The following is a 144,179-nucleotide window of genomic DNA, read 5'->3' on the forward strand; positions in this document are numbered from 1 at the left end:
AACTATTCTCAGGACTACTGCAAAGACAAACCGTATAGGAGGCAGCGCTTCACTGCCGATGAGAGGACAGCCTCTCGCATATCCATCTGGCGGAACATCGTGTTGGGTCTTGTCTTTTGTCCTGTTAGCTGCACAACTTTTCACTTTTCTATTGTAAACTCCCTTTTGGGAGGTAGTCGAACAATTAGTTTCTAATGTAATTCTCAAAGCCTACCAGAGACCAGGCAGATCTGGCCACACATTTATTCTGAGCTGACAGCCCTGACATTTTATTAACTCTCGAATGGCGGCAACCCTGGAAGCTATCGATTTTCCTTTAGGGTTGCCGTTGCCTGCGAGGATTTGAATTTTCGAGCTTAAATGTTGAATTTGTCGCAGAAATTAAGTGAAGCGATTGAATCATATAAAATGCACTCTGAGCAGCGCAGAGAGACCCCGTCCCAGAGGCTGAATCAAAGCCTAGTGCTATGGCATCCATTTCCTCTTGGCATTTCCATTTTCCCACATCAAATTTTCCTTTTTTGCATTTTTGCATTTCGGTCAGCCCTCAGACTGGCCGAGTTTCTCTCACCATTCCGTGCCCGTGTCCAGGGCCGTCTCTTTTGACGTGCACTGCATGCATATTTATAGTTCCGCTTGTTGACAAATATCGCGCCATGTTGACTGACTGACCGACGCCCCGCCCCCCACGGCTGTTAGACAGAACGTGGCACTGAAACTGGAACTGGGGAACAGCGACCTGCAACTCTCAGTGGCAGAGGAAACTGGCAGCGGAAGCTGCACTGATTAGAAACATGGTTGGGGCCCAATGAAGCTGTGTCCGCCAAAAAAAACAAAAGAAAATCCATGTAAAAAACACTGAGGGCATACAAAAATAAAGCACGCAAGCTGGCGAATGGAGAAGGACTCCACACTCCATACAGCAGCAGTGGCGGTGGAATTTCAAAGGAACCTGCTGCTTAAATGGAGAATTGTAGTAGTATAACTCTCAGTAAAAATAAGCAAAGTTGAGTTAATCTTCTGACCATCTTGAGGGTTAGCGAAAGAGGCCTTAAACATTTTTTAAAAATTCAAAAACCGATTTTAGATGACTTCAATAATTGTTGGTAACTTTAGTAAAATTGCACTCCTCATGGGCAGCTAAAATATTTTAGGTTTATAGATTGAAAGGAGATTTTCTGTCCACTTATTTGATGTAAAATTATCCAACAAACAATGGTCAGGTTTTCTTCAATGGAAAAAACCATAAAATCTATAAGGTATAGTGTAAAATCCAGTCGTCTCTTTGGCAAGCAGTTCCCAGCCAAATGAAATCGCAGTGGAACTCCTCTGTTGAGTGCCCCCCCCAGCAAATCCTGTGCCATGAATACAAAATGGTCTCGGACACGCTACGCCGATTTGTTAGTTTGTTCCGAATATATTTTAGTGATTGAAATATTAATGTGTGGATGTGTGGAGTGTGTGTGTGTGAGAACAGGAGCAGAAGGATGGATATGTAGGCTGTAGGCTGTAGGATCGATGGCAGCGCCGGCGCTACGCTTTGCTTTGTTCAGCAATTTGTGGCAACAATGAAGTTGCTTTCCCACAAAAGGCGGCACACAATAAAAGCCAGTGCAGGTCCCCGGGCTAAGCCTCAAGGAGAAAGGAGAAAAGAAGGAGCCGCTAGAGGATACACATGTGTGGCCGTTGCCGTTGCCGTTGCCGTTGTCGGGGCTTTCACATTAGCAAATCTATTAGCATTTGGCTAAGCCGCACTTAGGCCTAATGTGGACGAGCAGAGCAGCGAGAGAGAATGAGGATGCGCGCTAGACTGGCTGTCTCTCGAAGGGCAGGCCCGTACAGGGACCAGGGACCAGGGCTAATCCTTTATCGTTGGCCGGCGATCGTGCAGGTCCTTTGTTTGGGTGCATGGATCGCCTGGCCATTGTGCAACCGACACTTGTCTTAATCCCCGCCCAGCAACAAAAGCACACCCGGCCACAAAAGGTGGCCTGTCCGTTCAGTCATACGATCCGAGACCGAACTGCAGCGATGAGATGCGATCTATGAGCTGGCGGATCATAGCCTCCATCGATCGATAGCCCTTTGTTTTGGCTCTGCTTCTGTGGGCTCGCCCAATTGATCCACTCAAGATAAATTAAGGCCACAAAGTACAAGGAGCATGTGTAAGCTTAGCCCATGGGATTGGTATTTGGTTTGTTGGTTTACAGGTTTTTTCTTGGCAGGTCTCTGCCTCTAGGTAGCAGGTTCTTCGCAGACGGCATGGCATTTCTCTTCCGGTCGATTATCACCTACTGAATGGCATTCAAACATATTCTTCCATCCATCTATCGCCAGCAGAAAATAGCGAAAAAGTTAAAGGGAGGTCGGTGGATACCCAACAATTACAAAACAGCAAAAGTTTATTACGAGAAATCCATGAAAATCAATGGAATGCGAGCCATAAAGAGAGAGCCAAACAGAAACGTTTCAGAACACATGGGGGAGGGGGAGAGGACTGCTATCAGCAGAGGGGAATGCCATGGAATGGTATTGGAATGGATTGGACTGGCTTGTTGTTCCTTTTGCTGTGAGAGCCGAGAGTGCAATTATTAAAATAATGTCCACAGCCCATTGAGTTCATAACGCGAATGAGGCCGCAATAAAATAAATAAATGAAGAACTTGTCCTCAAATGAGGCATGCAAATGTCGCCCGACGAAAATAACAATGCTGGAGTCATAGCCATAGCTTGGCGGTGGGGAGGGGTAAGTGTTGGAGTGGGGAGTGGGGCTCACCCCAACATCATCGGCTTTTGTATCATGGTCGCCAGCATATTCAATGTCCATGTCCTGGCCAGCGCCCATCCTGCGCTGAAATTTATTAAAAACAAAAATGCTGAAACAAAAATAATATCAGGGAGCGAGACTCTGCGCTGGGCACTGGGCACTGGTCTGGATGGATTGCTTAATTTCGGCCATTGGCCACAGCTGTTGGTCCAATAGATTCAAGATGGGGAAATATTCTACGAAAGTTTATTAAAGGGAAAGTGGAAAAGTCTTTGCGAAATTCTGAAAAAAAAACAACAACAAAATATTGTAAAAAAGCAGCTCCAAATTGCTTCAATTAAGAGACAATTCTGACATATTTTCGGGGGTAAACTTAAGGCTGATATTTAAGTGAATATAAAATGGTGCATGCAATTACCGAATTATTTTTAAGAGTAATCATAAATGTAACTAAATGCTTTACTGCTGCTTCCCCGTTTCATTTCACAGATCGAGAGACCCTGAGACCTTTCACCAGCAACACTTTCCCACCATTAAGATCGCTTGACACTTTTTTGCCAATATATTTTGCAGGGTCTGTCAGTGCAGAAATTGTGCAAAGAGCTGTGACTGTGACTGTGACCTGACCCCCAGTGACGGGCAGCTTAACCCGTGCCAAGTGCGAGGGGCACACAAAAAGTTCGAGAAGTTCAAGTGGAGATACAATTTCGTTGCAATTTTAGGACAGTTTTAGTGCTTCGCCGGAACAACGTGAGCGTCGGTGGTGGTTGGTGGTGCGTGTTGGTGCTCTCGTTCCACTCTCAGTTGCAGTTACAGTTACAGTTACAGTTACAATATCATGCCTACACCCTATGCCGCAACCTTCCACCTTCCACCGAAAACACGAGCGGACAGATGGACGGACGAATGGACGGACGAATGGACGGAGGGGGCGCTTAAATGCGGTTTCACGTTACACATGTGCGTCTAATTAGCGACTGTTTAACGATAACAAGCGACGGCGGCTGTGGGTACTGTAACTAATATGCCAGAAAATTAGACTTGCAGGGCACACACACACACACACACGCGCAGAGAAAGGACACACAGGACAGGGGACAGGACAGCACTCAGAGTCCCTCTGTTAACGAGCATGAAATTATTATCGAAATGCAATTAATGAGTGCGACAAGCGACAAGCGAGAACACGGTGCGGCCCCAGAAGAACTCAACTGAGAACACTCGGACACAGGACACAGGACACAGGGCACAGGGCACAGGATGTTGCACAAACACTTGCATCGACACTTGTCCTCACTTATGATCACAAACAGGTCACCCCATTCCATTTACCATCCTGTCTTATCTCTACTGCAAGCTGACACTCCAAAGAGGTGGCTCAAATACTCTTTTCACACGAATTCCGGCGCCAGGCGACCATCTCTCGCCTCAAGTGCACCCTGGCCAACACTTCCGTCTCCGAGTCAACGAGTCTCCCAACGAATCTCAATCCTCCAGAGAGTCGCCCTGCAACCCTGCAACCTGCAGCAGCTGTGGCACTGTCCCTGTCTCTGCCACTTTGCATATCATGTGTGGGAAGCGTTAGGATCTCTCTCTCTTTAAGTCTGGGAGCCTGTGTGGCCTGGGGGCCTGTGTGGCCTCAGCAGGGTTCCACAAATCGGATTTGGAGCTTTAGGCGTTAATAATTTGAGCCCCGACCCCGCTTCTGATAAGTGAAAGAGCAGCCGCTTTCTGTTTCATCCGGACAGCAGCAGTGACCCTTTCCATGTGACGCACTCTCTCCTTTGGTAGAGTTGACGGGTTCCTCTGCAGCCCTCTGACGATTGTTCACGTCTTCCATGGAACATTGCTGCTATTTTTGTTCCATTTTCTAGGGTATTCGCTTCTTCTGTGTGACTTGGCTTCACATTTTCTTTGCCTCCCCCAAACAGTTTTTTTTTGGTTGGACTTTCTTTTGTTTTGCACAAATTTAGTTACCCCCCTCAGGGGTAAGGGTTAGGGCTAGGGTGGGGATTTTGTAGGTTTCGGGTATTCGGGTTCTACATCGATGCCCACTTTGTTTTAATGCGCGCTGATATGTGAGCCGCAGGGCTTAGTCCACACACACGACCCATCCATATCCACCCAAAGGCTCACACATATGTCCTGCTCTGTGGGTGTGCGTGTGTGAGTGTGTGTGTAGTCCTGGCCAGAAAGTGCTGGCCTGGCCGGGTGTTGATTTTTTAACCGAATCGAGAGAAATTTGTTGGCTGAGATCCGTTGAGGCGTAGACCATAATCAACTTCAGTGGCCAGCAACTCAATTTATACTTTAGCTATAACTCGCAGCAGATGTGCATGTGTGTGTGTGTGTGTAAAGTAAAATAAAATAAAATTGAAAAAGGATTTCCGTTTGTAGTCCCTTGGTCGGTCAACCATTCGACCAAAGTCTATCAATATGCCAACAGAGTGGAGACTCCTTCTTGCTCCTTCGGTTCGATTCGATTCGCTTCGCTTCGATTTGCTTTCCTTTTTTTGCTCCACTCAATCTGGTCCAAGGTGTAAATTTTATTTGAATTATTCGCAAAAGATTCGCACATGGATTCGTATTCGTATTCGTATTTGTATTTAGTTTAGTTTGTTACGTGCCCGGCATGCGATGTACAAACATTTTTGCCTTTTAACTTTCTTGACTTTCGTCTCTTGGGCACCGCATAGCCATGCCCACTGGCCACTGGCCACTGCCTCACATCTTTCCTCCTATGGCAATGTCCGGGTATTTTGTTGGGCAATGTTGGTTTGATTTAACTTCCGGTCATTTCATTTCCTCTGCCATTTTTCAATTTTACCCTTCGAATTTCTCAAATAAATATCGGTGAGGGGAGGTCTCCACTCTCCCCACACAAATGTTTACACAAAATATTCAATTGGCATCGGGACAATCCAATTTGGAGCAGTTGCAGAATGCAGTGGAAATCATGGAACAATTTTCGTTGAACAAATTCCTGTATTCTCCCCATGAAAATAGAGGCACAAAGAGTGTCTTGTGTCCTGTGTTTACTTGTGGCAGGTCTCCACTGTGGAGATATTTTTGGGCAAACGTATTTAACATTTTCTTAAGTCACTCTCCGACGCTACCGTTCCATGTTGTCGCTGCAATCAGATAATTTCCCTAACCAATTTACTTCACGCATCATTTTGGTGCTCTTCTCTGTTTCCCTCTCCCTTTTGGCCAGTCAGCCAGCTGTGCTCCCTGGCAATTGGTCACATGCGACCACTTAGCACTTCAGACGGCGACAATGGCCAATGATCGGCAGTGGCAAATGGAATGAATACATCACATCCGAACAGAACAGAACAGAAGAGATCAGATTATGCCACATTGGAAGTTCGAGCAGACCTGACAAATGCGCAAAATTGTGGCCCATAAAGAAGTGCCTCGGAGGCCTGCTACCATCCCATTGTCCAACCGTTTCGTTACGCTCATCACGTGGAGCATGGATCGATGGATCGAAACGATCTGGCTAATCCCACAAAGTCAGACAGACTGGGCAACGGCAACGGCAACCCGCTGTGGCCAAACGACTGCGGTCGACCCCACAAAAATGACACCCAAGAGCCAAGTAGCAGGGAACGTTCCATAGTCAGGAGTCCAGGAGTCCAGAGTCCGATGATGATGATGATGATGATGGTGCAACGAATCAATTTCTATTCAGCCAATTGCCGAAATTGTCCCCGGCTAGTGTGAAATCGGGAAAAGGCGAACAACATTGCAGCATTATTCCCAATATAAAACCCAATTCGGATATGGGTACGGGTCTGAGTTTGGGTTTAGGTTTGGGCTTGGGTTTGGGTTTCTGTGCAGTTCTCAATTGAAATTATCTGGCGAAAAATTGCAATTTTCATGCTCAGCAACACATGCCAAGGCAGGGCATTGAGAGCACAACACAAAAAGGACAGTCAACTGTGTATCGTGTGTGTATGTGTGTGTCCCTTTGCCTGTGTCTTCTGATATATATATGTATATACATGTATTTCTCCTACTAAATGCTTGTGTGAGTCACAGGTTTGCTGCCAGCTGAACGTTGCAAAAATCCTGTCCAAGCGCGCGCCACTCGAAGCAATTTTGTGTGCAGTTGTCCGTAATAATGTCATCAATTTGGCCGTGCGATACAAAAATTATTGCTCTGCCCCCATGGCAAATGGCACATAGAGAGAGATATTTATAAGATAGATGGAGAAATAACAAAATGAGCTGGAAAGTGGTTACTTTGGGAACAGAATCGCAGAGTTGGAAGAGAGTTCCATGGGAAATTCAATGATTCCGCAGCTGCTGGGAGAAGCCAACTCTTTTCTAGCTAAGAATTCGTTTAAAAAACATCTCAAACAAACTCGATTAAGCCATGGCAGGAGTCCAAGTTCCAATTCCTGCAACCCATTCCCAAAGAGCATCTCCATTGCCCATTCCAATTGCTGTTGGACATTTCATTTGATAGTGCTTGTGCATTCCCTCTCGACCATAGTGAGTGAGTTTTGAGTTCTGTGTCATTTATCCCGATGGGTTTCCGGGCAAAGTGGCTCCACCACTTTGTATCGCTTAATCCTGCAGACGTCCAACCCGACCACACTCTCATTCTAATTCGGAATCTGAATCTGCTGCTGCAACTGTATCTGAATCTGAGTCGAGACTGGAATGGTTCCCAGTGTTCAAGTGTGTTTTATTTGCATGTTGATAAAGTTTCAACGAAGAGCGGAAGAGCGGAAGAGCGGAAGAGCGGAGCGGAGCGGAGCACAATTGAAACTTTTGTCAGCGGTGGCCGCTGAGGTTGAGGCCCAAACATTTATGAAGAGAGTCGAGCCAGGGACTGGGACGGTGACTGGGACTGTGACTGGGTCCGTGCTCGGGCACAAATGTCACGTCTCAGGGGCGGCAATTACGACAGTTTAATTATGATGCAAGTTTTTGCTGCTCGAGGCAGTAACAATGGGCGCGGATCGACGGGCCCTAACAGCTTCATTCCAGGCGGTCGTGTCACGGACAATGCGCAACTCGCAACTCGCTTCCTAGACACTCCACTCCACTCCCCGCCCTTCCCTACACCATGCTCTGTGCTTAATCCGTTGCGCATGCGCCTTGGCAGTTGGGTCGACTTTTGGTCACTTCCGCGGTCAAGTTGCCCGAGGCCTGGCCAATCTGTTAGCTGGGTGCGCACCCAGTGGTCAAGCATTGGCTGTCGTTTGCCGCCTTTCATTTTCATCGTCATGTGGTGCTGGCAATGGGAGCAGGCTGCTTATCTACAGCTGATTCCGAGGACCTCATGCCGTGTCCCAGACACTGCCCTAATTGCCAACGTCAGAGGGACAGAAGGACGGATGAAGAGCGACAGTCCACAGACGACAGTTGCCAAATCTGAACAGCTGTCGGAGCTATAGAGAGAGAGAGAGAGAGAGAGAGAGAGAGAGAGATCTTTGCTAGATGTTAAATAAGTAGATCAGGTAGAGATCGAGACAAATCGAGAAATCGAAGCGGGGTGTGGGGAAGGGGAATCCAAATTGAAGTGAAGGACGCGCCAAAAACAGCACCCAGGACACAGGGGACTCGGTGTCGGGATTCCAATTACATTCTGGGTCCGCTTACATGCCCACACTCTGCTGTGTGTGTGTGTGTGTGTGTGTGTTGCTCCTGATGCTGTCAAAATATGTAACCTACTCCGTCCACCTCCTTCATCCACTCCATCCACTCTCTGGCAAACTGCTTCCAGTTAAAGGAAAAACAAATGAGCATATTGATTAAGTAATAAGCTGGAAATGGGTTCGAGTTTGAGTCCGGTGTTTTGTGTGTGTGTTTGGGTTTCGGTTTCAGGTTCGGTTTGGGTTTCCCATTTCCTCGTAGGTGCCCACTTGCCACTTGCTGCAGAGCTGCCTTGCTGCCTTGCTGCCCCGTTTCCCGCATTGACAACTCACTTTGCCAAGTGCTTCCCATTAATCCAAGTCTCTGGGCTGCCGAGTTCCAGCCAACTGCTGTTTTGGTTTTTAGCAGCAACTGCAACATAAATCAGAGCGGACACACAGAGTGGCGCCACGCAGCCACGGAGATTCGAGATCTGAGATCCGAGATCCTGTCGAAATTTGTATACGCAACTCCTCATGGTCTGCGTAGACCTGACGACTTGGCACACTATTTGTACAGCCCGGAGGGGGTTCCGCTTCATCAATCCTCGTGCCTCGTGGAGTGGCACTGCTCAAATATTCTTCTAGGGCTTCGCTGCTGACATTCAAACCCTTTTTTTGGTAGCCAATAACCAGGGCAGCCCCCCTTCATTAGCCAGAAGCTTTTGCAGGCAAACAGGCCAAATAAAATATTATTTTACATGGCCAAACAATGCGACGACGACACTCCACTCCGCGTCAATCCGCTCCACTCCGCTCCACTCCACACCATTTGCAGGTAAACACGCGGCGGCAAACGGTGCGAAGGTGTAAAAGTCAAAACAATGACAAGAAAATTAGCTATAAATGCTGCCTGTCCCTCTGCATTTTTTCCGTACTTTTTACTGGGGGTTTGTTCTTTTTGTTTTTTTGTTTTGTTTAACAAGCAACAGCCACACGAACCGAAAAGTAAACTGGGGGGCAGAGTGCAAAACTGTTGGCAAGTCGATAAATAAACAAGCCAAGGGGGGAGGTGCGAAGGAAATGTACACAGAAGGTTGATTAATACAGAGCCAAAGGTCGGGTTAGCTCTGACAATAAACCATATTTAATTTTACATGTGTATACAGAATTGGATTCGCTGAGGAATGGAGTGGCAGGAAGTACGATCTATGGAAGTCAGGCGATGGAAAGTGCCTGTATGATTAATTAGTTTGGTACACAATCATCAAACCCAAACGTATGTAGATGATTGCTTAAATTATCGTATGAAAGATCACAGTGGTGCACGCAGCTTTTGGTATGCTTAGGAAAGATCTCTCTTGGGTTTGTCCAGCATTGACAGCGTCTATTTCTTTTGGATATCTAGAAAATTGCGACTCAAGCTAAAGGCTCATCAATTTAAGAAGTTACTTCAGGGCTACCGCAAACTATTCTTTGAAATATTCCATGGAATATTTCGATTATTTATAGGGAATCAATGCATCGTCTCTGGCCGTGCAGCACAGTTTGCAAAAGGTCAAAGTTGCCTCAACGGGTGTCCCCCCATCATCATCATCGCTGCTCAGTGGCTGCCTTTCAGTTCTGGTTTTCCGCTTTCCCTGTCCATTCTCTATCGTGGGGCTTTTTTTTGGTCTGTTTTTTTTTGTTTCAGAGTTCCGCTAATGCTAACAATGTTAATTAGCGACGAACGCCTTTTGTTTTAATTGTGCTCGCCATGCGAGTCCCGTGATTTGCGGGGTGGGGGCTGGGGTTGGAGTTGGGCTGTGGACCGGTGAATGGTGGGTCGTCGCGGCTGCTGCTGCTGCTGCTTCTGCTGGCCAAGTTAATTGCATTTCTCGCAGAAGAATGCCTTTGGCCAGGGCCAGGGCCAGGGCCAGAGCCAGGGGCTGGGATGATGTTCGCCCGCTGCGTCATCTCAGCGACTGTTGGCACAACACGAATCAGGCCCTGGGCCGGGGCCGGGGCAGCGAGAGGGGTAGAGTCCTCCGGCACTAATAAGGTTAGCACTTGAATGGGAATCAAAAACTATGCATGGACCATAGGCAGGGCCTGGGATGGGAAGGGAAAGGAACAGAACGGAACGGAATGAAGTGAGGTGGGGTGGGGCGAGTGAATTCGATTAAAATTACATTTTTCACTCTTCGTCGCCGCGGCGCTGGCTCGCTGGCTCGCTGCTTCGCGCTGTGTGCCACAGCGAGGAACAGGACACGCAGCGTGAATCCTTTTGATTGTTGCTCGAGTTTGCAACTTGTGCAACGCATTTAATTTTATTTCATTTGAGTTTCATTTGCCAATCGCACACTCCTGCCCATTCCCCTGCCCCCCAACAACGACTCCTCTGCCTCTGCCTCTGCCACTGCTTCACTTCGTTTGGGTTCTTTTTTTGTTGTTACCATTCGACAACCCTTCGCTGGGCGAATCCTGCGCCACAGGACACTCACTGGCTGTGACTGGGGCGAGAGGATCGCGGCACAGGAAGCAAAGCCGGCCACGTTGTGGGCTCACGTACCCGGCCACAAGCGAGGTCTACCAGAGCAACCCCGAAACGTCATCATCGCCATTGCCAGTGGCATCGCCATCATCATCATCATCATCATCATCAGCAGAGTCCTGCTCGTCTGGGAAGTAGTCCTCGGAGTCCTCACCGCTTGTAGTCGTCATCAAAGAGGACACTTGACGGGTACAACAAAAGCCGATGTTGTGTCGCTGCCACCGTTTGCTATTTTATTTCTATTTGCCTCATTCATTCGCTTGCAGCTTTTAGCGCTGCCTTTTGTCCATGTCTCTCTCTCTCTCTCTCTCTGTATCCATCTCGCTCTGTCTCTCTGCATCGCTGAATGAGTGCTCTGAGTCCGCTGTGCCCCTGATTATCCTTTCAATTAAATTGTAGCGTAACATTTTCCACATCGTTGGCAACAGTCAGTCAGTCAGCCAGACCCCAGACCTTAGAAGAATGCGAGGCAGAGACAGAGATACAGCAAGAGTGGCATAGAAAGAGAGAGAGAGCGAGAGGCACAGCCGAGTGCCTTTGTTGCCTCGCGCTGCATCTAAGTAGAAGGAACGGCTTGCTGGCTGGCTGTGCCCTGTGCAAGTGCGTGTGAATATAGCTGTGAGTGCGCTGAACGGTGAATGATGAGTGTGTGAGTGTGAGTGTTGACTGTTGATTTTGTTAATGGCCTTAGGGCTCACTCCTTTACCGGCCAAACAGTCCTGGAGCTCTGATCTGCAGTTCACCAAGCAAAGGGATCAAAGATCAAGCATTCCAATTAAGGTTTCAGGATCTGGCCATGGCTCATAAGTGCCAGCTTTATGGAGCTAAAAAAGGAAACATTACCCTGCACAGCTCTCTGTTGCGAGAGAGTGGGAGTGGGAGTGGGAGTGGGAGTGTGCCTCGGGGGCCTCCCAATGATTTGAGCTGATTTGAGAGGATTCCAACAGATGAGCTCTAAATGTGATTCCTTTTCTGTTGCTGTTGCTGTTGCTGTTTCTGTTTCCGTTTCTATCTGTGGGCCAGGGCTTTTTATTTTGGGGGATTCCTGCATAATACATGATATGATATAATATGATTTGCCTACACAAAACGAAAATCAACACGCAACGTGGCAGTTAGACGGGGATGGGTATGGGGATGGGGGGTTGGCATGCACACGACAATCAACTTGTTCATAATACATGAGAGTTTTTGAGCTGCTAACAGTGGGTGGAGGAGTATGGTGGATGGTAGATGGTAGATGGTGTCGGCAATCAGTCAAATGTAATAATAAATAAATAAATAAATCAGCAACAGCGGCAGACAACACATAAACAACGGCCACTCGGTTTAATGGCAGTACAAAAGGCGCATTTCGGATTAGAAATCACAATCACGAAATTCAAACAACAACAAAAAATACGCCTGTAAGCCGGTGTTGGCGCAGAGAGGGGAAGCGAGGGATGGAGGTCCGCCGAATTTGATTGTATTTTCTCTCTGGTATTTGCAACTCTTTCTATGGCTTGCCTGCCTGTCCCGCTTAGGCAATATTTATTGGGCATTTCCTCAAGCAGCTGCCTCGGATCAGCGGCCATTTCACCATTTCACCACTTCCCAATTCACGATTCACAATTCAAGGTGTCAGCCAGCGGAAGGAGAACGCAACTGTTGGAGTCCTCGAGTGTGGCTCGAGTGTGTTGCCCATCCAGCACATGGCTCGAGGACTTCATTTGCCGAATTGGCGGCACTATCAATAGGCGCTATCGCTCTGCCATCCCCGAGAGGTTGGCAAACACAGGAGCGGAGCTGAGAACTAATGAATGGCAGGCCAAATCAGGCATCAGTCACTCGAACAGCTACAGTGGAGCCTCGTGCAGTGTTGCCAGTGCCATTCACCAATGGCAGTCCTAATTGACTGAATGGCTGCTCCACTGTGCACTGTGGGAGTGGACAGCACATTCTTTTTGCCATTTGCCATTTGTCATTTGCCATTGCCATTGCTTTGCTGTGCATTGATTTGGCAGCCAGCGCCAAACAAACAGCAAACAAACAGCAGACAAACAGCGAGTGAATCAACACAGATCCTATCCGGCTTCCAGTTCCAGTTCCAGTTGCAACTTTCAGGCCATGTCCTGCAGTTATTTGTCGAGTGCGCATTTCCGCTTGGCCAACAAACAAACAACAACAAAAAAGAGAGCGAAAAGGAATCCTCTAAAAGAGTGGCATGCAAAGAGAGTTCCAGAGCTGCGCCTATCTCCCATCTGGGAGCGGGACCCGGACCCCGAACCCCGAACCCCGGGCCCGGGCCCGGTCCCAGTTCGGTTGCTTTATGTCATGTGATACGTTCGGGCGTGAAGGGCGGGGAGGCATCACCTTTGTGACGGTCCCAATTCAATCAGCGGTAATTATGTCGCATGGAAATCATATCATGCTGCCAGATCTCGCTGTGTGAATTACACCAATGAGGAAACTGAGATCCGGCCAGCACCAGCATAGGATTAGCTTTGCTCATGTTGTTTTTATTTCAACTGCAGAAGCAGCACTTATGAATGAGATACTCCCAAATATTGCGATGGTTATCGCTGGGATTAGGGCCCGAGTAGGGAATAGTTACTCAACATTGGAACTCGTTAAAGGAGAGAGAGTGCCGGATGCTGTTGCGATTTCCATCGCGGCGAATCGCCTTAAACGGATTGCTGCAGCCGACACCTGAGCCATGCCAGAGATACGCTGGAAAGGATATCAGAGGTGTCACGGCAATCTCCTTTCATTGCAAAATGGACTTCCTTTGAGAGCACCCTTTGCTATAGACAGATACATTACAAAGATGTTGACCAGTAATCGGCATGGAAATCGTTGTCTTTTCTGAATAGGAAAGAACTACACTCCAAATTTGATCAGTTTTCCACCCATTTTGATCAGACCCAGTGGAACAGCAGGAGGATAAAGCTGCCAAAAATGAGAATGTGACACCATCAACAGATACTCGCCATCTCGAAGACAATTGTACTATTCGTCTCGGCCCACAGAACCACACATTCCCCTTGTGCCGCGCTGAAGTACCGACGAATCAGCGCCAGCGGATCGAACTACCCAGTTATATCTCCCAGTGTAATGTATTCCTTCATATATGATTGCCATTCATTTACAATAATATTCTGTTCCAAAGTATGGAATAGTTTCGTTCCAAGCAAACGACAAAAGGCAATCACAAGGCTCAGCTAAAGAACTCAAAAAATATATCTTGTATGCAACTTATTCGTATAAACCAATTATTACACCATCGCAAATCGAGGACTTCGTTTAAGTGAGATTTAATGTTTCTGACATTTAATTAAATTTAGCAGCTGCCAATAGAGTAAGTATGCACCAATCGTTATGAGTATGTTAAGTCGAGTCTGCATCTCTGTCAATTTGTAGTCATCGTGTGCGGCCATCGTTTTGAAAGTTTCAAGAAAGAGGAACGGAAGCTGCATTATCGAGTGAATTATGTTATCTCTGGAACATCCATTTTTAAACTTCTTCCATAGATGGCGCTCTAAGTTCTTCAAACGCCCAAAGCTGACTTGTAACTGATAAAGGAAATAAAGTATGGGTTTAATTTGATTAATGTACTTTAAATAATTCATTTCAATTATATTGATAATGCTACATGTTAATGAAAACACATTACAAATCGCTCGGACTTAATAACGCACTACACTGCTTAACCGACAGCGCCAAAACGTGTTGCATACTTTCACGCATAGCAGAAATTGGGAAATATTAAACTTAGACCAGCCCAAGCCAGGAAGATGTTCCAGTCACCCACTCCTCTCCACTCTCTTGCACCCGTCACTATAATGCCTATAAGTAATTAAAATGTTTTTTCAGCGTGTGTATATAAATTCGACGGACACGACTGACAGAAAAATAAAGTAACTTGAACACTGATAAATTGAAATCGAAATACAGCTTTGGAAGAATCAGCTGGAAAGAAATGAGTTCATAATTGAATTTACTTACTCGATAATATACTTCGATGCCTTTATACCTGGATGCTTTTACACGCGATCGTTGCTTGTTTTTAAGCCTCGTGGCGGCATCTATTGGTGGATATTGTTCTGTTGTGAATAGTTTCTGGCGACATATAGTTGAGATGCAGAGGGCGCTGCTGATTGATATGCTTGCACATCCTACCGCCCGATGGCGCCACACCACGTGTAAGAAGTGTGTAGTAGTGCATGTAGCAATCAGGGCCTCCAGGATAAAAGTTCAATCGTGATTTGCAATCGATTGAAACAGCTGGTACGTTTGGTGATTAAAACCAAGTATTCAACCATGCAACACCGTAAGCCTTGCTTTGCAGAAGCTCCTTATTCATTCTGGCATATTTGGGCATATTTTCTGTCACTTTTTTGGCTATACATAACTGATAAATCATGGGAATAAAATCTGGGAGTTCTCTTGTGTAAGTTCCATCTGATTATAATCATAATTATCCAAATTATAAATTAGGATGTGTTCTCCCCAATATCCCTAAGATACATCCAAATCCCATCCGAAAGAAACGCCACTTGATGTTTTATGTATATTTCGTAACAAATCGAAAATTGTTTTTATTACTTTCTGATCAAAATCATACAACGTTCTCAATTCGTTTTGTTGATTACTCATTTATCGCATTATAATAATGTGTTTTGTTTTTGGTTTTTCGTTTTGTTTTGTTTGTTTTTTTTTTGTATTTTGTATTTTTAATCATTTTGGTTTTCTTGGTTTTATGTTTGTTGCTTGCTTTCTTTAATAATAATTTATAATTATAATAATTTATATAATAATATTTTTATAATATTACTTGGTAATTTATTAATTCTCATCATCCTCATGTCCGCCCAGATATGGGCAGGGGGCGTGGCATAGTGGGGCAGAGAGATGGAGAGAGCGGGAGAGGGGTGGTCTCCCAACCCTCCAACCCCCCCGCCAAGCATTGGCTTCAGGCTCTGGCCCCTCAGCCTCTGCCTTTTCTTTTGCCATTGTTCTTTCTTGTGTGTTTTGCCTTTTCCTCATTTACTTTTAATTTACTGCATATGATTTTTGCTTTGTTTTGCCATTTTGCGGCTTTGGTTTTTTCTTTTTCTTTTTCTTTTTCTTCTTCATTTTCTTTTTCATTTGGTTTTTAATGTAATGCGCCTGCTGCAATAATTTTAGTTTTGTAAAATTAACTAGTCGTAAAATGTGTATCTTTCTGTGTGTTTATGTGTGTGGTTGTGGGTGTAGTATGTATACTTATGTGAATGTCTGTCTCTCTGTTTGTGTTCGTGTGTATCTGTCTGTCTGTCAGTTCAGTGTGTACATATGTAGGTATGTATGTATGGAGGGTGTGCGTATGTGTGGTCAGTGAGTGCATGTATGCATGTGTGTGTGGTGTATGTTATTTACAAGTCAATTATGTGTATAATTGTGTTCTTGTCTCGTGTCTTACATATGTATAAGTGTTACTCGTACTCGTTCTCGTTCTCGTTCCACTCCGTAGTATTCATTTCCTTCGCTCTTCGTATCATTCGTTCATTGCATTATTTGTAGTCTGTATTTGTATTATTTCATGTATTTGTGTATATAATGTAGATACTATATACCATATACTTAATACCAACTCATCGCTGTATGCGTGTGTCTTTTCCTTTTCTGTATTTTATTCAGTTTGTCCGATTATGTTATGCGATCCTGAAATGATATTCGTCTGCCTTCTGTGTTCACTTTCTCCCAGTTTGTGTTTGTGTTGTGTGTTGTGTTTTCTGTTTCTTTATGTGTGTGTGTGTGTCGAATTTATTACTTAAATTGCTTTATTTATTACTTAGATTGCTAAAAATTCACGTTTATATCCTCAATATAGGGGCTTTCATATATGTGTATGCCATGTATATTGTTTATAGATTTGTTTTGCCGTCTGCCGTTCCGTTCCTCTCCGGTATTAGTATAGACTAAAAGATTTTCCCATTGTATTTTATGCATATAGTATATGGGTGTATATGTATGGCGTCGCACATGCACACACACATAGCCAGATGGACAGATTTATGAACCTGAACCTGTACCTGTGCCTGTATGTGTGGGCATGCCCGAACCCTGTCTCTCGATTTCTCGATTACTCGATCCCATCCCTCTTAGCGATCTCCATGCCCATTTCGTTTCCGTTTCCGGTTTCGTTTTGCTATCGTTAAATAACTATAATCGTAATATACTCGTACTTTTACGGATCCTTAGACTTAAGTGCTGTTGCTTATGTGTTCTCCTGCTTCTCGCTTCTCGCTTCTCCCTTCTGTTGCTGTTGCTGTTTCTGTTTCGCTTTCGATTCATTCAAGTTTCCGTGTCGCTCATTTTGCAAATTTATAGACTGAGGACGTTTTTCCATGCTTCATTCTGTGTCGATGTGTGTGTGTGGGTGTGTGTGTTTGTTTGTGTCTGTGTGTCTGGTGTGAGTGTATATATATAAATGGGCGTATATATATATACCTATATAGCTTCAAATTAAAGCTTTATTAACCATGCTCGCGTTTTTTTTTCGTATTAACAAAATTAAACGTTCCATAATAATCGTACTCAAGACTCAATAATCGATAATCATAAATTTACGATAACTGCACGTTATAACTAGTTAAATTTCCATTATCATTATCTTTATCATTATCGTTATCTTTATCATTACCATTACAATACAGTACAAAAAAAAGATGGATCTAATCCAGCCTCCGCCTCCGCCTTCGCCTTCGCCTCCTCCTTCTCTGGCTAGTTGTATGCGTATTGAGTTACCGTAAGTTGTATATCTGTATAATTATGCTATGTTATGTATATATATATATGTATGTATATTTATATGTGTATATATAAGAGATACAAACTAGATGTATGTACGCTTAACGCCTAGAAGTACGCTCTAGATTCGAGTTACTCTTCTCCTCCTGCAGCTCCTGTGGTTCTGTGCTTCTCTTCTTCTGGTTGTGCTTTTGTGGCTGTGGGTGTGATTGTGGTTGTGGTTTGGTTGTGGTTGGGTTGTGGTTGTGGTTGTGGTTGGGCTCACTAGTGGGTCTTAGTCTCAATGAGGGGAGATGTGGATTCGGAGAGGGAGATACATATATGGAGATATGGAGATGGACAGTAATCGGGCTAGGATTGGATTTCAAAATGGTATTCGTCTTTTATTTGGATATGTGCGAGTGTTTCTAGTTAACAAATCAAAGAAAGGATCTCGAGAGATATTTCGCGTGAAGTTAGAGTGGACCGACAGGACATCTCCCTCCCCCTCTCTGGTATGTATCCTTTTCCCTGGCTGGTTCTCGTATCTGGAACTCGAGAGTAGGGAAACTGGAAGCTGTAGAATGTGTGGGGGAGGGAGCATTGTGTGTGCTTTGCGTGTTCCTGGCTGTCCTGTATTCTGTTCTGTGGTCGGTTCGTTTCTTCGAGGTCTGTTTAGTCTAATATTGCGTGTATAAGTTGCGTACTCTTTATCGGGTCTTTAGTGTACAAATACGAATGCTTGGTTTGTTTGTTTTATTTGTTTGCCATTTGTTACTGCTTTAAAATCTTTGTTTTTACTTCAGTTCTTTTTGAATTTCATTTTTGTGTAGATTTGTTCTCTGTCGGCTTCGTTTTTCGTTTTTCGTTCTTCGTTCTTCGTTCTTCGTTTTCTTTCTCTTTCCCTTTGTTTCTGTTTTGTCTAACCGCTTTCCCATCTGCTTTGTATTCCCATTACTTTGTAGAAATATTCAATGCATTTTCTTTAATAATAATTATAGTTATGCTTTAGTAATTATTATTATTTTCGTTATCAAGTTTAATCAAAATTCCTCTAGTTGAAGGCAATCGGCGAATATATTTAAAATTATTTATGCAATTATTTTACATACGTTTCGTTTCGTTTTCGTTTCTTGGTTTATCTTTACATTACGATTACACTAGTTGACTAAACATAGGATCTCCTGGAAAACAAGTCGAAATACAAAAAGCTCTTCCTCATACTCCTACTTTCTACTCCTACACCTACGCCTACTCCTACTCCTCCTTTCTGCACTTCTTCCTACATCCTTTTGTCTAACTTTTGTCTCCTTTTCAGCTTTTCCAGCTTGCCAGCTCGAAGGATTCTTCTGTATGTGTGTGTGTGTTTTGGTTTAAAAGTCATCTGAATCTGGAAAACTTAGGTGTAATTTTGCTAAAGATGTTCGCTTTCGCTCTTCATCTGATTTACCATCTAATCATTGCTTCGTTATAAAACTTGTACATTTATATGTATATAATATAATTACTTTTAAATATGTATATGCTTGTATATTTATGTATACCTTATTTATATACTATTATGTTTGCATGTGTATATATACGCGCGTGTGTGTTCTGTGTGTGGGTTCCGTGTGTGTGTGTGTGTGTGTGTGTGTGGGTTGTCCTTCTATTTACAGCTTAGCTGTTAGTCGTTTAAAAGATAGGCTTACTCGTAGATACGTAGCTAGGTTTGGTTGTTAGTAAAAAAATGGTCTCCTCCTGCATTCTGTATTTCCGTATTTCCGTATTTCCTCACTCCGTGCTTCGTCGTTCCTCGGGAGGGCACTATGTACAGGGTTGCATTTTGTTGTTCGTTTTTTGGTTTCACTAGAAAATCACTTTAAGGCAGTTTTCTTTCCCACACGTTCAGGAAATTAATTTGTCTCTTCTCCTCTGTCTGTTCCTGATGGATCGAAACAAAATGATTTGATCTGAGGGTACTTGTGAGTACTTGTGGAGGGGACCGACCTCATCTGGGGAAATTCTCCCACTAGTTGTGGTAACTGAAGTCTACGATATATTGCTTACGATATTCGAATGCCGCGTTTAGGAACTACATCTGCCAAAACCTAAAACACCCGCTAAAACGAACTGAACAATTATGCTAGACTGGCCTTAAATTGGAAGACAACAAATCTGCTCCGCCATCGCTCCTCACTCGCCACCAGTTTCTCGGCCTAACTTATCCACCGCTATCCTGAGCCTCGGCCTGAGCCTCATCCCAATTCCGTTCCGTTCCATTGATCCCCTGTGCAGTGTGTGCCCGGACAAAAGCCAGATGTTATACACACAGTACTATATGTGATATTGCCATTGGGTTTCAGTGACTTCCTCCGTACGCCGTCCACTAATTATTGTCTGCTATTTGTTCACACACACACATAAATTGATATACGCTAAATGCCTAAAGTAAGCCTGAACCTGCATCTGAAACTTAATTCATAATCTGAATCTGTGAATCTGCGATTTAAATTTGCATTGCAATTTTTTTGGGTAGAGCAAAAGTCAAACAATTGAATTGGTTCGAATTGGGGTTCGTTCCAACGGAAGGTCAACGAATATTTATGGACTTGTCGAGTTGATTTGATTTGACTTGAGTCATGTCTAGTCGAATGCTAGATACAATATATTGTGTTATTGGGGGGTCTTCCTCTCTGTTTCGTCGAAATATATTCAGCAAGTTTATCTTTTTGGGTTCTGTTTCTTTTCTTACATCTCGTATGTTGTTGACGCATTGTATACTTTTGCTTATGATTATTATTTTAATGCTTGATTTGGTTAGCTTCTTAAAACTCTGTCTGAGAATGTGAATTGGCAGTTTCAATTTGTATTCAATATATGCTTAATGGTTTGCTTTCGTCATATCCTTTCCTTTTTACAATTTTGATTCGATTAGTATACAATTAAAAAATGTTTATTCTGTCTAATAAAAAGTTCTCACTATTCGATTTGCTAGGGAATTCAACTAAATTGTATTTTATCGGTACCATTGCGCTAATCACTCATTAATTCGATTTAAAATATAAGTTACGTGTATTTCACCAATATGCTTCACTAATTGTTTCATTTAGTTCATTTCGTTTCATTTCATTTCATTTCGTTATGTTTAGCTTTGAGTTTCGATTTCGATTTTTTTCGTTTCGTTTTTGCTGTGAGTGCTGAGAAATTGACTTTCTTTTGTCGTGTGCGAGCGATGTGAAAAATACTAGGATGTTAGGATTGGGATTGGAAGAGTGAAAGGGTGAGAGATTTAATGAAAGGGTGTGGGAAAGAGTTGGACAGTAGGATTGCCCGATCTCAAGCTGTGCCAGATCCAAAAATAAAACCCAATAAACAATAATATGTATACAAGTTTCCTTTTTATTGCCGAAAGAACAAATGAATGAGAAAGTATGTGTGGTAGAAGATACAAAACTAAAAGCTTAACTTAGCCACTGAACACTGAAGATACACAAAAACCAAACTCAGGCCCAGAACGAACAAACAAACAACTGAACCAACAAAAAATAAAACCACAAACTGTGTAAAATAGTCAACTTTTGTTGACATTGGCTGAGATTCGTTCGAAATTCGCTGTTAAAGAATGCCAGAGAGAGTGGGAGCGTGGTTGGAAAGAAACCAAGAAAGAGGTGAAGAAGAGGAAAACGGAATTGTGTGGGGACCAGTTGTGTGTGGACTGACCGAATTGACCGGAGGTGAAAATTGGTGAAAATTCTACGTACATTATATCGCCTGTTTGCTTCACCGCCGCCTGCTTTGCCTGCTTATTGCTTTTAGAGTTGCATCTATGAAATGTTCTCTGCTCTTCTATGTCCTTACAGCTAGATTCAGCTATTACAATTCGTATTTTGTTGTAGGTATAGGTATGTATGTATATTTTAAATTGTATATATTGTGGCAAATACTTTGAAAAATAAAGTCTTGCCTCACCGTCGACTTGTTTGTTTGTTTGTTCGTTCGTTCGATTTGAATTTCGATTAACTGACTAACCGATTGACTCACTAACGGTATGTTGCGATCCGATGCGATTCCATTTTGGGTTTGCATCTCTGTAAGTCGGATGTGTTACGATATTTTACAATTGCTTTTAGTTGGAGTTACGAGAGATACGAGAGATTTCTTTGACTTGATTGAGCTAAACTAAGTGTCTCCCAGACAGATTTCCCCTCTGCAGTTCTGTCCGTGGCCTAACCCTATCTGTATGTACGAGTAGATCATACGTATCGCTTTTAACACTATCGACTAATGGCAATTTCCTTGTAATATGCTTACGTTTTGGTATGGTATTCCTTCACTTCCTCCACTATAATTACATAAATGTTTTGCGAGTAAGTAACCCTTTAGCTTACGATCTCCCCACGATATTTATACAAGTACATTCTTTGCTTTTGCTTTTTGCTTTTGCTTTTCGTTTATCATTTCAGTGTGTGAGTTTATTGTTGTGTGTGTGTCTGTTCTGTTCTGTTCTGTTCAGTGTGTGTCTGAGTGTGCTTACAATCTAATACTTATCCTCGAGGACGACCAAAAAAAAACTATGACAAAAGAAAGTACTCTCCCTTCTTCTTCTTCAGCTGATTTACATACATACATATGTTCAGTTTTGAACTACACTTACGTTGGCTATAAGCAGTTAAAAAAAATACGCTAAAATTACTTATTACCATTTATTGTTATAATTATTGTTTTTTTGCATCGACTACATGCTCTCCCGCTTCTCCTCCTCCTCCTCCTCCTCCTCCATCTCCATCTCCACTTTGAGATTCATAGGGACTCGATTCGTTTTCCCACCACGCTTTCCGCTTACTGCCTTTCCCCTACATTTCCATTGGCTAAAATCTAATGCGTCTTTGAGTATGCTGTATGATGTGATTAGATGAAACAAACAAAGAAAATAAGTATGGTAGATGAATTAGTTGCCAGAATAAATAAAGAGTGAGCGGATTAATTCCTTGTGAGCGAGCACATTCATCGGCAATTCCTAATTCAGAGTTCGAATTCGAGACAAGGAACATTATTTTTTCGGCGCCAATTCCTGTTTTTATGGGGCATTGCAGCTGCTTTTTACCACATTCCCTGTCCCTGTCCATCCCTGCCCTTCCCCAATTTTCTTAGCCACCCTGAGCTTAGCCATTATCTATCTGTGGGTTAACTATTTTACTTTGATTTTTGTGTTATTATTGTTTGGCAGTGACATTTTGCATTTATTGGCTTGGCTTCGTCTGGCTGTGTCTGTGGTTCGTCATTGGTCGTCCTTTTCAGAGAGATATATTAAAAGAAAAATTGTAGAATGGTAATGGTAGATAGGTAGGATGAGGGAGACCTGTGGAGCAAATTGAAAAAACGTTTGAGGCATCTGTAACTTTGTTTTGGTCCTTTTCACTTTGGTATTTGTATTAATTGAGAAACGCAGGGCTAACAGGAAGGAAGTAGGGAATGAAAAGTCGCATGGAGATGATAAATAGAGAAGATTGCCTGAACTCAAAGGGGGTGCGCTTCAAAAAGGTTTCTTGGACGGATATTACAATTTGCAGCACATTATGAAATCGAATCGAGTCGAGTCGAGACGAGTTCTATGTGGAGTGGATTACGAGTACGATTGTATGTATGTGGCTGATGGGTTGGTGGATCTAAGGCTACAAAAGTGAGTGTGTTCTGGGGCGTGGCGGTAAATCCAGGGCGGGGGTAGCTGGAGCTGCTGCAATGCCCTTTGACTGTGTGCGAGGGAGCAATTGTCGAAATCAAGTCTGAATTATTATCAATATTACTTTTAATATTAATTATATGTATTATCATTTATGATTACAATTGATTTATGTGGCAAAGCATTATCTTTTGGTATGTTTCCCCTTTTCTTCGTAATGTTTTTGTTTTTTTAAATTGTTTTTGGTATTTTCTTATGGTTGTGTGTGGTTGAGTATAAGGCATATTTTCATAGAGAGAGAGAGAGAGAGAGAGAATATCTGAGTATGCTCTATTATAAGTTGAGTTAATTGATTTATGCTGTGAATGTTTTGCTGCTCTCTTTTTGTTGCTGAATGATTGATAATAATATATAATTTATATACTATGTATGTATATATACTTTATATATGTATATTTACTTGTTTGTGTGTCTGTGTGTGTGTGTTGTGTGTGTGTGTGTGTGTGTGTGTGGTTGTATGCATGAACATCTTATCTTTGTCTTCTTTTATAAGTTGAAAATATTACTCCATGAGTGTCTCCGTCTGGTGTCTGGGTGTCTGTATCTGTATCTGAGTTACTGTCTGTCTGTTGTTTCGGTTATATGTTTGTTTGTATGTATTTATGTATCGGTTGTGTGTATGTATATGTGATGCGCGCTAAAGTTTCGATCTAATTAAATTATGTAAGTGTATTTTTGGTTGTTTTTGTTTTTTTTTTATCGTTCTTTGTTCGGTTTCGGTATTAATGCTTATTTCATGGTATTTTCTCCTTCTAGTTTTTTCGCTTCCTTCTTCTCCCTTTTCCATTGCTCTGAACTCTTTCTTGATATTTACTGATATTTTTTGTTCGTTTGGTTTATCTTTTATCTGCTCATTGTTTTTAGTTGTTTTTTTTTCTCGTTTTCACCCCATTTGTATACAAAAAATTACGTTTTCGGTTTTCATTTTTTCGGTATTTTTTTTTAGGTTTTTTTGTTTGTTTTCATTTGTTTGCGGTTTTGTTTTTGTTGTTCATTTGTTTAGCGAGTAATACAAATGCTTAGAGTTAGAAAAAAAAAAGTTGTTATCTATATATATATAATATATATATATATGGATTCATATACATATGTATAGAATTATTTGTATGCTTGACTTAGTTAACCTACATTCGAATACATGAACACTTCAAGATATCATTGTAATAAGTAATTTAATTGAATTGAATTTAATTTAATTAAACTTTTACTTCTGCCGCGTCTGCTTCCGCTTTCGCTTCAGCTTCCGCCTGTGCTTCCGCTTCCTCTTTTATTCCGCTTCCTACGAGTACTCGCCGCCTGCTGCTGCTGCTGCCGCTGCTGCCGCTGCTGCCTCTCTCGCTGCCATTCATTCCGCTGTATGTTGCGGTATGCTGCTGAGATTCCTTCCTCCGGTAGAGATTCACTCTCTCTGCCTTGCATCCTCGTTTTTGTGATGCTGTTGTTGTTGTTGTTGTAACAGTATTTCGCGCATCGTTCGTGACTTTGTTGTTGGTTGTTGATTGGTGTTTTCGATGCTGATGTTACTCTTATTCTCCTCTTACTTGCTATTGGGGTTAATACAGAAATGCAATTTTCCGCGGGCGTCGTCTCGACTTTTTTGATGTTTGGTTTAGTTACTGCTGCATGACAAGCAAAGTGCGATGTGCTGGTGTGTGTGTGTCCGTGAGTGTATCTGTGTCTGCGTGTGTGTGACTCGTTCTACGGGGCGTATGATTGATGCCGTGATGGTCTGTGTGTGCTTGTGTATGTGTCTGTGTGGGTGAGTTTTGAGATGCTCTGAGTGAGAGAGACAGAGCGAGAGCACTGTGCTAACACCCCATTTTCCCCAATTTCCTCGTCTGTCCATGTCCTTGGCCGCACACACCTTGTACTTGTCCGTTGAGGCAACTTTTCTATTTAATCGCGCGCCAACTTGTTCGCTGTTCGCGCGCTCTTGTGACTTGTATCCATGTGACACGCGCCCGGACGCAGGCGCTACGTGCATCCGGTTGCATTGTCCGGCCTCGGGGGTCAACCGCCCATTGGCGGTCACTCCCCGATCCACTTTTCTCCTTGGCTGCTTTTCTGCAATTGCATCCATTCTTTATTGACTAACTGACTGACTGACTAATCACCGAATCTCTGATGATCTGGCGACACTGCTCTCTGTTGTTGTTGTTCTTGCTTTGCTGGTTGTTTTCATTCATTCTTCTGTTCCTCTTGCTACTCTTCTTTGAATGTTCGTTCTGCTTCTGCCTCCGCTCGCACCATTGGTACAGTTGAGTCCGCTTCGCTTCCTTGTGGTGTGGTTCGATGGTTGTTATAGTTATCGTTTATTGGTGTTATCGACTATCGTTAGTTCTGTTCCGCGTTCTGCTCCGTCCTGCTTGCTCCTCAGCTCCTTCTGGCTGATCCGATCTGATATCTGATGTGAGAGTTGAAATGTATGACTGCGACTGCGACTGCGCTGACGATAGTTTTTTTGGTTGTATTTTTTGAAGATACGATTTTTTAGTATTTTTTTAACATATTTTTTGAACTTTTTTCATGAAGCGGCTGCTGCTGTGATGGTTGTACTTGCTGTGGGCTGCTGCTGTGGGTTTTTTTTCTTGTGGTTTTTGCAGTTTTTTGGTTTTCTTTAAGTTACTTTTGATGGTTTTCAGTTGGAGACGACAAATTGCATTTTGTATTGTTTCTAATACTCCCAATATCATGCATCCTGTATTTCACCTTTCAATCCAGGCACCCTGTGGTGTTGGTTATGTCCTAAACGATTCGCTAAGTCCTGTACAACATCACGAAATATAACTGTATCTATGTTTTCACCTAGTAAATACAACAAAAACCAATCGCCCATCTTCGAACGACGAACGATTATTTCAATAGCGTCACGACGCACTAACCTGTAAATTAACAAAAACGAAAATAAACATAAATAAACCAAGAACAAAAAATCAGGGCCTCAGGTGGGATACTCACCTAAATCGCATACGAAATAAGTAGACCCTCATTCGAGGCGAGAATATAATAACCACCCTGTATATTAGCGTTAACATTGTGAGAAACGTTAATAAGATAAACCAAAACCAAAGGAAAATGTAAATCTTCTCATTAACAACATTTAATGGTAAAATGCAAATGGCGTCGTGTTTCTCCACCTGGAAAAGAGGGGAAATAACAATGCCAACATTAATAGCCGCAAAATGGGGGGTTAACCAATTTTCGCGACTCACCTCCCCACTTGAACCATATTTAAAAAATGTACATTTGGTCATTCTGGGAAAAATGTAAATCATAGGATCCATGCGGTCTTCTTGATCGGTCTCCATATAATCTATCACATCCAGGCCAAATGTCATAAATTCGCCATCGAAAAATCGATTCATAAGAAACATTTGACCTGCAAAGAAACACAAACAGAATTTAGATCCCATTCTTCTAACACTCTCCGTTCAGTTTATCCATCGGACACGACACCCGCCCAACCATCCTCGGACTTTGGGTAATTGATGGGGTTCATTGCTGCTGCTGTTGCCTCCGATTCACCCGATGAGGAGTGTGGATGCTCTGGTGTTAATTCTGTGTTAACAATTTGTAAATTATGTGATCGGACTCGCTTGATTTCGATTTCGTTTTCGGCTAAATGCACGTGGTGAGACGTGGAGAGACCGACCCCGACCCGGAGCGGCTGATGTTCGTTCGGCTGATGGATCAGCGATTGTAAACGAATCGAAACTGTGGCTGCGGTTCAATTAATTACGAGTGCATAAACCGCGTCGGGTTTTTGGGGGCGATGGCGATACATCAATTGTTCGGGTTAATTGGTGGCCATTATCTGAGAGGTGGTTGCACTCGAAGGAAGTTCAATGCACAAACAACTTCTTGTGTGGCTTTGTGAATTTGTATTTCAAATGTTAATAACATTCCCGAATTAACTCGCAAAGATTTGCGAGTATAAAATAATTATAGCCAGAAAACAAATACATTTTAGAAATTCGCAGCATGCAAATATTCCCCTTGTGAATTTGGGGTTTGGTATTGAATTGAGCCTCTTGGGTGTCTTGTAGGCTTGTCGATCTTCCTACTACTCTATAAATTCCTGATCTACTTGCTTCTATGGCTACTGATTGGCCAGCTATTCCCCCTCCTAGTTTAATTGTATGTGGCTGATCCATCACTCGACCCGCCTGTAGCCGTCACATCACAGACCAATTAGGCAGTGCGTTTCCCCAATGAATCTCCCCTTGTTGTGGCCCCTTGTTGTGCGATGTCAGCCATTTTGTGTGGCTTGTAGGATGTAGGGATGTGGGCGGGGGGTAACCCGCATTATCCGCATGATTATTGTTTATTTCCCATGTTGTCTGACAGTTCATTATTTTGTCAGATTTCGGCGCGCTCCGAGAACAGAGCCACACGAGATGCGATACAGAAAGAAGTACGAAGGGGGGAAAGTGTACACTGTATCTGCAGCTGTAGCTGTAGCTGTAGCTGTATCTGTATTTGTGTTTATTTTGATTCGCGGCTACAGTGCGGTCAGTCCATAAAAATTCGTCATTGATTTCTTTTCGCCAGAACATCGAAATCGGAACATTGCGAGAGAGTCTGTCTCTGTAGTCTTAACCCCGAAACATTTGTTTACTAAAACCTGGGCACCTGGTATCCCAATTGAGATCAGATCAGATCAGGAAGATTCATTGGAACATCGTCACCCCATTCGAGAAGCTAATTAGTTCTGATTGTGGGCCAGAGATTGTGGCAACGGACAAACGAGAGAGCTGATTAGATCTAAATAAATCTACTCAAATCAGATATGAGTAGGTCTAGGCAGATCAGTGGCGTGTGAATAGTTATAGTAGACAGATCAGAGGCATTGGAACATCCTTCAGACACACACATTGGTGGACCCAATCAGATCTGGTCCAAAACAAGACTGCAGATCAGATCTGAATGGGTCTAAGTAGTATTTCCCTCCAGTAGATCATCTCCATCCATCCATCCATCCATCCATGCATCCAGCTCAGTTCTGCTGGTGCTGCTTTGTGCTTGCTGCACTCCTCCTACTCACCTATCACATTTATAAGGGCGAGCAGCTCACACACGTAATATCTGTACGCCCACCAATTGTGATATCTGTGCGAGGAAGAAAGGGTTAGACAATTAGAAGTGAGTCAGAATTAAAATGATTTTTGTTTTCTTAGTAAATAAATAAGAGTATAAACGAATGCGAAAATGTTGTGCATGTTTCCTTTGTCTTTGTTTGCGAAGTGAGTGAGTCCGCGGCTGAGTCACACTCGAATTTCGGGCCAAACGATTTCTGGGTATTTTCAATCCGTTTAAATAGCAATGAAATTGCTGATCAGGGGAAATGTCAGCCATATATTAGCGATTAAAATTTCGCGGAATCGATTATTCCACATATAAATACAACAGAAACTTGGGCAACGTTTTTCTATAGTAATTTTGTTGTATTAGTAGATAAACGTACAGCTCTGTTTTGGTACTCACCTTAAATTTTCCCACAAATAATCTAAAAGTAATTTCTTTTTTTGTTTTTTCTCGGCTTCGGAACAAATGCCTATGTCTAAGTCCATGATGAGCGCATGAATCTTGCCACCTTCCCAAGATTTCCACAGCCATCTTGGTGTATAAAATAAGATTGCCTGCAAAAAAAAAAACATACAAAGAGCACACACTCAAATATTAAAGATATAAAACACACAGAAGATTTAGACGATGTACGATGTATGCACGTATGTATGTATGTACATATGTATGTATATATGGTAACACAAGTATGCACGAGAGAAAGAGAGAGAGAGTGAGTGAGTGAGTGAGAATAGATCTGCAAAGGTGAGTTCCGTGAACGTGTATGGCCGGAGGGGGGTTGTGGCCCGTGGGCGTGTTGTCGCATTGGAACTGTCGTAAAAACTAAAAATCCCCTGACAAGTGACATTTGCCAGCTGCTGTTGTGTTGGACAAGAGACGAAAGACGAAAGCCAGAGAGTTGGTTGGGCCATAGCCCCGTCCCGGTTGGACTACGTATGCATCGGGTGATTCCAGTTAAACAATGCCAAAGGCATTAGTTGGTAGCTGACCTTCCCTTTTGTGTCTTTATTGTCTTTGCTAATTCCATCGCGGGCACCCGTGCCCCCCTATTTATAGGCACGTCAATTAGCCGTGAGCCATTAAGAGCAGTCAGTTGGACAGGGGGTTACCTACCACAATATCGGGCCACATCGCAACTGCAGAGAGACATTAGCAGACGCAGACGCAGACATGCCGACAAGAATTCTTTCTTAATTGTAAATCCGTCCATCGTTTGGTGATCTATGAAGCTATTGTTTGTTTTCGCCTGTGGACTGGGAATGGGAATAGATGCCCCCCGACCCGATGACAAATTAATAATAACTTGTATCGTAAATTAGCCCCAGACTCGGAGATTCACTGATCCCCGCTGACTATTGCGTAAATTGTGTGTGTGTCTGACTGTCGTGTCTGTCTGTTTGCTTTGGCACATCTCCATGTCGCCCAATCACATCTGGGAGAGATCTTCCGAGCTGGCAGGTGGTAATCCCTGGGATCTGTTTGTCTGGCCAGAGTCCATTCCATTCGCCGGGAGCTTAGCAATCGCCTTGGAGCCTTGGAGCCTTGGAGCGTGAGAGGTGAGAGTTCAGTTTGTTTAGTGGGCGCCCGACTGGCGGACAGCATTTGGCAGAGGCCCACTCAAATATTTGCAACCCAAACGTCACCACACGCGCGTTGGTTGCTCTTCCTCCTACTTTGCATTCCGTTACGCCTAATGGAGGGGAGCTCTGCTCTTCCACTTGCCATGCAACAATAGAAAATTCCAAATTATTTGCCATTGTCGTTCGGAATTCGGGTCTAATTGGTTGGCCGCCACCAAACATCTGCGGCACTTTGCATCGTTTCCCATTGACGGCATTGGTTCGTGCCACACACACACATGTACACACACCATCCTCTATCCCTGCCCCCGCCACGCCCTGCCGGAAGTCAAATGATGCGTTTGATTTTCTTTGGCCTCTATCAACATATCATCGTTGCCTTTGCCATCATCTTGGTTCGGCTTCAGCGTCTGGGATCATCAGGCGTCTGCCCTTTTCATACGTTCGTTCGATTTTCTTCTGGGAAATTGCATTTCCCCGACGACAGACCGAGCAAATTGAGGAAGAGAAAACGCCAGAGTAAAGGGTGGCCTCCACGTCCCTCGGCCACGGCCTCGTCCTCCCCATCGCCATCGCGCCCTCTGCCTCGAGTGTCCGTGTGCGTGTGTGGAAAGCAATTTGGCAAGCGTTCAAATTGCCACAAAAGCATCTCATAAATGCAACAGCACAGCGGCAGCAGTGGCAACAGATGCAACAGCCCACAATCAGTGCAAAAAAAAGCGAAAATGAAAAGGCACAAGTCAAGAGAAAGCCAAAGTCCATGTCAAACAGAAGCCATTCCAGGCACAGTGGGGAAAAGATTAAGAAATTCCAACTATTACTTAAAATAATGAATTAAACATATATTATATTTTTTTATTGGTATAAAAATGTAATGGCCCTTCTTGCTGCCAACATGCTGAACAGATTCTAGATAAACCAGAGAAATTCTTTTCAATGCTATGCAAATTATTGCCCTTGGACCCATCTTTCGTTTAGAGAAGAGTCTCTTTCAAGGTAAAGCTTTATTTTGCACATAAAATTTGTCAACTATAAATGTTTTTAGGAATCAGTTGGGAACTATTACCCCACATCCTTGACCACTGTTCCTGGCTGTGTTGACTGACGTGTCGGAGCTTCGGTGTTTGATCCCGTCTGATTCGAGCTGTCACTGCGTCTGCGCCGCCAACTGAACGCACTCCCCCGATTGAATAAAGCAACAACACCCTCTCCACACCATAATGTGAACAGACCCCAGGGAGGACAAAAATACACGCACATAAGTCAAATATAAACAGGCATGGCAGACCAGGGCAGGGCTGGGCTGGGCAGGGCAGGGCAGGGCAGGGCAGGGCAGGGCAGTCCAGGCAGCCGACAGCCGACTGAGCGACCCCCAACTCTGCTGCTCAAATTGGACGACGTGCGTCTGACTTTATCCTCCATGTGCCAGCCCCTCCCACAATTTTTGAAACTTTCTTTCCCGCTTGCCATATTGCCTATGGATGGATGTTCCCTTTCCCGTTCCCATTCCCGATCGCAGTCCCATGCCCATTCCTGTTAGCATATCCATGGCTTTTTGTTTCAGCATTTCCCTGGCATCTGGCCAGAAATATTATTTCACTTTTATGTTTGTCTGCGCCTTTTCAATAAATATCTAGACGTCCCGGCCAGCAGCAGCAGCAGCAGCAGCAGAAACAGAAGGCAGTAAGCAGCAAGCAGCATCCAGCAGGCAAGGCAGCAGGAGCCGAGCCGAGCCGAGCCGAGACGCTGGCATCGTGGAGGAGAAATGCCAATTTTTGACATATCTGAGGGAAATGCCTGATCGATGGGCATGGAATCGGAGCTAAATGTGTGGGGAATGAAAATTGATGGCTAAGGCTTTCACATTTTATGGCTGCATTGTCCAACTTAATGATGGATCTGGCCATTAGCTCGATCGATGCCGATCCACCCGGGTCCACCCACTCCTATCGATCCTCTGGCAAGATAATTGATCCAGGTGCTATTGACCATTGAATATTTAACGATTCTCTGGTATATTCGTATATGATTTGCATATGATTTAATCATATGAGGTGTTCCTCTGCCTCCACCTCCACCTCTCTCCCACCAATCAGTGATGAACGATCGGCTGCATTTTTTATTCGTTTTCGTTATTAATAAATCGCATGAGAGAAGAGCAGATCAGGGCATAACAGACAAAATTAGGGCTAGGGGAAAGTGTAAATTATAAAAACGCGTCTACGCGTCATTAAGCAGGGAGAATACCATAATAAATGTATTTATAGGAATTTGGGTGACTAGAACGTCTCTATAATCGCTCTGTGACACTAACCGAGAAACGTAGCACCCCCTCTCACACCGCTCCACACTCCACTGTCTCCCCAGCCCACCCCAATGAGGGAGGGACACGCTCGACAAAGTGTGATAAAAATATACATTTAATATTTGTACATTGTTAGCGGGAAGATATATTGTGTAATCGTCGCACAGGCAGCATCGCATCGCATCTGCATATATGTACATATGTATGTATGTATGTATGTATATTTTCCATCTATATATACATACAGAGATACACGCACCTAAAGCATATCGTGTAGTACTACCTATAGATGCCATATGGGCAGGAGCGACGTCACCGTTGTCGGATGATGTCGATGGGGATGGCTAAAATGGCATCCATGACACAATCAATCTCCTTTAAGCGGTGCCAGCAATTAGCGATGACAGTTTGGGGATACAAGAGCACATGCGACAGGTGGAAGAGAGAGATATGCTGGTAGGTAAATTGGTGGTTGGGGAGTGTTTGGCAGGGGAGACGGCTTAGGTTTTATTTAGCTAATTATTTAGTTAGTTATGTTATTGTGTTAAGAGAAGTGCAATCTTGGCTATACTTTCTCTTGCTACTCGTCAATCTATAGGATATAGAGATTTGCTCTTAAGATTGATATTGAATATTGTTTCCTTTCGGTTAAAGAAGAAGGGCTGTTCTGCTGTTCATATTGCCCATCGATATCCAATAAATTAATGGACATTCATCTCTCTCACTTGCTTCTTTCAGGCAACATCTACATACGTCACGACCTCGGCACTATCATGGGGTTCCATGCTGATGCTGATGCTACCAAATGCCGTTGGCCTTGTGTCTGCTGCCCCAAGTGAGATGTTCGGCAACAATAACAAAATGAAAATACAATACTTAAACATTTTCATTTGGCCCACAAAATTGTTTGGCCGTTTCAAAAGGCCAAAACCGCAAAACACACAAGGGAAAAAAAGTGGAACAAATATTTGGAAATTGAAATGTTGTATTGAAAAGAAATACGTATCCATGTGTGTGGGAGCATATACATATATGTTTTACATACATATAGATTCGACTCAATGGATCGCTCTCAGTGAAAAATCGCTTAATTACTTAATCCATCAAATCATTCAACGCCCCAAATAACTGTACACTGATTTGTGGCACCGAGAAGTAAGTGGTTCGGCGCGCAGGCGCAGCTTGTCCCAGAGATTATCGTTCATAAATTATTGAATCGTTAGGACACATATTTGTTGTGAAAAATATAGATTAAAGTCCATTTGTTACGGACATTTTTATAAATATTTAAGTGGCTCAAAAGTCGAATTACTTGATCTGAAACTCTTAAGTGCAATTTTAGATTATTTGATGACGCATAATTGTATTATTTTCTCAATCTAATCGAGTTACATTTACTCGAATACTCAAAGGAAAACCAATTGCTCACCTGAAAGAATAGGCAAAAGCACACCCACTGATAGTATTTGTAATGCTTTTTATCGGACGCATCGCCATCGGAGTTGCCAATGCCCGGGTAGGGCACGGAGATGCCCTGCTTTTTGAGGAACAGGCTCTTGAGCGTATACGTTGACTGGATCCAGCAGTAGGTGTTGAGCACATCCTCTGGAATATCTTTGGTGTGTACACAATCGATGGGGTTGCCCACATACTGGCGTGTGGTTATAATTAGCGAGAATGACATCAGAATCATCACAGATATTGAGTAGTGCAGGCGGAATACTATCGAATCGGTTTTAACGTGACTGACCTTTACAAGGTTTTTCAATCCACGAAATATATCTAACATGGTTTGTGGGGGCAGGCTAGCGATCGCGGATTGGTCTCACTCTCCACTCCTATCCTATCCTCTCGCTTGCTTTGCCTTTTTCCTTTGCTGCTTCTTTGCTGCTCTGCTCTTGCTTCGATAGTTCAGTTTGCTATCAGAGTATCGTGTTTGTTATCGTCGCTATCGTTTGCGTTTCCGTTTGCGTCTTGCTATCGACTGGCTGTGCACTGTGTTTCTGGCTTGTATTCTTTCTCTTTCGCGGCAGGCCCATTATCGGCTCATCAGCTGAGGTCGGTGTCGCTGTGGCTTTGGATATCGACAACAATATCGATCCACTACTAGCATCCAAAGTGGCAGCTCCTGCTGTGTCTGATTCGAGCCGGAACCTGTAGTGGAGCTGGTACTGCAACTGGTACTTCAACTGGGGCTGGAACTGGTACTGCAACTGCAACTGACAATGTTCGGTCGGAGACGTGTTCGTTATGCGCTTCACTGTCACAGAACTGGGCATCTTTGGATCCGATTCGCTCCGTTTCCTTTTTCCTGCTACCCGTTCAGCTTCCTTCTTTTGTAGAATTCCTTCTGCTTGGTCCCGATATTGGCTTAATTTTGTGTTCCTTTTTTTCTGGTTCCTCTTCAGCCTCAACTGCTCCAGAAAATGGGAGTTAGCAACGGGGCAAGTCAACGGATTACCCAACAGGGGCGCGTCACGCACATTTTTCTATAGTTTCACAAATCCTTCACCTATTAATATAATTGGGCAGCAGCACAGTGTAAACTGATTTTGCAGACGCGTGTTTTACTGCCACATTTAGCCAGAGTTTTGCCCCGATGGGCTAATATTTATTGGACGCAGTACTCTTTTTTTTTTGTTTTTTTGTATGCTCGGACAGCATTGAAATTTCGTAAAGAAACAAAACAAATAAAAACGCGCTTGGAGCATATAAATAAAATGTGGCATTAAATGGCCCCTGCTTCAACCCTAGTGCCCCCTCACGTGCCACATATGTTAATAAACTTATGCTGACTGACGTAGAGGCGAAAAATACGAAATACAACTAAAAGTCGGAGTGGGAGAACGAACAGTTTCCAAATGAACTGTAAATTTTAAAATTGCAATGTTTATAAACAAATTTCCCCGTCGAGTTGCCGTTAATAAAATGGGGGAAAAGAAGAAAAAAACCATCATCGAAAGCGAAAAGAAAATCGAAGAAACCTGAAGGTGGGGAAGTCTGTCCTCAGGTGCCGAAGCTTCTAATACACTTTAAATCTATTGATTCGATCGTTTTCTACAAAACGTAGCCAAGGGTAGACGTGGACTCCTCTTCTGAGTGCGGCACATAATCTGTGGCGTCTCAATCGTATGCTCACAGGCATAAAATCCTATGCAAAGAGTAGGGCAACAGCAAATCGAGATGGTGAAGAAGCTGGCCAAAAATTGCGTATACGCACACGTTGCCCCTAACAGTCAGCGAGAGTCAAAGGCGAAGGCTGACCAGCATCAGCACCAAAAAGATCTCTCTGGATCTCGGGCCAAGGCAAGAAAAATCGTTAATCTATTTCGTAATCCAGACCGGTCTCAGATTTGTTTATAAAAAACATATACACACACACACGAGTACGCCACGTATGCCACTGCCTAGAGGCACTGGCACTGCCCCTGCCCCTCCCTGGCAACACCGTTCTGCCTGTGCCTTCCTGCCTGCACTTGACATTTCAACGAAAATATTTGGTTGCTCGGCATTGTGAAATATGCCAGGCATGCTCTAGAGATAATAGCCCCCCCGACAATCAGGGAAGCGTTGCATTCTAGAGGATGGCGGGTGGTGGGATGGGTGAAAACCCAGAAAACTTTTCATTTGTTTTCCCAGCGCGTGCCCCGAGTAGGACCACACACACAAACAAACAAACACACACACCTCTTCCTCCCTAACGATCCGATCCCTGGCTAATTTTATAATTTGTTCTTGTCTATAATTATTCTGTGGGATTTTTTGTGTGTTGACAAAATATTAAAATAAAATCAGGAGAAAGTTGAACAAACAAAGATCGGGATCGAGCATTAGGTCTGGGTGCTGCTGGGAGGAAATGACTAATTGGGTTTTCCTCGCCGGGCAATGAGCAATGAAACAATAAACAATAATGAAACCCAAATGAAAATCACCTCACGCTGGGGGCTGGCGAAAAGCAAGGAAAAGAGGGGACCGTGCGGTAGCATTAAACAACTTAACAACAATTTGAATGTTGCTCAAATCGAATTCGAATTCACTTGCCAGTTCAGGCAGTCCCGTTCTGCGGCTAACAAAAACATTCTCCCCATTCCAGAAACGATCAAAAGAGGCCACAACACACTTTGAAGTCTCTGCTAGAACCAAAAAGGGGAATCAAAATCAAAGTTCCCAAAATCACAACCAAAACCAAATCAAATTCAATTTCATTTCAATATTTTTAGAGTCAATAGCGCAAAGAACTCAAAAGTTCAATTCACATTTGGTAAGTGATCTGTGACTTGTTGCTGTTCTTCCATCAAAATTGTGCAAAGACCCGCCATCACAGGACTAATCCCACATGAAATTGTCATTGCCTAACTATTACAAAATATATATCCAAATTATGAATATTTCAAATATTGAGCTGAATGGATTTTAAAACGATATGGCAAAAGATCAATAGGAAATCCCTATTTCATGGTTGAACATTCTGCGGCGTTTTAATAGTTGCCCAACTCAACAAATTATGACAAAATTCGGTTGAAGAATCCGTTAAGACTTTGGCCTCTTGCTATCTTTTGGTGGGTCTTAACAGTTGCCTCAATCAATACGGAGGGACTTTATATTATTTATGATTTAAATGTAGGATGCAAGGTGGTGGAAGAGGAAGCTTTTAAAATCTGGTTATTGTATGTATGCCTCTCTTGCGGTAAGCCAGATGGCTTAATTTTCCCAACCGAATCCTCGTAGACCCTCATATAGCATCCATCCTTCTACTTCGATTGCTTCTATAAATGTATAATTTAAAAATTCTTCCAGTTGCTAAGTGGTTTATTCTTAAGAATTCAGGTAAAATATTTAAATTCTAATTATTCAGTTCATTCAACTGTTGCCTTCAGATTCATTCAGATATTTGATAGAGATATTTCCCATCCCATCAATCGTTTTCATTCATTGATCCATTAGGGTCGCTTTCTCTCAACTCTTCTTCTGTTATCTGCCCTTCTTCTCCTTCGGAAGCACAAATATATGAATAGATAAATATACTTAAATGGAAAGTGGAGGGAAAAGAGTACAACTGGGAGAAGGAACGAAACACTTTCGATGTTGCTACAAACAAGGGGATAAAACTTAATATTTCATTCCAAACAATGTGTGAATGATATAAAACAACAAAAATCTTTCTTCTCTTTTTTGGCAGAGACGCCGACGCCGACGCTGACGAAGACGCCAGCGGCTGAGCGTTGTATGAAATATAAAAATAAAACGAAAAATTAAAATTCGTGTACGTAAAAACACGATTCTTTTTTTCCGCATTTTCCGCGTTTTCGTATTTCTTTGGAGAGGAAGCGCTCAGGGAAAAAGAGAAAGCAAACGAATAAGAAAGAGAATTCGACTCGTGAGTTGTGAGGAGGATGTAGTAGGCGTGGTCAGGTCTAGGGCCCTGTGATGATTGCGGGTGATTGAACAGTCAGAAATGTTCGTCCCCGCTCCCCTTCCCTGCACTGTCTTCCTGCTGGTCCATCCATTAATATTTGCAAATTTTAATTGTACAATTTCTCAGATGTGTTGCGCTGCCCTGTCGGATCGTATTGTTTTTGTATCGGGGATCGGTTCAGTTCGTTTCGGTTTCTTTCGGGTCTGGTCTCTGCTGACCAGAACACATGGCCCCCGGTGCCATTCGACTGGGGTTCGCTTTTAGTTTATTTACTTTGTAAAAGTTAATTATGATGAAGCGGTGGCCACCCCCACATCCCCGCACAGTACATACCACACAGAAATACATACATATATAATCGCACAGAAAGATATTTTGCATTCAAATATAAATACGAGCATATGAGCGTTCTGTGTGTGGGCATGTGGGCTGGGCTGGGCTGGGCTGGGCATACAATAATACCAAAATCGCATTCTATACTCGAACGAATATTTCTCTTTTCCCCCAAAATGCAGTCACATTGATTAAATTGGCTCCAGTTTCGCGGATCGGGTTCTCTGTTGCTTTTGATTATGTGAAAATATAGAAAAACACTTGCACTGAGGCCTTGCGATTGATTGCGGGGCCCTTACGATTTCACTTGTTCTGTGGTTATTGTTGGTGTGAATCGCGCGGGACAGGCGCGTGTCACGTGTCCGACATGGTCGAGCACTCCCTCATCCGGACTCCGGGACTCCTGTTCCTCACATCTTTCGATACAACACAGGCACAAAAAAATAAATAAAAAACTGTTTTGTTTCCGCCACAAAAATACTCGTTTGTGGGGAAGTTCTCTATGATCCCGGATCAATTGTGACTCGCATGCGCCTCAGGTGCTGCCTAGATTCCCTTTGCACGTTTATTTCGTTTATTTTGGTGTTTGGAGATCAACGGAGAAAGCGGGCAGGCAGGCAGTAGCGTTGCCGTATCCGTAGCCGTAGCCGTGGCCGAAGACGGAGCAGTAACGGTGAACGGTGAACGGTGGGAACAGGAGGAGCAGAAGAGACGCGCGCGTGTTCACTTTGCCAACGCAACAGACACTGGCGGGCAGCCGGCAAGAAGCCAGGCCCGCGACCATGGAACAGGCCAGGCCAGGCCAGAATCGAGCAGAGCAGAGCACAGCAGAGAGCCAAACATAGAGAAAGAGCACACACTCCGGCAGAGATCTCGGCGCTGCCAACAAATTTCTTTTTTTTGGGCAGCATACAGCGTCGCAGCAGAAATGGCAGCAGCAGCAGCAGCAGCAGCATATTCTCCCTGGCGTTCTCTCTGGCGTTGGGGCTGGCTGCTCTGTCTCGCTGCTCGCTCGCTCGCTTGCTTGCTGCCCCACTCGCTCGCGAGACACACGCACACTTCCGGTGGGCGGGGAGGCAACGGGGTGGCATGGAAAACGGGGAGCGGGGCAACAGTTCTGCCACTCCACGGCTGCATTCGGCGGCCGTAAACAACAATGGACGTGGCGGCGAGACGCTCGCGCTATCTGTGTGGCAGTTGCAACAATCTGTGGCCAGCCCCAAAAGAGCACCAACAATGGGCCCAGCTCCAGTACACTACTAGTACACCCATCCCCATACCAATCCCAATCCCAATCCCATCTCTATGCCACTCCAGCAGCGGCTGCGGCAGCACTAGAAGCCCATAACCCATCAGAATGGGACTTCGGCCTCATCAAAACATTGCTTCTGCCCAAGGCACAGTGGCACATTGCAACAGAAATGAAATCAGCTAAAGAACCCACGAAAATACGCTAACATGGCGATAATTCAATTTAAGCGAATTTATAAAATATTTTTAAAATATTTTCAAATATCTTGAGCACTGATTCTCATTTAACTATCATTTGCTTTCCTTTGAAATAGCATTCCCAGTAGGAATAAAGGAAAATCCGTTTAAACAAGTGTCTTTTTCCTTTCCCCAAATACATTTTAGTGGAAAACGAATCAAAGGAAAATTTCCAGCCAGAGTAATTACTGATCAACCCTTTTGCCCACAGCCAGAAACGAATGCGCCTCGTGCCACTGTGCATTTGAGCAAACTATTTACATACTCGGCATTTATTTCTCGCACGCTCGCGAGCGGCGGACAAGCCACGAAGCGGCGGCACATGGACAACGACAACGACAATGACAACCCGACAACCCGACGACCAAGACCCGATACCCAATGATTTGAAGCGACAGCAGAGAAAACAGCAGAAGAAGGAGTCGCCAGCCAGCGAAGTAGTTGGATGAGGCTAAGGCTGGAGTCGCAGCCAGGGCAGGACCTGCAGCTGGAGCTGGCACTGGAGGATGCCTTGGAGGAGAGTAAATGAAATGGACAGGACACGCGATTGGTGTGGTGTGGAGTCCGGCGTGTCGCAGGGTTTCCTCCCACTTGTATTGTTCTGGCAGTATGTGGCTGCTTGGCGCGTTGTTGTTTGTGCGATTTCCGCTCATTATTGCTGCAATCAGGCAGACAAAGCTCTTTGTCCTGGCCAGGACATGGGACACTGGACATGCAACATGCGACATGCGACATGGGTTATCCGGGACATGGGATATGGCAAGACGAAGATGGAATTTATGCGTATTTTGATTTTTGCGCCTAGACAACATGCAGGGCATATCAATTGGAGTTTTATGGCGGGCATTGTCACAGCTGGAGTTATGGAAATAAAAACTGTCTGCCATATCCGTTTGCCGATTTGATTAAGTTGTCAGAGGCACCCCCGGAGGGCCTTCAAGAGCCCCACTCCCCCATCTCCATATCCATGATGTACAGCTGCTGCGGACACCACACAATAGGACGGGCGGCTGGGAATGAGAATGGGAAATGCTCAATTTGAGTATGGTAAATGGAGGATAGCCATCAAAATTCAATTGGTTTGAGGCACTACGTGAGACGCCTAGCATCGTCGTCGTCATCGTTGCCGTCGTCGTCGACGTCTTGAGACAATGGCCAAGCAGATCCCTCTGCATAATTCGGCCATTAAGAGATGTTTTCTTGGCCCTGGCTTAGAGCAGACAGTCGCTGTTGCCGTTTTTACTGCTCTTTCTGCTGCTGGCTAAGACAATGTCCGGAAAGGCCTTGCCTCATTAATGCACACAGAAAACATTACCCGGATATGACAGTCGAATAGACAGGCGAATAAAGCGAAATGCATGGGCCCAGCGCCAAATGTTGCATTAAGGTCCAACCACGAGAGAGTGAAAAGGGTCCAAGGTAGCCTGATGTACAAAATATTTCAATTAGTCACGAGCGGGTCCCTCGAGTAGTCCTCAAGGTTTATCCGCTGTTGGCTAAGAAGTAGCCTGTGATCTGAAAGAAACAGCAAAAGGATGTCCATGGACAGAGAGAGGTTCACTTCTTTGTCTGTAAATGGGTATTTAAACTGATAGTTTTAGAGTCTAAGAAGTGTCTGTTTCCCATCTATACATACATATGTACTTACTACTCCCAAGGGGTATAAAATCGCTCTGAAGAGTCTTCCGAGTTTCTTGGTTTATAAGACAAAAATCTGTGATCTACCGCAGAGGGCAGTAATTTGCCCACTTTTATGTAGTTTCATGTTGCACAGAAAACCGAAAAAGAAAACACTTTGATGAACTAGTTGGTGGCATGTAGCCGTTGTTCTTGCCCCCCTCCCACCACCGTCCATCAGCACCACTGCCTCGTTATGATTTTATGATCCGACCAGGAACCGCACACGCAGATTTTATGAGCGATGTCAAATGGTTGCGTCAGTTCTGGTTGCGATCGAAAAGAAATATGATTTGTAAAATTGTATAGCACACAGATTTAACGAGACGCTGCTCTTGGGTTGGGAATTCCCCAGGGGACCCAGGGCACACGGATATGGATGGGTGAATGCTTGGGCGCTGCTTGGCCACACTCAGAACATAAATTATAATTTTTTCAGCACCCTCAAACGCCACGGGATAGCGGCGTAAATAAAAAAAAATTAATCCAAATAGTAGGCAAACACTGCGCATAAAATTGATAAAAGACGTTCGAATTAAGGAGAGAAGCCCGCGAGGAGAACCTGAGCCACAACCTTAGAGAATGCCTAACCGATTCCCATCCAATCAAGTGGAAGACACAGCCATAGCCCACAGCCCACAGCCCATTGCCCATAGGCATGCCCGTCCCCATCGGTGAGGTTTAAACGGGGTCAAGCGATTGCATTCCCATTCCGCTTTCGTATTCCCCCGGTTTTTTGTTTTTAACAAAAATAGCGCAGACAACGGCATCGAAAATATAATAACAGCCAGAGACGGGTGCTGTGCTGTGCGGGGCGGGCGGGGCGAGGCGGTGTTCGAGTCGAATCGGGCGAACATGCGAGTACGAGTATCTGGAGAACTGGAGAGAGAGAGTCCAAAAATAGGTGCCCACACTTCTGGCTTTGGTTTTCCGGATGCTGCACACGAAACATCATCATTATGCACAAAAATGCAGCCTAGAGCTAGAGTTGGAGTTGGGGTTATGGTTGGGGTCGGTGGAGCACTGTGGTCGGACTAGTATGTAGGAACTGCGACTGCGACTAGGAGCTGTGGCAACTGCAGAGTCTGTGTCGCATTAATCTGTCATCGTCATCACCATCATCATCAGCCGCGGCGCAGAATTTTATGATGGCCAACAAAAGGCCGAGACAACGGCTGGCACCGTGCGAAAGGTCATTGTTGATGATGACAAAACGCGATTCCCCAGCGCTCGGCTAGACGGCGGCATTCCCCTCTCACAGTTCAGCCCAAAATGTGAGGGCTTAGGACTTCGCAGATTCGTCAGTTTGCAACGAAGACTTCAGGCACGCGTAATTCAGTGAGACAATAGTGATGGTATAATGTTAGGGATAAGGTGTTGTTGCAATATTTAATATAAACATGAACACATAAATTAGTTGGTTCATAATACACGGAACTAATTAAAATCGAGATTATTTGTTATTTCTCGTACTTAGATCTCCGATTCCATCTCCTACATATGTAATTTTTTACTATTAAATAACAATTAATATATGTGTCTTTGTCTAGTGTTTGGATGGTGAAGAAATCCTGACCTGACCTGACTCCCCTGAACCATTGTCCCCTAGCTTTTACCTTTTGTTTAAACTTTAAAGTAAGCAGCAAAGTTGACAATCAAAAGCCCAAAGCTTTCAGCATGTTTCCTGCTGACGCTGCCACACGTAGTGTACAAAAGATGCACGACAAAAGCTTCCCGAAAGCTTAGCGCAGCTTTTAGACAGTTTCAACGCCACAGGGAAAGCATTTCAAGTGAAAGCTGAAAGCTGAAAGCTTGTAAGCTTTCTCAGTTATGAGTGTATTTATGCTTAACGCATAACGGAAAAAGCTTACAAGCTGCACCGTTACGAGTTTAGCAACGAAATTACGATTTGGATAATAGACTTACCTGAAAAAATAGTGTAAACGCTACCCATTGATAATATTTTGTGTGCTTTATTGTTAGAGGGCCACGCCCCTGTGAATTGTGAACTCCGGGAAAAGGCACCTCGGAACCTTGCTTCTTCATAAACGCATCGACCACTGTATACGTTGAGTGTATCCAACAATATGTGTTGAGAACATCTTCGGGAATGTCTCTGTGTGCCAAGAAAGAATACATATACAGAGCGGGTTAATTAAAGAACTTATATTCTGAGGGTGCAGACGACTCACCTTGTGTGTACACAGTCTATGGGATTTCCTACGTACTGCCGCGTCGTCACAGCAATCGAGAATGTGATCAGTAATATAACCGTTGCGTTGGTGTGCAGGCGAAAAACAGGTGAATCGATTTTGACATGAGACACCTGTTATCAAGCCATCGTTATCGATATCGCAGAGGTGTGTTTTGGGTTGTGTGTGAGTTGATTTTGGTTTTTGGTTTATATTTTGTTTGGTTTGGTTTGGAGTGGGCGAAGAGAAAGAACATTATTATTGACGGTCTTGACAGTGGTTTAAGTAAGTCGATCAAAAGTAAAAACGAAAGAAAAAAATCAAACTGATGATGAGAAACTTTTCTGGAACGCAAAACTTTTGCTATGTCTGTTCTGAATATGGAGTCGAGGACTATGGTCGAATAGTACTCGGGTGCTTTTCATTTCTGGGGTTCTCTGGTTATATACATTTATTGGCGTATATGTATATATTGTAGATATAGATTGGTGGTACGCAATTCAACTCGTTTCAACCATTTCTGTTCTGTTTTTCGATGGGCCTTACAATTATCTAGTTAAGTCTCGCTTACAAATTAATTAAAATGAGGGGCGAGGGTGAAATCTTGCTCCAGACACAGTACAAAGTTTTATTTTCAGATTGGATACCCGTTCCCGTTCCGCTTTCAAGCTGAACTCTGAACATATATCTGTGATCGATATTCCATCTATTCAATTTGAAGGCGGAGCAGAGAGCAGAGGGCCTGTTGGTGGGTATTAAAATTAATGCGAAATAAATACAATTTGCATTTTGAGAATTCTCGAATTCATTTCGGTTTTTTTCCGACTTCATTTTTTATTTGTTTTCTTCTCTTTTTTTTTTGATTATTCTAAGCAAGTAAGTATAGTAAGGTGTCACAGCAATTGTTTCGACTGGTTCTTCATTAACTCATTCTTTAAACAAAAAAGAAGGATAAACAACTCAAAAAGAAACTAAGATTCGTGTGTATGTGAAACAGATAGAGAGATAGATTTATAGAGAAAAAGATTGAGAGATTGAGAGAGGTGTGAGAGAAACGAAAAGTGATTGAACTGTCTGGGAATGCAAATTTCGAGATTCGATTGCATTTGAATGGGGGCCACTGAAGTGATTAATAGAAGATTCGATTGAAATGAGATTAGAATGAGAGATAGAGAGTGGATATCAGTCGGGCCGCTTCTACTTATTTTGGTTTTTGTTTTGGGAAACCAATGGTACTTAGATTCAAATTTAGCTATCGAATTTTATAGATGTCTAACGATGACCACTTAACCGGTATGTTTTTTAGTTGCTGACTGACTGATTTGAATATCTGACTAACTGACTGTCTAGTTATGTTTGTAATTGGTTAACAAATAAGGCAAACCAAAAACTTGGAACACACAGAGAACGAGAGACAGAGTTTGAGAGAGAATGAGAAGAGAGACCTGTGAAATTTCGATAATGGCTTCAGAATTTGAGAATTTGAGAATTGAATCGGAATTGAATGCAATTAATTGGTTGAGTGATTCGGTGGTTCAGAGTGAGTGGTTGGTTGTTGGTTTCTGGAATCAGTTTTCTTTATTGGTTTTGGTGTTGGAAAACGAATTGGAATTTGGATTTGATTTGTGGTTCTTTGTTTCGTTTCGGCTTTAGCAAAAAGGTGAGTTGAGTTCTTGTTAGTTAATACTTTAAGTGGTGAATACTGAGTCTGAAATTATTACTGCAGTGGTGAGAGCAGTGAAGTGATCGGTCAGTGATCGGTGATCGCTGATCGGTGGTAATCACTATTTATCTGTTGTGACTTGTGGGGTGAGAGAGAAACATTTTGTGCAACAGCCACAAAGCTGCGCTTGTTGGTGAGTTGGTGAGTGGGGACAGTGATCGCGATCGAGATCGCAGTGTGATCGTGATCGTGACCGTGATATTTGTGAGTGAGTTTCTTGTGATAGGCTGTGATCGTGATCGGTGGTGTGTTTGTGAATTGGTGTATGGTGATCTTTCGTGTGTTAGATCGCGAGCGACAGAGAGAGATCGAAACAGAGATATAGAGTGAAGTGATCGAGTGAGTGAGGATACAATATAGAAATTAATTAAATATTTAGTTTAATTTTAATTGAATTAGGTAATATACGTGGTGAAAATTCTATGTGAGCTGGAGATTGAATTGAATTGAATGTGACGAAAATGTACGAAAGAGAACTGCTTATATAAAATGTTTAAAAATTTGTTTACGTTTATTCTAAGAAAATCAAACACAATACACAAGTTAGAGTGAGACAAACAGACATAGAGAGCGATATAGAGAGATACATATATATTATATATACTGAGAGAGATAGAGAGAGATATATATTTTGTATATGGTGAGCATGAGGTATAGATAGAGACAGATAGCGCTGCAAAGCTTGGGTTCTAAGGCTCAGTGGTTGGGCTGGGCACTGTGTTCGGTTTGTATTGATTTCCTGCTTAATAATCAAAGTGTGTTCAGTTACCGATCGATACATGTACACTTATACGGGTATGTGTGGCTCGCTGACACGCATCGATCTGAGCATTTCCAAGCAATACCTGCCCAATGGTTTATTTAGCTCTTAATTTGTTTTTCTTAGTTTGGGTTTAGCAGGTTTTTTCTATCCTGTTTTTGTTTCGTTACTATTTTTATTTTGTTTTGTGTCTGAGTGTTGAGTGTATATCTCTTGGTGTTTGGTATTTTTGTTTTATTTTGTATTCTGTTTTTGCGATTAATTTCGAAAATCAAAATCAAAACTTTCTCAAATACATCTGGGATAGATTTAAAGAAACATAGAAATATAGAGAGAGTATATAGCTAGCTATAGTTTATAGTATAAATATCTAGATATGGTATATGGTTTGCTTTGTTTCGGATCTCTGTTGTTTCTTGTTTCTTGTTACTGTTGCTGTTGTTTCTTTGGCTGTAGTAGTAGGTTGTGTGTGCTGCTGGGCTTTTTGGAGTTTGGAGTTTTGTTGTCTGCAGCTGACTTGACTTGAGTTTTGTGGTTTGCTTTGGTTTTGTTTCTTTGCTGGTTTACTTGTTTTTACATACTTAAAGCTGACAGAGATACATACATACATACATTTAGGTAGATATATATATATTGTGTCTGGATTTATCATTTATAGTTGCTTTATTGGTTTTTGGTTTCGGTTTCTGGTTTGGTTTTGGTATTGGTATTGGTTACGCTTGCTTTTCTTTTGCTTAGCTGCTTTGGTTTTTTTTTGCTTATCTTATTTTGGTAGGTGAGGGAAAGGTGAGAGTCGTGATATTGCGTGAGAGAGAGAGAGACTGACAAGTTCGAGTGAGTTTTTTTTTTGGTGAGTAAGTGATTCCGTGATTGAGTGATTGAGTGATTGAGATAGAGAGAGAGATAGGTATCTAGAGAGTGATTTACATAGTTATTTATTCAATTATTTTTATGTTTTATTTTCGGCTTCTTCTTTTTATGTGTATAGATTTAATTGTCTTGCTGTTTAATTTCGATTTAGCTTTGTTTTTCTGGTTTAAGTGTTGGTGGGAGACAAGTATACTTATTTTTAGAGAGGTATATAGCGATAGGGGTACGGTACAGTTGCGCTTGGCTTATCCTAGCTGTCGAAGACACGGGTCGGGATTCTTAGCTTCGATAGCGTCGAGTGAGTGAGTAGTACTTGGCCATTCCAAAGAGTGAGAGTGAGTGAGTGAGCTGGTGTGACCAGGTGAGAGCGAGCTAACGTGTGACAGAGAGCGGCGTGATACGTGAAAGAGGAGGATACAGACAGAGCTTGATTGTGGCAGAGCTTGTTTAACGAAAGACAAAACAGGGCAGATAGAGAGAGCAAGTTAAATCATAGGGGAAGTGTGTAAAGGACAAGAACGGATGGGAAGAGGGTTCCTTAACCAAGTTTCGTGTTGGAGTGGTTGGTTGTGATTGCTGGGAAGCTTTCGTGTCCGACTAATTTGCTGCTCGGCTTATGGCATTCGCTGATTCGTGAATTTGGTGACTTTTGGTGAGTCGTGAATCGTGACTCGTGAGTGACTCGTGAACTCGTGACTTTCGTGTTTGGTTTTGGTGACTCGTGTCCTGTGCTTGGCGTGTTTCACATTTAGCTGTTTTTGTTTGTCTTTTGTAATTGTTTAAATGTTTTTATTTTTATTTTTTGCATTGCATCGGTTCGATCATTTTTTTGTGATTTTTGGTGAGAGGCAGAGAGGCATATTTTGGCATTACATTCGTCACAGTTTTCACAACGATATTTTTGGTACTGTTTTTTTTTATTATGTTTTTCGTGAGTTCTGGAATGATGGTGGGTCCGAATTGGCATTGTTTTTAAACTTGAGTTAGTTAATCAATTGTTTAGTAGAGACTACAATGTTTAGGTGAGGCGTTTACTTTGGTTTCTGGTTTGTCTCTATGTAATAGGCACTTTCCAGGGTCTTGTCGGGTTCTAGACTTGGGAAAAACACACACTATACAAAAAACATATTAATATAAACGACATAGAGAGAAAGAGAGAGACAGAGAAAGAGAGAGATAGGGCGTGGGGCACAATTGGAGAGAGAGAGAGAGAAAGTATGGAGAGTTGGAGAAAAACGAGACGGATGATCACTGAAAGGCGTAAATCAAAAAATAACTAAAACAATAAACCAAAAGTGTCTACGAAATGAAATTGAAACGAAAGCAAAGTATAAATGGGGCCTCGAAGCCGGAGCCAATGAGCGCATTCGTTGAAACAGAAAGGGGGCCGGTGTAAAAGACTGAGGAACACCCTGAACCTACCCTGCAAGTAGAATCTAAACTCTAATATTTGAAAGGTTTCCAAGCTTTTTCTGATGCCTTTTTTCCTGCTGATCTTTTCCTAGAATATTTTATCTGGCTTAGACTTTTGGCATTCATGACAGAAAGCAGCGGATAGCAGATCCTTCCCGTCTCAGCCTCCGGCAATCCTTTTTGACCAAGCCAATCTACCCGAGTGCACCCTTGGGCTATAATGAAATTCAGCCCAAGTGGATGAACAATGACTTCTGCGTGTATCCCTACCCATATCCCTATCTCTGTTCTTACACCCATTCGCATATTATTTCCCCGTCCCTTGCCGGACTGACTTGAGTGTGGAAGTAGCTTGTGTAATAAGTATCATGTGCGCTGGACTGGCTTACTTGGGGCTGATTAACAAAATGTGTGGAGAGGCTGAAGGAGGTCTATGACTACGAATACGACTATGACGACGACGATGACGACGACTCCAGCGATTTCGCTGCTCACTCTGTGCGAGTGACTGACTTATGCCCAGTAACCATAACAATGAATTTTATGCCCAGTCCCATTCCCATCCCATTCCATACAATGCCTCCAGACTGCCACTGCCAGTGCCACTGAATGTTACTGCTGACTGCCACTGCCACTGCTGACTGCCAGGCAATGACTGGGAGCTCGTTTCTGCTATTAGAACAACATTGGCAATATATTTTGGGCAATAAAAATAAGCTTGCTACAAGGAGGCTTGGGCTGTTCTATGCTGTTATTGTTATGGGCCTTGCCGCAGTGCTTGCCACTTACGCTTCATTAGGATGCGTCTGAGAACTCTTGCAGCAAAGTCAATAATAAATTGAAGGCACCAGAAGAGCCAGAGCCCCCAGTGCCAAGAGGCTAGAGCCGAGGGGACGAGCGAACAGCCAAGTGCCAAGTGCCTGGTGGCAATAAACAAGCAACCAACAAGGACAGATACCCATCAGTGCCTTCTTGGCAGCCCACCCGCCCACAATCCCCTCACTTCACCCACTGACTACTCGGCTACAGATCATTGGAGTTGACTTTAAATTGGCGACTTAAACGAACAATGGTTAGAAATTTCAGCAAAAATCAAACTCAAATAGGAGAAAATGTGAAAACAAACAACATTCTCTGGTGGGCGGGGGCTGGACGGGTGACAGGGGACTGTGTGGTATCAACCTTTTGAAGATAAGTGTAGACTGCAAATGTACAAGTGAGTGTGTCTACCATCTATGTATGTGGGTTCGTGTAAGAGGTAGAATTTTCAGTTTTGAGGAGGGTTTTCAGGCAGTCTTGATGCTTCTCTTATGCAATATACAAATACATACGTTGGATTATAAATACGATATTTTGGGTATTTCTGTTTGTATTTATTTAGTAGATAGATGGGTGTAGGTGTTCGTGTTCGTGTTCGTGTCCGTGTGTATGTGTTAGTCAAACCATTTGCAATTGAATTATATTTTACTCATACTTCAGTTAGACTTTGTTTCTGTTTAAAGGGGTGTTGCTCAATGAAATACTTGGGGGCTTATTTACACATGTCAAGGCCGGAGGTGCCTGTGCCTGCACCTCTGCCATGGCTCAGATCTCACTCAGGCAAAGTTTCGACAAAGGAAAGACTAAAAAAATATATACAACAAATTATAAACTTTAATTACGTGCCACAAAAAAGTAGTCGGTAGAAATCAAAAGATCTTGAGTTACGTGCAATCGAGTGAAAGATTTTTGTTTGGGGGTCGGGAGAAAGACACAGAGAGCGGAGCAGACAGAGTAAAGAGTATGCATGCTTCCCTCAAATGGTATAAAGTAGTGTTTGGGGTGGGGGATTCGTGTAAGCCAGGGTTGCCAAAGCTGTCCAACAAAATGCAAACAACAAAGTTAAGCGAAGGCAATTTGCAGCAAAACGGCAATCGAAATTGCTCGCCTTTCAGTATTCAACTTACTTATAGTATTTGTACAATAGATAGGTAATCATCTATATAGATAGATAGATAGATAGATAGACAGATACATATAGTAGAGTAAGTGTGTGTGTGTGATCTATCATACAGATATGCAGTATATATTTTTCTGTGTGTTTTTGTGTGTGGAATTAAAATCAAAAAGAAGGTGAACTTAGTTTGCATCAGAGTGTAGTTCTACTTGGTGTGTGGTTAGTGGTTTTGTGGGGGTGTCAGTGTCGGGTGTCTCTGTGGCTCAAGTTGCACGTTGAATAGGTATATAGGTAGTACTTGGTTTAGTATTAGTTCGAGTATGGTATAGTTTATAGTTATGTTGGAGTAAATAGTTTGTTTCGGTTAGTATACGGGGTATTTTTAGAAGTATATGGCATAGGTATAGATAGTATATATTTTCATGTTTTACTGTAGGGTTTGCATATGTTTTAGTTTTGGGTTTTTTTTTTTTTACACTTTGGTGATTCTTCATTTTTGGTTTTTCTGTTATTCTCGTTTATCGAAATTTCAAAATTCAAACAAAAAACAGTCTTGATATCTCTGAACTAAACTAAAATTATCATCTTATGTGAGGGGAGAGATATACACAGATCGAGATACGCTGAGAGAGACACAGAGGGAGAGATACGCAGTGAGACATAGTTGCATAGAGAGAGACAGAGAGAGAGAGAAAGAGAGAGAGCGAGAGTGGGGTAGAGACAGAGATACAGGGGGGACTCAACTCGGTTCATTTGTTGATTCTACACAGAAATTGCTCGATTGCCAACATATATGCTGCCTGTCCGCTTAGCAGTTGGTAATTTTTTTGGTTTTTTTTTCGTTCTTTAATATCAATTGTCGGTTTTATATAGTAGTACGTACATATCGCTTTTTTGTTTAGTTAATAACCAAATTTAATACAATTGAATTTACACACACAAACGCACGCTACACACGCACACACACAAAAACATTGAAATTAGCATTTTTTTTAGTGAGAGACAGACAGAGACATTGAGAGATTGAGATTGACAGAGAGAGATAGTGAGAGAAATTTTGTATGGTATTGTTCTAGTATTTTTGTTGTTTTCGGGAAGGACTTTTGTTCTTTGGTGGTGTGGTTGGTTCGGTTTTGTGAGGGGTTTTACGATTACGGTGATGGTACCGGTATAGAATTTCCTCCTCTGCATAATCGTCTTCATCGTATTGCTGTTTTTATTTTTTATTTTTCTCAAAAACAAAGTGTTTGTAACAAACGCCAGCTCAAAAAGAATACTGCTGCATACTTTTTGGCTTTCGAACCGGCCTCCATTAGTTTTTACTAGATTATGGTATTATTTGGTTTGCGGTTTCAGTCTTTTTTTTTGGCATTCGTCAAAAAAAGTTATTTGCTTACAGTTTGCTTCTCTGGTACTTAGTTTGGGTAATTTTTTGTTTGCGTTTTCAATCAATTAAAATTGCACATTTTCAACAACATCAACAACGACAACTACTTTTTGGTATTATGAATAATATTTATTGTATTGTAATTTTTTGTTTGGTTTTGTTTTTGTTTGTTCTTTTAGATAGATATATAGATATATATGTAGATATATGCATATAGATGTATATATGTATGTATGTATATAGAATATGGCTATAGATATATTTACTTTGAGTACGAGTAGATAGGTATATAGATATGTATATATAGGTGGTGTTGAGTACGATAGTTGTTGCGTTTCTTCGATTCTGTTCCAGCGTTGCATCGTCGAATCGACAGCTCGCTGCACTGCTCATCGCATGTATGTAATAATGAAATTAGGAAACGAAACGCAAACGATTCCAAACCAAGGACAATATAGATTACGATTACGATTGTGGTTAATTAATTGAAGAAAAACAATAAAATCTTTCTTGCTCGCAATTGCTCGGTGCAATTAATTGAACAAATCTCTTTTGAATCATATTTGAAAGCAAATCAAAGAACTCAACTCAAATTAAATAAATTTACACCGATTTACGTACGTACAACTGATTACACATACACATACAGACAAGCATACACATACACAATGCGACATACTTATGTTTGGATGGGTAGACACACACATACTTACATACACACATACATACATACCATAACAATCAAGTACAATCGATTCTTAGTTTTAATCGATGACAATGAGGAATTTAATAGGATTTAATCGGAAATTGATAGTAATCATGAAAATAAATTCCGAGAATTGGGTGCGTGTTTTTTAAAAAATACTTTAGCTTGTGAATAAACATTTTAATACCTTAATATTCGACATGTAAATTAATAAATTAAATTTGAATTCATTTCGATTTGATATAAATTTGAATTATCATGCACGCGAACGCGAATGTATGCCTGTATGTAGTAAGTATGCTGCCATATTTCTTGCTTAGTTGGTAAGTAATTAGTAGATAAGGCTTTGCACTTGATAATACGAATACGGATACACAAATGCCGCAATACGAGTAGTAGATATTGATTGATTACGATACGTTTACGATACAAGGTACGTTTGATTTTGGTTTTGGTTTGTTGATCTGCTGATTGAAACATTTCCGTGTACGTTACGCTACTACAAGGATCCGACAAACAATACAACAAATGATACAGTAGGGTACAGTAGCATATAGATATAGATATGGTATGCATATTATAGAACACAAGAGACTGCAATTGATTGAGTTGTTAGTTACGGCTTAAGACACGTGCAATTTGTTATTTGGGGTATTGGTTTTGGTTCGGTTTTTGGTTTCGGCATTGTTTTGGGTTTTGGATTGATTGGTTTTAACTACTTTTAGGGTGGGGGCGGACAAAGGATCTTGTTGGATCAAGAAAATAGATGTGTGTGTATGTGTATATGTGACAGAGGGTAGGTACAAAAAAACAAATCAAATATTCTCAATTTTATAACTTTTCTTTCCAAATGTGTAGGTGGTCTCAGGATCTGCAGGGGTGTGCGCGGTGTAGGGGTTGCCAAAGTGGAATATAAGTGGAATCATAGCTATTTTTTTGGTTGTTATTTTTTGTATTACTGTTTTTCTTGGACCGAATTAAAAGAAAAGTTTTGTATACTCCAGGTTTTATTTATCTATAGATCAGGTTTAAGGTTTTCAGGCTTCTGGACTGAGAGAGTAAGAGAGAGAGAATAAGAGAGAATTAGAGAGAGAGAGAGAGAGAGAGAGAGACAGAGAGAGAGAGCGACAAAGAGAGGGACAGAGAGGGGGATTGATATTTTTGGTTGGTTCTTGGCCATGGTTCCATATAAGGAGGATTTGTTTGCTCAATTTCAAGTTTGCTTTTATGTGTTTTTGGCTTCGTCTTTGGATGGATCCCAGTTTTGGGGATCGTCGCATTTGCTTTTTGGCAATTATATTTACACAGAACACCATATACGCGGCAATAGAGCTATTTTAGGGCTACCTTTAGTTCTCAGATTTCGGCTTCCCGTCTCGTATGTAAGCAAGTACTTTGGTTCTTTTTCGTTTTGCTTGGCATTAAGGCCAGACATACTTAGTTTGGTTTTACTTAGTTAGATACGCATAAATAGTCATCGTTATTGATAGATGTGGAAAATCATAATTGAAATCAAATGAAAATTAACTTTGGTTGAGTTTAGCTTTAGCTTTCGTTCAATTCCGATGGTGGTGGCACTCTCGGCACTCAGCGCTATCGCAATGCTTCTTGGGATCGTTGTCGGTTAACGCAGGCGGCAATCGCAACACTTTACTATACTTTTACAACTCTGTACTACTGGATTCTGTCTGTGCGTGTGTGTGTGTCTATATTTTTGTGTATGTGTGTGTTTGTTTGTGTGCTCAGATTAGAGTCAAATGTATAGTTATAGTTATAGGTTTGAATGGGGTATAGAGATAGAGAGACAGAGATACAAATATACATACGAGTATCTAAAGTATCGAGATTATTAGATAGAGGTTCATAGGGAGACAACAAGAGATACATGGACCAGCAGAGAGACAATGCACGCTGGGTGTTCTCACAAACATCATTTTGTATTAAATTTGATTTGGTTTCAGTTTCAGTTTAATTGAAGCTATATTTCTTTTGATCTTGGTTTCATTGATTCGATTTCTGTTTTATTTTGAATTTTTTGTTAGTTTTATATTAGCGCGGTTCGCTTTTGCGGTTTTCTTTAAAATCGCTGACGTTGACAGCATATTTTGTGGTAGCAGGCGAGCAATCTGTTGTCGTTGGGTTACGTTTCATGGTGGCATTAGCTGATGTCCTACGCGGTACGTTACGGCTGCACTTTTGATAATATATCGATAGTCGATTATTGAATTTGCATCCCCTGTTCTGTTCTATTATGTTTTTGTACAGTTTTTCAGTTGAATGGTTCAGTTTCCTGTATATCGTGGGCTCAACTCGAGTTAAACGCAATCAAACAAAATCACTGAACAAGAGAGAGAAGATAAAGAGAGGAGAGACAGATTGAATCGAAACTCGACAAAAAGCCAAAGCAAAGTGAATGATAATAACCAAAGGGTATAGGCCGCCAGATGGCGTCCCGTGCAGCTAGTGGGAATGGGGGACTCGTAAGGTAAACCAAAAATTATGAATAAATAAGCGTAATTTGATCTAATTATAATCTACAATACGTATATGCAATATTTATAAGGCAAAAACAACTCATAGATCAGGTGTGTAAAACAAAGTGTAATAGACAGATAGAGAGAGATAGACAGTGGTAGAGAGAGAGAGAGAGAGAGAGAGAGGTATCGGGTGGGACATTCGAGAGACCCTTCTTTTTCTGGTTGGCCTGGGCAACCTTCATATAAACAGATCAATGTGGTGGGGGGAGGAAGCGAGACTGAGCTGAAGTTGATTATGGGGCTTCGTTTCGTTTTTAGGTGGAGGGGTAAAGAGGTTGAGAGTTGGGGGTGTGAGGTTTTTGTGGGGTTAGCTTTAGTGGTAAATTAACTAGAATTGCTTGTTTTGTAATTACCATTTTCTATCACTTTGCGTTAGCGGGGTGGGGGGATGGGCGCCCCCGCGTGGGCACACCACACACACACACACACGCACCACCAACCCTTCGGGGGTGCAGAGCAGTTGTGGAGCAGTAGTTCTCGATTCTGGCTTGGAAGGCCTTCTCGTTGCAGTTCGTTTCTGGTTTCTGGTATCGATTTATCGATTATTTTCTTGTTTAGATATAATTTGATTGCACGTTCTATCGTTGATCGTTGCTCGATTATTGCTTATCGGTTATCTGGTTATCCGGTTATCGGTTTTATTGACTTATCGTTTGATCGATTTTGATTTCAATCCTAAATCTCAGTCACACAATCTAAGGCCACCTATTGATAGTTGCCCTGTTTTCTTTGATTTTACTTTATGTGAGTTTTTGCTTTTTGTTTTTTGTTTTCGTTATTTTAGAGTGCTAAATTATCGATATCTTCATCGTTATCGTTATCTTTATTGTGTCACGAAGTATCGTTTGATATTGATTACGATGTTATTTGATTTGATTTTGGTTTGTTTTTTTGTTTTTGGTTTTCTGCTTGCAAGTTCATATGTAAATAATTGTTATACATGGATATACGTGGCTATATATACATACGAGTTATCACATACGTTAGCATTATTCATTCATTCGTGTTCGTTCGCTATTCATATTGTTCTTCCCGACATAGTTCTCGCTTGATTACCGCTGGCATTGATGGCCCACATTTTTGCCGCACTCTCAACTGTCTACAGTTCCTGTTGCTGCTGATGCTGCTGTCTGGACGACCTGGCGACTCTGACTCTGGCTCTGTTGATGCTTCTGACCAGGACTTCTGGTCTTGGATTCGGTCTGCTGCGTGGACGCTTGGCCAGGCCATGTGGCGGCAGCCTCCTCGGCCGTTGTTGTTGAGACCGCTGTTGCCGTTGTTTTCTCGGTCTTCCTTATTGTCCTGATTGCGCTGTTCGCTGTTCTCGTTGATCTTCTGGGTGAGATCGTCGCCGGCTCGTCGCTGCTGGGCAGGGTTGTCAGGCTTGCCTCATAACCGCTGAAGCCGCTGGCTTCTCCGTTTCCGCTTACGTTGCTGCTGCTGCTGTTGCTGTAGTCAACCTTTATTGAGGTATCGGGTTCGGTTTCGATTCGATTTTTGTTTATTGGATTCGATTGTGTTTTTCAGTTGATATATATATGTAGAGAATAAAGCATTGGTTTTTAATTATATTTTACCCTTCTTAGACAGAGAAAGGTAAATACTAAATGGTTAAAGAACGATTACGGCCAGGGGCAGGGGCAAGGACTGGGTCTTGGACACGGGAGAGACTTATCTTCGGTTAGGGATGTGTTTCTGAGTGTGTGCCTTGTGTGTGGGGAAATCATAAGCCTATTTGACACGCGTACACAGAAAACAAGGAGTTATAGAGCTAAACTTATAAAACGGTAAAAATCGTACAAAATTTTTCTTGCCAACAAATTTTTCAATACACACAAACAGCGAGAACAGACACAGACATAGAGACATAGATATAGATACAGCTATAGATATAATTATAGTTGTAGATTTTAGCTAAGCATATCAATATCAATCAATCAATTACACAGCCAATTACAATCAAAAATCAAACTGAACATAGACAAAAAGAGACAGAGAGAGATAGTAAGTAAGACAGGGAGAGCGACAGAGACTTTGGTTGCCTTTTTGTGTTTTTGTGTGTGTCTGGTATGTGTCTGGTGTGTATGGTATGTTTGTGAGCCAGAGAAAGACGCGTATTGTGTGTGTGTTTATCTGTATGTTCTGTTGGGAGAAAGATATAGGAGAACTCAGAGCGAGAGAGAGAGAGAGAGATAGAGAAAGAGAGAGATGGGTATGGCGGATGGCTGGACAATGGTTATAATGGACAATGGGCAAGAAATGGGTCTGTGATGGTCAGCGCTACCAACTCTCTGCCCTGTACAGCTCAGCCTTAAACCCGGCCGCAGCGAGAGTGATATTGAGAGTGAGAGAGGGCGAGAGAGGGGCAACGAGAGAGATAGATGCTTTGTTCTTGGCCATCATTTTCTTAAGATTGTCCTTTGTGGGCTTTCCTTTCGCTTCGCATCTTTTATAAGGGGTTTTTTTTGTCTCGCTTTGTTTTTTTTCTTTTTGTCTGTTGTTATTTGCATGCTCAAAATCCTACTTGATGAATGTTTTGCATATTAATTTCATTCTTTTTTCCCGTACTCTTTTTTTATTTTGTGTTTTTTTTTGCAATTTATGTGAATGTTCATTTGTTTGTTTCCTTTTGTTCTGTGATCTTTTGAAAATGTTCGTTCAGAATGTTAAGTCTCACGGTAAGTATATTATTATTATTATTATTATTGTGTATTATTCATATTACTTTCGTAATTTTTGTTTTTCATTCCTTGTTGGTATTATTATCATCAATGGCTTTCGGTTATGGGATGTGGCAATGGTTGAAAAGTCATGGCCTCTAAACTTAAACAGAAAAAACATGGGGGGCAAAAAAGAATGGAATGGCTTATTTTTTTTTGTTGGGGGCGCTCGTACGGATGAGGCTAGCTCGGAAGGGACATTTGCAGCTGTCCACTGCCACCATTACAGTGTGGAGAGTGTTTTCGTTTGTTCAGCTGTTGCCCTGTTGCATTATTATTTTTTGATTGGTGATATATTCATGAATATTTGTGATTACTTGTGATTCAGTTTGATATTGAGATTATGGCTCCACAGGCTGTCAGGGGAAACGGCGGCTGGACGGTGATGGTTTCTCTCACATGGATTTCACGACGAATTGGTTTGTGGCTTTGGACATTCATGATGGGATGTACATACTTGGTACTCTATGGTTTTTTTTTGGGGCAGTACAGTGTAATTTTACATGTTGGACGTTAACTTATTTATTTTACTTTATGTTTGGTATTTTCTGGTATTTTCATGTATTTATCTGGTATTATCTGGTATTTTTGCTCGATACTTTGTAACGCTTACAAAAGTGGTGGTGGTAGTAGTAGTAGTAATAGGTATGTAGTAGAGAATAGTAGTAACATATTCGATTTTTTTGTTCGCTTTTAAGCAATTTTTTTTTTTTGGCATTGGTTTTACGATTTAAACTCAATTTGTATTTGTATTTTGTTTGGGGATCGAGATTGAGATTGAATTGAGGTTGAGTTGAGTAGTAGTAGAGTAGAGTATGGTATGGTATAATCATTCAATGAACCAAAGGCGGTATAAAAATAGAGCAAGTTCATATGGATTAGTACAGTTGTTAAAAGGAAACAGTTGACACTCACCGATGATCTACTCACTTGCATAAACGCATAGACGCCGCGTAAAAACTCCATGTTATTTTGTTGCTCTTGGGTACCCTTTTTGGTTGTGCGTTGGGCCCGACTTATATACTGCTTAACGGTGTCCGCAACAAGATGTGGCTTTAGTTTGCGTGATAGAACCCTGCAACGAATTAAAAAGCTACATCAGTCACATCCACAAACTAGCCTCACAGAGAGAGAGAGAGAGAGAGACAGAGAAGCTCTTATATGTACAGAGGTATAACATGTGGAACTATCCTCAGTCGAGGTCATCCAGTACTTGACTTGGCCCTCGCATCTAAATTTAAACGTTAAGCAAATTGTCACTCGAGAGGTGCTCGCCTTTCTCATCTTTTAAACGGAAACACTTTCCTCTGCCTTTGTGCTAATTGGCCGCACTTAGTGGGTCCACACAGCAGCCCACTCCACCTCCACCGCAGGCATCCACTTGTGCGTTTGTGTGTGTGTGGTGTTCATGAAATATGCGGAAAGGCCACAGCCATGCCAAACACACACACACACACACACAAATACACATGCATACTATACATAGATAGATAGTGGAAAGCGTGTGGGCGGACAGTGGCGTGGGTAGAATTTTTGTGTTCTCTAATTGAAATCCTCCTCGACTGACGACTTTACGCATTTTGTGTGAATTGACAACGTAGATTACGCTTATCGTTTAATTGCCTCCAGCAACAGGGAGGATGCTCCAGCTTTAGCTTGAGCTCCAGCTCCGATTTCATTTCCGGATCCATCTACATATCTCCCATTCTCATCCTCATCCTCATCCCCATCCCCGTCCCCATCCCTGTTCCGGCACACACTCACGCATAATTCCAGTTTTTATTAGCCAAGCTTTTAAGCTCTGACTAACCAAAGACGCGGATAGACGCACAGCCAGGGACTGCGAGGCAAAATGCTCACTCCCATTTGTACACCAAGAGAAAATAATTCTACTTCATGGTATACCAGCGTATGAAATTCCAAGTGTGTATGTGTGTCCCCCCCATTTCTCTGTGTGCATCGTTCAGAGAAAGCGATGCCAGTTGGCTGATAAAGACCAAGACTTCATTTACTACTCTATTGACTCAAGCATCTAGCAGCTGGGGAGATTTTCTGTGATTTTCTGTGCTTTTCTGTGGATTAGCAGCGCATTTAATTGGATTCCCATGTGAGCACACAGACAGCAGAAAAAAACACCATCATCCAGCTGAAAGAATCTGGTGGAGTATTTCAGGAATTTAATTCATGAAAAATGCAAAAAAGGAATCCTCCTAATGTTGCATATTCCCAGAACGAAAACTAATAAAGTTTGCTGTGCTGGCTCTGGTCTGGCTCTGGTCTGGGCTCTGGGCTCTGGGCTGGCTGCCAACTCGCATTTCCGTTTCCGGTGTGCGCCTAATTTATTATTAATGAAAAAAAGAGAGCGAGGCGGCTACAGGAGCCTGAGGGTCTCCGTCTCCGTGGGCGGAGGAGGCTAACTGCCTGCTGATTACTTTCGAGAGCAACATACACAAATTTTCACCAAAATCTCCACAGCCTCTCGGACCTTGGACACTGTGCATATTGACTTAAGCTCAGCATTCGGTGTGCCACTTGCCACGCCGCCCAGTTGCCCGCCAGTGGCCGGCAGAGCCCAAAATAAATTCGAGTACAAAGCAAATTGCGACGAAGGCCGGCACGGACAGACCCACCCATGTTTCTTGCTGAAGAAACGAAATTGAAAATACTTAAAAGGCATCGGCAACATTAAGTACTTGTATTTTCAACTTGTCTTTCGGCGTTCCTTTTTTCTGCCTAAAGCTTAGAGTGTATTCTTTTTAGGTAAGTATTCGAAGAAACCATTGACGATTATTCAGTTCCACCAATGTTATTTCTTGATCAATGTGGTGTGTCCTTACTCCGCCCTTCTCTTTGCCTTCTACTGCCTCTCATCTAAACTTCTACTGTCTGTACACTTTTGTAGTTATTTTATTGTTGGCTTGTTCCACTGTTTAGGGCATCTCCAAGTCCATAAACATTTACGCTTTTCCCTAAACTTGTTGGTGGCTCTGTTTTCGGCATTTCATTATGCCCCCAGTAGATGGGGGCGGTGTACTTCCAGGGAAGGCGTGGCGGCTTGCAGAGGTCTTGTTTTCGGTCGCGACGCCCTCTCTCTCTTATTTTTTGTTGTCTTATTGAAATTATTTGACCTTTCGGCTGGAGGCGCACAAGCTTTTAATTTATTATTATTTTCTTAACCGCATTCACCTTCTGCGTCTGGTCTGGTCTGAATCTGGAGGAGTCTGGGGTACCAGCTCCAGCTTCAGCGATTTCTGGAGGGTTGAATGCCTCAGGACTTGTTCGTTACTTTTGCCTGCAAATATTTCGGCGGTGTTACTTTGTTTTGTTTCACTTTGGGTTTTTGTTTTGTTTTATTTCTCGGTTGACAGGCGTAACAGAAATGTTAAATTGCAAAAAATAAATCTAGAAATTGACTTTCTGCAGGGCGCCTCGGTCCCTTTCTGCTCCTTGCGGTTCGCTTGTCCCTGGCACCTTTTTTTCTGTTTTTTCGTCTTTTTTGTTTGTTTGTTCGCTTCTTTTACAAACTGTCGCCTTTTTGAGTTGCCGCTGACAGCGTGAAAATCGAGATAAATGTGTTTTTCCTTTTCCGCAATCCCCATCTTTCCCACTTTCCAACGCACTGCGGCCCAGTTTATTTAATTTGAGAAAGAAAAGTAGAGAAAAGGCAGTGAAATGGTCTCGCCAGCGAGTGCAAACGTTTTCATTTAAAGATCGAAATCAGTGAGAGTCCCGTAAAGGAATCGCAGGCAAAGATGTCATCAGGTGAATATTTGTATCAACTTTTGTGGGTGGCATTTTTTGACACTCCCCTCAAGATATGTGTGTCAAGGGTGTTGTGTGCCGCAACCCCTACCCCAGCCCTGAATTGAACGAGGGTATTATATGTCACATTATTGTATCTTCTCGCATTAACCAACCCATTGAGTCCATTGATTTATGATACCTTCTGACACATATATTTATATTTATGTCCACAGTGTCCGCACACTAGCAGCTCGCTGTATAAATATGAACCAAATTTAGAAACGTTTTGAATTTCAACTAAATGATTTTGCCTTCTCTGGCAGACAGACAGACAGATGGCTAATAGGAGTAAGTCTGTCACTGTATAATGCAACAGCAACGTCAGTCCGCGCAGCAGCTGGTCCTGATACTCAGCAATCCAATTTGTTGCGAGAGAATTGCGTTTAGGCGCTTCAATCTTTCCTCTGTACTCCATCAAGAAGTAATTGCAGATGTTGGAGTTGACTGACAGATCTGACTGCTCATTCTCTGTCTTATTGGTGGGGAAATCCCAGCTGTTCCAACTGTTCGTGGCAGTCGAAATATAATTTTCTTTTGGGCAATTTCTTCATTTGAATGATCACCAAACGCTTTGCAAAAAACTTTTCACTCACTGCGGCACTCGACAAAAATCTCTCTATAAGTGAAGGGGCTCCCTCACTCTGACGTCTCGTGTCTCTAGTGGCGATGCGGCGACAACTGAGGCACAGTCGCAGTCGGAGGCGCTGCAGTGGCTGCTGCAACAGTTAACGGAGGGCTGCAAGGCCCCGAGAGTATGCAATCATAAGGAAACCCAGCCACAAGAGTGTGTGGATGCCACTGACATCGTTGACAGAGAAAGCAGATTGCCATGAAATTATTTTTTGTATATAAAATGAAGACAAAGCCATAGGAATTTTCATTTCAGTTTTTCCCAACATCGCTACTGTGTTCTTTTATTTGATTTTCTTTGCTTTTCTTTCGCTGCTCTTTATCCTTGGCTTGTCAGGGTAATAAGCGCAATTAAATGGGGAGAGTCGGTTAAGTAAGATGTTGGAATACACTGAGAGAAGCTAGGTATACGCATATGTTTCCCTGGCAAGTTTATTGGCAATCCTGTGGCCAACAAACCATGCAAACTCAAACTCAAACAGGAATATCACACATTGGAATTATAGAAATTGTAGAATAATTAAGATGAGTTTCGGGGAATTTGCAAAACATGAGTAATTGCATTTCCTTCGAATTTCCATGCAAAGCTGCAAAGACATCTCCTGCCATCTGGCTCATCGAAAATTCTCATAAAATTTCATTTGCTTCGACAAATTTGTCAAACATAATTATGAAATTCTCTGCCGAAGCTGCAAGAGGCAATGGGTGTTGATGAGATTGAATCCAATGAATGAATAACAATCAATGAGTATTCATTGCATTCGATTCGATTCAAATCTCTTCCTGTTGTTGGCAACACAGCGGGAGAGGGAGAGGGAGAGCGAGAGGGAGGGTTGGTCCTGCCTGTCCATTTGCGGGGGGTCCCACTTAATTGGCCTGCCACAATTTACTCTTGTGCTTTATATTGTCGTTTGTCGCTTGTCTTTTGTTGCGGCTAGTCCTTCAAGATTGCCTTCTTGTTGCCCTGTAATTGCTGTTGCTGTCCCCAAAGCCCACCAAAGCCCAGCCCCCCTGCTGAGCCGCTTAAATTGCATGGAAACAACTCGAGCTCGGGCTGCAGATGGAGAGGTCAGCGCAGAGGTTGGAAAATGCCAATGCCAAAATAATTGCGCATAATTCCGTTTTCCATTTTCCATCCATCCATCCATCCATCCAACGAACGAACGAACAAGCAACGACCGCAAAATGCATTTCGAATAATGGCCAGAGTATATAAGTATACGAAAATACACATGTAAGCATACATATATACATATGTACATATGTATGCATTCGGATGTACTCTATAGTCCTTTATGCCGTTACGCACTGTGTCCTCTGGCTGTGAATGGTTACAGGTAAGTACTCGTACCGCAAGCTGACGCTTATATTGTATCCATGCATCGGTTAAGGAATGGGGTGGCCCATCATTAGCATATTTGATGTACTTTCAGAATACTTTCTCATTGCCAAGGGAGCGTTATGCATGTCCTTTATTAGACTCTTGTTTGGGTCGCCTGTCGTGTGTATTTTGCAATTTTCCTTATGGTTTTCAATTGCTGCAGCTGGAGTTTTTTTTTGTTCAGTTTGTTAGTCATTGTTTTCTGTTAATTGGAGCTCACAACCTGCCAATCTAACAGCACCGCCTCTTGACCGCTGCACTTGTGTGCTTGGCTGCCTACCTTGTCCCAGTTTGTGGTTGTGGCAGTGTTGCGCTGGTTACCCTGTGCCTCTGCGGTAGCGAGTGATTGCCCACTTATTGCTGACACTTCTCATGTGACAAACTTTAGGGATTTCCCAACCAGTTGATGGCTCTAGAGACACCACACTCGTTCACCCATTTTGAAGGGAATTTTGTGTTTTCTTTGCGGGATTTGCGGATCTGCGCTTCCAATGAGGACAACGCACTCCGCACTCAATACCACTTAAGGCTGCACATGACACACAGACATGCACGCACATTGCCAGAGTTTTATAAAGTGTGGAAAGCTACCCAGAGAGGGTTGCTTCAAACGTTAACAAATTTACACTGAAAATTACTTTTTTAATAAATGAATGATCTGGATCTATCAAAAAATCTTCAACTGATCGACTGCGATCGTTAGACAGTAGATCCTGTGAGCTCTTCACGCAACATTCCACATTGTCTGCTGTGTGCCGAAAGTGGACACGCTTTTTTCCCTGATTTGTCGCAGAGGAATGTGCTGGCAATGTACGATGCTTTCCCCTACTATTCACCCTCCTGCTTAGCTTTCTCTTTTCCTTAGAGCTGCCCGCTCTTCGACTCTTCTTACTCGTCGTCCCTCCCTGTGCTCTTGTACTGTTTCACGCACACTCTCGCTCCAAATATGCGACACATGAAAGTTATTGCACTTATTATATGAAGAAAATAATTTTATGTGCGTGTGTGGGCCACAGAGAAGCGAGACTGAACGAGAGTCCGTGTCCGGGGCAGAGTGAAAGAGATGGAGAAAAAAATTAAAAGAGAAGACTTCATTTGTGCGGCTTGCAGCATGTTGATAAGAGGCAGCGACTGATGCTGTGGCAGGGGCGTGCCACGTGTGTGTGCTGTTGCTGTGTCGCTATGCCTGTCTGCGTGCAAGTGTGAATTATATGCGGCAGGCATTATATTATATAATAATGTGTAATAATGATTATATACTCGCACTCCCACAGCGGCCACGAGGAGCGAGGAACGAGGCCGAAGGCTGCCACAAAGCGGGGCTAAGCGATCTGAGGCTCTGGTTTGAGTGCTTCCCCTTCCCACCAACAGGAAACCCAACAGAAGACCACGAAGAAGCAGCCACAAACGGCTGCAGATTTCTCTGTCACTTTTTCGGTTTTTTTGTTTTGTTTCTTATTGATTTTCTACCCACCAAAGTGATACTAATTGTCGGCTTCTGTTTCGTCTGTGGCATTCTTGCTGATACTTTGCATTCCCTTGGGTTGCTTCATCGTTATCCTCTTCTAATGCGACCCTTATTCGCTTTGATTGATACTAAATGTGGGGCCTGTTTCTCAATGCCACCTCCATTTACGTTGCATTATATCTAGTCCTTAATCTTCTCGTTTCATTTTTATTTGTTGTATGTCTTATTAAAATTAAATTCTCAGAAAATGTAACCAGCTGGTTATGTCCAGTTGTGTATATACAGAGTTTATGTACAGATTGTGTACCAAGAAAAAATCGTAGCTAGTTATATTCGCAAAATAAATGCAAGACATAATGAAATTAAATATTTATGATAAGCTTAAAATTGATTGAAATCAAATATGTTCATTTTAATATTAATGTTTTCACAATTTCCACGGGTTTTTCAATGTAACTATTCGATTCTCAGGGCATTTTTTCTCGCGGTGCAGATGTAGGCATCTGCAACTACTTATTTTTCTGTTGTCAGTTATCCTTGCGCAGCTTCGGATGCCTTTGGCCATAGTTTAAAAATTCACAACGCACTCGACACATAAATAATTCCAAGTGGCGAAAACTCCAACGAAACAGCCCGACGACCAACCGAACTGTTCAACAAAGAAACAAACAACAAGAAGCAAGACACAAGAAAACAACGAAAAAAGGCAATTGCAAATATTTTTTAATGTGCACTTTATCATCATCATGTCAGGCTAAGCGAGAGGCCGGTCGGCCGGCAAGCCTCCTCCTGGCCACTGCCTCCTGCCTCCTGCCTCCTCCACATCCACATCTACAGACGCAAATGACATTTATATAGACACGCCCCAGCGCCCCCGCCAGAGCGTGAACCAGGAGCGGGAACAGCTCCCGAAATACCCCACCTCAAATCCTCACTCTGCGTGCTCCTCACTCCTCAGTCTCCTTTGGCTTTGTGCAAATGCTGTCCCATTTGTCAGCTGGCACAAATTTGCATAAGCGCACTCTGGCAAGCGGTCGGATGACTTATGGTTGTCCTGCCTAGCCCCATGCCCATGCAAGACCCAGATCCAGATCCAGCCCCAGTTCCAGTTCCATACCCGCAGTCCCTGCAGCGTTCCAGTACCAGAGAGCCCCCTGGCGACCGCCCTAATCTCACGATCCAAAAATTTCTCGTTGAAATTAGCTGTGAAATGCCAACAGCAGCAGAGGCAGCAGTGGGCAGCAGGCAATGGGGAGGAGCAGCGAGGAAGAAAGCCAACGGAAATGACATAGAAATGAAACAGAGAGAAGAACAAATGGACGGTCCGTTCCGTAGAAGGGGTACGGGTACGGGTACGGGTGCGGCTGCGACTGCGACTGCGGTCCTGCAGGGCCACACAATGGCATACGGCCACCACCTCTCACCGCAAAGGTTTTGTGCCAAAACATACAATGGACAAGTCATTTGGCCGCCGTCGACGCTGACGACTCTGACGCTGACAATGATGATGATGACGGCAACGGCAACGGCAACGGCAACGACAGTGGCACGAATTCTGTCAAATGGCGGGGAGTCGCCAAAGACCCCATGTCCTATATCCTTGTGAGCCCCAGCAGAAACTCTAACCCACATACTCGTATGTGTGCATCTATATGGGTCACATCAGATTTGTGTCCCCTGTACACTGATGTGGAAAAGTAAGCGCAAGTAAAAATGTAAAAAGAGTAGAGAGACTCCACAAAGTTTGGGTTGGTAAAAGGAAACAGCAAAAAGGACAATTGTCAAAGAACTATTTGTAATTCTTAACCTGCCCGAAAGTATTCCCCGAGTTGCATTTATTTATCCCACACATAGTTCTCTTCTCCTTCCCGCCGATCCCCGATCACTTAAAAACTGAACTTTCAGGAAGGGAGAATATTGCCACGTTACACTGTACCCGCTCTGGAAAACCCTCTGGGGGCTAAGCTGACATGGTCACCACAAGTGGAAGAGATTGGGGTAGGGTGAAGAGCTGTAGAGATGTAGAGCACTGCTCGACACAAATCATGTCACACTTCAACCCAAAAGAAGTTCCAAAGCCGGGAGTCCCGGCCCGCTGTGGACTTCTGTCAGAAGAGTCCAGAACTTGGCACTAAGAACAAGCCCCAAGCGGGGAATAGGAGAATAAAAAGGAAAAAAGGAGAAGGAAAATGAGTGGAGAGAGCATGAAAATGAAATAAAATAAAGAGCAGCGCGAATAAGCAGACAGTGGACAGCGACTAAAGAAAAATGTTTGCAGAAAAGCAAAAGAAAGATGTCGGAAAATAGCAGCATCATCATCATCCAGGAGATGGACTGAAGCTGGAGCGAAATGTCGGGGCGGGAAATGAGGGGAAATTGGGGGAAATTACGGAGGTGGAATGCCCATTTCTTCTTCCTCATCTCCTGCTTGTCGTCGTCATTGTCGTCGTCATTATAAGCATAATCTTTAATAAACGAGTGAACACCAGGGACACCAGCAGAAGCTCGTGCTTCTCGTGCTCTCCTCCATCGAGAGCTGGGATGCCCCCGCGCCGCGGGCAACTCTCGAGCGGCCACAAATGGACGACAAGAGGATGCCTCTCAGATTCTCAAATGGCAGCAGTGCCTCCCCTGGAGCAGAGCAGAGCAAAGCGGGACCAGCACCATGGTGCACCAGCGCGATTTTTCAAGTGAACGAACTTTTTAAATTAATTTAGACATAAGCAGCTCTTTAAACTTCTGCCTCAGACCCGGCTAAGCGGTTCGTGTTTTCCTAGCTTTTCTTTTGCCATACGTACGTACTCTGTCCCATCCTCGGCCGCTGTCACCCTGCCTCCCTGCCTCTCTGTCTATTTCTTAAGGGTTTTACTTTTTTCTCTCTTTTTTGAAAAGTTGGTAATGTGTCTACCCAGCTCAGCCGCAGTCTCCCGTCTCCCACTCCGCCTCTCTCTGTGTGTTGGCCTGGCCAAAAGGAAACGTTATGTACACTAAATGGATATTTAATTACACTTTCCCAGTGCGATGGTGGAGCGCCAGAGGAGCAGCAGGATCTGATGGAGGCTTCTATATATGTAGCTGGGAGGTATATCCATGGCCTTAGCTATGTGTATACACATCACTGTGTATGTTTATGTGTGTGTGTGTGTGGAGCTGCACCTGGGTAAGCTTTTGAGTGCTGGGCGGGCACCTGAATGGGCCAATTTGGGTGGGCTTCGGACTTAAGTGCAGGCCAAAGAAGATGGGCCAGGCCCAGGCAATGATGGGAAACCGGAGAGAGTGGCAAGCGGCGAGTTATATGGTGAATAACCAGCGACAGTAAGATGGGATGAGAATGGCGGGGGCGACTCTGCGGTGGAGCCCCATCGCTTGCCGTATGAATTTCGCATATTTGATTGACCGATTCGCAAAGCGATTAGAGGCTGACTGGCAATCGGGGCACCATACATAATTGATAGGCATAACTATCACATAAACGATCCTTCAACTTCATTTCGAATATATAAAACTGTTTTTAGTTTTAGAAATAATTATTCCAATGAAATGCTGTTTAATATCCCAGTAAACGTCTAATTAATTCTAGCACATTTCATCAAAATCAATCCGCACACTAACAACTCCGTGCGAAGGTTATACCTGGTTTGTCCATCAATAACAACAGTCGACTTAACCCATAATTATTCGTATGGTTGGTAATATAATAACTTCCGCCCCACAGCAGGCATTCTGCGAACCATTATCTTGCAGGACACAGCACATTCCTTGGCTTGTTTATTTCCCAGCTTAGAAGTTCGAGGAGCACTCGCATTCACAACTGTCCTGTCTTCGATTGGTTTTAATTGATTGAGCAATCAAATAATCGATTGCCCCACCTCGTACTCCTTCGCATATGCACAAACATACCATAGATGTAATCATTTCGTTTCTTAGAGTGAAATTTTATGCATTATTCAAATGGATTTTAGAGGTATTACCGTAATTTTCCTTCCAGCAGTCGAGCCCCACTTGTGCACTTGTGCTCGAACATTCCATACTCAATTTTGTTTGATAATTTCCTTAATTGTTAGCTTTCCATATTGCATTCATTGCGGTGCAGTGCAGTTCCCTTGAAGAACCCATGACCTCGTCGTGCGTTTCGATCCCTGTCTTTTCCCTGCCTCTCGGGTAAATTACGAGTTTATTCAATATTCATATAGGTGTATAATTAATTTCCATTGTTGCCCGCCCTTCAGCCGTGGGCTGCGCAATTGAAGCAAACTGCTGCCCGTGCGTATGCGTAATATTGTGAGAGCCGCTGTCGCCCTTCCTGCGTATGAGTAAAGCAGTGAACAGCTTTGTATGCCTCAACAAGAGTTGAGTTCAATGTCTTTAGGCGAAAATGTTGCAAGCTAAAGCAGCCATTGAAATGGCAGATATCTGGCAAAACATATTCCATATTCCATTGATTTATGCCCACACTCTCGACACTCCACTTCCCGCCACTTCACTTTACTACACTTCACTACACTCCTCCTTGAAGTCTTGAAGTTGAGTTTTAATATTTTAATTCTCTTCATATGTTTATTTTATTGCCAAAGGACACACGAGCAATGGACAAGAGTAAATAAATTGCCAACTCCCAAAGACAATCATGTATGAAGTTATATATCTACCATGTATATCGACAGAATGTGTGTGGCACACACAAATCAAAGTGCTCAAAGGGGGAAGGATGGCGAGCGACAGGGGGGAAAGCCACGAGAAGCAGCTCAGCTTGTGTCTGACTCACAATGAAATTTGCATAAAGCGGTAAACAAGTGAAAGCCATTGCGATATTAAAAATCCCAGCAGGATATTATGAAATGTGCAATGCTACCGGATCGATCGATTCAGCCAGAGCCCAGAGCTTAAGTCTCCTCTTTGTGTGCGAAAAACAGAGAGACACAGAGACAGAGACAGAGAGAGACCGCATTGTGGATGTATACTCGTATGTGTGTACATGTTTTTCCCGTGGGCGATAAATCGGAAAAGCCTTCCTTCCCTCTCTCTTTCAAAAGCGAACGAACAGCTCTTATTTAAAACTCAATTTTAATATACTCCGTACGTACTGTGCCCACTGAAAAAATAAAAAACTGCGGCCGGGAAACTGTTAACTATATGTCAGGACACTCAGGCCTGCAGAAATTATCCTGCTCCTTTCGGGTTTCATTGGCGAAAAACAAGCGACACACAACACAGACAACCCGAACAGGAGGAGGTGGAGACTTGTGAGATTTAAATATTGAAGCGTAAATAATGGGAACGCAACAGCGGAGCCCAATTTGGCCGCCGCCGTCATCGTTTGGACATCTATGTCCAATTATTTTTGCCTTTGATGGATTAGAGCACAAGGTAGTGTCGTTCATTCAATTCGTGGCCATTCAATATTCATGACTGCTATGACCCGTCGTCGAGTGACGCCCACCGCTTTGATGCACGGACTGACCGCTGGACAAAGTGCCAAACTGTTGGTGGGGGACGGATGGAAAGGCAGGAAGCACATTGGAAAGTTCAATGCTTCGACGTTTATCAATGGAAGATTTTCTGATTGGAGACCCCAGCGCTTAGTTTGTAAATTGCGAGTATGGTGAGATGTTGATTGGAAAATAAAGTTTTAATGGTGCGTGAGTATGAAAATAATACGATTACAAATGCGCAAGTTCAAAGACTATTCCAAAGTTTTGAGATTGTGACTGGACTAGGCGATGTTTTCATTGAGATGACCATCACCTTTTGCTGTGTAAACTTCTGATGCATTACCAAGTTTTGACTCTGCATAAATGTTGCAGTAAAATAATACAAAGAACAAAGTGCAAAGATGATGACTTCCCCTCATCCATTTCGCTAGGCATTTATGCTAATGTTGCTGCCTCTCTCTCTCTGTTTTGGTTTTCCTTTTGATGCTTTTTTGTACTGGCAGAAGTGAGATGTGTCCGTCTGTCTGCCTGTCGGTGCGAGTGAGTTTTGTTCGGGGCACAAACAGAGGCAGCAATTTCTGTATTTGTTTGCCAGACTACACTCTGCACAGGCACACACATGTCGAATGGTGGAAAGAGAAGGGAGGGGGAGAGAGTGGCGAATTCTTCATTGAAAGTTTAAATTCTTCTTTTGTTATTAATATTTCTTCACAAAGCGAGAAATATAAAATAAAGAATAAATAACTGCGAGGCTGTACAGAAAAGTTTTAGCAGCAGAAATGCAGTCCCAAAAAGTATGCTGCAAAAACTGTCAACGAATTTCGAACACCACGAGCCCCAAAGGGAGCGGAAGACAGTGGAAGAGCGATAGAGAGTTTGATTTAGAGTTAGTTTTGGAACAACTTACTATTCAAACATCCCTCGTCGTCACGCAACTGTCTCTCCTTCAATGCTGCTGCTGCTGCTGCTTCTCCTTCTTTTCCATTATTTTCTCTCTTGTCTGCAACTGCAGCCGCATTTTGTCAGGGAAAAGTTATGCATGTCAGTCCGTGCATCAGTGTCTAAGTGGTGTGTGTGTCTACAAGTGTGTGTGTGTGTCTGTAGACTAGGGTATTTGCATGCTTACATTTCGTACAAGCAGCATAAGAAAATATTTGCAGTTGTACTCGTACGTATATTTTGATGCACTTTGCAGAGGGTAACCAGATTCCTGCCATGCCCCAGATCGAACGAATATGTCATGCTGCTCATGGGATAGAACCTTAAACACTTTTTAAATTGTTGCATAAACCAAATTCCATCAACAGAGGGACTATGCCCCAAAACGTACTTAAAACCGTGGAATCAAACACATGCACGTTACACATGCAAATAAATAATTTAAATTTAACAAAAAAAGATCCAACGAGCAGCAGAGCAATGAATCTACCAGAGTGTATCAAGAAATTCGACCTGTGTAGCAGGCATTTATTTTCATCGTGCATCGTTTTTTTCCCCCTGCAGAGTTGCCTTTCTTCTACTTCTACTACTCAGCTTTTCTGTGTACTTTTGTTTGGTTTTTCTTTCGCCTTTCCCATTTTGTGGGCTTCGGGACTCCCTTCTCAGTTCTTTCTTCTCCATGCTGCCATCTCCAACTGGTGCCTGCTGTAGTCGGTGCCGAGTTACACGCGTTTACTTTGCAAGTAATATTTTGACGAGAAATTTGAATTTGCATAGCCAGGGGGGCAGAAGCAGAGACAGGGAAAGAGGCAGAGGGTGCTCTGGTAAAGAGAGCTTCGATGGGAAAGATTTGCGAAATGAAAATCCAAGCTTTAAGCTGGTCCAGCAGAATGTCAAGCTAATGGAGGCACTGCCAGAGATGTGTGCTAAAAGATTTCCTCAAAATTGTACCAGCTCAAAGTCCAGTTAAAGTTCTTTATTTGCGTGCTCTCCAACGAGGACTCCCGTTTAATGATAACAAGGAGAAAATGTCGCTGGCAGAGGGGGGAAATCAATACGAGTACAAGGGAAAAACTGGCTCAAGGCTGGCAACTATGCAAAAATATTTAATAGAATAAAGGACGATGAGTACCCACTAGGAGAGAGTGTTGCTGAGGGTGCGGAGGACCCTTGAAGGCATTGACTTCCTGTATTTACATGCCATGCATATTTAAGTTCATTTCCATTTATGTTTCAATTTATTGGTACGCTGATTCCATCCATGGGCTGGCCCCCGATTGCCCCTTCCACAGGCACATTCTTCTGCGAATATTTGCATGCAACGCTTGCATATGAAATACAATTAACAAATTGCCCAACAACAGAACAAATAGTTGCCAAAAAAAGAGCAAAAACACGAGAGAGCACACAAAACATTTTTGCATAGAGCGATCTCATCCAGACCCCTGGCGACCCCTCAAGCCAAAAATATTGCATTCAAAATCAATAAATGTGCAGTTGAAGCTCAGCCGAAATGGAAAATTTGCAAATGGCAGGAAATGAAATAAAGTGGGTGATGTGGTGGGTGGATGTGCCTGGGCTCTGCACTGATGATGAGGTTAGAGGAGGGTGGAGGGTGAAGGGTGAAGGGTAAACGAGAGTTCAGTTACCTGAATGTTTTACAGAAAAGAGGTGCTTAGATTTGAGTGTATTCATATTCAATGGTGAGCAAGTGTGAGCGATTAAAATTGCTGGCTAGGTGGGTGTTAAATTGTGGGTAAATCAAATAAAAGGATTTGAAGGAGCAAAGAAAGAGATTTTAGATGGTGGCAGATTGAGGGAATTGAGTACCTAAGTTGCTTAATTAAAGATTTAAAGACCAAAAGTGCCAAAAGTTGAACTAAGTCTGTCAGTCTTGAGAATTACAAATAAATCGGAATAGATTGTGGGAGATGAAAGCCTTTTTTTTAAGCAATGTTTTTGGGGGAATATTTCCTACACTTTCGTGACAAATTTGCACTAAGTTCTGCCCGTTTCGTCTCCATTAAAAACACCAAAGTTTTACAGAGCTATAACCAATACTGAAGCAAAGTATTACAGCAGAAAACCCGTAAAGATTTGTTGAACTGCAGCGAGGGGCATAAAACATATGCAGAGACGATGTAGAAAAATGGCAAAGTGAAAAAGAAGTGACCCCATGGCACCGTGGAGGGAATGGACACTGGGAATATTTTCTTGTAAAAAACTTCCGCCCAGTTTATAGACTAAGTCACGTGAGCGGATTTCGTGAGTCACGTTTCTCAAGTTTTGTTCCCTATTGTTTTTGTTTTCGCTTTTTTTTATGGTCGAATTTTACCTTTCAACTTTAATGATAAAAGTTTTTGCTGCTCCAGGTCGAGCTCCAGTGAAGGAACCATCCAACCATCCAACTCTAAGCCATAAAAGACTTATTGCAGCGGCCTAACAAGGCAGGAGATGGCGGAGTGGCGTGGCGTGGCGTGGCCTGGCATGGAGTGGTTTGTGGGTGCACTGCCAGTGGCAGTGGCAGGGCCACCATCAGTTGGTGGTGCTGCTCTGCTGCTGTCCATGTGCATTGGGCAAGCCATTCGTTATAGCCCAGGGTTTGGACGTTTTTCGAAATTTATTACATTGCACCGACAAGTTTCGCGTGTTTCGCCTTTGCGCCTACACTTCACTTAACACGGCAACAAACCAACCGAGGGAGCCCACAATCCGACCATCCAACCACACCCGACCGAAGCAACCAGCCACTGGAACACCCATCCACCCATCCCACCGGCTGCTGCTGCTGCTGCTGCTGCATCACCCTGAAACGCAGTCCAGCCCATCGACTGCATACAGAGGGTGGCGTGGGGTGCTGCTACTCCAACAGCAAGCAGCAAAGTGCAACTCTTTGCACCTAAGAAAATGTTCGGGCTTCAGTGGCGGCCTCAGTTTTGGAGGCACAGAAATGTTCAGTAATAAGTTGGCAGGACCTCCTCCAGGACGGCGCGTTGACAAGCCCCGAAAATGCCGCGGCTCAAAACGTAAACATCGTCGAGCAGAGTCGTCTGACTGGCTCCATCTCTCCATCTCCATTCTCCTCCCATTCGTACAGCCAGACCCTGGGGCGGGTGCATTGACCCTCTGCTGCATCATGCTGCAGCTTGGGTGAGGGTGGCGAGGGGGCAGGGTGATGGGGTGATGGGGTGGTGTGGTGGAAAAAAGGTCGAAAAATTCATCCAGAACAGAGAACAGAGAGTGGGCGGACAGGGCAGCACTATGTTTGTATGTATATCCCGTGCTGCTGGCGTTAACATTCTTTAAAGATTTATGTTGAAATATTTCAGCGCTTGTAGCTTTGAATGCTCTTTACACTGTCCGCGAGTCGCTTGGCTTTTGCCAACAAAATATAAACGAGGATAGAATTAGAGTGTCGTAGGGGAAAAGGCACAAAAGCGACAGATGCTATCCGTCAGCCTATAATATTCTGCTACTGTTCAAATGTCTTCATTCCCTGTTTCCTTGTTCCGACTTTCCTCTGTTTCTCTGCGGATGTTTCTCTGATGTTTGATCTTAGGGCATGTCGGAATTCGATGGGGACTCTGCTTATTACAAGTACGACAGCAGTTTTGTCGGTTCTTAGTCAAAAAATAAATACCGATGGCCCATGCAATGCCCCCACCCTGCTCTGGCGCACTCAATTCGTACATTTTGCAAGAGCTTTTCATGTGCGTTCAGACGCAAAAGTCAAAATGTTTGGTTCAATGAACGTTGAGTGCTCCGTCGGCACTCGGCTTTCAACTCTATCCACGCTCTCTATCTGCCTCTCTATGTAGAATTAAATGCGCTTTAAGAGGGGTCCTTAGATGTCTACTAAGGACTGTGGGTATGGTCTGGGGATAAGTGATAAATCTTTATCACTTATTCAAGAAAAACCGCGTTGGCCAAATTGATTAATTGCCGCAAATAAACGCACAGCGAGAACTAACCGACAGCGCAAGTAATCCCACAGCGAAGGGGCCAGTGAATGGTTGCCGCATGGATAAATGAATGGATGGTAAACTCCTTAACGTGTCCGCAAATCAAAAACGCTTTGCCCTCCCCACCTACCATCCATCGCTTTATTGTCCCCAGCCCTCTTTGGCCACTTCCTTGGTCTGACAACTTTCGTCACGTAGCGTCCATCAAAACAGGAAATAATTTATCAAAGCGGACTTATATTAAATAATGACTTGATGACACCAAAAAACCCCAGGAACCACCAAGCAGCATCCTGCCATTGTCCACCGCCCCTACACCCCTCCCCTCACATAATTAGGCAATGGGTCGACGCTCTGCCCTGCCCCTGCCCCTGTCGCTGTCGCTGCTTCTGCCCCCAGCACTGATCTCCTTTCCGGGGCCCTGGCTGGGTCTCAGGCTAATTAAAATGCTCCGCAAGCAAAAACAAAAAGTAAAAAAATTATAAATCACATTTCTTGTTTTTGATTCCCCGTTTCTGGGTAGTACTCGTCCTGGTACTGGTCCTTCTGCTGCTGCTGCTGCTGGTGCTGGGCTCTGTTTCTGTTTCTGGTTCTGGTTCATTCCCATTATGCAAATGTTGGCTGTGGGTAAACAAGCCAAGTAAATGGCATAAACCAATTACGAGCGAGGGCTCTGGGATCGGGGCCAATGTGGGAGATGCCATCGAGTGTCAAAGGGATTTATGTCGCGCCGTGGCAGCAGCAGCAGCAGCCGTAGCACCATTTGAGTCCACTGCCCGCTGAGGGTCAAAGCCAAATGGAAACACTTTTTTAATTAACTCGGCGGGGGAGTGGGGGATGGATTCGGAGACGGAGACGCAGACGGAAAAGGGATAAAAATCACAAGGAAATTATTCGTTTTTCTTTGCTGTTGTTGTTCCTAAAAACTTATGAAAATAATTACCCCGAAAAATGCTGCTAATGTCTTGGGAATGGCTTTGCTTAAGAGATTGTCCCACAAAAAAAGGTCTCTCGGGCATACATACATATAAAGAGCGTAATAATTTGTATGAATATTTTATGGCATCAGAAGGGAAATATGTGCCTTGCTCTTTAGACTAAATGGTATACCAGTTTCACTTGACTGAATCGATTATGGTAATGGAACCATGTTATCGTTGTGTAGTTTTCCAGCACTCCTCGTTTTTCAATTGAATTGTGTAACTCGGTCACCCATTCTGCTATCTAACTGCCATTCCGTCACATATTTAACTAGTACAAATAGCATTATACATTTCGTGCTATACTTTATCCCAGCATCGAGTAACATTCCCAAGTTCCCTCTAAGTCTCTGATCTGTGCGCGATTTTGCTTAACCGCAGTAGTCAACCCCCTCACATTATAGGGGAGGAGTGAGTCAGTTGAGCTAACCCCGCACGTAGCCGGTCGGTGGAACGTCAGAGTCAATAAACAAAAGTTCCCGGTAGCTGGAAGCGATTTTGCGAGTCTGTGCATGGCGGTGGTGGGGCCATAATACAATCAGGTGGATCAGACAGACGACGACAGCGACAACGACATCGACATCGACATCGACTACGGAACGTGTCGGCGTCAAGCAGGTGAGTGTTGAGCGCACACACACACACACACACACACACACACGCAGCTCGCATTACGCGCAACTTTTTTAAAAGTCAGGCAGAAAAATGTTTTTTAAACGCTAAATTACTTTTGAATGGCAGGTGGGCGTACCCGTACCCGTCGTAGTAGTACTGCCAGAGCATCGTCACGTGGGGGCGTGCCACAGCGTGAGCGTCACAATTTCATTTTGTGCTTCCTCATTTACCTACCCACAACCCGTAGCCCACACCCCACGCCCCACACACCGCCATCCCCCCTACACGACAGGCGCTTTGTCACTGGGAGTGGTGCGTGGGGAAGAGGTCGCTTTTTTCGTGTTACGTCTGAAGAGCGGAAATGCTTATCCCAACACTCGAGCGTCACGTGCTGCCGCCGCCGACACCAGGGAGATTCCAGCAAAAGCAGCAGCAAAGGCAACAACAGCGACACAGACACCGACACGAAATATACACTAGTCCATCCATGTTTAGGGTCATTTGCTTATCCCTTGCCCAATAAGCGCACCTGTATTCCATTCTCAACTCCACAATCCAATTGTATGCCTCCAAAACACCATAAATTCCATCGGTAACTTTCTTCGATTTGGCATCTGCACACTGCCCAAAAGGGAAACCCGCCCAAAACTGAATAGCGAATGGCACTGCCGTTATTCTTTCGCCGTTCTTTAGAGTATCTAAATCTGTCCGGCTTGCCCAACTGTGCCACACAGACACAGTCAGACAGACAGAGAGACAGAGAGACACACACAGACAGAGACAGAGACAGGCGGAGGCGTCTCCGCAGACTCAGCCGCAAGCGCCTAAGGTCGTTGTCGCTCGCAAGTGGAAAAGTCGTTGATGGGTCGGCGATGGCGATGGCAATGGGCGGAGAAGGAGAAGGAGGATGCACAGAAGAGAGTACTGTGTGGGTTATACACCGTACACTGCACAGTCAGGTGGATGGGCGGATGGGTGGATGGGCGGGGCTACCCTGTAGGTGTTTTGAATGTTTAGCTCAAGTGGCGTTTTAAAACACATTCTATGCTAATTAAGGGGGCCTGGGCCTGAGCCTAAATGAGTTGTCGTTGCCGTTGCCGTTGCCATTCCCGTTCAGCGTTCACCGTTCACCGTTCGACATTCGCCTGTCTGAGGTTGTTTGCATTTGATAAGCAAAGATTGTTGCCACCCAATGTAATCAATGGAAGGAAAGACGGCTTAAGGGATGCCCATGGATGTCCTCTTCCTCCGCCCTTTTGAGACTCATCATCATCGTTCATTGCGTAATCCTTAAAGTTGAACTTTTTGTATTTTTGGGTGCCCCAAAATTCGAAGCTCTTCTGTTTACAAGCTGTCATCGGGAGTCAGCCAGGCCCATTTAATTAACGAATTAACAAAGCCAGAAGTTTTTGTGGTTTTTAAGTGATTTTGGGTCAGAGAACTCCCCGCTCCTGCTGCTCGGATTGGCGGGGGGGGGGGAGAGCCTGTGGCACAACATTTTGCGGCCTTGTTATGGCATAATTGAATTATTGCCATATGAAAAAACAAAAAAGCCGAAACAGAACCCATACCCATGCAAACCCATCCAAAAGCAGTGCTCGGCAAAGAAGACGGCAAAGTTTTCTTCTCCTTTTCTGCCTTGCCTTGCCTTTCCCTTTTTGTTTTTTCATTTTTATTTCCTTTGGCTAAATAAATCAAAAGTCTTTTGGGCGCTTAACAAAGAGGACAGCAATAACCAGAGTGTGAGGGAGCGAGGCAAAAGCCCAAAAAGTCGACGCCAAATTGAATTAGTGACTTTAATTGGGAAATTTGTGGGGAGAAAATATAATTTTGAAAGGGAATACAAAGGTTTTTGCTTTCAAGAAAGAGCTCAAACACTTTCCAACACTTTAGCTGTATGTGTTTCCAACACTGAACAGACAAATACAACACTTAGCTGTCATTGCTCATTCAGTCATCGATTAAACCCCTTACAGAAAACTCTACCATGTGGCTGGCACTGTTGATCTATGGCCTCATCTTCACCTTCGGCTTGGTGTCATTGCAAAACGCGTACCTGGCCCTGCTCGAGCGACTCTTCGGCTGGGGCTCGCGCCACCTGCAGGAGCTGCGGCGAGCCAACGAGCGCGAGGAGCTGAAGAGCCTCGGCGACGGCTGGACACTGAACCCAAGGGTCGCGGAGCAGCAGAAGCAGAAGCAGAAAAATGTACGCCAAAGAAGAAACAAACAGATGCAGACGCCGGCGAAGAGTCAGCTGTGCCAGCAGATGGAGCAGTGCTGTGACATGATATCCGAGGGCATGGCTCTGGTGTTGGAGGACGATGTGACGACGCGATTTGTGTCCGCCCCCTTGCCAGCGGGTGAGTGGAATCTGCTGACCCGTGACCTGTCCGTGCATATAGGGCTCCTCAGCTGGCGGCTGAGAGTGGTCTGGCTGCTGGGACTGCTCTTTCGCTACACACTGTTGGCGCCCCTGCGGACGGCGACGTGTCTGAGCTGCCTGCTGTTGGTCCCCGCCACTACGGGACTGATTGGTCTGCTGTGCAAATTGAGGTGCAACCAACGTGTTGGCAAGTGGCTGCTGCGCCAGTGCCTCTGCATGACCGCGAGCTTTGTGCCGATAATGCGACGCTACCACAATCTCGAGCATCGCCCCACCAAGGGCATCTGCGTGTGCAACCACACCAATCCACTGGACGTGCTCATCCTCATGTGCGATGTGCAGTACTCGCTGACCGGGCAGCGGCACGACGGCATCCTCGGGGTCTTCCAGAGCTCCCTGTCGCGTGTCTCGCCGCACATGTGGTTCAACCGCCGTGAGCCCGGCGAGCGTGAGGCCCTCGGCGATGCCCTGCGCCAGCACACGCAGAGCCCAGACAAGCCGCCGATTCTGCTCTTCCCCGAGGCCACGTGCATCAACAACACCGCCGTAATGCAGTTCAAGAAGGGCAGCTTCGCCGTCAGCGATGTCGTCTACCCGATGGCCATACGCTACGACCGCCGCTACGGCGAGGCCTACTGGGACAGCACCCGCTACTCGATGTTCCGCTACATGCTGATGCTGGTCTCCTCCTGGTGCCTCAGCTGCGACATCTGGTACCTGCCACCCATTTCCCGCGAGCCCAACGAGTCGCCCATTCGATTCGCCAGTCGCGTGAAGGCTGCAATAGCCGCCCAAGCGGGCATCGAGGATCTGCCCTGGGATGGCAATCTCAAGCGCTGCTCTCCCGTTCGGGATTGGTTATAAACATGCTCAATGCCATGGCCCCAGCTCCAGTTAATTGTATTAAATAATAGATAATAAATAACACTACGTTTGGAGCCTAAGCTGAATACATTTGTCCAATGATTTCTTGGGGGTTGAAAGGTGTCAAAGAGGAGGTTATACTCCACTGAGACTGTGCATTCTGCCATTAAATACTGAACAAATTACCATTCATGGACACACCATACACTTCTTTGCAAACAGGCATTAAGAATAAAGAAGTTAATATAATTCTTACCATACTGTACCACTCCACCAGCTGTAGTTCTATGTTTAGCATGAGTCCCCTTCTAAGACACTACCAGGATGGAGGTGGTGGATGGTGAGTAAGTAGTTTGTTTATCGGACCTACCGTTTCGGTTGGACAATCTTTCGCTCGTTGTGGCGTAAGGAGGCGTTTGGGCCGTAGCGCCCCAATAGGGCGCTCTGGGACTGCGAGATGCCACCGGCTGCGGAGGCGCTGGCCGCTGTAATTGCTGCAATGCCACTGCGCAGTGAGGTGCCTAACTCGCGATGATGGCCAAGGCCGCCCAGTGCCGATTGCGATTGTATGGCATAGTCGAGGCCGGGCAGTTCCAGCGAGGCGATCGGATGGATGCGGGTCAGCGAGAGTGTGCTCTCCAGCACCGTGCTCAGAAGGGGAGCGCTGCGCAGGGATCTCAGACTGCCGCGGCGCGTGAGGGTTTCCGGTTTATACATCTAGCCGGGGGATGGTGGGGTTTTTGGGGTTGTCTTGGCTACGCTTCCGGGTGGATATCCGCCCGGGGGGTCTAATTGTTTCGTACCACCTGCCCCTCCTGCCCGTTACAACACACTCGGCGGCACACGCACAACAAATCACTTCTCGGGGGGCGTTGCCCGCTTGTCCCGCTGCCAAGTCGCTGCTTCTGCTGCTGCTGCTGCTGCTGCTTCTGCTTCTGCTGCTGAGCCTCGGTCGTATAATTGCTATAAACGGTTAGTTATCGTCACTCTCCCACTCTGCGGACTCCAGTTGCAGCTCCAGCTCCAGCTCCAGCTTCGTGTCGCCCAGCGTGGGTCATTCACAGGACAGCACCGCTCAAAGGGCTCCTCCACCCCTGCACTCCTTCCCCGTTGCTGCGTTATGAGCAATTACGTTGTTTATTGTGCAAAACTCGCGGGTCACGCGACCTACCACCCCGGAGTGGGTGTGGGTTTGGACAGCGCTCCTCCTTCGTTCCTGTTTCCTCTTTCCTCACACGCTTGCGTTTTGTTTGTGCAAATGTTTGTACAAATTGCTTGGCGCCTGACGTGGCTTCGTGGCTCCACTGTGCCCCTCCACGGTTGCCGGTGCTGTTACTGTTTTGCATACAAGATTTGATTTGTCAGATTGCAGATTGCAATTGTGATTGTGATGGAGAGTGGACACGAGGGAGTGGCCTGCCCCGCGACGCCTCTCCGCTCTCGCTACCATCTACAGCGAATATCGTATGGAAACTAAGGTGCCGCCTGAGGGGAGTAAGTGGTTGGTGGATGGAGGGGATAGAGGGGAAAGAGGATAGGGTGTAGGGTGTAGGGTGTAGGGTGTAGGGGTCTGGTCTGCTAGTCGCAATTAGTGCACAACTAATTGATGGATCGAGTCGGTATGCGAATCGTGGTCGTTGTCCGGTTAAGGTGGCGACAACTGGCTCATTGCTAACGGGGCTGACTGTTTGTATGTGTTCGGGTCGTGTCGTGCCGTGCCGTGTCGGGTGCTGTCCTGACGGTTAATTGATTCAATGAGAGCCACCTTGATGGACGCCCCTCCCCTCCCGCAAAGCGCTTTCATTCGTGACTGCTTCAAATGGCAGCAATTCCCGAACTTGTACATCGCAGACAGAGTTACCAAGATGTTGCATGAGGCACCGCCAGCAAATCGTTTCCAGATTCCTTCGCACTTGCGAATTATAGCAAATGGAATGCCTAGTACTTCACCAACAAATTGCTTGTCTTGGGCACGACGAGACTGGGACCCAGTACCAACAAGCACCGCTTTCTGTCTCGCTACTAATATTTTTTGTTTCGCTTTCCTGGGACCGACTTTTGTTGTAAAAATACAATTTGATATATGTCTTGATCACCTGATAATTGCTTTAGGTTTCGTTTAAATTTTGCAAATGCTTTGTCAACATCCTCCAAAATCATCAATGAGTAAAGTTCCCATTTCCCTCGATCGCTTACCTTCCCCCCTCGTAGATGTACGAGCATGACAACTAATTGTTATTAGAGATGATAAATTATGCTAAATATATATACAATTGTTATATTAATAGTCTCAGATGGAATGCATATCAATAAATAGTAAGGTGTAGCACCTTTCCCTCTCGAAAATAGTCCCTTTTGTAGATGTATGAAAACTAGTTCTTATAGAGTAGAGGATTTATATACAGTTCATATACCTATAGTTAGAAGTTCTATTAAATGATAGATTTATATACATATAATGCTAAATTGATAGATAAACATATGTCCGTAGAAAGAGTATGCAAGGATAATGGATATATAGGCTTCGATCTAAACTCACTTGTGTCAAATCTAAACGAACGATGATGAGCGAACGTTGGTCTGGATAATGGTAATGGCATTGGCAGTGTTTGGGGCGTTATGCTGTTGTTGTTGCTGTTGTTCTGGTTCTGGTTCTGCTTCTGGTTCTGGTTGTTGTTCTGATTTGTCTCAATCTTTAGGTATCTAGTGGCTGGCTGCCCCAGACTGTGGCTGGAGCCACCCGCAGCATGCGCCGCCCTATCACCTTTTGGAGGTTCTTCTCTTCCGCTGTCGATTCGATGGTTGGCTTTCCTTTGTGGAAATACACTGAAATACACTTCACTCTTTTGGTCTTTTGGTTGGTTGTTGTCTTAGTTAGTTGATTGCTCTAGTTGTTTGGTTGTTCTTGTTTTATGAGACTATTTTATGTATCTGCGTTTTTATTTACAGTAATGTGGCATGTCTTGATCGCTTGCTACTTTAGTTCAGCTCTGCAGTTTGTTTGTCGATTAGTTGTCGTTAGATTATGGTGTGACAAACGACAAGCAAGCGCTTGACTGACGACTGATTGACTGATTGAGTGGGTGACTGACTGACTGACTGACTGACTGACTGGCTGATCTGTCTGATTGATTTGATCACTGATTGAACCTACTGATGAAGCCTCGACTCGACGAATCAAATGTGCAACAGCCGATGGCTGTGCCGTGTCTCACAATCGCAATCGTTGCTGCCACTCCGGGTGTTGTTGTTGCCGCTTTTGCTGCTGCTGCTGCTGTTGCTACTGCCAGCTCCTTCTCTGGCCTGTTGCCACCGAGTCCAATCCATTGTCCAGGTTCAGCGTCCAGCTGCTGCCACCTTCTGCCTACACGCAGCCTCGCCTCTTCTCTTGTCTCACCCACGGCTCGACTCTGCTTCACCGCTCACCGCCGCTCACACACACACATCCGTCTGCCGTCTGCTGTCTGCTGTCTTCTGTCTCCTGTCCGTCTCTTTCGCTGTGTCCGTCCGTGTCCGTGTGAGGGTGTGCAGGCAGTTGGAGCCCAAAAAAAAAAAAAAAACTTTGCTGTTCTCCTCATAGACGCACAACACTAAGAGTTCTGCAATTATACAAGATACAACAAGAGGAAAATATTTTGTTAATAATATTTTACAGGAATACAAAGGTTTATTTAAGCTTTAAGGACATTTAATTTCTAAATAATTTTCCAACTAAATAAATCTATAATTATCAGTACGACAGAGGCACAAACCCACCATTTTCCATTGCTATTTTCTAATATATTTTTAAAATTTTCCCAATATGTATGTAAATATTTATATTTTGTTTCCACCCACCGAAAGTAATCGATGGCGTCCGAAAATCTTAGCTGGAAACTTCCCGCTGCCCGAATTCTTGCTATTGTTATTATTTTTCCTTTTTTTTGGTCACTTTTTCGTGTCATATCTGTAATCAGTTTGAGGATCTGCCTTCAATGAAGAGGGCACATTTCTGGCTTTAAGCAAAACAAATTGCCGCATGGCTTTGAGATGACACGCCCCCGGACTCTGTACTATCCGAACTCCCACAAATGCCGCTAATGCTGTTCACGTTTGGTCATCTATAAGTGGGAATCCCCGGCTAGCAGACACACTCCACGCCACGCCACTCCACTCCGCTCCACTGCCGCACATCTAATTACACTCAAGCTGCTTGAGCTTCCACTGTGGGCGTGGACCGCAAAATGTTTTGAGCCACTCAAATGCAACTCTGTGAGTGTGTTTGTGTGTGTGTGTGTGTGTTACAGTAAGGCCACTGGCCGAAGGGCATGCGGGGGGTAGATAAAATTGTATGCCCAACAGCAAAAATAATGAAAGTATTTGCTTTGCTAAGCACAAAAATATGTCAAAGTAAATTTCACTTCATTTTCTTCTCTTTTTGCTACTTTGCCTGTTGTATCCCTAACACTCTCCCTGCGTGTATGTGAGTATTTGTGTGTGTCCTCTATTTATGTGTACTTGTGGTGGCGTATCTGTGTATGGGAGCAGGAGTGGCAGCGACGGCGGTGGCACTGGGGCTAGGAGGTCGCTTAGGTTGCGTTGAAATGCGCTGCACGTAGCCATGTAGCAGATTTTCTTTTTAATATTTATACGTCCCCGTGCCGCCAGACTGCCATACCAGAAGCAGCTCAAAGCTGAGCTGCAGCAGTTAGATATTGCCACAGTGCCACACTGGCACTGGCACTGGCACAGCCACTGCTCCCGGGCACTGCTTATAGCTTGAACTTCATTTTGGGGTTGGGTTGCCTTTTTTTCCGTATACCCTCGGCCAAGGGCATAATGAACTAAGGCCAAAAGATGTCTAATCGGAGGAAAAACTAAATAACCTTTTACCAAAGAGGATTAAAAGTAATTACAAAATCAAATACCAAGAATTCAAATGCTTCGGTTAGGCCTGCTGCTTGCAAGGAAAATATTCTCACCATTAAATATATTTTATAAGCCACACAAAATCCTTTCAATTGCCATCATCACAATTACCATTCCCATTCCCATTCCCAGGAAGCATGTGCAAGAAACGAGACTTTGGCTCTGCACACTTTCCAGGGTATTTTTTGGCTCGTTTGGTGTAGCTTTGACTTCCTTTCTTGGCTTCTATTTCGTTCTTTTTGTGCCTCGTTTTGGCTTAATGCGAACTCGTTGCGGCAGTTAAAGTTGCAGCAGCAGCAGCAGCAGCGTTGACTGCCGAGGCAATTGTAATTAACTTTTAGATGGCTTTTCTGACTTCTCCTCGCCTAGTAGTGGCTCCGAGGCAGAGTGCTCCGTGGGAGTGCTGAGGGCCAGGGGCCAGGGGGCAGGGGGCTGCAAATGAAATGCGTATTCTTGGCCTGCAGAACGTTGGCTTGGGGGCCTTTTGCCTTCGTTCCTTTTGCAATTGTAATGAGAGTCAAGCAACACGCAGCACACAAATGGCACGAAGAAGAACGGGAAGGGAGAGGAGGGGAGATTCTGAAGCCACTTGAGATGGGATTTTGCAGACATTCAAGCAAGTTTATTAGATCATCTTGGAATGTGGAATGTGAAATGTGTCCGGGCAAAAATTATTCAAGATTTTTGTATGTGAAAAAATTCTGCATGGCAGAAGAGTTTCTCTTGCTGCTTCTGGCTCAAGCTTGAATACATTTTAATGGAACAATTTTATATGTAATTTTTAGTTTAAATTAACATCAATAAAATCAAGTAATATTTTGTGTTTGTGCACCACAAGGATTGCTGGTTACTGATCGTTCGGCTTCGACATCCTGTCCCCCCTTTCGAGTAACATTCATTTTTCCCCATTTCCTTTCACGCTTTATGCATCAGATTTTGAGGCATACTTGTATTGTTCATCTTCTCAAATTTAAGCCCATCAGGAAGCGTTTTGTCTTGTCGCCAATTTCCTGCCCCCGAGAGCTTGCCTGCTGTGCCAATGATTGGCTATGATTTATGTATGTCCCATTGGGTGGCTATGTTCCTTGAGAGACACACACGCGGCGGAGATGACTTTAAAATTTATTCCGTGAATGCCCCATGGCAGCTGTCAGAAAACAAAGGAGCGCAAAACGAGAGAAATAAAGTTGAGTTGAATCAACTAAAATAAAATCGAAGCAGAAACGTTTTAAGAATCTTTGAGTGCAGAGAAGAAAAAAAAATACCCATTTCATGCTCGTGCGTCGTGGTCCTGCCCTTGTTCCCGCACGGATACGATATGATATATCACGATTACTGATGACTATTGCTTATTTCGAAATCTCGTCGTGTGGGTCCCAGCCACCACTCCACATTCTTGTTGCGGCTTGACGGGTAAACAAGCGAATCCATCAATCAACCGCACGTAGAACCCACACAAAAGTGACAATGTGGGTGGCCCCCATCCCCATCCCCACCCCCAGCCGCATTCCCTTTCCATCCAACCCTAAATGTAACCCTAAAAAAAGGAAAGTAAGAAAAGAAAGCGAATTCGATATGCATGCTTCGTGCTGTGGGGCAGGGCAGGCTTTCCACGTAAGCCGAAATGAAATTTCAGACAACACAAGCGACAGCCCACATTGGAAGAGGCCCTTCCCTTCAGTCGCTCGAATCCTTTCCGCAAAAATGTACATCTACACGTGTTTTAGTATATGCGTAATAAAAATCAGCTTAAGTATATAATAAACGAACAGTTTGTTTGTTTGCCTCCCAATTGTTTGATGCCCATTCATGTTTTTGGAAAGCGATCTATTGAATGCACAATTGAAGGGCCAGTTGGTATTCCTGTACAGGATTTAAATATTTATCAAGATGGATGAATGGACATTAATCAATGACGCGAAATAGGGCACTAAAATAGACAGTTGCGAAATGGAAAGGATATCTTCTTCTAACTACTCAAATTATCCTGAATAATAAAGAAATACTGGCTTAAAAAAGGATAAAAAGGATTGTTACAACTTTTTACTTGAATCAACGCAGCCTACACCAGGAATCGAGCCTGGGACCGCCCATTTGACACAAACAGACGCGCCTCAACACATTGCACCAGAGCTGGCGGCGAAATCGCAGCCAACGAAAACGATAATCGGTACAGCTGTGGTTCGGCAAAGCAGTGCATCGGCTAAGAAGTGTTTGATCGGCAAAGAAGTGTGTAAAATGGAACAAATCAAGCAGTTCGCCAGTTTAGATTTGAATCTCGACTCTACCGGCACTTGAACTTGCACTTTGATCGCGTCGTTTTTAGCCCCTTCGTCTCCCATGCCCTTCTTTGCCTAGTTTGTTACATCATCAGCTGATTCTAGATGATTTTGGGTGGCGATAGCTCGTTCTTTTTTGCGACGCATTCGTTTATGCAAGTTGTTTTCATTTCCCCACAACAGCAAAAACAAACGGCGGATCAGCAGACGGAAATGTCAGCCTACTGATGTCTTCTATATCCCCGCTCCAACCATGTCTAAACGCGTTTTGTCAAAACTGAAGCTTGAGATTATTGTGGTTTTTTATGGGCATAAACATTCAAGCATCGTCATCAATATTAAGTTACAAGGCAACAAATAAAATACATGATTTCCGCTACTTTTGACGGATACACTCCATTGTACAACTTTATTATGGTTCCATTCCACTTGGAGCTCCATTCATATATCCTCTCCAGCTCCACTGTGGGCTGCTCCTCCGCGATTCCTCTGCTCAGTTGGTATGTAGTACTTCTTTTGTGTAGTTTGTTCGGAGAAACAAGAGAAAAACTTTTGCTGCTCGTAAATTTTATGAAATAAAATGGCAATAAAACAAGACTAAAACATGTACATACATATGTACATGTGTTTCTTCTTGTACATATGTATGTATGTATATGTACATATGTAGGTATATGTATGTATACATATTCTGGCAGAGTTTGTTGCTTTTTGTGTATATTCTGCAATTATTTGATTACTTTTGCTCCGAAAATTTATTAGCTAAACAAACATGGAAATTCACACAGTGCTGGGAAGAGCGGACGAGGAAAACTTTTGCCAAGGCACGTCGCAACACACAACACACAGAGTGAGAGGCGGGCCATAGCATGCCGTTTAGTACAGTGCAAATATTGAATTAATCAAATTTCATTCTCTCTCGTGTGTAATTATTCGTGAGATTATAGCCGCAAAGCTCGGTTTTGTTTGAACAGAAGAACTCTGAGACAGATTACACCACACTTGCGTCTGTTCCATACTATATATGTATGTAAATACATTTGCATAGGTGTGCTACTGAATGATGAGCTCTTATTAAATTAAGACAAAGTTGAAGGCCAAAAGTAAGACATATGTATGTATGTATGAACATACAACATTCTACAATAAACAGCACAAGTTTTATGACTTTAAAAGTTGTGGCCGCTCAAGCACAAGCTCATACATTTATGTACATACATATGTAAATACATACACACATACTCCGCTCGGGTTCCCATCTACTTGTACCTTCCCTTGCCCATAAACACATGCTAATCCTGTCGAAACTATCCTAAGTCCTTGGCCAAACAGTCTACAAACTACTAACATACTACAACAAGTATGTGTGTGGGTGCTCCCTCCTGGTTATCCCTTGGAATGACAGACAGGCTTTTGTCAGCGGGCGGAAAAATGGAATGGAAAAATTTGTCAATTGGACTTAAGCTACTTAGCGGGTATCCGCATCCACTCGATGGGATGTTTCCCCAATCTTTGATGCGTCGATAATGCGATTTCAATGAGCATATGCGTTTATCATATTAAAAGACAATTTGGCATATTAAAAGAGGAGCCCCAAATGCGGATCAAACGCATTTAAGGACACCCAATGCCAATCCTTTTCCCAGCTGGATTAGGATGGGGAATTTCGCTAGGAAGCGAAAAGAAAAAGTTCTGAAGAAGGACGACACCAACACACAATCACACACAGACACATCAGAGACACAAGTCCCAGGCAAGGCAAAATTGTGCTTTCAGAATTGGAACTGGAATTGGCATTGGCCACCATCTTCGCCCAAGACAGGGACGGCATGGGTCGTCCGGCCGCCGCGAATCCAATCAATAAAATTCAAATTAGTTTTGGGCAATCAACAGAAGGCTGAGCCTATTCCCTGTCCATTTCCCTGTTGGATAGCCTGGCTGGCATTGTGTTCATCCTTGCTGCTGGTTCAATCATTTATCCATTGGGCAGAGGGGCAAAAAGGATTCGAAGCCACCGCCAGCCGGAAAACAGGAAAACTTTCGGCCAGACTGTTTGTCCGCCTCTAAGCCACTTGAAACAAAAGGAAATCATTTTCCCTCTCCAAGGACAAGGGCGAGGAGGTGTTGCTAAGGACCGAAGCGAAGCGAAGCGAGGCGAAGGGGAGCTGAGTGGTTATCTGGGCAAATCAAATCAGAATCAAGTAATTTGCCATGATTCCTAGGCGTTTTGACCGCAAGCTCAATTAAATTACGCAAAATCCAGAGACGACGACAACATCGACGGCGATAGAAGGAAGGAGGGAAGCACGAATGTGGTCGAAGCGGCAATGCTCTTGCTTTACCAGCACTACAATAAGGGGAATCATTCCATTAACTTATTTGAGCACTCTCCGCACCATAGGACACGGCAGTACAAGTTACAAATTAAGAAGACTTAGACCATTCATAACCATTTCCAATGTGCCAATCGAGCTTATCCTTCCTTGTTTGTTTGTTACCAGAACTCTTGGGGCAGCCAATCGAACCGATGGGCGTCCAAGTGTGCGGCCACAAACAAGCTGGAAAAGAAATCTCCCGAAATGGGTGCCATGGATTTTGTGGCACATTAGTGCGAGTCCTTCGATGGGACGCTCGTCTCTCTCCCTGTCTCTGGCAGATGTATCCCTGACCCCTTCTGTGGCGTGGAACGCGCTTTGCACGCCTTGACGCTTCGTTGATTTTCGGCGATTTGCATCCCTTGTCTACGTCCTCTGACAATGTTTCCTTCAGTAACGGCTCCCTGTTCTCCGGGAGCTCTCTCCGACTCCTTCCGCAACTTCCGCTACCAGCACATAGCACATTCGGGCAATCCCTCAGCTAGTTTGTGGGTCATGGTTGGTGCGGCCAAGGCGTTAAGTGTCTTGGATTTATTATTAGATTTGTCGGAGTATGCTTCGGTCTGTTCAGGGGTGTGCGTGTGTGCCAAAGGATGTGTGTTATGTCTTCCTGTTGTTGCTTCATCTCCTGCTGCTGCTGCTGCTGCTGCTGCTGCTGATGCTGATGCTGCTCTTGATGAGGATTCTGTTTGTGGGTGTGTTTGTGTGCCAAATCTCAACAAATATGCGTGGCAACTTTAGTTAAAGTTCGCTCTGGCCTGGCGTGGCCTGGCCTGGTCTGTTCTATTCTGTTCTTGTGTGACATGGCCATTGCTGTTCCCAACCTTTCAGCATTCCTCCATCCTGCCCATTCCCATGGCCAACGCTAATGTGGTTTGTTAGTTTTTCCTGGCAGCCATTAAAAGGCTTTGTTATGGGATTTGTGTACGTGTTGAAATTTACAAAGTTTCTCTTTCTCTGTCTCGCTCTGTCTCGTGTTTGTATACCCTAACAAAGGGTATGAATGATTCAATATTTTGAGATATCTCCAAACGCATTACCTCAGTCCACGAGAAGGTTTCTCTGGTTTCTCACCATATCATTGGACTATCCCTTGGGATATGCATGTTACCGAATTTGTATTACTCGATCGGTAAGGGTATCCCAATCTTCGTTCACCTGAACTCTGGATTTCAATCTTGTTTTCCCTTCCTGACTGGCGTGCTGTATAATAATCAATTTAGGTGAAATTTTGGGCAAACAGCTTTAAGCCCATAAAACGTTTCCTTCTCTCTCCCTCTCTCTCCTGCCCGCTATCCCGTACTCTCTCCTCGCCTTCGGAGTGTGCCTTTGCGTGTGTGTGTGTGTGTGTGTAAGTGTATGTCTGTTGTACGAGTATCCTGGCAAAACCGATTATGAGCATCTTAAGAGCAACAAATTTGCTACGCTACACTTTATGGCCCAAGAACTTGACTCAGTCAGTATGCTTTCCGCCCTCCTCCTGTCGTGAGAGGAAAGTGATGAAATGTTCGAAAGGAGTGGAGAGGGGACGCTGTGCGGGGTGCCCACTTGTGCTGCACTTTAAGTGTTGCTCAATATTTAATGGTCGCTAAAGAAAAAGGGACCCCGTAGCCACCACACGATTCCACAGCTGAGTGTTATCATAATCTAATTGGTTCGTAGGAAGCAGTGCCGGTGTCGTGGCTTTAGTCTTGTTTTATGACAGCTATCGGATATGCATATTAATGTACATAGTTGACCAAAGAAGCGTTTGATGTGGATCAAATATGCTGATACTTATAAGTCTGCTTTTGTTAAGGCTATTTACAGGTTGCCCCGCGGCACTAAAAACTATGTCCATCGGCTTGAATCTTTCTATATTTTTACATCATTCACGAGACATTTTTTCCAAAGACTTTGCAAAAAAGGTGAACAGATACAGAAACGCTAATGATACAAAATAGCTTCAGAATCGCCAAAAAAAACTCACAGAGCCTGGCACAGTGCAGAGTATGATCGCCCCTGACACGGTGAGCACGAGCTTGAATCCCGCCAGGCTTCAAATAAACACGAATCCATTTTTTTTCTACTTTCAAGGTTACTCCAGCTACTAAGCTACAGAGGGTTTTTATTTAAGCCAAAAACATATGAATAGAAAGATAAGGAACATGTTATTTGTTCTCTTTTTCCAGAAATATTCCAACAATTCAGGTTGCTCTTCATTATTCAGGATAATCCAGCATTTATTGAACTTATAAATAAGACCTTGCAGAAGATTTCCTCAGTAAAAATAAAGGGAAAATGATTTCAGTAGAACAAAATGTATTTATTTCGATCTTCTACTCGCAGGATAAACAACGCACATGGCCTTAGTGTTTATTTGAACTTGAAGTTTCGATGTTGATCAACTGTTTGCAGAATTGATTCCCGCAGCACTGTACTTTGTTTATTTATCCTTGACTCTCGGAGGATAACCTCTGTGGAGTAGGATAGCCCTCTGGCTGTTGTTATTTTGTCTTATTATGTCCACGCTCAGAACAAATTGTAAATTCGTGCTAAGCCCGCCAGGGGCTGGCTTCACTGCTCAGTTTGCTGTGGGTTTTGCTCTGCAAAAAAGTTGCAGAAATATTTAGACGAAGATTTGTAATGACAAACTGGCTCTCGGAGCAATCCTTGTTTACCCAGGGCCACCCCCTGGGTAGCTTTGTCGCACTTCGGATTCAGTTGCTCTGTCTGAGCTTGTCTTTGCTTTCCTTTGGGCCCCTCCCTCTAATTTTCTCTGTGTTTTCCCTCACTTTTCCTTCCATTTTTTTTCTTGCTGGCTTTTTGGCATCGGTTTATTTTTATAGTTATTACACTTTGCCTTTGTCCTGGGCTCTGGTCTTGTGCTCTGGTTGTTGCTCTGTCGTGGGTTGCTTGTCTTTATTGTGTCACGCTGTCGCGTCAACTCTTGCCTTGCCGTTGCCTTGCCAAAGGTTCCCCATTCCCATTCCCATTCCAACCCCATCCCCATCCTCTTCGCCATCCATCGACCAATCCTTGTGGATCCTCTCAAGCACCTTATTGTTCTCATCGCCCATCATCCATCGTCGTCGTCGATTTCTTTGCTTTCTTTCGTACTTTTTGCTTCTTTGCGGTTTACTTCTCTGTCTGCTGTTATTGTTGTTGTTGTTGTTTCTCTTGCTTCCTTCTGCTTTTATGCGGTCTCAGTTTTAAAAGGATTAAGCTGTCGTTAGGTTTTTGTTCGCCACCCACCTACCAGAGGGTTTCTCTATCCTTCTCTTCCGCTCTCTGTGTCCGTCTCTGTCTCTGTCTGTTTCCTTTTGAGTGCGTTTTAAGCATCGATTATCCATAAAAAGCTGCAGGCACCTCAGAACCCGAATGGGAATGAAAGCTGAGGCCCTGCTCGCCCAGTCACTGGATGACATGTAGCCAGAGAGACAGTCAGCGAAAGAGCTAGAGCAGGATAACTGCAATGGGGAAACGCACAAAGGAGGAGAAAGCTGCCGAGAGGGAATGGCTGACAAATGGTCAACTGCTGTTGTTGTGATGCAGTTTCAGCTAAATCCTTTATGGATTCAAGATGCAAAATAGATTGCAGCCAAAGGATGCCAGCTCTCATCCAGCTGTGAACCATGAGGCTAACAGATACGGGAGTTATCATTCAATTGAATTTTGATAAAGGTATTATGTACACACATACTACGTATGAAATATTAATCAACGTTTTTCATTGTCTTTCAGGCCACTCACACCATTCACCACAAAATAATTAAGTAAAGTTAGTACTACACCTGCCACCGCCACTTTCTCCAGTCTTTACTCTCCCCTCTAACCATTCTTGTCGCTCTCCATCTACTTTTCCCTTGTCCCACTCGTGCATGAATTTATTCGAGTTGTTTAACTTTTTCAGGTAATCTAAGTAACCTGTCAACGTGGCCTCCTGCCTCCTGCAGGGCAGGGTCAGCCCACCACAAGCAGAAGGCGAGAAGAAAGAAAGACAAAGAGAGAAACGGAACCCAACGGAAAACCCGTCTTCCATGTTTCAGTAGGAGCGGGAGAGATGAGAGAGTCCACACACAACGTGGCCAGTAAGTCGAAAAGGTGTCCGAAAATAAAAATGAAAGAGAAAATGCCGAGATATAGGAAAAGAAAAGGACATTGCCGACAAAGCCCAAAGACAAAAGGCGGCAATAAACCAGCTTGATGGGCAGTCGGCGGGGGAGTCTCTCCAGGTCGTGGGGTTCCGTTGGTTCCTGTTCCGAAAGGTGTTGCTTAAAAAAGCATATTTTGCTGTGTTCAGCTTTCCAGCTCCCGACAGTCCACCTGCCCAGCCAGCCAGGCGAAAGGGTTAGGCGTGCATGAAGCGAGGCAAAAATCATACGAAACCCCAGAAACGAATGCAGCAGCAGAGGTTGCGACTATAAAATACCCACTAATCAGCTAAGAGCTGATTAACTTTGCAAAGCAACAGGCAAGTCCGTTAAATCCAAGAGAAAACTATCATTCGAAAGATATGCGATTCTGTGTAGGAAACACTTGATCCGCTTCTGTCTCTTGGAGAATTTGCACCCAAAAACAAAACCCATTCTGCTGAACGAATTACAAGGTATCACATAAAAACAACAACAAAATGTCCATGGCGATAAAAAATAATAAAATTTAAAATGTAAAGGGCAGACTGGTCAAAAGGGGGCCCAGTGGTGGCAGGGTGTGAGGGGGGCTAGGGTTGTGGAAAGGGGAGTGGCTTTAGCATATTGTGTCGCTGCTCGTTTTGCGGCTGGTTTCTGTGTGTGTATGTTCCCTTTTTTTTTTTTTTGTTCTCCCTTTTTCCGCTTCTGCATTTTATGACCACGTTTGATCGGACCCGGACTCCGAGCCGTACACTGGCCCACGTGTATGTGTGTGGCCAAATTAAATGCCGCAAGAAAAAACGATTTGGAGACTGAGTGGAATTTTTGGGGTGTACCTTTTTTTGCTTGCACCGAGGTGAGTCAAGTGACATTGGACAGATTGGGTTAGCGCCGTGGGTCCATCAGGTGTTTGACTGTGTGTGTGTGCTCCAGAGTTGAGAGATCACGATGACCGAGAAATGAATGGGAAAATTTCAGCTGGTGTTTTGGGTTCGCTTAAAGGTTGCAAAATATTTGTATGGAGCGGAGCTCCGAGTTTCCGCATGCATAAAGATGATACTCGCGGAACAGACCAATTTAAAACAAGCTTACAGTCAGTATGCAAAACGAAAGGAATTTACCATATGCAATTCTGAATGCTGATGGGCTGAATTTAAATCTATTTAAATGGTAACCAGGAGGAAGCGCTTCCAAGCCCATAAAGTGCTTTTAAAGTACTTATTAAACATATTACTGATCAGCATTGTTAGCTTAGTGGGTGCACACTCTAACCGAGCCCCCGTTTTCAGAGATCTGAAGTCTCTCTTCGATTGCCTTGCTATCCGACAAGTAAATAGTAGAGCGGTAATAAAAACATACACAAAAAATTAAAAAAAATACATAAAATAATAAAGCTGTAGTAAAAACAGTAATTCTAGAAAAAATAATAAACATTTTTTTTTTTTTTTTTTTTTTTTTACATTTTTTTTGTTTCTCATTTTTCTGTCATTTGTCTCTGTGTATCTGCGCTTTCACAATCAGTCTCGATGTCTCCAAGCTCTGGATATTTACAACTTATCGCTTGAATCAACGCAGCCGACACCAGGAATCGAACCTGGGACCGGACATGTGACGCAAGCAGACGCACGTCAACGCAATGCACCACAGCCGGCGGCGAAATGACCGCAGCAAAAGTTTTATGCAAGCTGCTCCTCACAATGATTTGACTGTATGCGTGCACATGTACACGAATACATCAACTTTATCAGAAACGAAACATGTTCGTGCGTGTTCAAAAGAACGATTTCCTTCCGATCCCTTCTAAGTTACTGCATTTGATATTCATTTCTTATTGGCCCGGCAACCCGAAAGTCGCCAGGCACTACGAAAAATGTAGACATACATATGTACATAGTGGCTTTCTCAAAACACGATTTTGTCAAGCGTGTCGATTTGTAAAATCCAGTCAAATCGGTGGTTAACTTCATTTTCTTTGCCTCTTCGTTTTCTTGGCCACTGGAAAAACCAGTTGGGAATTCTAAGAAGAAACTTTACTCTCGTGGAATATTATATCGTTTGTAACTTAAATATCGCATTTTAGTATCGATAAAACAGCGATGTTGACATATCGATACCCATCCCTAACATGTGCGCGCGTTTTTGGACCGAACAGCTGTTGGACCTTAGAACTTGCATTTATCTGTTGATAATTAGTATTGGACTAGGCTCCAAATCTTTGAGACAGAAAAAAACATCGGCTAGTACAGCTTTGACTTTTTCCGGCCAAAATGAATTGAATTAAAGCCAAGGGGGTTCAAGGGGTTATTTTTTTAGTGGCATCTCGCCCTTTAATCATCATTAGCAGCAGGCCGGCAGACACATTCACATTCCATATCTATAATTGCCAGATCTAGACCAAGTGCAATCATACTTAATGCAAATTGGTCAGCTGTGCTCCTCCTGCCATTCCATTCAACTCTTTTTTTTCTAGAAAATCCCATCCACGGCTCTCTCTGTGGCTGTTTAACTTCTGCATCTCTCTTTCAGCCTTTTCAATTGTGGCACTCATCTTGGCGCCCCGGCCCTCATTTCATTCACCTGCCCTCGCCTTATCACGACCTTTCAGCTCTGCTCTATGCTCTCTCTCTCCCCATTAGAGATCCTGCAATGATTTAGGCACGTAGGCGTGCTCGAGCACTGGTAAGGCAGGCAACAGCTCTGAAAGCCACACGAACATATTTAGACGGACAGTTTAAACCTTTAACCAGGTCCAAGTGCAGACCCAGGACTCTGACTGTGACTCTGAAAGAGTTGCCTCTTGCCACTTCCACTACTATTCTGTTCCCATGCATATTTTTACCCTATTTGTGGTTCACTGATTTCACGAGATATTCCTCTCTGGCTTACGGTTTGCTATGGCAAATGTTTCTGCGCCAACTGCTGGATATTTCATTTGGCAATTTTCTTGGCAACAAGATGTCATATTTTGCACCACTGTGCGGGCGTGTCCAACTCCCAACCCCTCCCACTCTCATTCCACCCTGTCCCCACTCTGGCCTGCTCATTTCAGACTCGACTCGTGTTTAACCCTTTTTGCCAGCCTTCTTTTATTGCCTCGGCCTACGTGTGCGTGTGTGTGTGCGAATTATAAACTATTGTTTACACAAAGCGGAAGTCCTTGCCCAGCGCCTGACTGCCTGCCATATATGCTTCATTAAATTATGCTTTATTAGCCTTTCGGGACTTGAATATGAAGTAGTAGCAGGGCTGCCAGTCAGACTGCCCCCTCAACCTCACCTCTGCCACATCCAGAGCCATAAAATTCAGCGCTTGCCCTCGGCCATATGTTGTGTGACAGTGGCTGGGCTTTTGGGGGTTTTTTGAGGTCCTGTTGGGGTCTGATATGGGGGCAGGGCCTCTCACTCACTCCATTTCCATTTCTGTGTCTGTGTCAGTGTCTGCCCCCAAAGGGGTAACGAGAAATTTATGCTTTTGTCAAGTGATAAAATTTTAGCTTACACGAGCAGTTAACCAAAAAACAAAACAAAAAAGAGAGGGGGAAACGCACAGCAGCAGAAAGATGGCGAGAGAGCGAGAGACGATAGTGAAACCATAAATTGAAAATTCAATTTCTTCAAATGTAAACCTTTGGCCACGGCCTCACCTGACCCTACTCCACCCTCCCTCTTCCATCTGCCTATTCAAGGAATCAACCGACTCCCAGCAGAGACCTCCTTCAGTTTACGATTTGTTTGGGTTAGCACAAAAATCTTTTGGGGTAGGTGGAGCCAAAGCTGACCCTTTCGCCTTTTTTTGTGTGCCCATTGGAAGGGCAGAGATGTGGAGAGATGTGGAATCTTTTTCTCAGGGTTTGTTTAGGGCCAAGTGATGAGGCCAGAAGGACCGAAAGCCCCATGTCCAGCAGCAGGAACAGCAGCGGCATTGGCTCTCGCACGTAATTGGCGTCTGTGAAATGCAAATTGATCATTTTCAGCTGCCGCACTAATTAGTCAAAGTGCCCCCACAAGGACATGGCAGGCAGGCAGGACCCAAGGGTTAAATCAACATTGGCGAAGACAATGTGGACCGACCGAGCCATCGCTCATCATTGGCACTGTCGCCATCATCATCATCATCAGCTGATTAGACGGGGACTGTGAATAGATAAACACGCGCGGCATCGACATCGACATCCTTTCCTTTCCTTTCCCTCATCTTAGATTTTCTGCAGCGACATCAAAAGGAATTTTCTGCTGACTGGACAGCAGCCCTGCCCCCATTTGTGTGGGTCCATCCATGCATTGAGTGGGGGTAGGGAACATAAGACACAGAGTGAGAGCGAGAGAGATCAAGGTGGAAAGGAAACCTCTACCTTGAGACAAGTTGCTTCGCCTCCGACTGCCGACTGCTGGCTGCCTGCTGCCTGCAGTCTTGATTGATGTTCTCGTCTGTGGCACTCACCTCAAGCAGAACTGCAAAGCGGCAGAGACTGCAGAACTGCTGACTGCATGGAAAATGCCAACGAACATGGGCGGAACCACACACCCAACCACAGCTCAGGCACTGACTGCCTTTTTTTTTGTATAATTAAAATCAAAACGTATAAGCGACCTTGGATCTAAGAGATGCTGCAGGAAGCGGGTGCAGGGAGATGGTGCAGGGAGACCCACCCCCGACAGCGACGACAAACTTATTGAACAATCGACTGGGAGGCAGGCGAATGCTTTGAAGAATGGGCCTTGTGAGGCTTTTGAGGGCCTGGAAAGGGGCCAAGTGCAGCCAAGTTATGGCTTAATCAATTCAATGTCAATTGCCCAGCTTCAAGTGCTAATCAAGATTGACGGCAAGTGCTTGACAGAAATGCTTGCCAAACGTCCACAGAAAGGTAAGCCAATGAAAATCTAAGAGAGAGATGGACAGATAGAGGAAATCTGCAGGGTGTTGGCAGAAGGGAAAGTGGTTGAATATTTGTAGAGGCAAATGTGGGTAGCGAGTAGCAGCAAAGAGTAAATGTTAAGTGGAAATGTAGGAAAGAAATTGGCCATAAAATATGAAGGATAATAAGCGTGGAAAAGAAGGCAATAAGAGAAGAGGGTGGCGGGGCGAGGGGAGGGAACCTTACCTTAGACAGAGCAGACTCTCCTTATGGATCACTCTCCCCAATCGCTGGCCCGTGCACAAAAGTCCATAAAAATATTGTAAATCCCAAAACAACTAAATCAGTTTTAAGTTATTCCACGCAACAAAAGCAAAAATAAACAGCAGCAACAAAAATACACACTAAAACCAGAACCAAATAGCCATTTAGAGACACAGCACATACAAATATATACAGACATCTATGGAGTGTGCGTTGGATATATGGGTGGAGCATGTACAAATATGTACATCCTGCAGGACGAGGGAGGAGCATTTCCATTGAATGCGCTTGCAAATAAATTTCGATGTGGCGCACCAGAGTGAGCGAGTAAAAGCCAAATGCCGCACTCCCCTCACATATACGTATGTGCATATGTATGTATGTACTTACATACATATATATATGTATATGTACGTTCTATATGTATCTGAATTCCTAATCGATTTGCCAGCTCCCCCCGAATGCGCGAATAAAAAGAGAAAGAGCGTGGAGCGAGAGAGCGAAACCAAAATCAAATTAAATGAATTATTTAATGAAACACAAAACACACACAGCGTGGGCGGAGGGAGCGGAGGGAGCGGAGGCAGCGGAGGGAGGTGGTGGTAAAACATGCAATAAGATTACAAGATTATGTGAGTTACGGTCAAGAATGTTTTATGAATGTTTATGGGCGCGTAAAATCTATTACGTCACAGGCACTGCAGAGGCTGTGTGGGCTTTCGGGGAGGGGTGGCATTTGGGGCGCTGGGCCTCAGTTTATTGTCGCAGAGGTCGTAACTTAAAGGACTCCAAGACTCGGCACTCGGCACTCGGCACTCCAGGCTGCTGTTCGTTTTTCCCGCTCACCTAATAAACTGCAGTTGCCTCCATACCCTTTCCTCACTGGCCGCAATGTAAACTCCCCTGACTTTGAGAGTAGGTTTGCCCTTTCCTGGGAGTATTAATGGGAGCGGAGTTGTAATAAATCTAAATAATCGTCTAGATATTTACTTCCCAAGTAGACTAGACTTTAATTCGATTCACACTGGTAGCCCCAGCTTGGGTGCCTCCGTTTTCTATATCTCTCAACACACCGTTCCACATCAGTGGCATCCACCGCCCTCTCCTCTAACTTCGATGTGGTACATAAAGCAGAGATGACTTTCGTGTGCCTGCCATGCATATAAATGATGAAAATACATGCTAATGTCTTCTTCTGGCCCTAACTTCTGACTTCCCAGCGCTCTCCTCTCTTGTATCTGCGGAGAATAAAGATGTATGTGTGTGCCAGTGGGACGGTGGGCCAGCTAAAGCAAAGGCTAATGGCATGCTTAAGTTTCAATTATTGCTAATAGAATTGCCATGAAATCGAAATGATTTTGCTCTTTTTCGCATGGCCATTGGAATGGAAGTGGGAAATCTCCTATCTGGCTTGGGGGTTGATGGCTAATTGGGAATGTGAGTGGTGGAAAGGGGACGGGGGCGTGGACCAACGGATTTGTTAACTGGCTTGTGGACACACATCAATCTCTGTCGTTGATTGATGCTTTTGAGACACATGTCTGCTGCTGCTGCCTGTTCTGTCCCTGTGCGGCAACGCTGCTGAAAGCCAAAAATTAAATACGAGAATAATTCCCAGAGAAGGAGGAAAAATTCTACTGCATTTTCTCCGTTTCTTTTTTTTTCGTTCGCAAGTCCCGGGCGATTCCTTTAGATTTGTCAGCTTTTCCACTCCCAACGCATCCCCCCCCCTGTGCAGCATCTACCTATCCTTTAACCCTGACAGATGTATGGCGCTCAGGGGCCAACAGAGCGAACAGCTGCAGCTGGAGGAGCAGCAGCCGCTAAGGAAGATGGAAACTCTGATAGAACTTTGCCAGCCAGTGAGTGTTGATGCTCCTCGGCTCAAGCTCAGCTCAATGATGCAACTTTCCCACATTTCCACCCATCAAGCAGCACGGAAAAATCCCACTGAAAACAAAAAGAAAACAAACGAAGAAGAAGGAACGAATGCAATGCCAACTAATGTATACCCTGCACATAAAATGGTTGGTAAACTTCAAACCGATGTTTCTTTGGGTGATTAGGGAAGGGTTCTGTCCGATTTGCTGTGGCGATAGCTCCGACATTTACTGCGATCGGAAACAGTGTTCTACCACTCCCTTAACATACCGCTTGAGCTGTCCGGGAGACTAGCTACCGAGAATACCGTAAAGAAGTGCCCAAGGAGCAGGGGCATCCGCATTTAAATTTTACCCTCTCTGTGATGGCAGGGGAAACCCCTCTGGCAGGCGAGGTCGTGTCATGGAATTGAAAGAGCTTCGGTTTTTTTTGGTTGACGCTGCACGTTGCACGTTGCATGGATCTGGGTCTGGGCCTCGACCTGCGCCTGGGGGCCTGAAGCACGGGCGGAGGTATAAGTCTAAGACTCAGTTCGGTTGGGGCGAATGCCAGAAATAATGGCGCTGCCAGCTCAAGAAAAATTGCAAACGAAAAGTTTTTTAACTACGTGTGGCCGAAGGGGCTGCGGGGCTGCGGGGCGGGGGGCTGCCGGGTTGCGTGTAATTTGGTGGCAAGCTTAAGGAATGCTTTTGGCCCAGTTTTAATGCCAGTCGAAGCAGGTAAAATAAAGACAAGTTGGCTGCTTCTCTCACTCGAAACTCCCCGCTCCCGCTGCCTGCTGATGCGGTGTCCTGCGGTCCTGCGGTCCTGCGGCTTGGTGCTGGCGTTGTGCGTGTTGTAATTACAGCCGCGCAGCGGAAAGTGAGAATTTGGATGCCAGACTTTAAAAGGTTCAGCGCCCCTCCCCTCCCACACTTCGCCGGCTATTCGAAATCGCAGAAAATGAATCAAAGGTACAAAGGGGCCGCCATCGGAGTCTCTTGGAATGCAATTTCGGCTACAGATTAATTTCCGAATTTAGAGAGCACTTCAAGGAAGCTCCTCAAGGAAGCTCAAATTGGTCTAGAGGAAAGTGTGTCCTGTCCCTCTGTTGCCAGTGTTCACTGTGCAAATTTTCAATTTCTGGCATCATTTTTTGCAGACAGGCAGCAAATTACTTTGTGGGGGAAGGGCATGGTGCCGAGGCTTTCTTAAGAAAATATCTCAGTTATTTCCACCGCCCACTCGTATTCCGCCCAAAGTTTGAGAATAGTTAAGGCGCTGGAACCCCCACCCTCCTGCTGGCATGGCCTTCCCCCCCTCGGTTAAAGCGTTGAAAAGTTGAGGAACGCTGACAATTTTCTTGGCTTGTTTTATCCCAAGGAATTTGATTATGCAACAATAAATCCTTTGGTCCATTTGCCAAAAGTGGGCCTGGGATTGTCGCGGCAGAGGGTAGGGCGCTGACGGAGCTTAGCGTTTCGTTGGGCTGGCGGGGGGATTCCGGTTGGAGGATAGAGACTTTTTGAGGCAAACAAAGTTTCGTTTGCCTTTTTGGTATTTGGGCCGCCTCTCACGTGAAATTAGCATGTGAAAATATTTGTCAAAGATTTGAGCAAAATTATGCGCAGTGTTTGCCCAAACACACTCACACACATAGACACACACACATGGAGGGAGAGAGAGAGAGAGAGAGAGAAAGAGAGATAGAGTGGATGAGGAACAAGGCAAACTTTGCAGAATTTTAATTTGAAATTTTCGACGAGCTTTATGCGTGTGTGTGCGTGTGTGTGTGTGTGTGTGTGTGTGTGTGTGTGTGTGTGTGTGTGTGTGTGTATTCGTGTGTGGCCAAAAAAGTTTTGGCTGCCTGTGCAAAATATTTGGACAAAAAAATAAAATAAAATCAACCAAAAGAAGGAACAAAAAATTATGCAAAAAAAAAAAAAAAATTGCTGAAAAGAGAGAGAAGAAATTATGTTCCAACAAAAACTAAAGCGCAAAATCGCTTCAAAACTTGTTTGCCAAGTGCTCCATCTCTCTCACACGCTGCTCTCCCAATTGGATAAGCCATTTACATAAGCCCCAAAAACCGAAAACAAAAATGATAGATGGATCTTTTATGGCATACTCGGAGCACAAGTAGCTGCAGCTGGGCAAAGGACGATTACAGAAATTATAGCAAATTTAGCAATTCAATTATGAATGCGGCAAGAAATACAAGAATAAAGTAAATTCATTTGTTAGCTCATTCGATTAAGTAGCGGACTTTTACACACATATGTATGCCCCCAAATGAAACTTCCTTCTGTGTACTTTTCCTATAGAACTGCTGCAGTTTGCTTGCTTGCAAAATGTTGGCCACATCCCAGGAGCAACTTTCAGAAAATATGCATACCGGCTTCAAAGTTTTAAGAATAACCCTTCCAAGATCATAGAATCAACTCTCTCTTTAAAAACAATTTTTTCATCGAAGTGGAAGCGTTTTTCATTGAAGTTGAAACGTTTTTCAAAACATTTTCATGGAAACGATCGACCTACAATGCAATGGTTTGGAGTCAGATATTATTTCTTGTGATTTTATTTGTGTATTTTTTTGCTGTTCTTTCTTTTGGTAGGGCGTAAGCCTCGCCAGGCTGGGGCTCTGTCGGTCTAGGAATGGTTGAGGGGCCCTCTCGGGGAGGTTTTCCACTAAAATGCGCGAAGGATTAGCGGACAACAAGCGTGCAAAGCTCCAGGGGGGGCGGAGACAACAGCACAGGAAGCGGAGGGAGGGGGTCGGTCTCCCAGGGGGTAGCTGTGTGTTGCGGTGGCGACTCCCTTTTGTATGGACACGCTCAATGGACGCTTTTAATGGCATTGAAAATGGTCGAGCAAGATCCGATGATGACCAAAGGCCCAGCCTTTTTCGGGGAGGCACAGGAGCTGGGGCAGCGATGGTGTCCAATTACGTCGCATAAACAATGCGTTTTTTATGGCGCTTGCGATTATGGGAAAACAGAAGCCGAGGCAGAAGCAGTAGCAAGAGGAGAACGGCAGCGGGGGCCAAAAGCAGATAAGCCTCAACGACGCCAGCGGCCAGCGCTGACGTATACGTGATTTTTTGATGCCTTCTGGCCCCAATACCATACATTATATAATACATACTTCCATCTGTGTGTGTGTGTGTGTGTGTGTGTGTGTGTGTGTGTGTGTGTGTTTGTGTGCTTGTGGGCTAAGGCAACAGACGAACATGCAACCGAAGGATAAACATACATACTTTGAAGAGGAAACGACGTACCGTAAATGAATACCCTTTAAGCGCGAGAGATTCCATGAAAATTCACAAGAATAAGGTAAATGAGGCGCACATTTGAATGATCGATTGGAATTGAGTAAAACAAATGGCACACGGGAATAATTGGCAGAGAACTAGTTTAGCCAATAAATTAAAATATGTACAAAAAGTTCACGCTCTGCGCTTGTGGTATTTCTCTCCACTCTGCTATGAACCATTACGAGTAATACCAACTATCAGAACTATATTTGGGGAGCAGTATGAAGGATTCAAGCATTCAAGTGAGGGGAAAATTCCCCAATCCATCGCTTATTCTTGTGTATGGTTTGGCGTCCGTCCGCGTCATTTTTGCGTATCGATGACGTCGACACAAATTTCGTTATATTATTTCTGGCATTGTTTGATGGCCTTACACACACACTGACATTCGCTGGTACACACTGAGACACACACACATGGATAACTGGCTTTCTTGCTGTTTCATGTTTGCTGTGTTGGTTTTCTGCTTTATTTCCCTTTTGTGTGTGTATTTTGTTTGCCTTTTTCGCCAGTCCATTCCCTTTCATGTCATTCCCCCCTTTTATAGGGCAGCCTGCCCTTTGTCTTTCTTTATTTCCGTTTCTGCTGCATTTTCCACCCCCTTATCCCTTTTCCCTTTTCCCTCATCCCTATGTTGGCCCTGTCCAGGCTACACACAAAAATAAACAAAAAAACCAAGAACTTGATTTCATTTTGTGTTCTCTTGCCAATTGACAGTGAAAACTAACGATACGGAAAAGTAAACGCACTGTGAGTAATATTAGTTTGTAATTTGATTTTATGCTTCTGTTTTCCACTCCCCAAACAAAAATCTTTATAGACCGGAATATGTGGGGGATGCGATGGTGCGGGGGCTTCTAACATTCTAACAACAATTGCAGGCAATTTTAGACATGGCAATCCCTACATAAAAGTGGAATAAAAAAAAGAAACCCAGAAGAACGAGCCAAAAGCAATCCAAGGAACACATGGCAAAAGGATTCGCGTCGAGCGAGTCTCGACTCTGCTCGTTTCCGTTTCCTGTCTGCCATTGTCGCCCATCTCTTGCCTCACTCTGCCCCTTGTGTACTTGACATTAATGCACTGACAATTGCTTAGAGAAGAACGAGTAAGCCACTTAAATTAATTTAATAGTCCCCTTGCAGACTCTGACTCAGTCTGCATTGCCTTTCGCGGTCTTCGAAATGGGGGAATTATGCCATGAAGTGAAGTCACTTCCATTTTATTCCATGCTATCTCGGGGTGATGGGCACTTGGATTAACTTTTGAAAATCCATCTCTAAAAGAAACAATGAGGTTACTGCTTTTAGGGGTGTCCTCCTAAACTATTTATGTTCCTCTAAATATCTGCTCTGAATTATTTGCATATTTCAACTAATTTCAAATTCTCTCTAAATTATTTTTGTTGTATATTTTAGTACTTTTCAGCTTTTATGTGTTGTGTTTTTGCTGCTGTTAGCTGCGTTTAAATGTGCCTTAAATTTCATATCGACTTGTGGCCATCGCTGTCTAACTATGCAAATGATATGCCCATTTTGTGTCTATGTTACTGTGTTTGTGTGTGTGTGTGTGTGTGTGTGTTTGTGTGGCTATATAAAACTGATATCTAGATCACTAATCGTAGATAAAAGCAATATATTCAAAAAGCGACCTAGATCCTAGCTTAACGCTCCAACAGCAACAACAAAAACTCAAACAACAAGGCTGGCGATAATAATAACAATGCTAAAAGTGAATGCCAAAGGGGCAAGAGAGCGAAGCCAAAAGAGTGTGGGAGAGGGAGGCATAGATGATGAGCGAAAAAGAATGCTGGCTTAAAAGGGAACAAGGAATCGGGACCACAGAGCGGTATGGTGTGGCCTAGAGTATGGTAAGCCATGCTTCCCTAGCCCTCTTTCCGCAGGACACTTCAATGCCCCAAACATCCACCCTCCATTCCACACTCTGACTCAACGAATATTTCAAAAAATTACATTCGAAATGAAATGTGGCCAACAATTGCACATTGCACACATAAAGACCCAAAAGACCGAAAAGGCACAGAAAAATGTCAGTGAAAATGGGAATGACAATGGGAATTAAGAGGTGCGGTGTGGCATGCTCCAAAGTGCGGTAAAAGGAAGGAGGACAAGTGCAAGGCACACAAATGTGCTTAACCCTCTACTTCCTGATCCATCCATTAACCCATTTGCCAAAAAATGGCAACAGGGAGTGGAGCCTAAGGAAGACCTCTCTTTCATATCTATATATGTACATTTGTACATTTGTACATATATTTTATTCTGTTGGTCTCTTTCTCTCTCGCTTACTGAATGAAAAGTGCTTGCAAAAAGTTTTTGACACGTTTTCGTTGGGATTTCACAGATTTGAATGAGATACGAGTAGTATTTCATGCTATTCCGTGAAGCGTTGGAAAAAGCAACTACAAAATGTATACATACACTCATACATACATATGTATGTAGCTTAAGATCAGCAGCAATAACTTTTTACAAATGAAGCGATCAGATTATTGCAAAAGCCAAAGAGATATACGGTGGTCCCGTCGGCACACTAACAATGCTGTCACCACTAACAATGCTGTCAATAAGTGCGAGCGAAAGAGTTCTGCGTAGTAAGTGTGAGTGAAACGACAATAGAGTGTGCTGATTAACCCTTTGATGCCATGGGTTGACCATTGCAAGAAAAAGAGTTGAAGTCTTCTTTTTTATTTTGATTTTAAATAACTTACTACTTGAAAGTAATAAGATATATGTTTGCTTAGGCTCTTCAATCTAAAATAAATTATAAACTCTTGCTGCAAAAAAGGAAAAGTCATATTGCGCGTAGGCAAGGGTTAATGCTTGTGACACAATTCGTCCGCACACAACCTTTCACGGCATCAAAAGAGATACATTTGTACGTTGCTCCTCAGATGTATTTGACTGTGTGTGTGCACATGTACACATATACAACTTTAACAGAAGCGAAACATGTTCGTGCGTGCTCAAAAAAAAAACACGATCCTAATTGGATTCCTTCTTGGTTTAAGACGATTTTCATTAATTTCTTATTGGCCCGGCAACCCGAAAGTCGCTAGGCGCTAGGTGATGATAACTCCTTGGTCTATCCTTACGTTTCATTTTCTTAGCCTCTAAAGTATTTGGCGGCTTCAACCAGTTGGGAATTCGTAGGCCCCGTAAGTTCAGCAAAGTACGCGTCTTCCTTATTGCTTACTTCTTTCTGCTTATTGCAATCGTACATGTGTATGCACACACATATGTATGTATATACATGTGTGCAAATGTGTATGTGTGCATGTATGTAACTTCTGGTGAAAAAACGAAAATCGGTACAGCTGTGGTTCGGCAAAGCTGTGCATCGGCTAAGAAGTGTTGCAAAGCTGTAAACCAGCCATTTTTAGTCCATCGTGTCCCGTGCCCTCCCTCCGTTGCCTAATGCCTTCCTTCCATAATCATGCATGAGCTTTTCTTACATAATTCGCTTTCTGCAAGCGTGACAGTTAGGAATGAGACATTTCTGTCTCTGTCCTTATTTCTTTGCCTCTAGACTCTGTGGCGGCTTGTACCAGTTGGGTAATTCGGTGCGAGGTAAAAACTAAAATACGGTTTGGATATTCGAGAAATTCAGGAACGTTGCCTCTTTTTTTTTGACAAGAAAGCTGCTCTGCCGACCCACCTGACCTTACACACAAATATATTTCCTAAAATAAAAATAAGGATAAAGCATAAAATAAGTTTCCAAGAAGGAAATGAAATCCATTGGAAAATTATTTAGATCAGCTAAGAAAATAGCTTATATTTTCTTGTAAAAGATAAAATCTTTTAAATGTTGGAATAGTTATGGAAAAAGAAAAAGAAAAAAAAATATTATTTTATTTTACAGTTTTATTATTATGTTGTTTCCTCTCTAACTGCCTAACCCACACCACACACACGCACTTGCACTTGTGCATATGTCTCAAAGAACGCAGCCTCCAGCAGGAATCGAACCTGCTACCAAACATGCACGTAAGGGGGCATGCAACTCTACCCATTGTGCCACGTCTGGCGGCGAGAAGACGGCGGCGAAATCGCTGTTTTGAGATGATCGAGCATGGTTCTGAACCAGGGCTGAAGTGGCGCTCACATTTTGAACGAGTACGGCCCTGAACCCTGTGTGTTTAAAAGAGTGAAAAGACGAAAAGGAAAATAAGGAAAATAAAGGAAAATAATCGAAGCAGATTCATCGTGAGTTTAAGAGAATTTAGAAAGCGTGGGAAAAAAATAATATTTTCCTGAACTCTGCTCTGTCGTAGCCAGTATTCGAACTCTCAATGTCTCGTCTCAAACTGAAGCCGAACTCAACGAGTAAATGTCTTTCGTTTGGAAAACATTCGGCCTTGGACTGCATTTACCATGCCTTGTGTTTGGCATGCAAATGTCTCTTCTCCTCGGAAGGGGATAAACACTCACCTACAAACAGCACACAAAAAATATAAAAAATGGGCTGAAATTACCATCAATTGAGGTCAAGGGCGGGGAGCGAACAAAAAAATGGTAACTTAAACCAAGCGACATATGAGGCATAACCCTCAGCCCTAACTCCAAGGCCCCCAGCACTCGCAATCCCATCCTTTTTTCCAGCCACCCATGACATGACATGGCACCAGGATCCTGCAGGGGGTGGGACTGGGACTACATTGGAAGTGGTGAAGTGGGAAGGAACATGAAAGCGAATCAGGCGAAGCTTCAGTTTGGCTTCTGTTTTTACTCATCCCTCACCAATACCCTTGCAAAAGGTGTTCAGTTTTTGATGATACTGAATTTATTTGTATGAGTTTTTAATAACGTAGATACCTCATCAGTTGGGTATCTACACAAATGATCACTCATCAGAAGATCTTTTGACTGAAATAATATCTAATAAATATTTCCCTGGAAAGGAGGAGGAGTAGCTACGAGAATAGAGAAACTTCAAAGCTAACTTTCTTTCTACCGTTTTTTCTGTTTTCTTTCCCTGGTTTTTACCCCGACTTGGCTTGGAGCTAATGAAATTCCAACTGCGGCAGCAAAACGTGCAGCCCCAAAAAAAAGAACAAAAAAGTCAACCAGCATTATTGATTAGGGGTAGCCCCTGTCGTGGATCCTCTTGTCCGTCCTTCTGCCCCTCTGCAGTTAACTGATTATTGCCGAACGGGAAGTTTTTGTTTGTTTGAAAAGAGCGAAAGAGAGTGAGAAAGGGGAGGGGAGCTGAAAACTGCCACTGGAAAAATTGTCAGCGTGACTGCAGCACAATACGAAAATGCTGACAAGGTCGATGCAGCAGCAACAGCAGGAGGTGCAGCAGGAGGACCTGACGGTGGGGTTCTTGATGGAGGTGTTGCTCTTGTTTTTGTTTTTGTTTTTGTTGTTGGGGCTGTTGGTCGATTGCTCTGTGGCAACCTTCTTGTTTTGCAATAATTGCCACTGCGACAACAACAACAGCAAACAATTGACGATGACGTCGTCGTTCGGTTTCCCATTTTCCGTTTTCCATTTTCCATTTCTCGTTTGTTTTATTGCGGCTTCTTTTGCTTAACAGCAAAGTGGGGTGGCGATGGGCTGGGGTGGGCTTGGAATGGGGAGAACCAACATTGCTCATTTATATTGAGGAGGCCACCAACCCCTGCGCCAACCATCGCCATCATCCTGGGCCTGCCAGCAATTTGTGTGTGCCTGCAGTGACCCAGTAACATGGAAAAGCGCCGCAGCCGCAGTCGCAGTCGTAGTCGTAGTCGTAGTAGGCCCAGGCCATGTATCCTCTTAGTCCTGTGTGGAGCCCCCTGCGCCACCACGAACACCCGTCTTCTGGCACTTCTCTGGCGAACCCCTTAGCGGGGTGTCTTCCGCACAAATGCCTCCATTTGACCCACTTAAATGGCGTAATTTATGATTTTATAGTGTGAATTCTTTTTGCTTTTTCTTCGTTTTTGCCTTTTAAAGTGGCGGCGGCGACGGCGCCCCCTGGCGGCGTTCGACTCAAGTGTACAAACAGCCACAGAGCGGATGATGGTGCGGGGTGCATGCTGCAGGGGAGAGGCGATACGGAAAGAGTAATGGCCCCCGGTCTGAATGTCGAAGTTTCCTTTTGAGCCTGAAGAATATTCGCTTTCGAATGGATTATGTGGCACGCCAGTACCCATTGGAAGGGATACGAGTTTTGGATCGTCCTTATTCAATTGGACACATCTGGATCTTAGCATTATAGAAGAAAGCGAGAGTTCTCAGACAGATGCCATGCCCATAAATTGGAGTCCAGTGTATGGCAGATGCAAATAAAAAATGAAATTTAGCAAGTGGCCACCAAAAGTATTACTCAATGTGTCAGGCAAACACTAAATACATATTTCTCTTTCTCTAGAAATAATTTGCGAGTGTACGTATACATATGGTACACACTGTAGCTGCATGTAATTCTATCTGTGTGTTTGTGTTTGTGTTTGTGCGATTCTCTATCATGCAAAGTGCCTTGGCACGATTTATGTTTTGTTAATTTTCTTGCCAAACTCCGCTCCGAACGAGCACACACACACACACACACACACACACACACACACACACACACGAGATGCCAAGAGCAAGAAAGATGATTAGAATTATGGTTTGTGGGCAGGGGCAGGGGCAGGGGCTTGGGCAGAGAGAGAGAGAGTGAGTCACATGTGTATGACTTATGTGGCATTAGTCGAACAAAGTTCCAGTGTCCATGTTTATCTGCCACTTCTTTTGGGGGGGAGGGGGTGGCACTCCCATCTGAGACTTTGTACTCGGATTGTTTTGCCTCGAAAACTCTCGTATCTTATTATGTAAATGGATTTTTGGCTTACATTCAACAAAAGTCTCGAGTGGAGTCGAGTCCAAACCGAAGGAAGGGATAGGGGGGCGCTGGCTCTCCCATGGAATTTACCTGCAACGACAATAGCCAAGAGGAAGAGAATTTATGAAGTTGTTCGCCAAAGATTTCAGTTCTTGGATAAGTGTGTAAGCATGACAAAAAAGCAACAACAAAAAAACACGGAAGGTACACAAGATTTCGTACTAAATGCTGACAAGTATGTGGATTTTGAGCCAGATACTGGGGAATATGGCAAAGAATTTGCACACTTGTCCACATAATTCATACGTCAGGATAAGGCTTGGCATCAGCATCCATGTATTTATGCTGGGATTTGTATTTATTTTCACTTTTACTTGCGATTTCCCCATCTGCTTAATGCGATTTGCCAGCATTTCCTTTAATTTTAATAGCCTGTGTTCCCCCTCTTCCTTGCTAAATCCATCTCCATCGAAGGGCAACACCCTTCGAATTCCCGAATTCCCAACCTGAGGCCCAAAACCCCAATCCCACCCATCCGCAGCAGCTGTCGAATCCATTAAATTTGCCGCAGAAATACCCCAAAAGTAAATCTGCAATAATTCATATAAATTATACACAACGCTCTGTACGCACTGTTAATACACACTCGTATATATTTACATATCCATATACAGATATTTATGTGTAGGCGCTTGTCTCGATTAAAAGTGGCTTAATCGGCACAAAGTATAGTGCCCTCCCCTCCTCTCACCCCTCTCTGGGCATTCGAAATGAGCGACGGCAATTTGTGGGCCATAAATTGTAAAATGAATTAATGGCAGATTCGAGATCCAAATGGCCTTAGACATACAGCCCAAAAGCGCGACACTGTGGCGCTCAATGGCAGTGGGCGGTGGCTGTCAGGGGTGGTTGTGGGACCTGGAGCTGGATTGGGGCTGGATGTGAGCCGTGCGTAAAGAATGAAACGAAATCAATTGAATTAATTATTGGCGCTTAATTGATTGAAACGCCCCTCCCTCTCTCTCTCTTCATCACTTCTTCTGTTAGCCTCATTCACATCACAGCACAGCACCCTGTGCTCCACTTACAGCCACCCCCCGATAGCCCTTGTAGTCCCGCAGCAAACCAACCACTCAGCCTCCTAGCCTCAATTTCCCTCTGCTGCATTGTTGTTGCCAAATAGAGCGTATTTTAGCCATTTCATTTACAAGCAGGCACAAGCGACAGGAACCACAATAACAGCAACAGCAACAGCAGGCAGCAACCACAATGCTTTCGACTATATGATATCCTCTGAGGTGCAGCAAGCATGTCACACTCCAGGAAACACTAAGCGAGTGGCTAGCTGGCAGAGTTGCACATTGGCAGGGGCAGTGAAATACGAGGTGAAACCACTCCAAGAGACCAAACCTCTCCCCTTTGCCCTCCCTCTCTTCATAATCGTGCCACTGCCACTGTCTGGACTCTTGTTTGCATTTTTTGGACAATTCTGTTGTTGATTTTTGCCTTAAGCGTTTTTCATTAGAATGCAATTTTGTGTCAGTCTGCACTCCGCTCTCTGGGAAATCTTTAGCTTTCCATTTTCCTCATTCCATTATCAGAGATGCATGAATAAATATTCTACCCATTAGAAGGGGTGCGACGAAAAGAGGTCGGCATAAAACTGAATTTAAATCCAAAATGAGTAGATTTGCGAGCTTCACTTTGTGTGGCAGGAGGCACGAAAAGAGGGAGAACTGGAGAATACGTAAACTGAAATATAGTTGAATGCAGTTGCAAATTAGAAACGAGATGATAGATAGACAGTACTTCGCATCCAACCCCTCCCCTCCGTCTGTTCACACCTAAGTATTCCCCAGACATTTCCCAGAGGGAATTTCTATGGTTTCGAAGCGTTTGCCCATAAAATTCCAAAACGATACAAAAACTGATTCACCCAACAGCTTGGGCAATTATTTAAGCAAATATTAAGTGGATCACACCTTCATTTTGAACAGGTAATCGGGATCCATTGGTCCTACGGGTAAGTATTGTTGTTCGGGGCAAACGAATGGCAAGAGAAACCTCTCCAATTGAAAACGTTTTCTAATCCTCTAATCCTCAATGCCACAAGTACAACTTTGTTTGAATGCAATATTCTTTCAAGAGTTACAACATTGGAACGAGTTGCAAACACGAAATTTGAAATAAATCCCACATATTTTGTAAGCATACTCGAAGAGTGTGAGAATATGTATATTTGTGTGCATTAGTTTCGTCTTTATGTTAAATATTTATAGTTAAATATTTTCTGTATTTTGTACCTTTTAATGTGCACGCAAATTTGCGCCTTTCCCCTTTTACTTCTCCACGGGGATTGTGCCTGTTCAATTTTCTTCTCCCATTCTCAGATCCATTAATTCTTTCCCCTTTCCACCAATTTGTGTCTCTTTTGCTTGCCCCAATGTTCCCCCTAGCCCCCAATTTGGGATGTACCTGTAGCTTTGATATAGGGGCTATCAATCCCTCCCCCCTCATTCACTATTATCATTTTCTCTTTCCCCTTTCGCACTCTCTCTCTCTCTCTCTCCCTCGCTGTGGCGGTGTGTGTGGTTGTTGCGTGTTCTCCAACTGTGTTTTAGGTCGCCTTCTGCTAAACGTTTGCAATTGCAAAAACAGCACAATCAAAAGAAAAACAAGAATCAAAAGGAACTGCAGTTTCTCACACACACAGGCACGCACACACATCTCTCTTTCTCGGATTCTCTCTGCATCTCCCACTCTTTATTTATCAATCTATGTGTGTCCCCATTCTCAGCCCCCCTTTCGCACTGAGAATACTTCCTCTCAGGCTTGGCTTCCCCTTTGGCTCAACCGCAGCTCACTCTCTCTCGTGCGGGGCTGCTCCGCTCGCTCATTCGAAATGTGCCAAATGGCAACGTGGCAGCAAACAAGCGGCACGGCACAGACACTCATTCGCCCTCGTTCGTGCCCCGTGCCTATGCCCATCATGCGAGTTCCTCTCCCATCAAACCTCTGCCATCATTCAGTCATGCGGTTGCCGCAGTGTTGCAAACTTTCCGGCATTGCTGAGCCTGCTGTCGCTGCTGCCGCTGCTGCTGTGCCTCCTACTAAATGGGACGCCCTGTCTCTGGCTCAGGCTCTGCCCAGCCCTGCCGTTGCTTCTGCTTTCCCTCCCCTGGTAGTGCTGCTGCTGCATGGAGGGGTGCATGCCGCTGCCGTCACTCCTGACTGACGTCGTTTGGCGGTGGCGTCGACGGCCAGCGCACGTTGACCTTATTTGCATGTGCGCGAATCAATTCTTGGCAACATAGGCGGCACACACACACACACACACACACACACACACACACACACACACACCTTGTCCCCCCTCTGTGTGGTTGAAGTGGGTGGGGGCTGGGGTGGAACAGGCAACAAATTGAAACGAATTCTCGTATTGGAGTTCGAATTGCAATTGAAATTGGTTGCACCACTGCAGCCAGAGGTGAGCGAGGGCCGGGGGTGGCCTGCAACCGGAAAGGGGGCTTGGGGGTTATTCTCGCTTTTATTGCGGCCAAAGTTTTCTCTCTGTTCGCTCTGTGTTCTGTTCTGTTCTGTTGATTATTGTTGGCGGCGGCGGCAGCGGCGGCGGTGGCTCCTCCGTAGGCTTCGGCGGCGTTGATTTAATGCAAAAAGCCGACAGCCGCCGCAGCGGCAGAAACAGCGCAGCTGGCGTCGAGTTGCCATTAAAACGTTGCAGCAGAAGAAGAAGTGAGCGGTGCAACAGTAGTGTGGCATAAGAAGCATTGCAACGGCAGTGGCAGTGGCAGCGGCAGAAGTAGCAGCAGCATTGAAACGTTGCACCAGCAGAAGAAGCAGTATTGAAACATTGCAGTAGCAGCGGTTTTTGAGGCAAGGCAGAGGGAAAGGGAGAGGGAGAGGCAGCAGTGGCAGCAAAGTAGAGAAAAAAGAAAATAGTTAAAAGGCGCTTCTAAGTAAATAACTGGGTTTATGGGTCGATTGGGTGCACCAAATCGTGAGCAAAAACCGACAGCGAACACATGCAGCGCCCATGCAGAAATGAATGGGCAAAGGAGACAGCAGTAGAGGAATAAAAGGAGACAGCAGTAGAGGAACACAAGGAGAGTGACACAGAGATATTGAGAGAGGCCCAGCGAGAGCGCTGGAACAATTGTGCCATTAAATGGGACTGCAAATTGATGAATCAATTCGTAAGACATTTTTCACTTGACTTTAAGCAATCAAAGGGAGCGGGGGATCAGCTTGAAATCATCTCTGAGCGAAATGGAATGGCAATAAGTTGACAGATATTTTAGGCATGATATTGGTGGGCTTCTCTTTGTATCCAATTGCAGTTAATTGCACATGATTGATGGGTGCTATACCATATGAAATGGGGCTTCTGAGGGGCCGCTGATTCCGTTTCTAGGATAGGGATAAATTGGATATCTTCATGAAGACTCTAATTGTGGCAACTAGCCCAGTCTCTAGTCTCTATACTTCTCCGGTTCCCCATCCATCTACGTGGCTAAGAACTCAGTAAAATTGTTCCTGAAAATATCGAAGTTGTACGACTTGATTGTGAGTCGAAAGACGGTAGCTTAAAGGTTCTTCTTTTAATGTTGTTGGCTCTAACAAAAATTCGATCTTCAATCTTTAACATTCATAAGCTACGGACATAACGATATAATTCATCGACTGCTTTCTTTTCTAGAGCCACATTTATGGCAATTTATTTTTCAATTATAGTTCTATGGCTGCGCCACGCAATTTGCTTAGATGTCGGAGGAGGAGTAGCATATGTGTGGGTAAAGTTGAGCTGCGAAACGGAATTAGTAATGAAGTTTTGCCAATGCTTTATATGGCATCCGCCCATGGCCCAACGCCATCTCCTCACGTTTTCTCTCCTCTCCCTGGGCAACGCACTGCCAAATCATGTAATTGCGTTTGGCCCGCGCTTCTCTGATTTCTCCGAGTGGTTCGCGGATCGACGAGTGCATTTTCAAGTGAAATTGAAACGGAATGCCAAGAGGGTTGGCTGCCAGTGGCACCCAGGACCCGATACCCCATGGCAACCCAATGGTGAAATTGGAAATAAAACATTTCATTTAAAAGTGCAAAAAGTATGAGAAAAACGCAATAAATGTTAAAAGCAACAACCGCACAATGCCCCCGATATAAAACATATGTATGTATATCCTTTGCACCTTTGAACCCGCATAATATTGGGAGAGGGAGAGGGAAAGCGAAAGGGTCCAGTTCCTCATGCTGCCCCAGCTCCTGCCCTGGTCTCCTGGTATCGGCGGCATGCGAGCAAATTAAATCCAATTTATTGAAGCTCGCTTTCATGGCAGCTGCAGGGAACTTCAGCTGCTAATTGCATCAAATTGAGATGCGGAAATTGAATTGAAGTCGAAAACAAGCTCGAAATTAAATTGAAATTCAGATAATTGCAAAAGATAGCATACATCAGATATAATATTGCTTTATGAACGATTGGTAATACTTTTAACTCGAATTGTCGAGAGAAAATAGTACTGAAAATCGAATATATTTTAATCACAAATGTACAAATATCTATGATACAATTTTCACCAAGAATGGGCATAAGTATATGCATTTGAAATTTAAATTTATTTTCCCACAATTTTCGATTAAGCATTTCCCATCTTAAAAAACATTTCTTAGTTATTTATGTTTTAATCAAAGTGCATTTAATTTGAACATGTTGGCTGGCTATCTCTGAATTTCTCGCATAAAGATTCCACATTGAACCCGATTTTATTGCAGCTTCAAATTTGATTGAACCGCCAACGAAAGGTCAGCTTTTGGGCAGAGAGAGAGAGAGAGGGACATCCGTGGCAATGATCTTTGGAAAACTTTCTTGGGAAATTGTGATTCAAATGCTACGCAATCAAAACTTGAGACAGTTTTGTGAAAGAAAAGTAAAGTTTTGTGCATTTGAATGCTGCCTTTATTTTGTTGCATTTCGTTTTGTTTTTGACTTTGGCTTCGGTCGGTCATAAAACCAAGTTCAAAATGCGCGAAAATGGAGCTGGCAGAAGACGATGAGTTGGTTGGCTGGGGGTACGAGTTTGTTGGAATATGGCATGACCCGCTGCACTAATGTCACACACTCGAGCATACATACAAACACTCAAGTGCACATGCACACACACGAACACACGCACACACACACTGATACTATATACAAATGGATTCAGGCAGTCTGCCAGACGACATCGTGGAGTATTTCTCAACTCAAGCAGCGCCAAATGCAAACAAACAAACAAAGTTAGCGCTTGCATATGCATGCATGTACGTACACATATAAAATATCTATGTATGTGTATGCCAGATGCACTTGTGTGCGTGTGTCTGTGTGTGTGCAAATGTAAAGCATAAGATAGACAATTACACTTTTGCCACTGCAGCAGAGACCGAGAGGGTGCAGGAGCAGAAACAGCATTTAGATAAACGCTAAAAGGTAAATGAACTTTATCAACCGAACAAGAAACGAGGTATACCCACACACACACCCCCACATGGTGCACATACACATACATATGCATACCATAACTGCAATTGCAGCTCATTGTGTGCGCCACCCAGTGGGTGTGCCCTTTTGGGCAGCACCAGGTCGCACCTGCCTTGCACACATCCTTCCACGTTTTGCTTATGAAATTGAATTGCTGCATCTGTGTGGGCTCCATTTAAATGTACACGAATTTATTTGCAGATCTTTTGGGAACTTGTGGAGTGTTGAAAGCGCATATCTATACAGTTTATAAATAAATAAATAACCCAGCTACGGCCCCCGTGCTCTACACTGCATAATGTTGCATGCATTTTTCATTGGTGCGAAAGTTGGCCATTAGATGAGAGGCAACACACAGATTCTGGTGCAGATTAGGTGCCTGCCACAGGCTCTTAAGGAATGCCATTAAATAAAGAGAATTAATATGTTGCATTAATCATTGTAAACAGCAAAGTGGAAGAGTTTTCTAGCATTAAACAACTACCAAAATAGGAAATTGGAGCTTAATGCCAACTGAAATTCTTTGAGGAGGTGTCTGAAATTGTACATTTCATTAAATCTTTATTTTTAGTTTATCAATTTGGTAAGCATCTAGGAAATCTCAACATTTTATTCCATTCCTCCCTGCAGACATCCATTATTTGTTCCATTACAGTGCCCTGCCCCGCCACGTCCTCAAATGCATATCTTCTCCATATCCAAGTCAACATTTCAGCATACGAGTACTACGAGCATATGTGGCAGCAGCAGGCAAAAATGTCGGCAACAAATGGAAAAAATATATGCAAAAATCCACAGAAAATAAAGAAAGAAAGAACAGGGGTGGGGGGCCTGGAGGAGCTTGAGCACTGAGTGGAAGTGGGAAGCTGGAGCTGAACAAAAGACAAACAGACTGAAATGCAGAAGGATCTGGGAAACAGATTTTCCCTCCAACTGCAGTAATAAATGATAAACAAGTGCAAGCTGGCCAAATGGGCGTGACTCCTGGGCCTCCACGACCGGAAGAGTGGGAGACTGGGAGACTGAGAGCTCTGCTCTGCTCTGGTCTGGTTGCAAGGCTCTGATATTGAAAACTGCTGCTGACTCTGCTGCTCCTCTGTAATCCGTTCGTGCTGTTTCTGGTTTTGTTTCTGGGCTCTGGAGCAAAGCTAAGCAAATGTTACCTCTCTCTCTCTCTCTCTCTCTCTCTCTCTCTCTCTCTGTTCCTCCACATGTCTGTGTGTGTCTTTTCACACTTTTGCATTATTTATGCAGGGAACTAGGCATCTGTGTGTGTGTGTGCGTGTGTGTGTGCGCATGCATCTGGCTGTGTCTGTGTCTGTTCTAGTGACAGTGCCTGCCTTATGGTACGTGCCTCGAAATGCAACGACAGCTGCTGCTGGTTCCTGGACCAAAAACGCAAGCCCAGCCCACTCCCTCCCAGCAGAGACTGAGCTGAAAATACATATATTTATTCCCTGTACATATTGCAAATGGCCCATGCCTCGTGTCAAACTTCTAATTAACCTCGTAATTCATGCAACCAAAGTGTGGCAGCCACACAGAAGGGGGCAGCCTCCAGACTGTCGAGGCCCAGAGTCAAGTCGAGTGACTGCTTGCCATTATTGTGCGTTCGTTGGGCTCTGGGAGCACAGAAAAGCCAGCAAAATAAGTGGAGAACGTGAGCCGCCAAGTGACACAGAAATTATCCATGAAAGATTTAATTTAAAAAAATAATTTAAGAAAATTAATAATACTTTAATAAATTTCTAAATTATTATAGAGAATAGTAAAGGAGCGGAAAGAGTATCAAGCCATCAAAATGTGAGAACAGATAAAGACTTTCAGCTGCTTCGTTTCATCTAAGCCCGCGTGTGGTCCACGCAGCTTCGATTCGTAGGAGTCAGTCCCAAACAGTCCAACAAAAATGTACGCGGACAGAGCTCGTGTCCCAGATTCAAGCTTGGCTGCTTTATGTACATATTGTCTACAGCCCGAATTGATTGGAGAATTGAAATTGGCTGTGATCTTTCGTGTTCGAATAACTATAATTGTTTTGGCATTGCCTAGTCAGCTCTTGGTTTAATGTTTGCAGTCAATGATACAAACAAAAATACACGCAAATAATTATAAATTAATTTAACTTTCAAGATTGATTGTGAAGCCAAAGCTACAGTTTGTTTAAACAATTGTCGGTAAATGTTAAGCGGAAATTGGAATTAAAGCCGAACCCAAATGTTGACCATCTGCGCGGAATACATCTGTATGTACAACATATGTACATATGTTTGTCGGGTAGTATTTTGTAGTTGTCTAACAAAGTTTCGAGAACACTTCTGCCTCTGGCTTCGCCTCTGAAGGAATGTCAATCTGTGCAGCTTCTGTCGCAGCTGGGCCCCAATCAAACATTAAATTGCAATTTATTTTGCGGCTGCAACATAGACAACATCAAACCGCAGCCAGCACTTTATTCTCTGGCAGTTCCAGAAGTTCAAACAACAGCAAAAACAGTAAAAAAAATCAGAAAATAACAAGGAAAAGAAAAAAAGCAACAAAAGAGTAAAGAGAAACGACCACAGAGCCGCCATTGTCTTAGTTTTATTAAAACTAATTTTTTTTAACAAAGAAAAAGCCAAGCAAAACCTACAAATGCCTACCCCAAGAAAATACCCTGCACTAAGAGCGCTTCCGAAACTAGTTTTAGCTGAAGTGGTAAAGGGATTAAACAGGATACATTTTACTTAAATTAAATATTCGCTTTTCGTTTGATTTGATTGAAACATAAGTGTCCTAAGAAATAACTAGCCATCAGAAATTGTAAGCCAAATGTAATAGAACAGATTTATTTGTTGGAAATTGATTTAAGCTTACATAATATTTGCATAAATTTGTAATTCTTAGTTGAAATAGCAACCATTTCTGCGGAATATGTAACCCCAAAGTATTGCTCCACTAATAAATGTGCAAATATCTGAATAAAATATTCTCTTTATATTTTGGGAGTGGCGGGGCACCAAAATGGATTAGAAGCAAAACTTTTCAGCCACACGCAAAAACTTGTCAAAGGCAACAGCCAAAAATGCGAGTTCGTAGCACACAAAAAAATTCCGCCAATTTGTGTGCAATTTAAAGGGTCCAAAGAGGAGGGTGGGTCAGGCTCTAGATCCTAGAAGGGGTCCCCGCATTCACATACACATGCATACAAACTCCTTCCATATATACACGAAAAAAGTTAACAACTATTTAGCTCTGGGCTTGCAGCAGGAGCAGGCTACAAAACTTGGCAGACACAGGACTCGGACACGGGACAGGGGACAGGGGACACGGATGAGCAGACCACAATGGACCTGACCACGACGGGGGGAGGGCGGTGTGAGTCAGATTGGGATTGGGGGATAGGGATCGGAATGGCGTTGCAGCCATAAAGCGTTCAACAGCAGTCAGTGTGGTGACGGAGTGGGGAAGGAGTGGCCAGGGAGCAAGTTTTTGAGGCAGATTCTGCATTAACGCTGACCAAAAATCTCTGCAGCTGAAGTTGAACTCTCTCTCTCTTTTTTCTCTCTTTCTGCGTTTATTTTTTGCGCTCTCGCCCAACAAAAAAGTATTTCGCGGACAAAGCAGAGTTACTCTTCGTCCTTTTCTCTCTCTCTCCCTTGGCCAGGACGCTAGTTGTTGCAACAATAACGCTACATTACAAGTGGCAGGCGAGCGCATCGAGTTAGTTAGTTTGCCACCCATGCCCCATGTTAGATGCATGCTTCATGGCCGCAACTCGGGAGATCCGACAATTCTGTGGTCTTGTTAGTCCAGGGGCTGGCTGGCTGGCTGGCTGGCTGGCAAGTTGGTTAAAAAGTTGTTGATGCAGTTACATACCGTCCCTCCGCCTGCCCCTGCTCCCGTCTGAGCCCTGGACACAGGACATTTGTGCTAATGGCTGCCAACATCCCGTCAAGGGGCTCATTCGGACGGGGGGTCAGGGAGCTGGCTGCAAACATGTTGCATGCTCTGCGGCGTAAGCGAAAAATGTTCACCGAACCTAAGAGCAAATTCAAAAAGGGAATCAAGCATGCGTTTGGGGCTGGGCAAGTGGAGTTGCGGCCTGCCCCATGCATCGAAGGGTGGGGAATAATTCAATTAAAAAATGAAAACAAAGGGGCAAACACTTTTGGCAGGTATAATATTTCCTCCAAATAGATAATTGACAATGCGAAAGAATAAATGCTGGCCAAAGGGACAATCAAATTTTTGTAGGGTTATATATTCGGCCGGCTAGGGGTGGGGGACCATCTTCTAGTGGTCCTTCTTGGCTCCATTTCCGCGCTGAGACTCCTCTTCCTCCAGGTCCAGCTCGTACTCATCTTCGATCTCCTCCAGCAGCAGGAAGTCGTCGTTCTCCTCCTGGTCCTCCTGATACACGTACGACTGCTTGTCCTCCTCCGATTGCGATGCGGTCTCCACCTCCCGCTGATATTTCTCGTCTTCATTCCCGGATTTGAGATTGTGCACTTCATCGAATTGTAGGGTGGACAGTTCTGCCAGCGGCTGTGATGGTTCCTGAGCCTGCTTTGGGGGCTGAGTCACTTCCACCACGGATGGCAAGGAAGGTGTCTCCACCGACGCCAATGACTGGAAATCCTCGAAGACGGCCTTCAACTGTGGCACCTCTGGCAACACTGGATGTTCCTCCTCTTCTGAAGGTTGCGACTGTTGCCCATGGACGACTGGCAGCGACTGTACCTTCGCTAGGTCTGGCAGAGTCTGCGCCTTCTCGACGACTGGCAGGGACTGCGCCTTATGGACGACTGAATGTGGCTGCGCCTCCACGACGACTGGCAGGGACTGCGCCTTATGGACGACTGAATGTGGCTGCGCCTCCACGACGACTGGCAGGGACTGCACCTCAGTGTGGACCAAATGAGACTGTACCTCCTCCAAGACTGGCAAGACTGAGTCTTGACACGAACCCTCTTCTTGCTCCAGCTCGTGACGAGTCGTTAGATCGTGCAGGGACTGGCATGGGGCATGTGCGGCTTCAGCAGGGGGTTCCACGACTTGGAGGTCATCGACTGCCACCAAATTGTGCTGAACTGGTGACTCGATTTGCTTTGAAATGTTTGCCTGATTGAAAGCAATGGCCTGATCTTTCATCTGCTTGAGTTTTTTCTTTATAAGATTCTGCAGATTCAGTGGATTTAGTTTCGGAGCACAGCTGATCTGTGGTGGGTCGCTGGAGCGCTTCTCCTCGTGAATCGTCAGCTTCAAGTCGATGTCGGTGGTAAAATCGTTCGTGAGGAGCTTCATCTCGCGGTGTGTGAGTCGCATGAAGAGGGCGTTCTCCCGCTGCATATCCCGATGATCGAGCAGCATGGGAACCGACGAGGTGGCCACCAGCTGCTGTTTCACCTCCTGCTTGGCCGCGTTCCCTACGCGGGACTCGGCAGAGACCAGTATCTGCAGTGAGGAAAGGGCCTGGGGACAGAAGAACCACAGATTGTACAATTGTGTGACGGCTGGTCCGTTCCGCTGTCCATCCCACGAGGTTTTCCACAGCATCCCCATCACGGCCAGGTGGCGGCTCCAGCGGGCATTTTTGGGCGGCAGGTTCAAGTTGTTGCCAGTCTGCCAGGCGCTCTCAAAGAGCAGGATGCCAATGCTCCGCTGACTTGCACAGTCGCCCATCACCAGGGGCAGCCCCAGCCCGAGGGTCGCCGTGACGTTGAGCTGCATCTCCAGTGTCGAAATCAAAGGATGCTCGATCAGGCAGTGGGACAAGCAGTTCGGGGAGTGCAGCACCGCCTTGCAGGTGGACAGGGGACAGCCGAACGTCAGACGCTGCTGGCGATTCTTTTGCTCGCGATTGGCGGCACGACTCAGCAGCCGCTCGACGCCCTCCCCCTGGTCCTCCTCACCGCCGCGCAGCGACACATTCGCGCCCTTGCCGCTTGGTCCGCACATGTCCAGATCCACGTAGACGCGCGGCTTCTGCTGCTCTGTGCGGAAGCTCAGACGCGTGTGGGAGAGCACCACCTCGCCGGCCAGCACGTCGTCGCCATCCTTCGGCTCCGGCAGGCACTGCTGCGATATAATCGGCCCCACCAGCGGCGCGCAAAGGGAAAACTCCGAGTGCGAATAACCGAGATTCAGGGAGTTGGGAGTGGACTTCACAGTGGACCTGGCCCTAGTCGACGAGGGATACTCCAAATCGACCGAAGTGTTCTCATTGTTTTGGCTGTTCATTTTTGTTCGTTTGAGTTTCCGTTTTTTTTTTTGTAGCGCTATTTTTTTGAGTATTTTATTTGTATTCGTGTGGAATTTTGATGTTGTCGCGTGTAGAATTTGGACTAGACTGAATCAAATCTCGTCTCGAAGCGGAAATGTGACTGGAATGTGTGAGGCAAGGCTGCCTTGATGCTGATCATTGCTAATGGGGTCGGAATTTGAGGGGAACTGGCCAAGGGGGGGGAGTTGAAACTAAAACAATGCGACAAACAGTGCCGCAGAACATCTTGTTGCATTTGCCGTTTCCGGTAAAAAGAGAAAAGGGATAAAAATGTGTCAACCATAAGGCACAAAGCGCAATAGAAACAAAACTCAAGTTCTCTCTGTAACTCCCTCCTTCTCCTTCTCCTTCTCCCTCACCCTCTGTCCCCCCTCAGTGCGTAAAGCTCTGAAGGCGCCGCCGCCTGTGCCAAAGAGAACAAGAAACTCCAGAGTCCTGCCTGCGGGCCTCAGACTAGTAGCCCGAGTACAGTGCCACTCAAACATGTAAGACCAGTGCAGACATCCCAGGTTATTCCTTTACTCTGATTTCCAATCGGAAACATATTCCTTCCGAATGTTTGTTCAAAGTCAAATAGTTCCAAGCTCTAGTGCTCAGTGCTCCTACAGCTACGACACGCACTGTAGCGCTGCACCGCGCATTGAGTCACGTGCATGCGCCATTTGTTTATGGCTTTCCCTCCCCTTTCACTTTGCTTTTACTTATTAGTTTGGCTTTCTCTCAGCTCCTCCAACTTCAGCTGCTGTTTCTCCTTCGCCTTCGCCTTCTCCCTCTATTGCTGAAAGTCCTTCTGCTGCTGCTCCTGCAGTTCTGCTGCAGCTTTCCTCCTCTTGAGCTATTGCTTTTCCTTGTTGCTTTTGAGCTGCAATTGTCAGTTGACAATGCAGTCGGCCAGACAGGGTGGGGACAGGGGAGGGAAAGGCAAAAGGAAAGCCATAAAGCCCTGCAATCCAAGATTTGTTGACATCTTAAAGCCAGCGCCAGCGCCAGCTCCAGAGTCGCTGAGGCGCAAGGCCTGGGTCCAGCACCCAGCACTTTAATTGAGTTCTCACACATTTTGACATTCTGACAGTTATCCCAAAGAGATATACGAGACGTATATGGATGTGTCAGCAATATAAACATTTTACCTTATGCCATAATTCCCGCTGCCACTTACCTGCAAAGACAAAAACAGAAAGAGAATAAATAGTAGCTCAATGATGGAAAGGTGCAAAAATGTGAACAAAAATCGATTGCCCTGACATATGAGGGAAGCAAAATATAATCTGCAGGCAAATATGAATACAAATGAAGGCCCCAAAATGGTGGTGGGAGTGGCAATCATTAGTGGGGCAGACACACCACTCATTGCGAAAGGGTTAATTGAAGCAATTTTCAGTCAACTGGAGCTTAAGTGGGGGACGTAGCTACTAGGACGACTCTGTGTCTCTCTCTTCTCTCTATCTCTATCTCTATCTGTCTTTCATCAGCAGTATGCAGTCCATAAACTTGTAAAATGGCGGCCTCATTGTTGGGGCTTGGCATAAAGCAAACAATGACGAGAGCACACACAGAGAGACACCCAACCATTACCCGTTTGCCCATTTCCATCTGCCTTTGGCTCTGGCTCTGGCTCTGGCTCTGGCTCTGCCGCTGCCTTCTGCTGTCTTAACAGCAACGACGTGTAAAACAATTGTGCTCTCGCAGTTAATTTGTGTGCAACAACAGGCAGGACCCGTAGCCGTACCCCTGCCCATGGATGATACGAGTATTCCTGTGTGTATTCCTGCCTGTGACACGACAATTGAAAAGGCAATGCACAAAGTTGCACACAAACACACGAATCGCGCACACACATACACTCGCACTCGCACACACAATGTGCCAAAGTTTATACGAAATTAATGTTAATTACAACGCGACTCTGTGAGACTCTGTGTGCCACATCTGTGCACAGCACCATCGTGTGCCATCTGTGGGGGGGAAATTCATATGCAGCCGAATGCAATTAACCGAAATGCATTTAACAAGCTGAAAGAAGAGCTCAAGTAGCAGCTCCACTCCGCTGCGCTTCGCTCTGCCCCATCGACCGATGACTCGACAAAATGTCTGGCGACAGGAAAAAGGAGAGGAGGCAAGAGGCAAGAGGCAAGGAAAGGGATGATTAATAACCATAATGGATGAGTGCTGTTTAAAAAAGGATACCCTGCCGGTGGATGGTGGATGGTGGATGGTGGATGCAGCCACTGTGGAGGAGCTGCGCACAATCGATAATTGCAATAAATCCATTAGTGATCTATCGAATGCCATCCAAATTAAAAGCAGATACTTTCACAAGGTATTCGTATCCATTTAATGGTTTCAATAGCACTGAAAGAAACGATGTGACTGGGACGAGCCTCATGTATCACTTCCGCTGCTAAAATAGATTCAGAAAATTAATTCTCGAACGCCCAATAATACAGCAACAAATGATTTGTCTTGCGAATGACTAGATATATTTTCTCTGAACGTACGAGCGATAATGGGGCACAAGAAAATCGATTCTCCAACGTTTGCGGCTTGAAAAATGTATAAAAATGCCTCAATTAATTGGGGAATATTCTTAAATGTTTTAAGAACATTCCTTCTGCATAAAATCCCTCAGTCAATCCCCCAGCCAATTTTCGCAATCATCGATCATCTTCATCGAGCAATCAATCGAATTCACCTTTTCGCCGGTGCCGATAAATCCCCGCTTAAGCCGCTTCCCATCGCACTCCACAAAGAGAAAGAGAAAGAGAAAGCATTGCGCTGTGCCCCCTCTTCCGTCTTACCATTCGATTCGATTCTTTTATATTCGCTTCCCTCTTCGTTGATGCTGATTTGCTTTGTTTTGTTAGCGAATTGAACAACTTTTCCAGCTGTCTGGCAGCTTTCGGCATTCCCATGACCACCCCCAGCCCAAGCCGAAGCCCAAGCCCAAGCCCGAGCGCCCATCTTCCATCCCATTCCATCCATTGCTCTTGGGGCTTGAGGCACGGTCCATGGCATTCTCCATGATGTGGCACAAATGGCAATGCGCTTAACGTGTTTCGTGTTCCGTGTTTCTGTTGCTGCTGCTGCTGCTGTTGCTCCTGCTCCTGCCGCTGCTCCTGTAGTTGCTGTTGTCATGCATTGTGTGGCGCTGACACTGCAGCAATCGACGGGCAGCAACAATAAAGCCCCACAGAGCGTGGAGCGTGGATCGTGGTGGTGGGGGAGACGATGGTTTCTCGAGGATTGGAGTGAAGACACCTTGGCCCACGCACTGACAATTTATAAAAGCCACAACAAATGTCTGAGGCTGTAAACTTTCCGTAAATCTTTGCAGCAATGTCTGCCAAAGGCAACGTGCAACGTGCACCGTGCGGCAACGGGTGGTAATGCCAGCGTGTGCGGCCACACAGAAAAGGCAATGGCAAGACAAGGACGATGACGTTGTCGTTGTCGTTGTCGTCGTCACGCGGATATGCCGGGCGCGACTCTGAAGGATTTTCATGGCTGGCAACATTTTTCTTTTCTCGTTGTTGTTGCTGTTGCTGTTGCCGTGTTGCCGTCAGCATGTCAAAGCTCCAACACGTTTCCCCACACACAAACACACAAGTCCACAGCCATAAGCACACCCTGGCAGTCGTGCAGCAAGATGCAGCCCCAAAGAGATGCCCCACAAATGAACGAATGGGGGAATGCCCTTTCAAGAATTTATATTAATTACTTGTAATTTATTTATCTATTACTTACTATTTTACCTTTGTCTGTCATGTAATCAACAAAACATACTCAAAGATACACAAATGACCTCCGAGACATGGCTGAGGATGTCCCGGAGGCGACTCCAAATCTCTCTTTCTCTGTCTTTGGCCCACGGTGTGTCAGCGTCTTGGCGGCACCTCGTGACAGCGTCTTGCTCTGCCTGGCTGGATGCGTGCTGCGCTTGTTCTTAATATTCCCCGCCGCCCATGCCACGCTCCCGCCCGAGACCTAGTCCTGCCATCAGCTGTTGTCTGTTGGGGCGCCTCCATTGTTATTGTTGGTGCATTTCTCTGCTTTCATTAGTCTAATCCAGACATGATCATGCATATATTGGTACCTCTCCTCCCCCTGCCTGAGGCTACTCCTAGCCAGGAGTCCTCCTGCTCCTGCCGCTCCTGCCGCTCCCGCTGGCGATGCTTAAGCGTTCATAACATTTTCATTTTTAATATACACAAACATGCATGTGCTGGGCCTTCAGACATCAGAATTTACCCTTCAGCCCGGCCGGCTGCTGGTTTTCCCTTCCCTTCTTTTTTTTTGCATGACAAACTTTTTTATGTAAATTCCATGGCTGCTGCTGCTGTCGCTTTTTGTTGTTTTACTTTCTGTTTGGCATTTGTGCACCTGTGTGCCCGTCCCATCATAAGGCATAAGCCCAGGTAACAGAGGGAGAGAGAGAGAGAGAGAGAGAGAAGCTTTGCTATTCCTGGGAGTCATCCCAAGCCTACGTAGAGAATATTGTACCGGCCTGGCCAGAGCCAAACATAAAGCCGGAAAACCATAAAGATTTCGGTTTTCATGTCCCACGGAAATCTGGCACAGGCTTTGCGTCCAAAAACCAAAACAACAGCAATAGCCGCAGCAGAAGGGGAGAGGAGAGAGGAGAGAGGAGAGAGGAGAAGAGGAGAGAATCCCCATCTAATCGAATCAAATTTCCTTTAACATACTTTTCAGGTCACTTTTCAACTTTCCCATGGCCGAAAACGCTTGACAATCTTTCTCTGGCCAAAAAGTTTCAATTGCCGGTTCAATGTTCAATACCCAAACCAACAATTTCCAGCCTCAAAGTTCAAGTGGGGACAAGGATCTGGCAAGGGGACAGGAGGAGCTGCCTGGAGCCTGCTGATGATTCAAAAATCAAATTGAACAAAACTTTTGCAAAACAAAAATGTTTGTTGTGTGTGTGTGGACCTTCTGTCCATTTTGTGGCCATTGCAGATGGCTTGGGGTATAATCTGGAAAATTAATTGAAACCGAAGCATGTTGGGAAGCCATCAAATAGATGAATACTCGAAGGGGAGGAGGAGAAAGTGGCTGAAAAAACGAACTTAGGGAGGGCAGCATTAGAGAAGTTGCAGAAAACACAGCACAGAGGAAGGCCAATGATTGATTAAGCTCTAAGCCTTCTCTGAGCAGGGATTCGGGGGGAGCAGCACAGCAGGCAAGGCAAGACAAGAGGCAAGAGTCGAGAGTCGTGCGAATATCGTCTCGTCTCGCATCGATTCAAAGTGGAGAACAGTCGAGTCAAGTCAAGGCAAGAGTCAAGACCAGTCATCATCAAATGAGCTTAGACAGTCAGCCGACAGATTAGACATTTCCACCGACGCGACGACGCATTTCCCAAAGCATTGCACAAAGACACACCGACAGACAGACAAAAAGACAGACAGACGGACAGGTGGAGACAGCGGACAGCTGTCATCGTTGGCTCTACACATTGGACAAGTATTTTGCAGCTGTTGAATTTTCTTTTTTTAATCACGAGATGCTCGTACCTCAGACCCAGAAGCACACCAAAGATGCAGGAAGGTATTTCGAATAAATTTAAGTAGAGAAGAAACAAAAATCCTCGCCGCATAGGGAACAATATTTGTATGGGCTTTCATCTACTATATGACTCTGTATTTAAACCCTCAATGAGAGACTTCTGGAGCTCGAGCGCCTGCTTTTATGGGCCAGGCAACGTTGGGGTTTGTGGAATTCTGCTGGAATTTCCATAATACTTATTAGATTAAAACCTTAGATATTAAATCCAGCCGATGACTTGATTTGATTGCACTCCCAATTAAATATATTGAATGCCTGCAGCCCCAAATATTCTAAATAATTACAAGGAATCATAATAAACGGGCATAAAAAATGAAGAAGACAAGGCCCCTTCTTTCAGAACTCCCCATGACGGTCATAAATATGATGGTAATTAAGTGTGTCTCGCACATATACTCAATTTAGCCTTATTAACCCAAAAAATGACACAGATATTAATTTTCCTCACACACACACGATACGAGAGGAGGCAACAACACACATACGGACACACGCACACACACACACACTGAGACACACACCAGCAAATAAGCGAGCAAGGAAGAAACTCCCTGTGCAACCCTCGACGCCTTGGCATAAAGCCTAAACGTAAACGAGTAAATTGGCAGATTTAAGCAGTAAACAACAGAAAGGGCCAACAAAACAGGGCCCAAACAACACACTACCCTGCCTCCCTCCCTCCCTCTGTCACTCTCTCACTCTCTCTCGATCTGTCTCTTTCTGTCGCTCTTTTTCCTCTGTGTGTTTGCATGTGTGGGCCCTGTGTGTTAAGTAAAAAATGTCAAGAATCCATTGACAGCTGAGACTGTAACCGATTGTAAGGCAAAGGAAAAAGCACAGTGGGCGGAGGCGCAGAGAAAAATAGAAAGGGGAGGAGTACGTGCAGGCGGAGCAGGAGAGGGCGGGAAGGCGGTGGGTGGTAAAGCAGGCCATGTGGCAAACAAAGATATAAGCGTAGTCACAAACACACACATAGCAGGCAGAGGCGTGGCACATGGATTTTGACATCAATTTCAGTTTCGGTTGCATCTCATCGTGCACCGTGAAAAGAATGCACCAGAAATCGAAACGGGACGCGAAATGGGACGGCAAGGAAACCCGCAAAAAGGAAGCAAATGAAAACTCGAAGCCCAAAGCATGGTGACAGGAAATGGTTAAAAATGAGCAGTCTTTAAATCTGATTGAATTTAAACTAGAAATCAAAGAATATAAATAATTACCATTTCTATTTCATTTTCTCGTTCGTCGCGTATTTTCTGTCTTCTTCGAGCAAACTTCAAACGAAATGAAAGAGAAATGAGGGAAGAGCTAGGTGGCAGCTGTTTTGATATTACTAATTTGGATGTCAATAATATTACCACCCTCAAAACACACACACGCACATGTGTCTGCGCCACCTCCAACTCCAAAACCCATTACAAAATAAATAAAATATAAATACAAAAAAAAGAGGAGAATATATTTTATATAACAATGCACGAGACAGAGTGGGGAGCCTGGGAGCCCGTGGGGGAGACTCCAAACAAGTAGTACTTGTAACCAGAGAGCACCATGTGTGCGCGATAATAACGACATCAAATTAAAATATTGTAATTCGTTTTTATGTCTTTTCGCGTGTGATTTTGTTCTAGTGCTCGTCTATTGTTTTTTTTTGTTGGCTCTGGTTTCCTGCTCACTTTTTTTGCTTGCCACTTTAGGATACCCTTCAAATCCCATAATTGGGAGAGCAATTAGTTGGCAGGGAGAATGAATAGAGTTGCAAATGTGTACCGAAGTTTTAGGTACTCTTTTTGTTATAAATTGTACCTCTAACAATTGATTGTTCTTCCCCTGAGGGACCCATGTTTTGAGCTTAATAATTATCTAGAATTAGCTAATTGCTACCGTCAAACGGCTGACAAGAACAAGTTCTTGCTTTGTAATAAACAAAAATTGATACAGTTACCTAGGATATCTGCTTGGTCGACTTTCCATTTTTTGTTTTGCTCATGCAATGCGTTCTATCTAAGCCCTCCCTTTGGTGCGGCAACCTTCTCCCGGTCTAGGTTCCCCATATATTTATGGCCTAATATATTATATATTTATGTGTCTGTCATTTAATAAATTTTGCTGATAATGTCATAGACATCATCAGCGTAAAAATGACCTCCTCCCACAAGGGAATGTGTGTGTGTTGTGGCTGCTGTTTTTTTTTGCTTCACATGATTTGTATTGGTCAAAAGGGGGTGAGCGGCGCTCTGACAACAGAGTTCAAGCCTCCCCCACATACATATACCAGAGAAGTCCATTTTTATTGTTGTCTTTATTATTATACATAAATTTGTGCTATCGGCTTTGCCTTCATGTCTTCTTTTTTCTTTGAGGAATTCAGGCTTCTGTTTTTACGTTAGGGCAGGATATTTGGATAAAGTTCTCTTAATTGCAGGAGGATGTGTTGGTTATTTTGCTTTATTTAATGATATTCAGGAGGAAAATTATATCAATGAGAGTGAGAACGGTAGTGTGAGACTTCTGGAAATCCATGGTGTCACGAGCAGTAATATGTATACGAAAATGTAAATACTTTCGGGTACTTAACGGCTTGTTCATTGACTTTTTTCTATGCAAAATGGCTTACCGAAATGAATTGGAATTGTATTGTAACACTTTGCAGCATTTTCCGCCCATCATCTATCCATTGATGCAGCTTTTTTCTGGTCGCTAAAATGTTTGCTGACTCAGCACCGGGACCATCCACCCACAACCCAAGCCTGACTCTGAGCTGTCAATGCTTTTGCTATACTGTTGTCCTTATTCTGCTTTTTCCCCCATTTGCATATCACATTCACTTTTTTTTGTTCCGTTCTGTTCTCTGTGCGTTCTCAAGTGGGATTCATTTCGATGCTCAAAAATTGTTGAAGAGCCTTCAAAATGTGAGCCATAAATAAGAAGAAAAAAAGAAGAGGAAAATGCAAAAAGCAATACGAAAATGGAGGGAGGGAGTATGACACCGTACAAAGAGCTGCCTTTATGTGTGCTCTGAATGCTTTTGTATTTGAATCGATTGTTGGCAATGAAGTCAATTACATAAACGATACAGAAAAGTATGAAAGAACAAGACGAGTGCCAAGGGAAAAGGTGCCAGAATGACGCGTAAAATTTGCGAGATAAACGTGGAAGAAAGTTGATTGAAATTCATTCAATTCTAAAAAAAAAGAGATACTAAACAAATAAAATACACAAAAGAAAGGTGGAGATGACACGGAGAAATAAGAACGAAAAGAACAACCACAGAACGAACAGCGAGTAAAGAAACGTGTAACGAGTAACGAGTAACGAGTAAAACCCCACAGCTTGAACCCTTGAGTATATATTCTCCTGTCAGTCAACAGATTCATTCCACACGTGCCACGCCTACAGAAAGCATTCAGCCCAGCCCAGTTCCCCCACTGCCCAACTCTGACCCTTTGTGCACCCTCTTCCCTCTTTGGGCTGCCAATTTTCAACACCAGAGAGCGTCAAAGTGACGTGTCGTCTACCTTCCATCATTCACAGTCCTTCTCGTTCCCTTGTTAACCATTTCCCCACCCATTTTCCCCCCATTTCCATAAGTACCTTGGCTTCCTTACATTACTTTTGCTTTCTCTTTGAGGTTCTCCCTCTCCTTTGACTCTCTTTTGTATATTTTTATTTTTATTTATTTTTTGTTGGCTGTGTGAAACATTTAAAAGTCACTTAAGTGGAAATTAAAAAGAAATTATTCACTTTGGCACATTTTACATCATTTACACATACAGAGACAGACAGACACACACACAGGACGCACACATAGAGAGGCAGAGTGTTTTCCCAGCTTTTCCTCAATTGCTTTTTTATTTTTTCAGATTTGTTTGTTTGCTGTAATTGTTGTGGTTTGCCTCATTATTTGTGTCTGGGGCAGAGGAACCGAACCCAAACGTAAAGCTTCTCCCATCCACATTCCCATCCCCCGTCCACATTCCCCCATTCTCCATTTTAATTGTGGTTCATTTCGTGTCCTTCGAGTTTCGGTCCCTTGCTTGTGGCACATTTTACCCACATTTGACCACAATATTTTTGTGGAATTGCTCGCAAATTGTTTATTGCTGACCTCAAAGCTATTCGAGTGTTATGGCCAACAGGAGAAAACGAAATCCTCAGCCCTTAGCCCCCTTCCGTGCCCCAGCCACAGCCCGATGGCATCCTTAAGCTACAATTTTAATTGCAGGCTGTGATTGAATTGAAGTCTAGGGATTTCCCAGTTTACTGTGTGAATGCCGAACCAAAGAGCCCTTGAGGAGAGCTCCAAGATCTGTGGAGGTGCGTATTATTTCTGGATTTAAAGGTGCGAATTAGGTTGGGTAAACAGTGTCCCAAGGAAGGAGGGGGACACACTTACAGCTAATTTCATTGGCTTTTGTGAGCTTAGACTTTAAGGTAATCCTGATTTCGTGGCCCACAAGTGGCACTTGAGACTTGAGACTCGAGATGGCTTGAAGATAGTTCCAAAGTTCAAATTTTACTCAGTAATTGGCAGACTTTAATTCGTTAGGTATATGTACATATGTTTTTACAACAACAAGAGTGATTTTCATGGAAAATAGAAAACATGTTAGATATTTATTGGCAATTTCAAAGCTTTTACTCATTTTAACCTCTCACAATAGACTTTCGTGTGTTGTGTCCCTTGAAATATCTTAGCGTTCCCCTTTGACCGAATCGAGAACTGTCCTTAATATTTGTGTCATGTTCAAAGAAAGCAAATCAACATCCACTTATTCAATGAAGGAGAAGGAATAATTTTCCAAAGGCTATGTGCCCAGTGCCGGCCACAATTTTCATCCCATCCAAAAATAAAGACAGAGAAAAGAGCAAATGGCAACTGGCAACAGAAGCACAAAAAATGGAAAGTAAATAATGTGAAAAGAGGAGGAAACATTCAGCTTCGTTGATGTCGACCCATTGACCAAGTTTAAAAATCCCAACCATCCCAGCGCCCCATTCATCTCCCCATTCTCGTGGCACATATAGGATCTATGTGTGGTAGAACCAGTTGTAGTACATACACATATGAGTTATGCAAAATGTATCTGCATCTGTATCTGTATCTTCGCGCTCTCCCCCCTCCTCTTTCCTATTTTTGCGTATTTTTTCCCTTTGGCTGCGGAGGCGAGCACTTCAAATGCGGTTTGGGGCCGCGGAATCAAGCGCCAAGAGACCTCATAAAAAACGACTAACGTGACTCCCACTTACAAATACAAATACACACACTCACACATTCATATTGAAATGCGGTCTGATGCCACACACCCAACACACAGATGCACTCAGAGAAAACGATCACACAGAGCTCTTCACATGTGAATATATATCATTTTCTGTTCGTAAATGCGAGTTAAATAGAAATGTAGAAATATGTAGAAAAATATACATATGTACATAACTAAATTTCAGTTGAACATAAAGTTTTCAAAGAGTATTTTAAACATATTTTTAAACTAAATATAAAACACTTTAAAATAAATATATCAAATTACATTTTTAAATCTATGTGCACCCACTCGAATGCTCTTTTCTCTGTGTGTAGCACGAAAAGGGTTCAAAGTTTGACAGGAGAAGAGAGAACCAAAACAGAAATATTTCGCTCCATTTTTTCTGTGCTTTTTTTTCGCCCTTTTTGCCAGGAATTGCATAACCTTCTCCTCGTCATAGTCCCCGGTAGAGTCGCCCCCATTTTCCGCAGAGCCCCACTGCTTATTGTGGTACAGCCCCGCAGCTTTATTTGGTAACCCATTCGGAGTGCTGCCAACTGGATGGATTTTTCTATTGGATGCTACTGAAAATTGGAACAACAAGAATGGCAGGAAGAGTGCTTAGCATGGAACTAAAACTATCGGAAATATTTTGGGTATAAATAAGAATAGAAAAATAGCATTCTGAGGGGACTTATTGATGTAGCATTTCATCATTTAGTAGCTCCAGCTGCAATTTGGGACTGCCATGACGACACACCAACCACATCAACCCAACAGCTGGAAATAGAGTGGAGTGGGGGGGGACAAACTGCACAAATCCTGCCCCATATGGTACATCATGGCATCGTTGCCAACCGAAACTTCTCACTCAATGGATGCAAGACCAAGAGCCAGAGACACAAAATGTTACGCAGGGATTGTGCCACACGACAACTGCAGACACGAGTGGCATGACGCACGAGTAGGAGTGGGGATATAGGGATAATGCGGTGGCAGCAGGATGCACTGCATCCAGGCAAAAAGTTCATTAATCTAGTTACAAGTTCGCGCAGACAGTTCGCATAATCAATCAATAGACCCACGATGGTGAGGTCGTGGGGATGGGGGACTCGAAAGGATATCGCCATTGCCATACGGTCGTAGGCGTGACTGTTCGAGGGGGCGTGTGCCAGTGTTTTTCTGCGGTTTCAGCCCCCATGACTGAGTGACAGGAACAGGAAAGCATTTTGCAGCACGCTGCCCCCCCGGGACAACTTTTGGAATGGCCTTGATGGAGCGTAAAACTTGCAAGAGAAGAATATGATTGGGGGAAATAATTTGTGTTTAATCTTAAATTTTCTTAATATTTAAACAAAAGTGAAGTTTTTGTTTTGAGGAGACTAGGACAGTGTGTCCTCCCCATTGTGTTGCTTCTGCTTTGCTGAGATCTCTGGAAATTCGAATAGTCTTGGCTCCTCTACGATTGCAGGCATTTCTTGGGCTTCCCCATCCGGATCATCAGCGGTCTGCTGAGCAGATGTTTGAGTCTTCAAATGATATTCTGGAGCATTCTGCTGATGCTGCACTTCTGGCTGGGACCCTGAGGTCTCTTGCTCTTCTGACACCAACACTGTGGCATCCGAGTGAGTGTGGCCTCCCCTACAGCCGCAACCACAGGCGGCCTTCATCTTCCTTTGGCGATTCTCTGCCCGCACCTCGGGATGCCCAAAACAGTGCTCGCACTCGTCATCCGTTTCGGAGGAGCTCTCGCCGAAGGGGTGCGGCTTGTTGTAGATGCAACAGCACTTGGATCTGCGACGATTCATGTTCTCGTTGTCGACAACATCAACGTGGAAGCTAACCCGACGGGTCGTGTCGGGACGTCGCAGAACGAGACGCAGTGTGGGTTGTGGCATCGGCATTGGCTCTGATGCAGTCGTCTGATTAATGGTCGAAGAGATGGAAGCACTAGCAGTAGCACTGTCGATGCTGCAGGTCCCTGTGCCGTCACCCATGACGGTGGTAGATTGGAAGATACTACCGCCATGGATGGTCCGCGTAGAGCTGGCAGGTACTTCTGTGCTGCCGTTTTCAACGATGCGTATTTTAATCATCATCGATGGAGCAGGCTCCTCTGCGTTCGTTCTATCCAACTCGGAGTTCTCTTGCGGATCCATTCTAAGGCAAAAGCGTTGTGTAGATTTCCTCGTAAATAATTTTTTCCGAAACGTTGGTGATTTGGAAGTATTTTAGCTGTATGCTTCAAAAGGTTGAAAGCCTACTTGGATTATTTGTCATTTCATCTATCATATTTCGATCTTTGTATAGATCAATCTTGTAGCTCTCTGCTTAAACTACTCTAGTGCCCGATGATAAATTTATAGCGTGTACAAATCCTTACTTTCGTTGTTCATCGATCACTTTGATAGCATCCCAGAAATGCAGCAAGTTTGCTGACCTTTCCACTTCTCTCTTTCTCTTTTTGTCGCGTCTCCATGCCTTTAGCCGCAGTCATTTTGGCTGCCAAAACTTGCGCACGATTTACGTCAATTGGACAAGCGCCAGGACCCCGCCTTAACCCCGCAATGCCCACGCCCCAGCACACCCATTTAACCCGCAGCATCACTCTGCCACCTTCACCCAGCAGCTTCTACTCCCCTTTCCGCCCACACCCCCCTTACAGGATTCTGCCACTATGGGCCAGGGCTCTATGTTTACCTAAAATGCAATTCTCCTTTGCCCGTTGCAGTTTTGCATTTATTATTGAGAGAGGCTGTCGGGGGGTGGATGACTCGACGGTGCTCTCTGTGTGTATATATGTGTGTGTGTGTGTGTGTGTGTGTGTGTGTGTGTGGGGAAAAGCCATTTTCCATTTTACTTTACCACTTTTGCCTTTGAAAATTGCACAAAAAAAACCTGCTCCCTCTAAATAAATATATATGTATGTATGTATGTATTTCTGCTATTTTTTTTTGTATTTACGCATGGCAAATAAATGTTGAAAATAATATGATGGGAGGAAAGGTTGGGAGCAGAACTGTTACTGGTACACTGGGTGCCACACTCTGGGGTTAAGGAACTTTTTGCCCGGTTTCGGCTTCGGTTTTCGGTTTCGTCTTCGTTCGTTCATGCTCTTTTCCCGAGTCTCCTCTCCTCCTTTTTTGGCTGTCGCTCTGGCCACCATGTATTTTACTTCATGTCTGCGTTTATCTGGCATTAGAAGCAAGAAAAATTATGTTTGCAGTTTGGACCACAGGCGGTCGGAATGGATCCCAGATGGTGGGTAGGTACGGGAAGGGCGGGTCGGTGTTGCTCTGTCTGCTCTGCAGAAGATAATAAAAAAGAAGCCGCATCGTCGCAGCACTTTTCGGAGCCAAAAACCAAAACCAAAAACCCAACCAAGCCCATGCCAACGACCCTGAATGAAAAATTATGCTCAATGCTGTTTGAATAGTTAAGTTTTCCCTTCAGGGAGGTGGCTGGCTAGTCGTTCCGTTCGGCTCCGGCTCCGGTTCAAGAGCAAAGCTCAAAGCGGCAGAGATAGCGCCTCTTCCGTCTCTCACTCTGCCTGTTTTCGGTGACAAATGTGTCGCCTGGCATGCAAATGTAACTTTAATTGATCGATAACTTTCGACCAAGTAGCGATAAATAAGCCAAGCCAGGGCTGGTCTTCCCTGAGTTATCGACGACGGGGCTTCATTCCATTATACGCCGTTTAGCGTTTGCCGGACAGGACAGACAAGTTGTCCTGCCTTATTGCGTTTCACTTATTTCCAGCTCGGTGTGACAGAAAGTTAGTCACGTGGAAACATTGAAGCGATTAGAAAACTATTCTTTAGCAGGAGAGAAAACTCTTTTGAGCTTTGAAAAAAACGAGAAGGGACGTATTAATTGCATTCTTGCTCGTTTCATTATGAAATGTGCATCCGATTTGCAAGAAGGAGAGCGAGTCATAATCCACCAACACCAAGAATCCAATTGCCTTTCCTATTCACTCATACAAGGAAAGAAGAACGATAGAGCCCAGTCTTGTGTTGTTTTTACAGTTACTTTGCTCTCTCGCTCTCACAGCTTCAACGCTGTCACTAGAAACGCAGAGAGAACCAAAAAGAAGAAAAGACCAACATGAAAACATTTTGGTTCTGGCATAATTCTTAATCTAACTCCCTTTACAATTTCCACATTTTTCTAAGCATTTTCCTATCAAGATCTCGTGATCCACTTTGTGCACATATACAATATACCCTATTTCCTCTTCGAATACCGGGTATAAAAATTGTGCAAGGAGAGCCAGGGAATGGGAGGATGAAAGCGAATTTAATCACGTTAATTAAAAACTGCCTTTGCGCGCACCCACACTCACTTATCGAGAGGTGCAAGTGCAAGGAGAAATGTTTTATGGTTAATTTCGAGAGTGTAAAGCCATAGGGTACTGTAATAAAAAAAAAATAAGTAAAGGAAAAAAATGATCGTCACTGAGAAAAATATACGAGCATTTGCGAAAAAGAAAGTATAAACTGTAAAGCAAACATAAAACATATATTTTTACTTGCCTTTTTACATTCTTCTTTTCCTCTTTGCGCTTCTTCTTTTCGCATGTGTCGTGAAGCACTTATTGTCCTCTTCACACACATGCATACGTAACCCGCGCGACGATACGACGAAACGAACGAAACGAAATAAATGTAACGGGATCGAGCGAGAGATTCTAATAAGAGCACAGATTTTGGGCACATTAATTTAGGGTGAGGCGTTGGGACGGAAGTTCGTACGCACACACTCAACGAGAGAGTCAGAATAGCACGAATTGGGTTGCCTCACCCTATTAGGGGACACTTGAAATGAGAGCGCTGACACTCGCTCTTTGCTTTTAGCGCCTCTTCTCTTTTCTTGCGCTTTTATATGATTGCACGGTAAAGGGAGGGGACAACTTCGCGCCTTTTTTGGCACATTTTCACACACACACATTGCAAGCCCTTGGTGCAAATTTGGAACATTATTGCTCTATCTACGTACATACATTTGTACGAAAAAAAAAAAAAACTTTTAACACTTCACTTTCACATATTGCCGCATATTTCCAACGCCGATCTGCTTTTAGCCTTGTTGTGCTCCTCCGCAATTGATCTCGCATTTTTTGCCCATTAAATGCTCAACCATTTCACCATATTTCACTAACACACTTCTCTTTCACATATTTCACAATTGATCTCGCATTTTTGTCCACAAAATGTTCAACCATTTCACCATATTTCACTGCACTTCACTAACACACACTTCACTTTCACATATTGTCGTATATTTCGCATATGATCTCGCATTTTTTGTCCACAAAATGTTCAACCATTGCACCACATTTTATTTCACTTCACTAACACACACTTCACTTTCACATATTGCCGCATATTTCCATCGACGATCTGCTTCTAGCCTCGCTGCTGTGCTCCTCCGCAAATGATCTTGATTTTTTATTGATTTCACTAACACACACTTGTTGTTGTACACAACACATGCTGCACATACTGCACGATACTTTTTCCCGTTTAGTTTCCCGAATTTTCCCGTATTTTCCCGATTTTACCCGATTTTTTCGATATTTCGCGGACCGAATCCGTACCGGACCGAACGCGCTGACAAATTGTTAACTACTGAGTGGGGATGAGGAAGCTGCAAAAGAAGTAAACTGCGTAGGTGTTGGTGGCTTAGGCCGCGCTCCCCTACTCTCAAATCACATATGCACATATATTGTGACGTGCACTTGGGCCACTGCTCTCTGGGATTTTGAGCTAACCGACCAGATCAGTGTAGGGTGAATCTACGTTTTTGCATGGGATTTGCGCTCTCTTTACATTTAGCTAATGAGGAAGTGAAGAGGAGAAAGAATAAGAAAACATTGAGAGCGAGAGAGCAAAGTAACGGCGAAACAATGCGAGACTGAGCTCTGGTCGTTCTTTTTGCTTTGTATGAGTGAATAGGAAAGACAATTGCATTCTTGGTGTTGGTGGCTTTTGACTCGCTCTCCAACCTGCAAATCGAATGCACATTTATTGTGTGAAGCAGTTTGACCTTCCGTCTCTGGAATTCAGTGCAAGCCGACTAAATCAGTGTATGGCGATTTCACATTTTTGGAACTCTCTTTGCATTTGACTGTGTAATTGTCAGTAAAAAGGGGAGAGAAAAAAAAGAAGATGCGCTGCTGGAGTGCTGGCTTGAATTCAAATTAAAGAAATTGTCCCGGAAAAGTTTTCTGTCACGAGATCTTGATCGGAAAATGCTTAGAAAAATGTGGAAATTGTATAGGGAGTTAAATTAAGAATTATGCCAGAACCAAAATTTTTTCATGTTGGTCTTTTCTTCTTTTTGGTTCTCTCTGCGTTTCTAGTGACAGCATTGAAGCTGTGAGAGCGAGAGAGCAAAGTAACTGTAAAAACAACACAAGACTGGGCTCTATCATTCTTCTTTCCTTGTATGAGTGAATAGGAAAGGCAATTGGATTTCATGTTTTCATGTTGGTCTTTTCTTCATTTTGGTTCTCTCTCGCTCTCACAGCTTCAACGCTGTCACTAGAAACGCAGAGAGAACCAAAAAGAAGAAAAAACAAACATTAAAAAATTTTGGTTTTGGCATAATTCTTAATTTTAACTCCCTTTACAATTTTCACAATTTTCTAAGCATTTTCCGATCGAGATTTCGTGACCGAAAACTTTTCCCGGACAATTTCTTTAATTTGAATTCAAGCCAGCACTCCAGCCAGCGCATCTTCTTCATCTCCCCCCTTTTTACTAACAATTAGTCAAATGTACATACATATGTAATTGGAGCGAACATTTTAGATCTATAGATTTCAAAGCGCATGGAGAGTCTTAACAACCAACACCAAGAATCCAATTGCCTTTCCTATTCACTCATACAAGGAAAGAAGAACGAGAGAGCCCAGTCTTGTGTTGTTTTTACAGTTACTTTGCTCTCTCGCTCTCATAGCATCAACGCTGTCACTAGAAACGCAGAGAAAACCGAAAAAAAGAAAAGACCAACATGAAAAAATTTTGGTTCTGGCATAATTCTTAATTTAAACTCCCTTTACAATTTTCACATTTTTCTAAGCATTTTCCGATCAAGATTTCGTGACCGAAAACTTTTCCCGGACAATTTCTTTAATTTGAATTCAAGCCAGCACTCCAGCCAGCGCATCTTCTTCATCTCCCCCCTTTTTACTAACAATTAGTCAAATGTACATACATATGTAATTGGAGCGAACATTTTAGATCTATAAATTTCAAAGCGCATGGAGAGTCTTAACAACCAACACCAAGAATCCAATTGCCTTTCCTATTCACTCATACAAGGAAAGAAGAACGAGAGAGCCCAGTCTTGTGTTGTTTTTACAGTTACTTTGCTCTCTCACTCTCAAACGAAAGCCAGATAGAACCAAAAAAAAGAAACGGCGCATTATGATGGTTTCTGGAAAATAAATATTAAATTTATTTTCCTTAACAATTTCCGAACTTTTCTAAGCATTTTCCGATCGAGATCAAGTGAAGGAAATCTTTTCCGAGACGATTTATTTCATTTTGATACAAAGCAGCACTCCAGCAGCGCATCTTCTACTTCTCTCCCTTTTTTACTGACAATTACACAGTCAAATGCAAAGAGAGTTCCAAAAATGTGAAATCGCCATACACTGATTTAGTCGGCTTGCACTGAATTCCAGAGACGGAAGGTCAAACTGCTTCACACAATAAATGTGCATTCGATTTGCAGGTTGGAGAGCGAGTCAAAAGCCACCAACACCAAGAATGCAATTGTCTTTCCTATTCACTCATACAAAGCAAAAAGAACGACCAGAGCTCAGTCTCGCATTGTTTCGCCGTTACTTTGCTCTCTCGCTCTCAATGTTTTCTTATTCTTTCTCCTCTTCACTTCCTCATTAGCTAAATGTAAAGAGAGCGCAAATCCCATGCAAAAACGTAGATTCACCCTACACTGATCTGGTCGGTTAGCTCAAAATCCCAGAGAGCAGTGGCCCAAGTGCACGTCACAATATATGTGCATATGTGATTTGAGAGTAGGGGAGCGCGGCCTAAGCCACCAACACCTACGCAGTTTACTTCTTTTGCAGCTTCCTCATCCCCACTCAGTAGTTAAAAATTTGTCAGCGCGTTCGGTCCGGTACGGATTCGGTCCGCGAAAAATCGAAAAAATCGGGTAAAATCGGGAAAATACGGGAAAATTCGGGAAACTAAACGGGAAAAAGTATCGTGCAGTATGTGCAGCATGTGTTGTGTACAACAACAACAAGTGTGTGTTAGTGAAATCAATAAAAAAATCAAGATCATTTGCGGAGGAGCACAGCAGCGAGGCTAGAAGCAGATCGTCGATGGAAATATGCGGCAATATGTGAAAGTGAAGTGTGTGTTAGTGAAGTGAAATAAAATGTGGTGCAATGGTTGAACATTTTGTGGACAAAAAATGCGAGATCATATGCGAAATATACGACAATATGTGAAAGTGAAGTGTGTGTTAGTGAAGTGCAGTGAAATATGGTGAAATGGTTGAACATTTTGTGGACAAAAAATGCGAGATCAATTGTGAAATATGTGAAAGAGAAGTGTGTTAGTGAAATATGGTGAAATGGTTGAGCATTTAATGGGCAAAAAATGCGAGATCAATTGCGGAGGAGCACAACAAGGCTAAAAGCAGATCGGCGTTGGAAATATGCGGCAATATGTGAAAGTGAAGTGTTAAAAGTGTTTTTTTTTTCGTACAAATGTATGTACGTAGATAGAGCAATAATGTTCCAAATTTGCACCAAGGGCTTGCAATGTGTGTGTGTGAAAATGTGCCAAAAAAGGCGCGAAGTTGTCCCCTCCCTTTACCATGCAATCATATAAAAGCGCAAGAAAAGAGAAGAGGCGCTAAAAGCAAAGAGCGAGTGTCAGCGCTCTCATTTCAAGTGTCCCCTAATAGGGTGAGGCAACCCAATTCGTGCTATTCTGACTCTCTCTCGTTGAGTGTGTGCGTACGAACTTCCGTCCCAACGCCTCACCCTAAATTAATGTGCTCAAAATCTGTGCTCTTATTAGAATCTCTCGCTCGATCCCGTTACATTTATTTCGTTTCGTTCGTTTCGTCGTATCGTCGCGCGGGTTACGTATGCATGTGTGTGAAGAGGACAATAAGTGCTTCACGACACATGCGAAAAGAAGAAGCGCAAAGAGGAAAAGAAGAATGTAAAAAGGCAAGTAAAAATATATGTTTGTTTTATGTTTGCTTTACAGTTTATACTTTCTTTTTCGCAAATGCTCGTTTATTTTTCTCAGTGACGATCATTTTGTTTCCTTTACTTATTTTTTTTTTTTTATTACTGTACCCTATGGCTTTACACTCTCGAAATTAACCATAAAACATTTCTCCTTGCACTTGCACCTCTCGATGTGGTTTTCAGTGATTGATTTTCTCTAGGTTTTGAGGAACGTGTGTTTCTCCTGTTCCTCTGCTCTCACTCTGTTTTTTATTCCACTGCGTTCACCACTTGTAACGATTGTAGGGGTAGTCTGGTATGACACTCTGTTTAGGATCATCTAAAACTATTTGCAGCCCATTGGACTAAACGCTTTGCGGTTGCTCCTCACGCACTTAACGGGCAAATAAAAGTGTTCGTTCCTTTTCCGTGGCGGCGCAGAGCAAGAGGATGCGGGGAAGGAGAATGACAGGGCATGTCCAAAGCAAATCCGAAAGCCCCCTGATGAGCCTGTGGCCATAACTTCTTTCTGTGCCATTGAAATGAAATCTAAAATTCATTACGCATTTTATGCGTCA

At 44.0% G+C, this 144,179-nt stretch overlaps 5 protein-coding genes and 1 long non-coding RNA gene across 12 annotated transcripts in view; 1 reads left to right on the forward strand and 5 right to left on the reverse strand.

Moving 5' to 3' along the window:
- The window catches only part of LOC117894318, a 1,403-nt gene extending 1,237 nt beyond the window's left edge, over positions 1 to 166 (reverse strand). The window contains exon 1 of the mRNA XM_034801293.1: positions 32 to 166. Within this exon, the coding sequence (XP_034657184.1) occupies positions 32 to 98 (67 nt within the window). The 5' untranslated portion in view covers positions 99 to 166. The remainder of the gene's footprint in view (positions 1 to 31) is intronic.
- Positions 167 to 17,082: 16,916 nt separating this feature from the next.
- On the reverse strand, positions 17,083 to 25,857 carry LOC117903804. The gene is made up of 3 exons (XR_004649531.1): positions 21,867 to 25,857; positions 21,801 to 21,807; positions 17,083 to 17,093 (listed from the first exon to the last, which is right to left on the reverse strand). It is a non-coding gene; the product is annotated as an uncharacterized LOC117903804 (long non-coding RNA).
- A 123-nt stretch (positions 25,858 to 25,980) lies between these two features.
- On the reverse strand, positions 25,981 to 82,583 carry LOC117903800 (innexin shaking-B). 6 transcript variants are annotated; one of them, XM_034816232.1, is made up of 9 exons: positions 82,486 to 82,583; positions 58,404 to 58,563; positions 43,437 to 43,570; positions 43,171 to 43,360; positions 28,845 to 28,999; positions 28,405 to 28,469; positions 26,573 to 26,739; positions 26,319 to 26,497; positions 25,981 to 26,242 (listed from the first exon to the last, which is right to left on the reverse strand). In XM_034816232.1, exons 2-9 carry the CDS (start codon positions 58,452 to 58,454, stop codon positions 26,050 to 26,052), a joined length of 1,134 nt encoding a protein of 377 aa, XP_034672123.1. In that variant the 5' UTR covers positions 58,455 to 58,563; positions 82,486 to 82,583; the 3' UTR covers positions 25,981 to 26,049. The 6 variants fall into 6 exon arrangements, with proteins under 6 accessions (XP_034672123.1, XP_034672122.1, XP_034672125.1 ...); XM_034816231.1 differs by lacking the exon at positions 82,486 to 82,583 and adding an exon at positions 80,317 to 80,702; XM_034816234.1 differs by lacking the exons at positions 58,404 to 58,563; positions 82,486 to 82,583 and adding an exon at positions 55,122 to 55,596.
- LOC117903802 (glycerol-3-phosphate acyltransferase 4) lies at positions 78,638 to 79,981 on the forward strand. Its single transcript, XM_034816237.1, has one exon. The coding sequence runs from the start codon at positions 78,687 to 78,689 to the stop codon at positions 79,944 to 79,946; it is 1,260 nt and encodes a 419-aa protein (XP_034672128.1). The 5' UTR covers positions 78,638 to 78,686; the 3' UTR covers positions 79,947 to 79,981.
- Positions 82,584 to 121,446: 38,863 nt separating the features above from the next.
- On the reverse strand, positions 121,447 to 123,631 carry LOC117903799. 2 transcript variants are annotated; one of them, XM_034816230.1, is made up of 2 exons: positions 122,139 to 123,631; positions 121,447 to 122,084 (listed from the first exon to the last, which is right to left on the reverse strand). In XM_034816230.1, exons 1-2 carry the CDS (start codon positions 123,501 to 123,503, stop codon positions 121,557 to 121,559), a joined length of 1,893 nt encoding a protein of 630 aa, XP_034672121.1. In that variant the 5' UTR covers positions 123,504 to 123,631; the 3' UTR covers positions 121,447 to 121,556. The 2 variants fall into 2 exon arrangements, with proteins under 2 accessions (XP_034672121.1, XP_034672120.1); XM_034816229.1 differs by having other exon boundaries at positions 121,447 to 123,631.
- Positions 123,632 to 135,760: 12,129 nt separating this feature from the next.
- LOC117903803 (type 1 phosphatases regulator ypi1) lies at positions 135,761 to 136,597 on the reverse strand. Its single transcript, XM_034816238.1, has one exon. The coding sequence runs from the start codon at positions 136,535 to 136,537 to the stop codon at positions 135,761 to 135,763; it is 777 nt and encodes a 258-aa protein (XP_034672129.1). The 5' UTR covers positions 136,538 to 136,597.
- Between the last annotated feature and the right edge of the window lie 7,582 nt (positions 136,598 to 144,179).

This window comes from Drosophila subobscura, chromosome A, assembly GCF_008121235.1.
Source record: "Drosophila subobscura isolate 14011-0131.10 chromosome A, UCBerk_Dsub_1.0, whole genome shotgun sequence".
NCBI lineage: Eukaryota > Metazoa > Arthropoda > Insecta > Diptera > Drosophilidae > Drosophila > Drosophila subobscura.

Bases quoted from the DNA above. Each gene is read 5' to 3' on its own strand.
- LOC117903799 (XM_034816229.1), bottom strand. From the start codon at position 123,503: ATGAACAGCCAAAACAATGAGAACACTTCGGTCGATTTGGAGTATCCC.
- LOC117903803 (XM_034816238.1), bottom strand. From the start codon at position 136,537: ATGGATCCGCAAGAGAACTCCGAGTTGGATAGAACGAACGCAGAGGAG.
- LOC117903800 (XM_034816231.1), bottom strand. From the start codon at position 80,663: ATGTATAAACCGGAAACCCTCACGCGCCGCGGCAGTCTGAGATCCCTG. The intron at 26,740-28,404 runs GTGAGTAGGAGG...GTTTCTTTGCAG, and splicing joins CGCCCTTATAAATGTGATAG to GTCAAATGTTTCTTATGAAT. The intron at 26,243-26,318 runs GTGAGTATCCCA...GTTAATTTACAG, and splicing joins TTATTTCGTATGCGATTTAG to GTTAGTGCGTCGTGACGCTA.
- LOC117903802 (XM_034816237.1), top strand. From the start codon at position 78,687: ATGTGGCTGGCACTGTTGATCTATGGCCTCATCTTCACCTTCGGCTTG.